General features: G+C 42.1%; 2 protein-coding genes across 2 annotated transcripts; both read right to left on the reverse strand.

Annotated features, from left to right (window-relative positions):
* Positions 1-18,634: 18,634 nt before the first annotated feature.
* stpg4 (sperm-tail PG-rich repeat containing 4) lies at positions 18,635-65,648 on the reverse strand. Its single transcript, XM_078405846.1, has 7 exons — positions 65,520-65,648; positions 65,336-65,404; positions 60,286-60,555; positions 48,038-48,099; positions 45,862-45,949; positions 23,547-23,654; positions 18,635-18,718 (listed from the first exon to the last, which is right to left on the reverse strand). Exons 1-7 carry the CDS (start codon positions 65,646-65,648, stop codon positions 18,635-18,637), a joined length of 810 nt encoding a protein of 269 aa, XP_078261972.1.
* A 6,069-nt stretch (positions 65,649-71,717) lies between these two features.
* Positions 71,718-78,190, reverse strand: LOC144596563 (calmodulin-1). Its single transcript, XM_078405017.1, has 6 exons — positions 78,052-78,190; positions 76,217-76,247; positions 74,986-75,129; positions 74,794-74,900; positions 73,709-73,844; positions 71,718-72,370 (listed from the first exon to the last, which is right to left on the reverse strand). Exons 1-6 carry the CDS (start codon positions 78,052-78,054, stop codon positions 72,342-72,344), a joined length of 450 nt encoding a protein of 149 aa, XP_078261143.1. The 5' UTR covers positions 78,055-78,190; the 3' UTR covers positions 71,718-72,341.
* Between the last annotated feature and the right edge of the window lie 65,989 nt (positions 78,191-144,179).

Genomic DNA, 144,179 nt, shown 5'->3' on the forward strand with positions numbered 1-144,179 from the left:
AGTATTTTAAATTATGAGAGGCATAGACAGGGTAGACAGTTAGAACCTTTCCCCAGGCTGGACTTGTCAAAGACTAGAGAACATAATTTCAAGGTGAGAGAGGGAAATTTTAAAGGATATGTGCAGGGCAAGTTTTTTTTTAACATGGAGGGTGGTGGGTGACTGAAACTTGTTGCCGGAGGTGGTGGCAGAGCAGATTCAATAGTGGTGTTTGTAAGGTTTTTAGATAGGCACATGGATATATAATAATAATAATAATATTCATTTATTGTCATTGCAACGAGTACAACGAAATTAAAAAATAGCCAATCCTGACGGTGCGTAAAAACATATATGCAATAAATGCAAAAACAAATAAATACAATTATATTAAGTACAAAAGTTTTAACAGAGTTGCCTAGTGCAGAAAGTAGTGTTCAGTTCTCGTATGGCCCTGGGGTAAAAACTGTTCTTAAGTCTGTTTGTTCGGGATTTGATCGACCTGAAACGTCGACCAGAGGGCAGATGAACAAACAGACGGTGGCCGGGGTGGGATGGATCTTTTATTATTTTGCCTGCTCTACTGAGGCAGCGTAGGCTGAACAGGTGCTCCAGGGAGGGCAGTGAGCAGCCGATGATCTTCTGGGCCGTCGTGATGACCCTCTGAAGGGCCTTCCTGTCCTTTTCTGAGCAGCTGGCATACCATGTGCTTATACTGTATGCCAGTACACTCCCGATGGAGCAGCGATAGAAGGACATCATGAGCTTCTCCTGCAGGTTGGTCTTCCTGAGGATCCTCAGGAAGTGGAGTCTCTGCTGTGCCTTCTTCACTGTGGTGATGGTGTTGGTAGACCAGGTAAGATCCTCTGCGATGTGCGTACCCAGGAACCTGAAAGCGGGTACCCTTTCCACACAGACCCCATTGATGTAGAGTGGGTCTATGCAGAGAATTGAGAGATATGGACCATGTGCAGGCAGATTAGATTAGTTTACCTGACCCAAAACATCCCGTATCCATGTTCTCAGAGAAGCTGCCTGACCCCCTGAGTTATTCCAGCACTCTGTGTCGTTCTGCTTGTCACAGGTGTTCCCTTCAGGAGGTTTTCTCTGTGATTCACTTTTATTGCTTTTCGGAATGTGCTGTACTTTACAGCTCATTTGAGAGGTCATATCAGCAAAGTAAAGTAATAAAAAAACAAAGTCCATCATAGTAATGGTCAGACTGTACTTCTGTGTGGGTTCTTACAGATTTTAGATGCAATCAGCAGAAAACCTGCTTGCAACCAGGATACATTAATTTAAGCAGGATAGCGAAATTCAGCGTGCAAAAAAGATCTCAAAGAAATGAATGGAATCACTGTATTATTTGGGTGTTTTTTTGTCCTGCTTTAATTTTAATAGCCAAGGACCAGTATTGAGCAAAAATGCACTTTTGGTGAAATTCAATCAGCAAATTGATTTGTATAATTGTTGGATATTTTATGCTGTTCCTTCATTGGTCTGAATCCTGGAATTCTCTGCCCCTAATCATTGCATGCACTGTCAAATTATGGTTAAGTTACAGTGCAGGTAACCGGAGCACATGAGATTTGATCTGGACACGAGTTCAAATCCTACCATTGCAGCTAGGAAATTTAAATTCAAGTAATCAAATAAATGAATTAAAAGTTGTATATGTACTGGTTCAGTCTAGTTTAGTTTAGTTTAGAGATACAGCGCAGAAACAGGCCCTTCGGCCCACTGAATCCGTGCCAACCAGCGATCCCTGTACACTAGTACTATCCTACATAATAGGGACAATTTGCAATCTTTACCAAAGCCAAATTAACCTACAAACCTGTATGTCTTTGGAGTGTGGGAGGAAACCGGTGCATCCGGGAAAACCCACGCAGTCATAGGGAGAACGTACAAAATCTGTACAGACAGCAACTGTAGTTGGGAGCGAGCCCAGTTCTCTGGCGCTGTAAGGCTGTAACTCTACCGATGTTGCTGATTTTTGCTGTGCCACTGTGCCGCTCCATGCTGGTATTCATAAAGATACTAGGTGAACTCAATAGGCTCTATAATTCACTAATATCCTTTGTGAAAAGAAATACTGATTCTTTATTTGAGAAGATGGAACTGGGAGTGACTCAGTTGCTGGATTAGCTGATATTCGATTAGAAAAAGGGGGTACTAGAAAGGTTAAGGATACAAAGTATATTGTTTCAGATATGGCAATACATTGTGTATCCACATTACTGAAATGTAGCACCTCATATTTTCCTGCATCAACTTTTATTTGCAATCTGCAATTAAAATGTATGTATCCACTTAAAACAATCATCCTCACAGTCCCATATGTTTCCAGGTTTTGTGAACCCTGCAAATTTGGACATGGTGCTTTATACATTCATGCCCAAGACATTAATATATATTCAGTACGACAGTGACCTATGTAAGGTCTTCAGCAGTAGCACTAGCTCTTGCATGTGGTCTCAGTGGACTATTTCTGTACACTTTGCTAATCGGGGATTGTGCTTAGGTATGGCAATACTTAACTGAAATGAATGTAAGGAAAGAATGACACTGTGAGTTTGCACATGTGATAAATAAAGCCCCATTGGATTGCTCGTATATAGAGCTGGCACAGACTGAATGCATTGATTGATTAGCCGCTTTCTGTGCTGTGATCTTTCTGTGATTCTAAATACCCTTTCATCAGAAGCATTGCTTCAGCACTCTCTTCTCAAGGGCAATGGGGGTGGGCAAGAAAGACTGGCAAGACCCACAACTGATTTAAAAAAAAAAAGATTTAAATAAATGAGTGTCAAACACCCAGATTAAGAAAAATATCTTGGAGAAGGACCAAGAGTTACAGATACAGAAATTAAGAGAAATTAATACTATTGATTGATTGATTGATTGATTGACTGACTGACTGACTGACTGACTGACTGACTGACTGACTGACTGACTGACTGACTGATTGATTGATTGTTTGTTTGATTGATTGATTAATTGATTGACTGATTGATTGATTGAATGATTGAAAGAAAGATACAACATGGAAACGGCCCTTCAGCCTATTGAGTCCATGCCATGCACAATCCCCGATTCGCAAAGTGTACAAAAATGGTCCACTGAGACTGCATGAAAGAGCTAGTGCAACTTCCCAATACCTTACTAGTTCACACTAGTTGTATGTTATCCCACTTTTGTATCCATTCCCTACACACTTTGGGCAATTTATCAGAGGCCAATTCACCTAGAAACCCTGAAGTCTGGGATGTGGGAGGAAACCAGAGCACCAGGACGAAACCCATGCGGTCACAGGGAGAATGTGCAACCTTCACTCACAGACTGCACCTGAGATCAAGATCGAACCCAGGTCTCTGGTGCTGTGAGGCAGCGGCTCTACCAGCTACATAACTAGAAGAAGAGAAGAAAGACCAGGAGAAAGACTTTCCATGGCACCTTGCACAATATCTTAAGGTACACCCAATAAGGATTGTTATGCTGTGGAAGATGGACCGAGCATTGATCCAAGAGTCCAGGAGAATGGACCGGACGTGGCCTGCAGTGGAGCGTGGAGCAGTGGTGGAGGTCACCAATGACCATTCTTGGCCAAGCCCTGCAATGCCACCAGGACAACGCCAGGCCTTCGTGGTCACGTTAAGGACACTACACCTATAACCACTGGGAGTTGAAATTGGCGCCAATCTGGTGACTCTGTATACTGTCTCAGTGTACTACTACTATACACCTGTACTGTATCCGTGAAGCTTATCTACGATGTATCTGAATGCTTATGAATAGTGATACATATACTAAACTGCATATAAACATGAACACCAAGTCCACACCGACCAGCCATCATGCCATACTCTAGCACTATTCTACACACTAGGGCCAATTTACAATTTACAGAAGTTTCTTAAACTACAAACCTGTACGTCTTTGGAGTGTAGGAGGAAACCAGAGCACCCGGAGAAAACCCATGTAGTCATAGGGAGAATACAAACTCCATACAGACAGCACCCATAGTCAGGATCGAACCTGGGTCTCTGGCGCTGTAAGGCAGCAACTCTACCGCTGCACCACTGTGCTGCCAACTGATGTGGGGGTACCCAAAGGGTTTTAAAATGGCACATGTGACAAATAAAGTGCCATTGACCATTGAAAACGCAATTTGCATTCAACATAATTCAGAAACAGCAATGACCAATTGATACAGGAAGGTTGGCATATTGGCCCACACATTAGGAGAAAACTGCAGTTGTTTACTTCCACCTGGGAGGGTTGTTAGGGCCTCAGTTTACTCAGCTGAAGGATTGCATTTCTAACATTCTCTCAGTATTAGATCATGTGCTCCACGCAGTGACTCAGTAAAAAGTAATAAAGCGATACAGAAACAGAGAGAGGCAAAGAGATGAAGAGATATGTGGAAATGGTGAAAGGACAGAGGTTGCTCAGCTGTGGTGCTCGACTGGGGAGTGCCGATAGTCCAATAACTGACAGAGATAGCACATTGTATTTCAGAGCTTGTCTGGGGTAATGCAACATGTGTGCATCCAGCGAAGTACGTTCAGCCTGTTTAGTATTTGGATGGGAGGCTACATGGGAATACCTGGGGCAAAATGCTTGAAACCTGGGCAAACTGATGATCTGAACAGCAAGGAAAGACACAAAATTCTGGAGTAACTCAGCGGGTCAGGCAGTATCCCTGGAGAAGATGGAGAGGTGATGTTTCACGTTGGGTCAGTCTGAAGAAGGGTCTTTTTCATCTGGGGAAATCTGAAACATCGACCTGTTCGTGTTCTCCAGGGATGTTACCTGACCTGCTGAGTTACTCCAGCTTTTTGTGTCTTCCCTTGGTAAACCAACGTCTGCAGATCATTTGTTTCTGCAAACAGATTGTTCATATTCTAACAGGAACTAGTCACACTGCACACTAAAACTAAGTGCTTGATTCCAGAAAAAATTGAAGCACCATTTATAAATAAGTAAAAGGAACCCAGCCATCTCGGTTAGAGCATGTTGTGATTTACTGGCTACAAGTTCATTCTTCCTTCTGGAGTAGGATGCTTGTTTAATGACAGCCTGTTTCAGTGTTGCCATGTGACTTTGTGTGGAACTTTGGCTGTAATACAAGCACAGCGGCGAGTAATCTTCATACCATTCCACCACCCGATTAGCACTCTATCATTCAAATAATAAAAGATTTCATCTTCAGAGCTACAAATGATCTCTTGGTGATAAATAGCCAGAGAGTGTGGCTTACATGCACACCCTGGTTTCCCACAGTTAATTCATGTTATGTGCAGGGCTGAAGCTGCTTGGAATGTCATGGAAAGGACAGGTGAAGCTTAATCCTACCGTCATGCAAGCAGAATGTGAAGTCTGCATCAAGCTGCCTCCCAAATGTTGTGACAAACTTAATCGCAAACTCAGTCCAAAGTCAGGAGTTGGGAATAATTCCCTGGAATCAATGGTGAAATTAAAGTCCCACCCCAAAATGTCACCAATCCACATCTTCCAGAGATGCTGCCTGACCTGCTGAGTTACTCCAGCACATTGTTGGTATTTTTTGTGATGAAATTATAAAGTTTGATTTATTCTGTAAATGGTGAGAACATGTTGTTTCTTTGATACCCGGCCTTTTTATCTTCGGTAAGGTTTCGGAGTCCGGGTCACAAAATTTGAATGATGGACACGAAAGAAGAAGGAAAAGGGGGGGAGGGAGGAGGGGAGGAGGGGAGGGGGGAGGAGGGGAGGGGGGAGGGGGGAGGAGGGGGGAGGGGGGAGAGGGGAGGGAGAGGAGGGGGAGGAGGGGGAGGAGGGGGAGGAGGGGGAGGAGGGGGAGGAGGGGGAGGAGGGGGAGGAGGAGAAGAAGTAGGAGAAGAAGAAGAAGAAGAAGAAGAAGAAGAAGAAGAAGAAGACCTTCGAGGACTTGAGGAATGAGGGGGTTGAATACAGAATGGTTGTTTGCAAGTAATAAGTGGATAAGGGGGGTTCTTTCGAGAAGCAGACTTTTGGAGCATGGGGTTAGTTTTAAGGTTCCCAAGGAAGCCACTCATAACATCCAATACCATGAAAGAGGAAAGAAAGTGGAGCAGCAATAGCAGGGTTGAAGAAAAAGGAAGGCATATGGAGATTCTGGACTCAGAAAGAAGGTTCATACATTCATAAGTCATAGGAGCAGAATTAGGCCATTCAGCCCATCAAGTCTTCCACCTTGTAGGAAGGAATTGCATATGCTGGTTTAAACTGAAGATGGACACAAAAAGCTGGAGTAACTCAGCGGGTCAGACAGCATCTCTGGAGAAAAAGAATAGGTGACATTTTGGGTCAAGGCCACTCTTCAGACTTCAGACACAAGAAACATGAATCTGAAGAAGGGTCACCATAAGTAGAAATGCTACCGGTGTTTTCCCATTGCTATCACAACATTGACTTTTAAAAGACATTTTCACGGCTTGATGGATAGGATGAGTTTTGAGGGAGTCGGACCAAATGCTGGTGAATGGGATTAGCTTAATATACCAACTTCATCGGCATGGACAAAGTGGGCCAAAAAGCCTGTATCCATGCTGTACAGATCTATGACTCAATGACTTCCTGCTGAGGACATGGATTGGTGATTGTGATGTGTCAGACCAGTTACTTCCTGGACCCCTGATAAAATCTCTGAGGTGTCAAATAAAAAATCCAACCCAGAAATTTCTATAAATGAATCATGAACTATTACTAGATAGTACATGTAATTCTGAATAATGTAATATGGAGGCGCAAGAAACTGCCGATTCTGATCTCCAAAAAAAGGACACAAAATGCTGGAATAACTCAGCGGGTCAGGCAGCATCTCTGGAGAACATAGATAAGTAACGTTTCAGGTCAGAACCCTTCAGGCCAGCTCTGTCCTGGGTTGCACCCTCGACTCAGTACAGGCAGTGGGAGAGAGGAGGATGATGGCAAAGATAACATCGCTGCTAGACAACGACTCCCACCCCATGCAGGACACTGTCACTGCACTGAGTAGCTCCTTCAGTGACAGACTCCTTCACCCCAAGTGTGTGAACGAGAGATATCGGAGGTCCTTCCTTCCCGCTGCTGTGAGACTGCACAACCAGCGCTACTCCCAGCAGACCAGTCCACAGACCAGTTAACAGTAACAGTAAAAAAAAACACAGTAAATTATAACAATTATCCTTATCTTTATTTTTATTTATAATGAATGTCTCTTGCTATCCACCTTGCTGCTGTAACACTGCAAATTTCCCCGGTGTGGGACAAATAAAGGAATATATTATTAAATTAAATGGAATATATTCTTCAGTCCACCTCAGCTGAACCAAGAGAAGATAATGATACACCTTTGAGGTATAATTAAAGGTATAACATCATCATCCATGGTTTATGTGTATTTTGTGGATAAGGCTTCTGGCAAGTCATTTGCAATCATCATAAGGGCACTCTCCTCCAGGACACAGAGCATAGAAAGTGGACTTGAACCCAGTAAGTCTGCTCTTGTTGCTTGCGACTGTGCGACTTATCCTGCAATTAAGGAACGTGTAGGAAGGAACTACAGATGCTGGTTTACACCGAAGATAGACACAAAACGCTGGAGTAACGTAGCAGGTCAGGCAGCATCTCTGGAGAACAGGAATAATAAGGTATGTGAGTGTGTTCCAATGGGTCTTGGTGATGTGTATGACCTAGGTGAACAGCTGGTACTGCGGGAAAGCAATGTGATGTGGGTGTTGGTCAAGGAATGGTGTTAAAAGTACCTCAATATAGTGCAACATGCACGTATCATATGTTGGACATTATTGCTAGCTGAGCAATGAGAATATGTGATATTAAATAAAGTGTTTCATGCACTCATAGTAGATTTGGCAATGCAGATTAAACTGCCTTCGTTGACCTTGATTCTGTTTGTTATTAAGACATCTTAATCTGTTTTGTAGAGGTTATGGTACTTCCACCTGTACGAAAAGTGGATTCTTGCAGTTTGCTTCCTAGTTCACTTTCTGTACAGCCATTTTCTAATATTGCCTAACAATACCCCCCTGAGTACTTCCTGTTCACCACCCCCATCCTCTTGATGACATTGCTCCCCTTCTCCATCCCATCCACAAATGCCTAAGGAGCAAAGTCTATGGACAGCCGGGTTAGGAGCGGCCCACTTACATCGATAGTTGGCACAGTGGCGGGGCTAGTAGAGCTGCTGCCTCAGAGTGTCAGAGATCCAGGTTTGATCCTGACCTCAGGTATGGCCTGTATGGTTTACACGTTCTCCCTGTGACTGAGTGCGCTTCCCTCAGGTGGTCTGGTTTCCACACACTTCACAAAGACGTGGGGGGTTGGAGGTTAATTGGCCTCTGTAAATTGCACCGTATGTAGGAGTGGCATAACATAGAACGAGTGTGAACAGCAATAGATGGTTGGTGTGGACTTGGTGGGCTGAAGGGCCAGTATCTCAGACTAGACTAGTCAGCCTTCAGTTCAGCTGCAATAAGTGAAACAATTGGCAACACACTTATTAGCCTTCAAGCATTACTGTATTTAAGAGATGTAAGATCTGACTAACCACCAAGGAATTGAGGAGCATGAACCAGAGATAAGGAGAGCAATTGTGTGGTTTGCGCTATCTCTCAATGAGTTCTGAATGAATATCCCAGGCATAATTCTATCCCTAAAACAGAGATTGTGAACCTCACTCCCATATCTAATGCTATCAGGTATCTACCCATTGTGTCTCACTTGCCAGTGAAGAAATTGTTGGCCAAAGTTAGAGGTTGGGCATACCATCCGTTCTAGGGCGATCGCACATCTGATTTGCAGCTCATTGGTTTACTAGAACTCAGTCGTGCTCTAAATGGACTCTCGGCATTTTACCTTGGTAGCCTTCAGCTCCGTTATCTTTGGAGAACCAGGCAGGAGGAGAATGACTCACGGTGGCAAGTGCCTCATGAGAGGAAGCATTGGATACTGTTAAAATGGCTAATAAAATGTAATTAATATTCATGATTCCCTCCTTCAAAGAGTCCACAACCTGAGATCATGGTCTCAAAATAAGAAGCCGGCCATTCAGGATAAAGACGACATAAATCTCTGGAAGACAGTGATTCCTTGTAACTTTCTTCCCTTGAGGACCATGGAGGCTCTGATGTGGAATGTCTTCAAGGCAGAGTTTGATATGAAGGGAATCAAAGGATATAAGATGCGAGAATTAATGAACTGCAGATATCAGTTTACAAAAAACACGCAAGGTGTTGCAGTAACTCAGCAGGTCTGGCAGCATCTCTGAAGGACATGGATAGGTGGTGGTCCGTGTCGAGACCCTTCTTCTGTGATTGTAGTAGGGGGGAGAAAGTTGGAGAAGAACTTTGGGTGGAACAAACCCTGGCAACTCCTAGGCAGTTGCAGGTGAGGGAGATGGATTGGCAGATGAGTAAACAAAGGCTAAAGGTGCAAAGGAGATAAAAATGTTGTCAGATAAGGAGAGAAGTGGAGTGAATTGTGAAGCCAGAGGAAGAGATATAAGATTAGTGTAGGAAACTGGGGCTAAGATATTAGCCATGAACTTACTGAGCGGTGGAGCAGATGTTAGGGTTGAATGAGCTACTCCTGATTCGATATCTTACTTTTTTAAAGTAAGAACATATTGTGCCTCCATCTTAGGTCTAATAGACACAGGTTGAGATCAGGAGAATAAGAAACAAAAATATCATGTGCTACTTAATACCTATGTTAAACTGGAACACAGAACAGTGCATCGCAGTATTAGGCCCAAAATGCTGGAGCAACTCAGCGGGACAGGCAGCATCTCTGGAGAGAAGGAATGGGTGACGTTTCCGTTTAGCCCACAATGTCCGTGCCGAATATGATGCCAAGCTAAACTAATCTGCTCTGCCTGTACATGATCCAAATCCCTTCATTCCCTGCATATCAACACACCTATCCAAAAGCCTCTTAAACGTCACTATTAAATCTGCCTCCAGCACTACCCCGTTCTAGGATCCACCTGCTCAACACCGTCTCAGTCCCAGTTTTTCCAACTCCATCCAGTTGAGCTCCCTGGCTTCCTGACTAAAATTGGCAGTTGTGAATCATTTCCAATTATTTTGTTTCCAAACTTCAGGCTTCCAGCACTTCTTAATCACACCAACCCCTGCCAATCACCATGGCAATGTAACACGAGCAGCAATGAAGACAGCCAAGCTTGGCATTGAAGGCAGATTTCATTCGAAAATAAGAACCTCTGCACTTTCACTCGGGAATCTTTAAACATGACTTAACGGAAATTTCAGTTGCCTTGTGAGAATTAACAACACAATCGCAAGGGCAGGCCTGTCAGCATAAAGTATGCAATTTGAGTGAAAATTGACTGTCAAAGTCTAATATGTCACTGGACTATGCGAATGGGCAGACAGGATACTTTGTTAAGACACTCCCCTCTCCACTTACCACTCAATACCCCCTGTTTAAATTGGGTCTTGAGAGAACATGGCCTATGAATGGCATGTGAATACCGATTACGAAACACCCTGATTCTTTGGAAGCTTTCCCAAGATAAAGCCCCGTCCCTTACAAATGGCTGCTGCCGTCATCAGAAAAACAATAAGCGCCAAACTTCATTGTAACTGCAGATAAGAGTGATCTCCCGAACTGCAGCTCAAACACTGAATGACAGCTGGTTAATAAGCAAAAGGAAGAGATAACGTGGACCATAAGCCAAAAGCTATGAATTTTTGTGATAATTCATTTCAGCAGAACTCATGAATAAACACTGATTCATTAGTACCGAGATTGGCCAGGTAATCTTCTTTGTATAATCTCGTTACATGCCCCAGTGTCTCGGCGACACTTTTTGGATTTGCATTTCTTAAACAGAGTACAATGATTTACAGACTCAGCAAAAATTCAAAGATTCAAAGTAAAACCATAAGACAGGAGCAAAATTGGGCCATTCTACCCATCAAGTGTTCTTGCCATTCCATCATGGCTGATCTATTTATCTCAACCCCATTCTCCTGCCCTTTCCCTGCAACCTTGGATGCCCTAATTAATCAATAATCTATTTATCCTCACTTTAAATATATCCAATAACTTGGCCTCCATCGCCATCTGAGGCAATGAATTCCACAGAGTTCCACCCTCTGGACAACAACATTTCTCCTCATCTCCATTCTAACTGCATGTCCTTTTATTTTGAGGCTGTGCACTCTGGTCTTATACTCTCCCATTACTGGAAACATCCTCTACACATCCATTCTATCCAGACACAGAATCTTGGAGGAGGCCATTTGGCCCTTTTTTTTTTTTTACCATACTGGCTCATTGAAGCATCCACTGTCTCAAGTCCTTGCTTTCCACATTGCACCGCAATTCTTTTTCATCCTCAATTCCTCTTCAAAAAAATTGTCCTTGGATATTTTACATCCATCCAGGAGGGCAGGTGGGCTCAAGTTTTAACATCACATCTGGAACTACTTCTGAATATCATGCTCCTTTAGTGTTGGACTGATGTTTTTTTAGAGATACAGCAAGGAAACCAACACTTCGGACCACCTCGTCCATACTGACCATTGATCATCCGTTCACACCACTGTAGTTCTATGTTATCCTAGATGAGCTCCTGAGTGGAGGGGGGGGGGGGTGAGGGGGATAAGGTGGGTTGAGGGGGGATGCAGTGGGTGAGGGGGGGGGAGGGGGGAGTGGGGGAGGGGTGGGTGCTACACCAATGCAGGAGAGCTTTGGTCCCAACGGGGCCACCTTGTTCTAATAAAACATAAAATTCCAAGGAGGCTTGACAGAGAAGATGCTGAGATGTTTCATTCCCCCAATAGAACTTACATAGTAGAAGCAAGGAACTGCAGATGCTAGTTTACACTGGTTTATACTGTACGGTGGTGCAGCATAGATTTGCTACCTTACAGCACTTACAGAGCCAAAGACCTGGGTTCAATCCTGACTGTGGGTGCTGTCTGTACAGAGCTCGTACATTCTCCCCGTGACCTGCGTGGGTTTTCTCCGAGAACATAGGTTTCCTTTCACACTCCAAAGATGTACAGGTTTGTAGTTTAATTGGTATAAATGTAAAAATTGTCCCTAGTGTGTGTAGGATAGTGTTAATGTGCGGGGATCGCTGTCGGTGTGGACTCGGTGGGCCGAAGGGCCTGCTTCCGCACTGTATCTATAAACTAAACTAAAAGGACACAAAGTGTTCAAATAGCTCAGAGGGTCAGGCTGCATCTCTGGGATAACATGGAAAGGTGATGTTTCATGTCGGGACCCTTCTTCAAAGCTTCAGAGAGTCTGTAGAGTCTGAAGGAACTGCAGAGGTTGGAATGTTGAGTAAAACACTGGAAGGGTAAGAACCTGAAACGTTCTCTATTTATGTCCTTCAGGGATGCTGCCTTACCCACTGAGATGCTCCAGCATTTTGTGTTAAACCTACAGGGCATAGTTTCATATAAAGGAGTCATCTTTTTAAGGTGCATATAGAAACATAGAAAATAGGTGCAGGAGTAGACCATTTGGCCCTTCGAGCCAGCACCACCATTCTATATGATCATAGCTGATCATCCAAACTCAGTATCCTGTTCCTACTTTCTCCCCATACCCCTTGATTCCATTAGCCCTAAGAGCTCTATCTAACTCTCTCTTGAAAACATGCAGTGAATTGGCCTCTACTGCCTTCTGTGGCAGAGAATTCCACAGATTCACAACTCTCTGGGTGAAAAAGTTTTTCCTCATCTCGGTCCTAAATGGCCTACCCCTCATCTTTATACTGGGACCCCTGGTTCTGGACTCCCCCAACATCAAGAACATTTTTCCTGCATCTCACCTGTTCAATCCCTTAAGAATTTTATATGTTTCTATAAGATCTCATCCTTCAATATTCCTGTGAATATAAGCCCAGTCGATCCATTCTTTCATCATATGTCAGTCCTGCCATCCTGGGAATTACTCTGGTGAACCTATACTGCACTCCCTCAATAGCAAGAATGTCCTTCCTCAAATTAGGAGACCAAAACTGCACACTATATTCCAGGTGTGGTCTCACCAGGGCTCTGTACAACTAGAGTAGGCCCTCCTTGCTTCTCTACTCAAATGCTCTCGCTAAGAAGGCCATTTGCTTTCCTCACTGCCTGCTGTACCTGCATGCTTACTTTCAGTTTAGGTTTAGAGTTATATGGGCCTAAGGCAGACAAATGGGACTTGCTCAAAAGGCACTTTGGTTGTCATGGATGAGTTGGGCCAAAGGGACTTTTTCTATGCTGTGTAATTATGATTATACATTTATACTATTATAATACATTTCTTTAAAGCAGAGTCAAATACATTGAATACCTGGCATGTGACATGGAGACATCTGATATTTTCAGCCCAAGTGTGTTATTTATTGCAATTATTTCCTGTTTTTCAACTGTTTAAAATGGCTCTAATATTTTTTCAAAAATCTTTATAAAATCATCCAACATGCTCATTCCAAAGGTGGTCTTGGTTCATTGGCAGATGGCCTCTCAATTTCTCCAGTGGTCTGAATTAATGAGAGGCAGAAGAAACAGAACATTTTGAAACCACATTTTTACTCCCAGTTTATGTTATCATTCATCTCTCACACTTCAATAAGTGGCTGTTGCTAAATGCATTTCTCCCCTTAAGGTTCTGATCATGTCGTGTAATTGTTGATTCAAATGCAAATGTGTTTCTCACAGGTAGACACAAAATACTGGAGTAACTCAGCAGGACAGGCCGCATCTCTGGAGAGAAGGAATGGATGACGTTTCTGGTCGAGACCCTTCTTCAGACTGATCTCACATATCTATAGAATATTCTCAAATTGTAATCTATAGAATGTTCCTCACATTGACGTCAATTAGATTTTCATAGATCAGCAAAGTAAATTCATTTATATGAATTTGTTACCATAAACATAATCAGCATAAATTCAGTATACATTAATAGTTCACTTTATGTGGAATCAAAAGAGATGAGGGAGTTAAAACTAAATATTACACAAGCAGCGGCATATGCTGGTTTGCAAAAAGATACTCCAGCACTTTGTGTCTTTCTTTGTAAAGCTAAATACTGATTTTATCAAATCTCACATGATTCGTTTGAGCTCAAAAGTCCCTTTCATTCATGCTTTCAATTGGATATGAAACTTGCAAAAGCAAAGTTCTATAACTATACAGTAGACATGCTTCAATGATCCAAGGCAAAGCACAGCAGTTGATGGGAGTTCTGATAAAGATCATTGATCTGAAATGTTTCTCTGTCTCCACAGATGCTGTTCAACTGTCCAATAGACAAGTACTTACTTTTATTTTACACCTAATAAAGAAAGTTGTAATTAATTCCCCATTTCTCACAACTTCTTTATGGGGTTTGCTGAAACCTTGGATATTTCTATCAAGCTATATTTATAATGCCATCAAAGAGAATGTGAAGCCAATGCATCTGAAATCACAAAAGCAGAATGCTCAAGAACTCCACAGATTAAGCACCAACTGTACTGGCAAATGATGCGTCAACGTCCCAGGTTAAGACACGGTAGGACTGAGAGGAAGCGGGAAGATTGCCAATATCGATCAACATCAAAGTGAGGTGAGATAGAGGTGATTGTGGTAGTTGATAGGTGGGACTAGTTTGTGAGGGAGCACTGAGCAGATGGAACCAAGTGGAGAAGATCGGAGAAATGAACAAGGGAGTAAAAAGAACTAGGTGAATGGGTGAGTGTGTGTGGGAGGAGAGAACAGGGATTGTGGGTTACCCAAAATTGGAAAATTCAATTTGCATACCTTTGGGTTATAAGTTATCCAAATGGGATATAATAATTGGAATTATACTTCCAATTTGTTCTTTGTGTCTGTTTCTGTTCTGTTCGAAACAAGTTCTGTTTAAGTTCTAGATTCCAGCATCTGAATTCCCTTTTCTCTTCCTATAATATTGTCATTATTTTAATGACAATACATGTACAAAGTCATAAAAATGGTAAGAACAAATGTGAAAGATTTATAACAAATGCCATGAGTGCTTCTCCGAAAAGGAAACGTTGATAGATGAGGGTAGCCTTAGAAACACAATGATGTAAATCAGGGACTAGTGGCAAGCAGAAACACACAGCTAAATGATGTGATGAAGGACTCTGGCAGGATTCTACAAAAGGATGAGATCAGTATATGGCTAACTGCAGATTTTAAGTACATTTAATAATTCATAAATATAAGAGCAACAAAACCAAAGTGAACCTTTATGAAATACTAGTTCGGCCAGTTCAGATGATTTTAGATTTAGATTTAGAGATACAGCGCAGAAACAGGCCCTTCGGCCCACCGGGTCCACGCCACCCAGCGATCCCTGCACATTAACACTATCCTACACCCACTAGGGACAATTTTTACATTTGCCCAGCCAATTAACCTACAAACCTGTATGTCTTTGGAGTGTGGGAGGAAACCGAAGTTCTCGGAGAAAACCCACGCAGGTCACGGGGAGAACGTACAAACTCCGTACAGTACAGCACCTGTAGTCAGGATCGAACCTGAGTCTCCGGCGCTGCATTCGCTGTAAGGCAGCAACTCTACCGCTGTGCCACCGTGCCGCCCATGAACATCAAGGGCTTTTGACCTGAAATGTTGACCCTGTTTCACTTTCCACAGACCTGCTGTGTGTTTTAGATTTCTAACATCTTCAGTTTTAAAAAAAAATTCATTTGACAATATCTGGAGCATCGTGTTCAATTTTAGTAAACGTGTAAAGGCTCTAAAGAGAGTGCAGAGACTTTGATTTAAACAATTCCAGGAATAAGAAACTATCACAATGTGGAAGACTGCAGAAACTGGTTACTCCCTTTGGAACAGATGAGATGGCAAAATCTGATAGAGGTTTTAAAAATAGAACATTATCAAAAGACGATAGACACAAAATGCTGGAGGAACTCAGCGGGACAGGCAGCATCACTGGAGAGAAGGAATGGGTGACATCTTGGGTCGAGACCCTTCTTCAGTTCATTCTCGACCCGAAACTTCACCCATTCCTTCTCTCCATAGATGACGCCTGACCCGCTGACCTCCTCCAGCATGGCTATCTTCGGTTTAAACCAGCATCTGCAGTTCCTTTCTACACGTTATCAATAGGGTCATAAATAAGGAAACATATGATAAAGGTGATTGACAAAATGACCAAAGTGACATTAGAGGTTTTTATGGTGGTTATAACCATCGTTCTGCCCCATGGTTTTTTTGCTGTTGAAATGCTTACATGTTCTTATCCCTTGTCTATTGCACTCCTGCCCATTTTCTATAACCTTAGACATCTAAACCTCTGTCTGTATCTTAATTCAGAATAAATCCCATTACCCTATGCTCCTTGAATTACATTAGCACTTGGTTAGGCAAAAGTTGCCTGAACTACTGTACTTTTTGCTTTTTAGCTTTTTGCACAACTTTAATCACTTCATCTCTCATTGTACTTCAGCCTCTGAGTTTTGGAATACTATCCCTAAATCTCTCTCTCTCTCTCTCTCTCTCTTCTTTTTCAGTGGGGATATCTTTATAACCTAACACCATCTAAAAATATCACATATGGCTTGGTGTTTGATAGTGCTCTTGTGAGATGCCTTTGTACATATTATTATATTAAATGGAGATACAACAGGCTATTTGCTGAAATATTGAGTAAAAAAAACAAACTGCTGGAGGAACTCAGTAGATCAGACAGCACCTGCTGAGAGAAATGGAAGAAGGTTCTTGACTCAAAACGGGAGTCTGTCTATTTCCTTCCACAGATGCTGCCTGATTTTCAAGTTCTTCCATAATGGGATTTTTTTGTTTGTTTTGTGAATCTGTGGGCTACTCTGTTCCAGAGATTTGTGGAAGCTGAAACATTGAATGCACTCAAGGCAAAGTAGAAGATTTTTGGTCAACATGGGGACATAAGGGTTGTATCAGGTAGGAAGATGTTCAGGTCAAGATCAGATCAGCCATACTTTATTGACTGATCTGATCTGTTTGGTGTCCTTCCACTTCTAAATCTTACATTCCCATGACTGGAGTGATGCTTGAACCTACTACCATTTGAGGTAGAAGCAAATATTTAATTGGGAATGTTTGCATTTAGCTGATGTTGGGGCCCTTAGGTTAAAAACTCCAGTTAGTACAAGCAGAGCTGCTACATCAGGTGCATAGGAGAAAGGTAAGATAACGCTCCCCAGACACAAGTACATGCACAAAGGGAAGTATAATTTATGTTCGTAAATGCTTCCTGTCGCATCACCATATCGCCTACTATCCACCCCAACACTGGTGCACAACACACACTCTCATCATTCACTCTTGTTGTTGTTGAAAGCAAAAGCTATGTGACCAATCAACTTCTGGGCAGCAGAAGAGTTGCTGCCTTACAGCACCAGAGACCTGGGTTTGATGCTGACTACGGGTGCTTGTCTGTACGGAGTTTGTATGTTCTCCCCATGACCAGCGTGGGTTTTCGCCGGGTGCTCTGGTTTCCTCCCACACTGCAAAAGCGTGCAGGTTTCTAGGCTAAATGGCTTGGTGCAATTGTAAATTGTCATTAGTTTGTGTAGAATAGTGTTAGATCACGGGTCGGTGGAAACTTGGTGGGCCGAAGGGCCTGTTTCCGCGCAGAATCTCTAAACTAAACTAAACTACAACTTAGAGATTCTCCTGTGGTAAAATAGAGTAATAGAGCATGAAAACAGACCCTTCGGCTCAACTTGCCCACCCGACCAACATGCCCCAGCTACACGTCCCACCTGTCCGCACTTTACCCATATCTTTCTAAACCTATCCTATCCATAAATGACAAGTAATTGAAAGTTACCTCTTTATCTCTTTCATACTCATTTGGTTACACTATGCAAGATAGACATAAAATGCTGGAGTAACTCAGCGGGATAGGCAGCATCTCTGGATAGAAGCAATGGGTGACGTTTCCATTCGAGACCCTTCTTCAGACTATACACTACGCAGTTTTCTTCATGGTCCAGGGTCAAATCTAAGTCAATAGGGTGCGGTAGAGTTGCTACCTTACAGCGAATGCAGCGCCGGAGACACAGGTTCGATCCTGACTACGGGCGCCGTCTGTACGGAGTTTGTACGTTCTCCCCGTGACCTGCGTGGGTTTTCTCCGAGATCTTCGGTTTCCTCCCACACTCCAAAGACGTACAGGTATGTAGGTTAATTGGCTGGGCAAATGTTAAAAAAAAATTCCCTAGTGTTAATGTGCGGGGATCGCTGGGCGGCGCGGACCTGGTGGGCCGAAGGGCCTGTTTCTGCGCTGTATCACTAAATCTAAAATCTAAATCTAAATCTAAAATTATCACAGAATCTGAACAAATCTGATGATCAGCTGTAAAGATTCAGCAAAACATTTTTGCTTTAGTACTCTGATCATTTTTCCTCCTTAATCTTCACTGTGGTAGTTCAAGTAAGTTCACAGACACTATTTTGTTCAGATTAGCAACCAAATTGTTCAGTCTGTTGGCCATATCTTGGTCTCCACTATGGCTTTCTGAGTTGGGCTCTTAAACCTGTCAGACAACGCTAAGGAATTCAAGATGTACCTTGTATTGAAAAGTTTTGTGTTTGTGAACTTGAATTAAATCTGTTGCAAAATTGTGTAGATTTAAAATGTTTAATCAGTAATAGAGGTAACGGGGGGAAGCTTTGGTCCAGCTTGGCACTTGTCTGACAGTCTCATATGCTCCTGGTCCTGGTGTTTTCTGTAAATACATAGAGAATGAATTAAGCAGAAGCGTGGGCAGCCATGCTGGACCGGGCCCGGCTGCCGGCAGAGCAAGGAGAGACGTTGGCAACCGAGAGGGATGTGGGCGAGCGAGAGGGCTGTCGGCGGGCGAGCAGGGCTGTCAGAGAGTGAGAAGGGCATCGGCATAGAGTGGATGGTGTAGGAGACAGTGGATGGCGTAGGAGAGCAATCGCCTGCGTGAGTGCTTGCGGTTGGCTGAGGACGGGCCCACATGAGTCCTGGTGGCCAGTGGAGGACACGCCACTGGGAACAAGGAGGGATCTGGCATGGGGAGGCTGCTGGGAACAAGGAAGGACTGGGGGGTGGGAGGGGGGTGGGGAAGGAGAGACTATACTGAATACTTTTGTAACTTTGACAGTACCCTTTACATGGTGACCCTTCCATACTTGTACTGTATGCTAACAAAGAATCTCACTGTACCAAGTACATGTGATAATAAAGTATCAATCAATCGATCGATCAATCAATAAAACAATAATCTCCCTTAACTCACTGTTTTATAAATTTTTGGGCCAGAATCACTGATAAAATCTTTTCTCTTTTCTCTTTTCTCACCCTGCTGAGCCGGTCTGAATGTAACATATGAATGTAGGCGGTCAAGAGTCTTTAGAGAGATACAGTGTGGAAATAGGCCCTTGGGCTCACCGAGTGCGCTGACCAGCGATCGCCCCGTACACTACCTTACACACACTATCAACAATTTTTACAACTTACCAAAGCCAATTAACTTACAAACCTGTCTTTGGAGCATGGGAGGAAATCCAGAGCACCTGGAGAAACCCACGCGGTCACAGGGAGAATGTACAAACTCCGTACAGACAACACTCGTAGTCACGATCGAACCCGGTCTCTGGTGCTGTAAGGCAGCAACTCTACCGTTGCACCACCGTGTCACCCCGAAAGTGGAATGTTATGTTTAGATAGGGTAAATGCACAAGGTAGGGGAATCAAGAACCAGAGGATATAGGTTTAAGTGTGGGGAGAAAGATTTAGTAGGAACCTGTGCAGCAAATTTTGTACACTGAGGATCATGTCGTAAGTGATAGGAGCAGAATTAGGCCATTCAGCCCATCAAGTCTACTCTGCCATTTAATCATGGCTGATCTCTATGCTAACTCCATTCTCCTGCCTTTGCCCCATAACCCCTGACACCCTTTCCTAATCAAGAATCTATCTCTGCTTTAAATAGATCAATTGACGGCCTCCACAGCCTTCTGTGGCAAAGAATTCCACAGATTCACCAGCCTCTGACTAAAGAAATTCCTTCTCATCTCCTTCCCAGTCCTTTAATTCTGAGGCTATGACCTCTAGTCCTAGACTCTCCCACAAGTGGAAATATCCTCTCCACATCTACTCTATCCAAGCCTTTCACTATTCCGTACGTTTCAATGAGAACCTCCAAGCTCCAGCGAGCACATGCCCAGTGCCTTCAAAGGCTCATCAGGTTGGTATCTGGAACCTGATGCCAGCGGGCGTAGTTGAGGCAGATAATATAACAACGTTACATAGATACACAGATAGATACATAGACAATAGGTGCAGGAGTAGGCCATTCACCCTTTGAGCCAGGACCGCCATTCAATGTGATCATGGCTGATCATGCACAATCAGTACCCCTTTCCTGCCTTCTCCCAATATCCCTTGATTCCACTAGCCCTAAGAGCTCTATCTAACTCTGTTTTGAATGCATCCAGTGAATCGGCCTCCGCTGCCTTCTGTGGCAGAGAATTCCATAAATTCACAACTCTTTGCGTGAAAATGTTTTTCCTCCTCTCAGTTCTAAATGGCCTACCCATTATTCTTAAACTGTGGCCCCTGGTTCTGGACTCCCCCAACAGTGGGAACATGTTTCCTACACCCAGCGTGTCCAATACCTTAATAATGTTATATGTTTCTATAAGATCCCCTCTCATCCTTCTAAATTCCAGTGAATACAAGTCCAGTTGCTCCATTCTTTCATCATATGACAGCCCCGTCATCCCAGGAATTAACCTGGTGAACCTACGCTGCACCCCCTCAATAGCAAGAATGTTTAATAAGATTTTGGACATGTACATAGGAAATATTTGGAGGTGCTGGTGTGGATGGGGTGGGCAAATTGGGCCAAAGGGCTTGTTTCCACACTGGATGACTATGACACCTTCCCTCTGTAATGGGATTTGCATGTCCCATTAATAATTCTGGGAGTTAGCTCATCTCCCCTGCAGCCTTGGCCTTCTCTTTGAATGGTGTTTCTGCTGTCTGCCTGCCTTGTGGCCTAAAGATGGAGGCAATTTTCACATAGCAAGCTTCCACAAACTGAATTGTGGTAATGGCCAGATATACAGCATGAGAAACATGGTTGAGATATAAATGTCAATAGGACACTGGGAGAAACTCTCTTCGCTCCTTTTGATAATGCCATAGGATATTATACATCCACCTGAGAAAGCAGACGGGCCTTGTTTCAACATCTTATACCTGATGCACATAACCCTCTGTGTTGCTCTGTAGTGTCAATAGACAATAGACAATAGGTGCAGGAGTAGGCCATTCAGCCCTTCGAGCCAGCACCGCCATTCAATGCGATCATGGCTGATCACTCTCAATCAGTACCCCGTTCCTGCCTTCTCCCCATACCCCCTCACTCCGCTATCCTTAAGAGCTCTATCCAGCTCTCTCTTGAAAGCATCCAATGAACTGGCCTCCACTGCCTTCTGAGGCAGAGAATTCCACACCTTCACCACTCTCTGACTGAAAAAGTTCTTCCTCATCTCCGTTCTAAATGGCCTACCCCTTATTCTTAAACTGTGGCCCCTTGTTCTGGACTCCCCCAACATTGGGAACATGTTTCCTGCCTCTAATGTGTCCAATCCCCTAATTATCATATATGTTTCAATAAGATCCCCCCTCATCCTTCTAAATTCCAGTGTATACAAGCCTAATTGCTCCAGCCTTTCAACATACGACAGTCCCGCCATTCCGGGAATTAACCTAGTGAACCTACGCTGCACGCCCTCAATAGCAAGAATAGCCTTCCTCAAATTTGGAGACCACAACTGCACACAGTACTCCAGGTGCGGTCTCACCAGGGCCCGGTACAACTGTAGAAGGACCTTTTTGCTCCTATACTCAACTACTCTTGTTACGAAGGCCAACATTCCATTGGCTTTCTTCACTGCCTGCTGTACCTGCATGCTTCCTTTCAGTGACTGATGCACTAGGACACCCAGATCTCGTTGAACATCCCCTCTTCCTAACTTGACACCATTCAGATAATAATTTGCCTTTCTATTCTTACTTCCAAAGTGAATAACCTCACACTTATCTACATTAAACTGCATCTGCCATGTATCTGCCCACTCACACAACCTGTCCAAGTCACCCTGCAGCCTTATTGCATCTTCCTCACAATTCACACTACCCCCCAGCTTAGTATCATCTGCAAATTTGCTAATGGTACTTTTAATCCCTTCATCTAAGTCATTAATGTATATCGTAAATAGCTGGGGTCCCAGCACCGAACCTTGCGGTACCCCACTGGTCACTGCCTGCCATTCCGAAAGGGACCCATTTATCCCCACTCTTTGCTTTCTGTCTGTCAACCAATTTTCTATCCATGTCAGTACCCTACCCCCAATACCATGTGCTCTAATTTTGCCCACTAATCTCCTATGTGGGACCTTGTCGAAGGCTTTCTGAAAGTCGAGGTACACCACATCCACCGACTCTCCCCAGTCAATTTTCCTAGTTACATCCTCAAAAAATTCCAGTAGATTTGTCAAGCATGATTTCCCCTTCGTAAATCCATGCTGACTCGGAATGATCCTGTTACTGCTATCCAAATGCTCAGCAATTTCGTCTTTTATAATTGATTCCAGCATCTTCCCCACCACTGATGTCAGACTAGATTTTAGTTTATTGTTACTATTATTGTCACGTGTACTGAGGTACAGTGAAAAGCTTATTGTTGTGTGCTATCCAGTCAATGAAAAGAATGTACACGATAACAATCAAGCCGTCCACAGTGTACAGATACAACATAACGTTTAGTGCAAGATAAATTCCAGAAAAATCTGATCAGGACTGCTCTCAAGTTGGTGAGAGGATGGTTTAGTTGCCTGATAACAGCTGGGAAGAAACAGTCCATGAATTTGGAGGTATGCATTTTTAAACTTCTGTATTCCTGCTCGGGTCTCTTGATTTCAATGTCAATGAATCTCACCTTCTGAATACCCGCGCAATTTGGAGGATGTATAATTTCTTCTTTTGCTCCCATAAACCGTTTCCTGGTCCCATATTAATGCGGCCTTTTTTGGGGGTTTTGCCAATCCCTGCATTTGCCTAAAAGGCTGTAAAATACGCTGGAAATATCCAAAACTAGAAGAAATGTTGGGGAAAGAAAGAAATGTGGTGCCTAATGTGTTTCTGAGGAGAGATCCCTTCAAGTGTTCCTGGCATCCTCCGTGACTTGATTAGCAGCCAGCTCATCTGAAAATTTTAGTTGGACTGACCATGGAAAACTCAGATCATGCAGTTGCAGATCAGCCAGCTTTGGCATATTACAGCCGAGCTTTCTCCCCTCACATTGGAAAATGTGTCAAAAATGTTCCTCGTCAGTGGCAACATGCATTGAAATATGACATACTCTGTGCAGGCTTCAGCCAACCATTTGCATGCTTTAGTAATCCGATTACACTTGCTTTCGAAGATGCCTTGTCACATTTTAGGCTCTCTTTTCCAGATCAATATGTAGAGCAGTATTTTATTTATAAACAACTTAGAGGCTATCTTTTCATACTCACGCTGGTGCTGGGTAAAAACCGAGGCACTTTGGACTGAAAGGGGGAACTCGTGATCTGAGTCAGAGTCTGATCCTTCACATTATAGTGTCCTGGTGCCGGGCCTTCTTTCTGCAGGGCAGAGAAGTGGCAATCAGCAAATGATCCAACTAAATCGCAGTCAAATTACTGGTGAAGCAAAGGCCTCTCCTGTTGGGGTACGGGCCCACAGTTGTCAGCAACCCGTATCACCACACTCAAGTAACCATTCTTCATGTGTGTGAGTCCAGATGGTTAATTATTGGCAGCATTAAAACAATGTGCAGCGAACCAGATGTCTGGGCAAACATGTTACAAAGCAGTGCATAGCTCAGGAATGAGTCCTCTCAGTTCGCAGTGCTTTAATGAATCCTTAAGAGGGACTGAATACAGAATATTTATGGATTCACTTTCTCAGTAAGGAAAAAGGAAGTGCATTATTAGTTATTCATGGCATCCATTCTCTTTCTCCTCACAAAAATGTTTTTAAATGAATGAGCCAAGAAAAGATCATAAGAGCAAAAAAAAGCAAGAAAATGAAAATCCAGACATGAAGATTTCATGGAGCGAGGAACCCATGAAAGATCAATCTTTAGTAAATGTTTAGTTTGGTTTAGAGAAACGGCATGGAAACATGCTCTTCGGCCCACCATGTCAACGCCGACCATTGATCACCCATGCACACTATTCTGTGTTATCCAACTTTCTCATCTACTCCCTGCACTCTAGGGGCAATTTAGAGAGGCCAATTAACCTACAAAACCACACATCATTGGGATGTGGGAAGAAACTGGAACGCCCAGAGGAAACCCACGAGGTCACAGGGGGAAAGTGCAAACTACGCACAGGCAGCACCCAAGGTCAGGATCAAACCAGGGACTCCGGCGCTGTGAGGCAACAGCTCTACCAGCCAAGCACTGTACCATCCCACTGTGCAGTGTGCCGCCAGGCTCATGTCGAACTCCAGTTCCCTGCACTTGATAAAAACAATATAGTCATAAATTAAAGGCAGAATTCTTTAATTTGCCTTTTATATCTTAAAGTGCAACATTTGGCAGACAACCATGCGTGCATGTTGATGAGAAGCCGCATGTCCAGTCTACCCGCAGATGCTGCCTGGCCGGCTGAGTTCCTCTAGCACTTTGAGTTTTGATCAAGGTTCCTGCATCTGCAGTTTCTTGGGTTTAGGTTATCATTGTCACGTGTACTGAGGTATAGTGAAAAGCATTTGTTTTCATGCTATCCAATCAAACCAGATAATACTTAACTGGAATACAATCAAGTATAAAAGATAGAGCCAAGAGAAAGATGCAAAGTGAAGAACATGACTCCATGTTAGAATCTTCACAATAGATTGTCTCTTTTAGCTACACATTTAATGGTTTCCTGTAACCCCTAAAGAATGAATGGGATGACCCTGCTAGTGATTTTAGTGGGCAGTCATTGTGCCTGAACCCCATGGCTAAAATCACATTTGCCATCTTCTTTCATTTGTAAAGCTCGTGGTCACAATATCTCTTCCTGGTGCAGTTCAACTTAGCATCATTGAAGCCACAGGGCTCTGCTTTTGTGCAGTGATGAGCTTATGGTTATTTATCCTACATGTCTCCTATGATTCCATTATTGGAAAAATGGGTAAATATAAACTGTATGAATGTTATGTTTAGATGAAGGGTCTTGATGCGAAACATTGTCTGTCCATTCCTGTTCAAAGGGACTGTCTGACCCACTGAGTTCCTCAAACTGCTTTCCTTATTTGCTCCAGATTCCAGCATCTGCAATCCCTTGTGCTTTGCTGAATATTAACTGCCGTTTCCCAAAATATATCTGATTCATCGAATGAAAACGTGAGAACTCTAGCAACGGAGTCATATAAGGGATATACAACCTAGTGTAATCTGTAGATTTTACACCTGATATTCAGCATAAGCAGGGCAGGGTTCAGTGTGTTCTGGAGTGAAGAGATATTAACAGATAGCCACAACACTGCTGTGTATTGTAATATATTTCATTTTTTTAAACAATTTCTGTGCTATATTTTTCTTAAAGATTACTTCTATATGTAACTTCTCTGGCGTTTGTCCAACCATCTGCCTATCAAGAAAGTCTCCTCACCTCCATCAACCTATTACCTGCAAGGCCTCTTCTCCTAAAATGAGTTTCAAGAAGGGTCCCAACCTGAAATGTCACCTATCCATGTTCTCCAGAGATGTTGCCTGACCCGCTGAGTTACTCTGTGACTGCCTCCATAAGACCATAAGACATAGGAGCAGAATCAGGCCATTCAGCCCATCACATCTACTCCGCCATTAAATCATGGCTGATCTATTTTCCTCTCTCGACCCAATTCTCCTGCCATCTCCCCGTAATCTTTAACATTCTTACTAATCAAGAATCTATCAATCTCTGCTTTATAAATACCCAATGTCTTGGCCTCTACAGCCATCTGTGGCAATACAGTCCAAAGATTCACCACCCTTTGGCTAAAGAAACTCCTTCTCAACATTCCGAAGGCACGTCCTTTTATTCTGAGGCTCTGCATATAACTTGGACTGGACCAAGCACAATAATATTCAACAGCACAATAATATTCAACAATATTAAATAGTGAGAAAAATTAATTTATATTTAAGGAATTTTTTATCCATTTGGCTATCCTGTCCGATGTTAGGATCTTCATTGAACAGTTGCTTTTATTTCCTGCCAATATAATTCTACAAATGGGAAATTAGTGGGTGCAGTCGTGGTGCAAACTTGTGCCCGGTATCCTGAACAAGGGTTTCTGTATGCTGTGACACTGATTATTTTTCGATGGTTTTTACCATGTCCCACTTGCTACCATTAAATGCTGAACTCACAAGGCAAAAACAGATTATTCACAAAAGTAAAGTGAGCATAGAACATTAACCGAAAAGTTATTGTTTATAAAGAGACCATGTGCTGGTAAATGGGATTAATATAGATGGATACTTAATGGTCTGCATGAACAAAGTGGGTTGCATGGCCTGTTTCTATACTAGAGTCACAGAACTATACAGCCCCTTGGCCCATCTTGGCCATGCCGACCAAGTTTGCATTCTGGATTAGTCCTATTTACCTGCATTTGGCCCATTTCCCGCTATACCCTATCCAAATATGTTCTCCATGTTGACCAAGATGGCATTCTGGGCTAGTTCCATTTGCCGTATATAGCTGTCCAAATGTCTTTTAGAAGTCGTAATCGTGTTTAATATACTGTTAATAATGTACATAACATTAAAAAGTCGTACTATTCAACTGTGTGACTTTGTAACTTGAACATCTATAAAGGGTAAAAAATAAAACAATTTCCCTTCCTTTAACAGCATTCAGCAAAAGAATAAAACTCTATTCAAATGGCTTGAAGTGAATACCCAAGGATTTAGGTGACTTCCTAACCTCTTGCATTTTCCTGAATCAGGCATTTAAAACAAAAACAACTTGCGTAAGGCTCCAACCTCTCACCTGCATTGGAATAATTGGTGGTATTTTTAAAGGATTTTCTCTTCTTTCGAGGGCATGATTAAAAAAAAAACCTTTACCGATTAGTCTACCTCTCAGCCAAAAGGTAGTAGGTATAAACCCAGTGCCAAAGCTTTGAGCACATCATTCAGGCCCACAGGCACAAAGGAACATTGCACTGTCAGAGCTGCTGTCTTTATTAGATAGGGTTCTTAATCATAGCCCTGTCTGCTTTAGATCCCATGACAGTTCTACAGAAAAACAGTGGAGCTTCCAACCCCAGATGACATTGCCAAAACAAATTATTTGATCATTAACATATTACTCTTCGCTGGAGCCTGAAATCTGGACACAGTATTTACTATCTAATGGTGACCAATTTTCCTCCTGGGATAGATAAAGTTCTATCGTATCGTGTCCATGCTTCAAAAAATATATATATAATCGGCTACAATGCCCTTCATGATGCCTGACATCTTAGTGATGCTTTTTTTCTTTCACTCGAGCAAAGCAAAGAAGTAGAACTTGAAAAAATATTATAACAGTCCCGAAAGTGAAAAAACAAATGAATAAGTGTGTAAGAGTGAAACAATATGAGCTGTTGCCTCAGCCCCATAGACCCAGGGAGGGTGGATCCTGGCTATGGATGCTGTCTGTGCAGAGATTGTACATTCTTCTCGTGATCCCGCTGGTTTTCTCTTGGGGCTCTGGTTTCCTCCCACATTCCAAAGACTTGCAGATTTGTAAATTAATTGCCTTCCGTAAATTGCCCTCGCGTGGAAGATAGAACTATTGTATGGGTGATCGATGGTGATCGTGAACTCGGTGGGCCAAAAGGCCTGTTTTCACACTAAACTAAATCAAACTAAATGCGTAGCATTCACTGTAACCAGTGTATTTTCTTCCAGAAGTAACTTTAATTTTTATCTGGATTTGAAGACAATATTTTCATGAAAGAAAGAATGTAAAATGAAGAATTTACCATAGGAAGCGATGGTGGGAACAGACTGAACACATGCTTGAGGGCATTCAGATTTTATCTAGCTGCACTGGTACAATACAAATTGATGTCGTCTGGATAATGAATCTTCTGAGCTTTCACAAGAGAGCAGACTAACATATTACATTAATAAATCTACTCAAATGTCAGGACTGACTTCTCTTGATGTAATACAGCTGCAAAATTAACCCTAACCAACGATATGAACATCACAAGAAGGTAAAATTCAAACAGTAAGTCAAAGTCATAAAGTATGAAAACAGGCCCTTTGGCCCAACTTGCCCACGCCGATCAACATGCCCTATCTATACTAGTCCCACATGCTTGCGTTTGACCATATCCCTCTAAACCTATCCTATCCATGTAATTGTCCAAATGTTTTTTAAATGTTGTGATCGTATCTGCCTCAACTACCTCCTCTGGCAGCTTGTTCCATCTACCTACACCACCCTGTGTGTGAAAAAGTTGCCCTTCAGGTTCCCCCCTCATCTTAAACCTATCTCATCTGGTTCTTGATTCCCCTACTCTGGATAAAAGACTCTGAGCATTTACCCTATCAATTCCTCTCATGGTGTTATGCACTTCTATAAGATCACCCCTCATTCTCCTGCACTGCAAGGAATAAAGTCCTAGCCTGCTCAACTTCTCCGTACAGATCAGGCCCTCGAGTGAAAAGATTGTAACTAGGACATTTCAGGCATTCATCTTATGTTGCATTGCCATTCTTCCCCAGGTAGTGAGGTGATTCTGTGCCTGGGGAGGACAGTTGGCAAGAACATAGGATGAACACCGGTAATTTACCAATTATGGGTCACCAGGAGCTTTGCTAGAAGTCTAATGGGGTTTTCTCAGAAAAATTACTGGATGTTAGCTGTGCAGATCACTTGTTTAAACTACGATGACTCTTCCTCATTCCTTTTAAATTTGTCCTCAGGGTGTTGGGAAAACCAGTGGCATTTTCTGCCCATTTGTGGTAACTGAGGGCACTGGGAAGAAACCATACTCTGCAGAACTACAATCACCTTAAACAGACAGTAACAGAAATCAGCCTGGGGGTCATGGTAATCAGGTTTTATCATGGCCAAAGAATTTTCACCTTTGCCACGGTGATATTTGAATTTTTTTTTAAAGACACATAATGCTAAAGTAAGTCAACATGTCAGGGCAGCATGCCTGGAGAAGATGGATAGGCGACATGTTGGGTTGGGATTTTCCTTCAGACTGATTATAGTAGGGAGGGGAAGACTGGAAGAGAGGCAGGTGTGGGACAAAGCCTGGCAAATGATAGATGGCTACTGGTGAGGGGGGGGGGGGGGGGTAATTGGCAGATGGTTAGTCAAAAGGCCGAAGATGAAAAGACCTGGGGAAGAAGTGGTTTGGGTGGGAAGAGATGAGTGAACCAAGGAGTTGCGGACGGAGTAGTCGTTTTTTAGAGATACAGTGCAGAAACAAGCCATTCGGCTCCCTGGGTCCACGCCGACAGGCCTTCACCCCATACACTAACACTATCCGACACCCTCGGGACAATTTTTACAGAAACCAATTAACCTACAAACCTGTATGTCTTTGGAATGTGGGAGGATACCAGAGCACCCGGTGAAACCCCATGCGATCGGGAGGAGAACATACAAACTCCATACGTGGTCAGGGTCAAACCCGGGTCTCTGGTGCTGTAAGGCAGCAGCTCCACCACTGCACCACCGTGCCACCTGGTCTGTGCAAAAACCGAAAAGGAGTGGGAATGTGAAGGTGTGACTGGTGGTGGGATCACAATGAAGGTGGTGGAAATGTTAGAGAATGTAGAGTATTTAGAAACATAGAAACATAGAAAATAGCTGCAGGAGGAGGCCATTCAAATTTGAATTCAAAGGTTTAGACAAATTGAAGTCTTGCAGCTTTGTGGTGAGCCTCAGGAGTCTTACTGCTGAATTTTGACATAGCTGCTGGAAAATCATAAACTGAAGACCAGCAGCAGCTGTCAGGTAAGGTAGTGACTCGGTTTCAGGTCTGCAATATTAATTCTGCTTCTTTGCAGAGATGGTGCCTAATAGCATTTTCCGTCTATGTTTCAGATTTCTAACATTTACAGATTTCTGTTTAAATTTGACTCAGGGATCAGTCCAACATGGATACTGAACTCCCCACCTCAGTCAGCATCGTCCAGGACCCACACCACCCAGGCCACACTCTAATTTCACTCCTGCCATCGGGAAGAAGCTATACGAGTCTGTAAACCATGATCTCCAGGTTCAGGAACAGCTTCTTCCCAACAACTCTTGAATACTATAAATATCAACTAAACTATGAACTACAAACTGTCTTGATTGCACTGAAAATATATATTTAATTTATTGAATTTTTTTATTATGCCATCTACGTGTACTGTGTTTACAGACATCTTATGCTGCAGCAAGTAAGAATTTCATTATTCTGGTATTGGTGATATGACAACTAAACACTCTTGTGTTTGGCCCTTGAGATGGCCCTGTCATTTGCCAATATCCATGGTCTGTTAAAGGATCTTGGTAAACCAGTAACAGACATCCTATATTTGAAAATTACCCATTTGACTACCCTGGAGAAGCTTTTTGAGGGTTGCCTACTCTCTGAAGTTGTAACAAGGATTAAGAACTGGAGTCATTTGACAGGACTTAGATAAGGCCCAGGTCTCTGGATCTCATTTGCCCTGGATCACTTTCTGGCTGGAAACCTGCTGACGTTCAGTCACTCTACAACTTCATTCCACACCAGGAACTCCTTAAAGCCCTCCATTTCTTCCTCGACCGCAGAACCAGCCAATTTCCCATTACCAACACTCTCCTCCGCTTAGCGGAGCTGGTCTTACTCGCAACAACTTCTCCTTCAACTCATCCCACTTCCTCCAAATCGCACTCGCATCAGCCCCAGCTATGCCTGCCTCTTGGTAGGTTTCCAGGCATAACACTGGCCCTATCTCCGAACTTTACCTCTGCTACATTGACCACTGCATCAGTGCTACCTCCTGCACTCATGCAGAGCTCACAGACTTTTTAACGTCACTACCAATTTCCATCCTGCACTCAAATTCACTTGGACCAATTCTGACATCTCCTTCCCTTTCTTGATCTCATCGTCTCCATCACAGGAGATAGACTATCGACTGACATTTATTACAAACGACTAACTCCCACAGCTATCTAGACTACACTTCTTCCCAACCTGCCTCCTGCAAAGACTCTAGCCCCTACTCCCAATTCCTCCGTCTATGCCCGCAATGGCGCCCAAGATGAGGTGTTCCACATCAGGACATCCGAGATGTCCTCATTCTTTAGGGAACAGGGATTCCCCTCTTTCATCATAGATGAGGCCCTCACGCATGTCTCCTCGGTATCCCGCAGAGGCGCCCTTGCTCCCCCTCCTCCCAGTCACAACAGCGGAAGCGTCCTCCTAGTCCACACCTTTCACCCCGTCAGCTGTCACATACAGCACATAATCCTCCATCATATTTGCAATCTCCAACGGGATCCCACCACTAGCCACATCTCCATCCCTTTCTGCTTTCCACGGAAACCATTCCCTCCATAACTCACTAGTTAACTCGTCCCTTCCAACCAAACCACCCCCTTCCCAGGCACTTTCCCCTGCAACTGCAGGAGGTGCAACCCATCTCTCTATACCTCCTCCCTCGACTCTGTCCAAGGTCCTCGACAGTCCTTTCAGGTGAGGCACAGGTTCACTTGAACCTCCTCCAACCTTTTCTATTATATCCGTTGTTCTAGGTGTGGACTCCTAAATATTGTCGAGACCAAGCGCAGAGTGGGCGATCGTTTCACTGAACACCTTCGTTCAGTCCACCAAGGCCAACGTGATCTTCCGGTTGCTAAACAACTCCTCCTCCTATTCCCATACTGACCTTTCTGTCCTGTGCCACTGTCAGAGTGAGGCCAGATGCAAATTAGAAGAATGGCACCTCATATTGCTTTCTCTAACTTCAAGTAACCCTTGCTTTCCTCCTCTCTCTGTCCCTCCCCCACCCTAGTTCTCCTACTAGTTTTCCTCTTCCCTAACTCTCAGTCTGAAGTAAGGTCTCAACCCAAAACGTCACCCATTCCTTCTCTCCAAAAATGCTGTCTGTCCCGCTGAGTTACTCCAGCATTGTATGTCTATCTTCAGTGTAAACCAGCATCTGCAGTTCCTTCCTACACATAAAGCCAATGCCTTTGATTATTTCTCCACAGTATATTGCTTATAGTTCTGAAATCACAGTCTCTGTCACTTTGCTCCTTTACATCTATAAATTCTACACCTCAGCCAAGGACTTTTTTTAGTCAACTCCCAAACACAGGTCTTTCTAGACCCTGCATCTGGTATATCAATGTAACATCAAGTTGATGGTGATCAAGCGATTGGTGATATGTGTGTCTCATAGATCACTCCAGGTCCTGGAGAACGATTTTGCTTTATTTATGTTACATAATTTGATACACTGCAATTTGACTCTCACTGCTACATACAAATATTTGTCTGCTGTTAGTGGGGAGAGTGAAAAACAGGAAAATTAGTCCAATCTCATAATTGGAGAGATCCCAGAACCCATTTTTGGTGGTTTATCTGCTAAACTCCAAATGCCCATTGGTTTCCTACCATGCATCGGAGGGACAATTTACTGCACAATTTTATATTCACTTAATAGCAAAATAGTACCCTTGAATTATTTGCTTTTAAGAGCTGGGAACCTTTTATTGATTGGTGGATGTTTTTTCACTTTTCCCAGTGGTGACATCACTGCCTTAATGTAATGACTTCTAACGAACCATGTGCAGATGAGGTTCTGTTTGTGCTATCCCTGTCCTTTCATAAAGCAGCAGTCTGTGTACAAAACAAATTAATTATAACAAGGTGCAGACACTGAGGACTCCAGGGCCCAGCTTCAACAGAAGACATGATTAGTTTACCAAATGTGTTTAGGGCAGTGTGAACTTAAACTAAAGTGGATTTTTTTTTTTAACCTCACATTTTATATACATTTAGAGACATACATCTAACTCCCTCACCCTGAACACAGGATCCCCTCCCAGGGTTGCGTCCTTAGCCCCCTACTGTACTCCCTGTACACACATGACTGTGGGGCCAGGTTCAGCTCCAACTCCATCATCAAGTTTGCTGACGACACTGTGGTGGTGGGCCTGATCTCCGATAACGAGGAGAAGACCTACCGGGAGGAGGTGGCTGATCTGGCACTCTGGTGTCAGGACAACAGCCTCCTCTTGAATGTCACAAAAACTAAGCAGCTGATTGTGGACTTTAGAAGGGCTCAACATCCGAGGACGTACATGCCACTGGAGATAAATGGGATTTCTGTGGATAGGGTGAGCAGCTTTAAATACCTGGGAGTCCACATCACAGAGGATCTGACATGGACAATACACATTGCCGCACTGGTGAGTAAGGCAAGGCAGCGCCTTTACCACCTCAGACAGCTGAGGAAATTCAGAGTCCCTCTGAGGATCCTTCAGTGCTTCTACTCTGGGGCTGTAGAAAGCATCTTGTCCAGAAACATCACAATCTGGTTTAGGAATAGCTCTGCCCAGGACAGGAAGGCTCTGCAGAGAGTAGTGCGTTCGGCTGAATGCACTATGGGAACTACACTCGCCCCCCTGCAGGACCTATACATCAGGAGGTGCAGATCCAGAGCCAGCAACATTATGGGGGACCCCTACCACCCCAGCAACGGACTGTTCCAGCTGCTACGGTCACGCTGTGAAAACAGAGAGGATGAGACGGAGTTTCTTCCCACAGGCCATCAGGACTGTTAACTCTCATATCACCAGGGACTAATTTAATTTACTGTATTAATTTATTTTTTGTGTTAACATTTTTTTTCTATTCTGTTTTGTAGTTTAGCACAATCCGCAGGCGTTGCCACTTTCATTTCACTGCACATCTTGTATATGTATGTGACAAATAAAGTTGACTTGACTTGACTTGACTTGATTTAACTGCTGAAATGCTCAATGAATGGGTGGTTGAGTGGTGGCAGTGTTAGGAAAGGTTTCTGTTCCTGAAAAATGTTTGTAACACAAACTGTTTGTACATTCGGAGATGAACAAAAATATTGTGTGGGAGAGGATTGTAGAAACGGCTGTGATGGGAGAGCAGGCAGGCACGGGAAGAGTGGCCTGCACCTAGCCTCACAGAGTCAGTGAGTGAGTGAATGAGCCTGCTTAGCGCTCTCTGCTCTGATGCACTCAACTCAACCCCTGTTGTTGCCTTTGGGGAGAGAGAAACTGATGGGATGAGAAGGCAGGGGAAGTGTCTTGTCCCCACTCGCCAAAGATGCCTGCCAGACTGCAGCAGTTGGCAAACCATTCTTATCCATCTCGCTGGTCTCTCAAACACTCGATCCTATGCGTGGGGTGTCCATATATCAGGTGCTTGTAACCTAAACAACACGGTGAATGAATTGTATCCTCCTCACAGGCTACCTTTCCATGTACCAGAATAAGACGTAGTTTAGTTTAGAGATACATTGTGGAAACGGGCCCTTTGGCCCACTGGATCTGCCGTGAACAAATTCACCTACAAATCTGGGATGACGAAAACGCACACAGTCTTAGAGAGAACATGCAAACTCTGTACAGACAGCACCCGTAGTCAGGATCAAACCCGGGTCTTTGGCATTGTAAGGTAGCCACTGTGCCGCCCTGTCTTCGAGGCACACTAAATGGCCTGTCCCACTTTAGGCGATTTTAAGGCGACTGACGGCGACTAGGCTGTCGCTGACAGTTCGCCGGGTGTCGCGGGCAAGATCGAGAGGAGTCTTCCAAGATCTCAGCGCGTCGCTGAGAAATCATCCGGAGTGAAATTTCTCGGCGACAGCTGGCTTGTCGCCAGGTATTGTTGCTTATTGCGGGCGCTGTCGCATGCTGTCCCCAGGTTTGCTAGGTTCTCAGATGCATTTAGAAGCACATTATATTAAAATAAGTACTGTCATTTCAAAATACCATAAAATGCTTGTGTTTAACCAATTTATTTACCATCAGGACATTTGACAGGTAGATTGGAGGTGACAGTTTGACGGTCAGGTAAGCGTGAGAATTTCGCGATGTTTATGGCCATCAGCCATTATGTTTAAAGTGGACTCCCAACCCAGATATGCAACCCAGAAACCAGATATGCATCTCCCGTACATTTCAAAGAATGCCCACACACTTTTCACAAAAATCCACTTAACCACTTTTAAAATTATTTTTTTCAATACAGCTATTAGTAAATTGGAAGTAAATCCAGTGAATCCATATTGAGGAGGACCTGACGTGGAGCGTGAACACCTCTGCGCTGCTGAAAAAGGTCCAGCAGAGACTGCACTTCCTGAGGGTGCTCAGGAAGAATAACATCACTCAGAGACTGCTGTTGTCCTTTTATCGGTGCTACATTGAGAGCATCCTAACATACTGTGTATGCGTATGGTACACCAGCTGCACAGCGGCTCAGAGGAAAGCGCTCCAGAGGGCCATTGACAACGCCCAGAGGATTGTCGGCTGCCCTCTACTTACCTTGGAGGACTTACACAGTTCCCGCTGCATCAAAAAATCCCAGAGTATTATAAAGGACATTTCCCACCCCGGACACTCCCTGTTTGAACTGTTACCGTCAGGCAGACGGTACAGATCTACAAGGACAAGGACAAACAGACTTAAAAATAGTTTTTACCCCACTGCTATAAAGGCACTAAATGTAGCCGCCAAGGAACGCAGGGGCGATACATAATAAGAGACTGTGAAATCGACAGAAGGATGTAGGGTTGGGTGTTTATGCGTGCTATTTTCATGATATTTATTTTAGTTGTTTATCTTTTTTAAAATATTTTACCTTGTATGTATCGTTAGCTTTTAGAAATGTTTGAATGGTGCACTGACTGGCTGACATTTTACAATTTCGTTGTACATGGCTCATGTTACAATGACAATAAAGGAACTATTCTATTCTATACTATTCTTTATGCCTTGTTACAGTGAAGCTTGGTTTTTAAGTAACCCATACCTGATGTTACAGTTCAAAACTCTCAAGTACTTACTGACTTGTCAGTGATTTCGGCGAAAATTAGGACGCCGGAGAAGCACTGACAGCGTTGGAATTTCGCGATGTTTCCGAAGACGGTGTAATCTCGATCTGACTCGGCATTGTCGTGGTCATTGTCGTCGGGTAAAAGAAAAGTTCGGCGATCTGCTACGACTGACAGTCGCCGGCAGTCACCTTAAAATCGCCTAAAGTGGGACAGGCCTTTAAGTTAAGATTTTTTTAGGCAGAGATAGACAGAATCTTGATTAGTACGGGTGTCAGGGTTTATGGAGAGAAGGCAGGACAATGGAGTTAAGAGGGAAAGATAGATCAGCCGAGATTGAATGGCAGAGAAGACATGATGGGCTGAATGGCCTAATTCTGCTCCCATCACTTATGAACTTAAATGATCTCCTCTTGTGCTGTAAAGTTGTGTGTGAGGCAGTTTATCTGAACAGTGGGAGTTAATGTGAAGGTATATCTGATTTTAGAGCAAATATGATAGACAGAGAACACTAGCTCCTGCACATTTCTCTGAGATGTCAGAAACTACAGTTATTTTTTCGACATCTTTTATATAGTATAAGAGCAAGGTCGAGAGAAACTATTTAATGGAGTGGGCTGTCTGGATACTCAGCTCATAGTTACTGTTTATAGCGTGGAAGTGGGAAGTAGGGAAGTAGCTTGGAAGCAGGTAAGTGACACCTCTCAGAGGGTTCAACTCTATTCAGTGATGTGAATATAGAAACCTGATTGGTACTTCAGCACTTCGGAAGTGCCACACTGCCAAGGGTGACATTTTTTTTTGCCTGATGCAGAACCAAGGAACTTTAAAACATCCCATGGTACTATTTCAAAATGCCTGGATATTACCCCTGATGTTCTGGCCAATACTTTCCCATAGATCAACAATTCAGATTATATAATAGATTATATGGCTGTTAATTTATCGGAATTTGTGATAGCTTGCTTGCCATTTGCAAAATGGCCCTATTTCTCTTATGTTGCAGCTTGATTGGATTTCAAAATGCACTTCATTGGCTGTAAAACATTTTGGAATAAATCCAAATCTTTCTTTCTCCATGCAGAAGATGATAAAAAATTGAGACTTTTTTATGCATAAGGCAGAGTTACTGGGTCAATTGTTAATTCTAAATCTTGGTTCTTGGTTCATGGTCCTCCAAAATATTCCAAATGGAATTTAAACTGGAGGTGGCGGAGTAGGGACTTAAGCAAGAAGGGCTTCTCGGAGAAGAAGAGCGACCTTAAATTTAGTTGCATCTGATTGAGTAACTATAGTAGGGTGTAAGACTATTCCATGCTTTAATTGTGCGAGGGAAGAATGAATTGCTAGACACATCTGTATTGGTAGCTGGTATCTCGAATTAAATCGAATGCCCTCGTCTGCTCCTGATAGGTTTGGGTTTGGTGTAGATTTGCTAATCTATGTCGAGCTGACCATTTAACGGTGGGCTTTACGTCTGTCTTAGAGCGGGTTCCACCCCAACGAATTTAGAAGTTTGGTGACACTCGCTTCTCTCTCATAGGTATTTGTGGGTTGTCTGAGATTAATAAACCTCTGTTGAATAAACGTATTTATGGGAAATGGTACAAAGGAGTTAGGTCAGATCAACCATGATCTCACTGCAGGTGGAAGGGGGTTGACAGGGTTTGTAGCCTTCTCCTGGTTCTAGCCCCACGAGCAAGAGAGTTAAAGACATCAGATTGATCAGGTAGAGGCTGATGGGGATTGAACCTAAAGATATTGGTTTAGTTTAGTTTAATGACACAGCATTGAAACAGGCCCTTCGGCCCACCGAGTTCCTGCCGAACATTGATCACCCATACACTAGTTCAATCCTACCCACTAGGAACAATTTACAGAAGCCAATTAACTTAATTGGCAAGGGCCGGATTAGCTAGTGTGGGGTCCGTAGCATATGTTATAAAGGGGCTTTAAATACGGGACAAGGTGATGTCGCCGCCCCCGCCCCACGTGACCTCACCCAGCCAGCGGCCATGTGCTCCCTCTCCACCAATGACGGCAACCAGGAGGCGGGTTGCAACCTCCGTTTGGCGAACACACTCGGCCCCGCTCCCCGAACACACTCGGCCCCGCTCCCTGAACTCCGTTAACGAGCTCCGTTAACCTACACTGTCCAGGCCTACAATATTGGGGCCTACAGCGGCCTGCAGGCTTAATACGGGGCACTCAGAGTGTGCGAAAACAGGCCCTTCAGCCCACCGTCCGTACCGACCAGCGATCCCTGCAAACACTAGGGACAATATTACATATACACCAAGCCAATTAACCTAAAAACCTGTACATCTTTGGAGTGTGGGAAGAAACCGAAGATCTCATGGAAAACCCATGTGGTCACGGGAAGAACATACAAACTCCATACAGACAGCACCCATAGTCAGGATGGAACCCGGGTCTCCGGTGCTGCAAACGCTGCAAAGCAGCAACTCTACTGCTGCGCCGCCGTGAGGAGAATGACGGAGGATTGCAAGAAGAGGACCGGAGGAGTGGGAGCCGAGGGTGCCAGAGATGTAGAGACAGGGAGGGTTGGAGGAATGTGGAAAAGGTAGGGCCGGAGGAGTGAATAGAGGCAGGACTGGAGGTATAGGGGTAAGAGGGACGGAATTAGGGGTAGGGAGTGCTGGAGCAGTGGATGCTGAGAGGCATGCAAGGTGTGGGTAGAGGAGGTGGTAGAAGAGTGCAGGAGGAGACAGGGCCCAGGAAGTGAGGAGAGAAGGCTGGGGGATTGGTGAGAAAGAGGGACGGAGCTTTTGGGATGGGTGAGAGGGAGTGGTATGATTTTGGGAGTATAGGCCAGAAGAGAGAGAGAGGTACGGACGGGTAGGGGGCTGAGAAGAGGTCAAGAGTGTGAGGGAAAGTGCCTATAGAAATGGAAAATAAAGGCCGGAGGTGGGGAGCATGGATGGAGGTGTGGGAGAAAGAGATTCGGAGGAAACGGGGAGAGAGTAATGGAGATGCGCAGGGGGGAGAGTGGAATGGAGAAGAGGAGGGAGAGTGGGACAGAACCCTGGGAATAAAGGGGGGAGATAGATTGGCGGAAGAGAGGACTGGAACAGTAGCTATTTGAAGGGACGAAAGTCTGGGAGGCGAGAGGGAAGGAGGATTGGGGAGAGAGTCGCCCAGTAGAGTGGGGAGAAGGAGAGAGCCAGAGGAGTGGGGAGAGAGAGAAGACCGCAGGAGTGAAGAGAGAGAGAAGGCCTTAGCAAGGAGAGGGAGGGGCGGAGCGGTAAAGAAAGAACAGGCGGCAGGTATGCGGAAGAGTGAGTGGCGGAGGATTCAGGGGAGCAAGTGCCAGAGGAGTGGGGAGAGAGCGCCGGAGGAGTAGGGAGAAGGAGGGCCGGAGGAGTGACAATAGACAATAGGTGCAGGAGTAGGCCATTCAGCCCTTCGAGCCAGCACCGCCATTCAGTGGGAGAGATTATCGCAACAGATGGTTGGACCTTGACCGAATGGAATGTGGGCTGGCTTGTGACCAAGGAGTTCGAGTGAAGCCAGCAGTGGACCTATATCAGTCCACAGTAGCAGGGGACACCAAGGGGCATCGAGACTGGAGAACAACCATGCAAAGATAAAGAAGGACCCCAGCAATGGCTAGAGAAAGATAACAACACATTCAGGACTCTAAGGTCACAATTTCTGGCCAGTTTGAATTTGGGGAATTGGTAATGGTGTGCAAACCACAATAATTCACCCCAAACGTATGTAAAGGAAAGATATCTGCAGGAAGGAACTGCAGATGCTGGTTTAAACTGAAGATAGACATAAAATGCTGGAGTAACTCAGCGGGACAGGCAGCATCTCTGGAGAGAAGGAATGGGTGACATTTCGGGTCGAGACCCTTCTTCACTAAAAGATATTTGTAGCTCCTTCTGACATTATTGCCATCTATCAGGTTACCATCTTAGACTCCAACTATGCTAAGTGCTTGAGGTAAGGGTAAGAAGCTGATGAACTGTAATTCAGATGAAAACCTTACAAATATTTATTTCTGTTCTCACTCATGAAAAATAGTTAGGAGCCTGAAAAGTTGTTGGTATCTGTGGAACTGTAGCCCAGAAACAGAATCTGTTGTCAAAAGAGGAGGCATCAACGGGAGCTTTTCTCAAAGTGTTTGCCCAACTGAATACATTCCGTGTAGTATGTGTGAGTGAAAGTTATTTTGAACATTAGCATTCTTGTCCTTTCTCTTCATAATTTTTTCAGGTGATGCATGGAGCATGCATGATGGACAAATAAACAGTTCATGAATGTTAGACAATGAGTGTCAGCAGGTTATTTAACCATGATGTACAATTAAGCTTCATCCTCCTTTCGTGTGTCCTGCTATTCAGCAGGGTTCACTGGATAGTAACTGGGGAACTAGCCCCAGGGATTCAGCTGCTGGCATGGCTGAAAGCTTAATTTTCATGCATAGCTGTCCCATCATCTATATGCCACTATAAAAATATTTAATTCCACTGTCAGCTCTTGCTACATAGCCTTGCAGGTTACAAAATGTATAGATTCATACAGTTATGCAGCATGGAAATCGGCCCCTCAGCCCAACTCATCCATACTGACCAAGATGCCTATCTGGGCCAATCCCATTTGTTCATGTTTTGCACAAATCCTAAACTTTTCACATCCAGGTTCCTTTTACAAGGAACAAGGGCCTGAGCTACAGGGAGATGTTGGGCAGCCTAGAACTTTATTCCTCGGAGCGCAGGAGGATAAAGAGTGATCTTATAGAGGTGTATAAGATAATGTGGGGAATAGATAAGGTAGATGCACAGAATCTTTTAACCATAGTAGGGGAATCAAGAACAAGAGGACACGGACTAAAAGTGAGAGGGGAAAGATTTAATAGAAATCTGAGGGCAACTTTTTCAAACAGAGGGTGTGTGGGTATATGGCACAAGTTGCCAGAGGAGGTAGTTACGGCAGTTACTACAAACAACATTTAAAAGTCATTTGGACAGGTACATGGACAAGAAAGGTTTAGAGGGATATGGGCCAAACACAGCAGGTGGGACTAGTGTAGATGGGGCATCTTGGTCAGCATGGACCAGTTGGGCCGAAGGGCCAGTTTCCATGAAGTATGACTCTACCTGTCCAAATGCCTTTTAAGCTTTGCAATTGTACCTGCTTCTACCACCTTCTCTGGCAACTCATTTTACATCACACCCCTCCTGTCCTCTCATCTTAAACTTAGGTTTTCTAATTTTTGAATATACAGACTTAGAAAAATCCTATGAGTTATTTATTCTATCTAAGCTCCTCATAATTTTATAAATCTCCAGAAGGTTACCCCTCAACCACCTCCGCGCCAGTGAAAACAGTCATAGATTATTCATGTTCCCAATGTTGGGGGAGTCCAGCACCAGGGGCCAGTTTAAGAATAAGGGGTAGGCCATTTAGAACTGAGATGAGGAAAAAATTTATCACTCAGAGAGTTGTAAATCTGTGGAATTCTCTGCCTCAGAAGGCAGTGGAGGCCAATTCTCTGAATGCATTCAAGAGAGAGCTGGATAGAGCTCTTAAGGATAGCGGAGTCAGGGGGTATGGGGAGAGGGCAGGAACGGGGTACTGATTGGGAATGATCAGTCATGATCACATTGAATGGTGGTGCTGGCTCGAAGGGCTGAATGGCCTACTCCTGCACCTATTGTCTATTGTCTAATTTCTCCTTATAACTCAAGCCCTACAGTCCCAGCAATATTGCTGTTAATCTTTTCTGCATCTTCTCCAGCTTAATCATATCCTTCCTTGAGTGTGGCAAACAGAACTGCATACAATATTCCAAGTGCAAACTAACCATCAATCTGTACAACTGTTAATAGGATGTCCCAATTCCTATACTCAATGCTTTAGCTGAAGGAGGCAAGCATCGTCCTTTTTCACCGTTATGTCTACCTGTGTCACCTCCATTAGGGAAGTACTTGTAACCCAAGATCTCACTGTTCAACAACACTCTCCAGGGCTTCACTATTCATTGTGTATGTATGTCCTGCCCCAGTTGAAAAACTGAATCACCTCACACTTGTCTGAGCTAAATTCCATCAACCACCCCCTTGCCCACTTTCCCAACGTATCCTGATCCTGTTGCAAACTTAGAGAACCTTCTTTAATGTCCACTATGCTACAGTAATTTTGGTGTCAACTGCAGCCTTTCGAATCTGACTCGTGTTAAGATTCCATTGGAATTGGCAGAAATGAAGAACAATGATATGTTGGATACAGAGGCTAGTGGGTGGAAGGGGAGGGCCAAGGGGTCTTTATCTCTGTTCTTTCTGGGGAGAGGAAAACACACATTCCTTTTGCCTCAGCAGACACTGCTTGGCCCACTGAGTTCTTCCAGCAGTTTATTTTTTTTACTCAACTAACACTGGATCAGTGTTATCATCTGAATTATATCAAGAACTAGACCAAGTGGACCCGTTAGTCCCAAATCTCTCCTGCATTGGTGCAGCATCCTCTCCTCCCCCACTCCCCTCCTTCCCCTCCCCCTTCTCCCCACTCCATCCCCCTCAACTCCCCTCCTCCCCTTCCCCTCCCCCTCCCCTCCCTTCCCCTCCCCCCCACTCCATCCCCATCAACCCCCTTCTCCCTCCTCCCTTCCCTTCTCCCCCTCCCTCCCTCCATAACCCCCTCCCCCCTCCCTAGGAGATAAATTAAAACTTTAAAATGTGAATAACTTTAAAAATATAACACCAATTTCAATGAAACTTCTTTCATTAGCACCAAAGGGACGATGGTGAGTAAGGTGGGCCTAAAATTGTTGCACCATCGTGTACCGTTTTGGCTGTAGTTCAGGAACAAACAAACAAACGAGCGTTTTAGTATATAGATGGACTTTCGTGCTATTGAGGGAGTGCAGCATAGGTTTACCAGGTTAATTCCCGGGATGGCGGGACGAACATATGATGAAAGAATGGGTCGACTGGGCTTGTATTCACTGGAGTTTAGAAGGATGAGAGGGGATCTTATAGAAACATATAAAATTCTTAAGGGATTGGACAGGTTAGATGCAGGAAAAATGTTCCCTATGTTGAGGGAGTCCAGAACCAGGCGTCACAGCTTAAAAATAAGGGGTAGGCCATTTAGGACTGAGACGAGGAAAAACTTTTTCATCCAGAGAGTTGTAAATCTGTGGAATTCTCTGTGACAGAAGGCATTGGAGGCCAATTCACTGGACGTTTTCAAGAGAGAGTTAGATTTAGCTCTTAGGGCAAATGGAATCAAGAGATATGGGGGAAAAAGCAGGAACGGGGTACTAATTTTGGATGATCAGCCATGATCATATTGAATGGCAGTGCTGACTCGAAGGGGCCGAATGGCCTACTCCTACACCTATTTTTCTATGTTTCTAAGATTGGCAAGCAATTTCTTCTCAATTTTATCTATCATTGGAACTAATTAAATGAGTTGCTTCAAAACAGTCTGTTATTGCTTCCCACCGCCACAGTATAGTACAGTGGTAGACACAAAATGCTGGTGTAACCCAGCAGGTCAGGCAGCATCTCAGGAGAGAAGGAATGGGTGACATTTCGGGTCTGAAGAAGTGTCTCGACCCGAAACGTCACCCATTCCTTCTCTCCTGAGATGCTGCCTGACCTGCTGAGTTACTCCAGCATTTTGTGAATAAATACCTTTGTATGTTGACATTTATCGGTGATAGATATTACTGGCCTGGTAATCCAGATGAGTAAATCAATGATCCAGAGATACGAGTTCAAGTCCCACCAAGGCAACTGGAGGTTATATTCATTAATTGAATACAATCTATTAATGGTAATAGGTGACATGAAACTACTCGACTGATATTAAAACAAAATCTAGTTTTAAACATCTTTCAGGGAAGGAAACGTGGCTCTTCTGTGATCTGGCATGAAACCAGGCCTTAGGAACACAACTGCCTCATGAAAACTAATGAAATAACTAAGCAAGCCACTGATTTCAAGACAAAGTAGAGGTTGACAACAAAGACTGGCCCTGCAAGCTCAGCAATGTCCACATCCCATGAACAAATTTAAAAAAAATTGAAAAGTGCACATACAATAAATTGCTGAGTTTATGATATAATTGTTAGAGACAACTTTATTCTCAGCATGGTGCAAAGGACAGCATGTTTATTACAATTTGACCTTGGAGGACCTTGGACTACTGCCCAGATCTGCATACTTACTTGTATGGTACACTTTCACTTTTTAAGAAAAGGTAGGCCAAAGGTGCACTATCTTTTTACCATTGCCTCAATTTTGTTATAACTATAGCATTTGCCCTTTCAGCTTTGTACAAAAGAGCTGTTTTATGATAAGAAATCACTCTCTCACGTTCTCCTCTCATCATTTTATCTCCTTATGTCCACATTATCAGAATTGTGGTTATTGCTACTGTGATCTATCCTATTCCTAGGCTGCAAATGTACCATAATCTACACACCCTTCCACTTCCTTGCATCCTCAAAATGAAATCAAAACTCATTGTACATGGCCCACTTCAGTATATGAGCCAGTTTGAGTCACAGTCATGAAGTTATACAGCACTGACACAGGCTTCTTGGTCCACTTTGTGCAAACCCATCAAGGTGCCTCCCCTTTGTGCTGCACAAGAGTATTCATTGCTGATTTTAATGTTCAATTCACCAGAAAAGATTTGACTCCAAAATCCACTTACTCAGAATATTACTACAGGGCCACAGCTCCACTTAAACACCAATACACTAACCAAGATACTAATTTATAGCTTAAGCAACCTCATATCTTTAACTAAATGTTTGCCCACTTTATATTCTTTCACAACTAGATGACCCATTGTACAATAGTGATAAATGTCCTTGCAATCATTCTTCCAAACCTGAATTTTAACTATTTACTAGACCAAGTGGACCCGTTGGGTCCAAACCTCTCCTGCATTGGTGCAGCACCCTCTCCTCCCCTCTCCCACCCTCCCCTTCAACCCACCCCCATCCCCTTCACCCCTCCCTCCCCTCCCCTCTACCCCCTCCCCTCTACCCCCCTCCCCATCCCCTTCACCCCTTTCCCCATCCCTCCCCTCTCCCCCATCACCCCCTTCCTCCCCATCCCCCCCTCGGCCCAACCGTGGACCCGTTGCCGGGCGGGGAGTGTCTCCCGGGGCCGTGGGTGGGCGAGAGTGGACAGGGAGAAGGCACTGACCTCGGCCCCATTTCTCCTGCGGGATCGACGGGGAGCAGCGGGGACGGCCATCTTGTGGATCCTCTGTCGCCGCACTGCACCACGGGAGGAAGGTCAGGCACGGGGCAAGCCGGGACGGGTGCTGGTCCTCCCGGGGGGTGGGGAAGGCGCATTTATTAAAGTTTATTAGGTAAATTGCTTTTAAAAAGTAACAAAAGTGGGTTTATTCAGACCACGGGGGAATTGTGAGTTGGGTGGGCCTAAAAGTGTCGCGCTGACATGTACCGTTTTGGCTGTGTAGAGTGCATGGTACACACATAAACATATACACACAAACAAACCAAGAGTTTTAGTAATATATATATAGATAGATAGATGTCCTGATGAACTGGTGAAGCAGATGATGTACAACTATTGGTTTCTACTGAATAAATCTGAAGGGTCCCGACCCAAAATGTTGCACATCCACTACATCCACAGGTGCTGCCTGACCCACTGTGTTACTCCAGCACACTGTGTGTTTTATTCAAGAAAAAGCCTCAGCCTCGTCCAGTCCAAACTGATCATTAAAGTGAGCAACTGATGATATTACATGGTACTTACAGGAACGAAGTAAATGGTTGGAAAACGCTTGACAGACGATCGAAATGAACCCTGACTGGTTGGTGAAAAGAAACCTCCTTTACTAAACCTGCAAGAAATGTACAAGATCGTTAACTACAATCGATAATTTTAATGTTCAAATCACCAGAATCACCAAATTACCTTAATTGAAAACAGGGTATCATTCCAACGGAAAATACCAATTTCCCAAACAGTAGAGGTCAAATTGTTTAGGAATATCTGCAGAATTGCATTACTGAATTGAACAACTAAGTAGACTTTACATTTAAATGATCCAGAGGTACTGCTGCAATGAAAAGAGCAAAAGACATGCAGCTAAAATCATTGATTATAGCATTTCATTATTTGCAGAATGATATCACTGATTCACTAGTCAAATGAATTCATCATTTTAATTTTCTTCATAGGAATGATCATAAAATCAACCAGGCTCACCAATGTTCTTGAGGGAAGGAAATCTACCATCCCTTCAATATGCAGGGAATGGAGGGATATAGATCTTGTGCAGGCAGATGAGGGCAGTTTAACATGACACTATAATATTATATTGGCAGGAACGAAAATTGCAGGGTGGTGAACACTGCCCATTGCATTACGGGTACTGACCTCCCTACCATCGAAGGGATCTACATGAGTCGCTGCCTCAAAAAGGCAGCCAGCATCATCAGTCCCACACTACCCTGACCACACTCTCATTTCACTCCTGCCATTGAGCCTGAAAACTGAAACATCCATGTTCAGGAGCAATTTCTTCCCTAAACCATCAGGCTATTAAACACTCCAGCCTCCAAATAGACTCTGAACTATTTGGATGTATTATTTTCACTATTATTGTTTATTTATTTATGTTTTTTCAAATATATACCAAACTTTTTTGTTGTTTATTATGGGTTTTACAGACTAAAATGTTTACATATCTGTTGTTCTGCTGCAAGTAAGAATTCATATTTCCGTTTCGGGACATATAACAATAAAACACCCTTGACTCTTGACACAGACTTTGTGAATCGAAGGCCCTGTTCCTGTGCTGTACTGTGCTATGATTTATGTTCTTACCCAGTCTTGCCATTATAACATATAACAACTACAGCATGGAAACAGGCCTGTCCGGCCCTACCAGTCCACGCCGACCATTCTCCCTGACCTAGTCTCATCTACCTGCACTCAGACCATAACCCTCCAATCCCCTCCTATCCATATACCTATCCAATTTACTCTTAAATAATAAAATCGAGCCAGCCTCCACCACTTCCACCGGAAGCCCATTCCATACAGCCACAACCCTCTGAGTAAAGAAGTTACTAATATTTCTGTGGCCCATTGTGCGAGCCAAAGATACCTTCTCAAGGATATTCAGGGGATGGAAATAAATGCTAGTCTTGCCACTGATGCCCACTTTCCATAAATGTTTTTTTAAACTATGGGATAAGAATATACAAGTTTACATTTAACAGAAGCTTAAGATCCTTCTCACTGCAGAATTAACTGTGAAACACAAATCCGCTGTTGTTGGTAAATTAGGGATTTAGGTAAATGATTGTTTATTGTGTAATCATGATTTAATTAGAATGAGGTTTTTAAAAAATTAATGGAAAACTACGGCTAAACCAGGAAATTTAATCAGTATTAGTGGAGGCAGTAGCAGTTGCAGGAAGGAAGGCATCTTAACAGATAGCAACAGCAAGAGGATAGTAAATTATGGTATCATTGCTTTCAAGGTAGCGGTAGCGCAGCGGTAGAGTTGCTGCTTTACAGCGAATGCAGCGCCGGAGACTCAGGTTCGATCCTGACTACGGGTGCTGCACTGTAAGGAGTTTGTACGTTCTCCCCGTGACCTGCGTGGGTTTTCTCCGAGATCTTCGGTTTCCTCCCACACTCCAAAGACGTACAGGTATGTAGGTTAATTGGCTGGGTAAATGTAAAAATTGTCCCTAGTGGGTGTAGGATAGTGTTAATGTACGGGGATCACTTGGAGGGCCGAAAAAGGCCTGTATTCCGGCTGTATATATATGATGATATGATAAGGAGAAAAGAACAGTGTAATTAAGACTGCTTGATGAAACCAAAGTTTGATCTATCTAAAATGACTTCACTGCTGTAACTTGTTTAACCCTGTTACCTCTGTACCTTTCTTGAAGAGTGAAGTCACACTTACCTGGCTGATGGCTTTTCAAATAGAGGAGATCTAAAGTTGTATGATTGCACGGAAAGATTGTCCTGCAAAAATTCATTGATAAATCTTTACAAAATGGAAGATGCATTTGCCGTGTTATTAATAATTCCTATTGTCTAAAGTTGTTTGTCTTACTAAATGTATTTCCTGCAAGATTTTACTTCCTGTACATTTTGTATTGCATTCTTAACCATAGGTACATTTGCATAGGTTCAAGGTTAATTTACTCCACCAGCAAAATAAACTAAAAATAATTACAATCTTCAAATAGGTGCAGATATAAGAAAGTCTAAAGTTACTTCACAGTAGTTCTTAACACTGGAACAATTCATTTCATGCACTTTGACAGATGCATTGCAATGTTGACTTGCAGTGCTTTTGTGTTGCCTCTAAACAGGACACAGAGAGCCCAGAGCCTCCACTGATTAACGGGTAAATTAATCAAGGAGAGCTCCTAATCTACAATCTGACATAATTTATTTCAAGAATTAAAGATTTAAAGAAAGTAACAACCATATTCTGCTATATATTGTACAACATTTTGTTGCCTTTATAAAACTCTGCATCCTGTGACTTACTGTGGAAAGACATTACAGGAAATTCACCAGTGTTAGACTAACAATGTTGCATGAACTCATCCCAGTGACAATGTGGTAATGTCTCTAACATGTAATTGCTTTGTATCAAAGCTTCTTGTAGATCATCCAAATTTATTCCAAAGAAGTGAAAGACCAATATCCATGTTCTGAATTTAGTTTATTACTTCTGATTCAAATTTCTTAAACATTAATCATTTCTGTGCTTATTTCTTAGTAAAGGGAAGATAACCAGTTAGATCACTAAAATTGCTGAGATGTTTTTGTCTCTACACTTTGTAAAGCTAGATAGGGTGAAGATAACAATTGACAAGATGTGAAGTGACCCGATGGTCCCAACTGGAAACAACAAAATTGGAGGGAGAATTAATCGAAAAATAAGAAAAGCTTGTAGGGAATGCAAAACATTAATCATGAGGACTCCAATCTCCATTTTGAATTGACAAATTAACAGAAAAATGTAGCTTTGAGGACAAGTTCATAGAATTCATTTGGGACAGTTTCTGGGAACAATATAGCAATTTTAGATGGGATAAGAGAGTAAGGTCATGGCCAATTGTGACTGGTGTGAGAGGGGAGGTGAATACCAAAGTGAAAGTGTTGTATTTAAATGCGTGAAGTATGAAAAATAAAGTGGATGAGCTTGAGGCTCAGTTAGACATTGGCAAGTATGATGTTGTGGGAATCACAGAGACATGGCTACAAGAGGACCAGGGCTGGGGCTGAATATTCAGGGGTACACAACATATAGAAAAGACAGACAGGTGGGCAGAGGGGGTGGGGTCGCTCTGTTGGTTAGGAATGATATTCACTCCCTTGCTAGGGGAGACATAGAATCAGGAGATGTAGAATCAGTATGGATAGAAATGAGGAATTGTAAGGGTAAAAAGACCCTAATGGGAGTTATCTACAAGGCTCCAAACAGTAGCCTCGACATAGGGTGCAAGTTGAATCAAGAGCTAAAATTGGCGTGTCGCAAATGCAATCCTACGGTGGTTATGGGAGATTTCAACATGCAGGTAGACTGGGAAAATCAGGTTGGTACTGGACCTCAGGAAAGAGAGTTTGTGGAGTGCCTCCGAGATGGATTCTTAGAACAGCTTATACTGGAACCTACCAGGGAGAAGGCAATTCTGGATTTAGTGTTGTGTAATGAACCTGATCTGATAAGGGGATTCAAGGTAAAAGAGCCATTAGGATGCAGTGATCACAATATGATAAGTTTTACTCTACAAATTGAGAGGGAGAAGGGAAAATCGGAAGTGTCAGTATTACAGTATAGCAAAGGTGATTACAGAGGCATGAGCTGGCCAGATTTGACTGGAAGGAGGCCCTAGCAGGGAAGACGGTGGAACAGCAATGGCAGGTATTCCTGGGAACAATGCAGAAGTTGCAGGATCAATTTATCCCAAAGAGGAGGAAAGATTCTAAGGGGAGTAAGAGGCACCTGTGGCTGACAAGGGCAGTCAAGGACAGCATAAAAATAAAAGAGAAGTACATCATAGCAAAGAAGAGTGGGAAGCCAGAGGATTGGGAATCTTTTAAAGAGCAACAGAAGATAACTAAAAAGGCAATATGGGGAGAAAAGATGAGGTACGAGGGTAAGCTAGCCAATAATATAAAGGAGGATAGTAAAAGCTTTTTTAGGTATGTGAAGAGGAAAAAAATAGTCAAAGCAAATGTGGGTCCCTTAAAGTCAGAAGCAGGGGAATTTATTATGGGGAACAAGGAAATAGCAGACAGGGTGAACCGGTACTTTGGATCTGTCTTCACTAAGGAAGATACAAACAATCTCCCAGATGTTCTAGTGGCCAGAGATCCTAGGGTGATGGAGGAACTGAAGGAGATTCACATTAGGCAGGAAATGATGTTGGGAAGACTGATGGGACTGAAGGCTGTTAAATCCCCAGGGCCTGATGGTCTGCATCCAAGGGTACTTAAGGAGATGGCTCTAGAAATTGTGAACGCAATGGTGATCATTTTCCAATGTTCTATAGATTCAGCATCAGTTCCTGTGGATTGTAGGGTAGCTAATGTTATCCCGCTTTTTAAGAAAGGAGGGACAGAGAAAACTGGAAATTATAGACCAGTTAGTCTGACATCAGTGGTGGGGAAGATGCTGGAGTCAATTATAAAAGACGAATTTGCGGAGCATTTGGATAGCAGTAACAGGATCGTTCCGAGTCAGCATGGATTTACGAAGGGGAAATCATGCTTGACTAATCTGGAATTTTTTAAGGATGTAACTAGGAAAATTGACAGGGGAGAGCCGGTGGATGTGGTGTACCTCGACTTTCAGAAAGCCTTCGACAAGGTCCCACATAGGAGATTAGTGGACAAAATTAGAGCACATGGTATTGAGGGTAGGGTACTGATATGGATAGAAAATTGGTTGACAGATAGAAAGCAAAGAGTGGGGATAAATGGGTCCCTTTCAGAATGGCAGGCAGTGACTAGTGGGGTACCACAAGGCTCGGTGCTGGGACCGCAGCTATTTATAATATACATTAATGACTTGGATGAAGGGATTAAAAGTACCATTAGCAAATTTGCAGATGAAACAAAGCGGGGTGGTAGTGTGAACTGTGAGGAAGATGCTATGAGGTTGCAGGGTGACTTGGACAGGTTGTGTGAGTAGGCGGATTCATGGCAGATGCAGTTTAATGTGGATAAGTGTGAGGTTATCCACTTTGGTGGTAAGAATAAGAAGGCAGATTATTATCTGAATGGTGTCAAGTTAGGAAAAGGGGACGTACAACGAGATCTGGATGTCCTAGTGCATCAGTCACTGAAAGGATGCATGCAGGTTCAGCAGGCAGTGAAGAAAGCCAATGGAATGTTGGCCTTCATAATAAGAGGAGTTGAGTATAGGAGCAAAGAGGTCCTTCTGCATTGGTATAGGGCCCTAGTGAGACTGCACCTGGAGTACTGTGTGCGGTTTTAGTCTCCAAATTTGAGGAAGGATATTCTTGCTATTGAGGGCGTGCAGCGTAGGTTTACTAGGTTAATTCCCGGAATGGCAGGATTGTCATATGTTGAAAGACTGGAGCGGCTAGGCTTGTGTACACTGGAATTTAGAAGGATGAGAGGGGATCTTATTGTAACATATGATTATTAAGGGGTTGGACACGTTAGAGGCAGGAAACATGTTCCCAATGTTGGGGGAGTCCAGAACCAGGGGCCACAGTTTAAGAATAAGGGGTAGGCCATTTAGAACGGAGATGAGGAAAAGCTTTTTCAGTCAGAGTTGTAAATCTGTGGAATTCAATGCCTCAGAAGGCAGTGGAGGCCAATTCTCTGAATGCATTCCAGAGAGAGCTAGATAGAGCTCTTAAGGATAGCGGGGTCAGGGGGTATGGGGAGAAGGCAAGAACGGGGTACTGATTGAGAATGATCAGCCATGATCACATTGAATGGTGGTGCTGGCTCGAAGGGCCGAATGGCCTACTCCTGCACCTATTGCCTATTGTCTATAGAATTCATTTGGGACAGTTTCTGGGTGCAATATATCATGGAATTAACTAGGGAGCTGGTTATTTTGGACCTTATCCAAATCTGTATCCTTCAGAGACAAGGATAGATTTCTTTTCTCTTTGTTTAGTAGCAGTGACTGGAGATCAAGGATATGGGAGTGGCACGGTGGCACAGCAGTAGAGTTGCTGCCTCACAACACCAGAGACCCAGGATCGATCCTGACTATGGGTGCTGCCTGTTCGGAGTTTGTACATTCTTCCTGTGACTCCATTGGTTTTCTCCGGGTGCTCCCAAATTCCAAAGAGGTGCAGGTTTGTAGGTTAACTGGCTTCTGTACATTATTTCTAGTGTGTAACATAAAACTAGTGTATGGATGATCATTGGTCGGTATGGACTCGGTGGACCAAAGGGGCTGTTTCTATGCTGTATCTCTAAAAGAAATATGGAAAGCTAGAGTAATGGTATGCTTCTTCTGCTGGACGTGCGAGATCAGGGACACTTCCAAAGATTCTAGTGACTCTACCTGCTGCAACTGTGTCCAGCTGCAACTCCTTTCAGACTGTGGAATATCCGGGATGCAGAAAATATGATAGATAGTACATTTGGACAGAAGGTCCTGCCACTGATTTAGAAAGAATGAAATTGCATGACCACCAGTCCAGGTAGAGAGTGTAGGAATCCCTTCTCGTCATTCCCCTCTCAAACAGTTCATAGCCTGGATACCGAAGATAGACACAAAATGCTGGAGTATCTCAGCGGGTCAGGCAATATCTCTGGAAAGAAAGGAATAAGTGATGTTTCGGGTTGAAAACCTTCTTCAGTGAGCGTCAAGGGAGGGGGAAAGTCGAAGTATGAAAAGGTTCAGAACAAATCGGAGCCGGCACTGATGACCAAGGAAAGGTGGAGCCCACAATGGTACTTTGTTGGCTGTGGAAGGAGTGATCACGGATGGGTATATGGATGCAAACAATGGAACTAGTAGGACGACTAATGTGAGGATGGAGGGTGGCGGCGGTGAGAGAGGGAATACTATTGGAGGGGGAGGTGTATCAGAGAAAAGCAGCAACAGTAGCCGTTAGCAGCACACAGGTGACTCTGATGAACAGCAGGGGTAAATGTAAATGTAGGGCACTCGGGAATGTTCATGAACAGAGAGACCAGGTGTCTAAGTCCATCGTTCCCTGAAATTGGCAGAACAGGTCGATAGTGGTGCAGAATATAAGAGCTTGGATGTTACGTTGCAACTTTACAACATAAAGTTAGACCGAACTTGGAGCACTGTGTACAGTTCTAATTGCCACATTATAGAAAAAAATGTACTGGAGAGAGTGCAGAGGAGATTCATCAGGATGCTACCTAGATTGAAGGGCTTAATTTGGGGGGGGGGGAGAACCTGGATAGGCTGAGCTTGTTTACCCGGCAAGTAAGATTTTCATTGTTCTATCTGGGACATACAGTATGACAATAACAACACTCTTGACCCGTGACTCTTAAGTGAAGGAGAAGTGATAGATATTTGCAATGCGTTAGCTGGTGGAATCTGGCACAATCCCTATGTCTATGAATAGACAAGGCATTGAAGGATACAGACCTAATGTAGGCAAATGAAATTACAGCAGATGTACATGGTGGACCAAAGGGCCGATTCCTATGCTGACAAACAATGTCCGATGACAAACAAAGAAATTACATATCAGGGTTAACATATGAGGAGCATTTGATGGCTCTGGTCCTGTGCTCTCAAGTTTAGAAGCTTGAGGGGGGATCTCATTGAAACCTACCAAATAATGAAAAGCCTAGATAGAGTGGATGTGGAAAGGAGTTTTACACTAGTGGGAGAGTCCAGGAGCAGCCAACACAGCCTCAGAATAAAAGGACATATCTTTCGAATTTAAACTCATACATCTCACTTCAATGCCCTTTAATAACACTGAGGCAGAGAATTCCACAGATTTACAAATCTCTGACTGAAAAAGTTTTTCCTCATCTCTGTTCTAAATGGCCTACCCCTTATTCTTAAAACTGTGGCCCCTGGTTCTGGACTCCCCCAACATTGGGAACATGTTTCCTGCCCCTAACATGTCCAATCCCTTAATAATCTTATGTGTTTCAATAAGATCCCCTCTCCTCCTTCTAAATTCCAGTGTATACAAGCCTAGTCACTCCAGTCTTTCAACATATGACAGTCCCGCCATTCAGGGAATTAACCTAGTGAACCTACGCTGCACGCCCTCAATAGCAAGAATATCCTTCCTCAAAACTGCACACAGTACTCCAGGTGCGGACTCACTTGGGCCCAGTACAACTGCAGAAGGACCTCTTTGTTCAACTCCTCAGCTCCTCTTGTTATGAAGGCCAACATTCCATTGGCTTTCTTCACTGCCTGCTGTACCTGCAGGTAGGGCACTCGGGAATGTTCATGAACAGAGAGACCAGGTGTCTAAGTCCATCGTTCCCTGAAATTGGCAGTTGTTCGTCCCCTTTTCCTAACTTGACACCATTCAGATAATAATCTGCCTTCCTATTCTTACCACCAAAGTGGATTACCTCACATTTATCTACATTAAACTGCATCTGCCATGCATCCGCCCACTCACACAAACTGTCCAAGTCACCCTGCAACCTCATAGCATCTTCCTCACAGTTCACACTGCCACCCAGCTTTGTGTTATGTGCAAATTTGCTAATGGTACTTTTCATTCCTTCATCCAAGTCATTAATGTATATTGTAAATAGCTGCGGTCCTAGCATCGAGCCTTGCGGTACCCCACTAGTCACTGCCTGCCATTCTGAAAGGGACCCATTTATCCCCACTCTTTGCTTTCTGTCTGCCAACCAATTTTCTATCCATATCAGTACCCTACCCCCAATACCATGTGCTCTAATTTTGCCCACTAATCTCCTATGTGGCACCTTGTCGAAGGCTTTCTGAAAGTCAAGGTACACTACATCCACCGGCTCCCCCCTGTCCATTTTCCTAGTTATGTCCTCAAAAAATTCCAGAAGATTAGTCAAGCATGATTTCCCCTTCATAAATCCACGATCCTGTTACTGCTATCCAATTGCTCCGCAATTTCGTCTTTTATAATTGACTCCAGCATCTTCCCCACCACCGATGTCAGACCAACTGGTTTATAATTTCCTTTTTTCTCTCTCCCTCCTTTCTTAAAAAGTGGGATAACATTAGCTACCCTCCAATCCACAAGAACTGATCCTGAATCTATAGAACATTGGGAAATGATCACTAATGCATCCACAATTTCTAGAGCCACCTCCTTAAGCACCCTGGGATGCAGACCATCAGGCCCTGGGGATTTATCAGACTTCAGTCCCATCAGTCTACCCAACACCATTTCCTGCCTAATGTGAATTTCCTTCAGTTCCTCCATCACCCTAGGATCTCTGGCCACTAGAACATCTGGGAGATTGTTTGTATCTTCCTTAGTGAAGACAGATCCAAAGTACCGGTTCAACTCGTCTGCCATTTCCTTGTTCCCCATAATAAATTCCCCTGCTTCTGTCTTCAAGGGACCCACATTTCCCTTAACTATTTTTTTCCTCTTCACGTACCTCAAGAAGCCTTTATATTATTGACTAGCCTACCTTTGTACCTCATCTTTTCTCCCTATATTGCCTTTTTAGTTATCTTCTGTTGCTCTTTAAAAGAGTCCCAATCCTCTGACTTCCCGCTCTTCTTTGCTATGTTATACTTCTTCTCTTTTATTGTTATGCAGTGCTTGGCTGCCCTTGTCAGCCACAGGTGCCTTTTACTCCCCTTAGAATCTTTCCTCCTCTTTGGGATGAATTGATCCTGCACCTTCTGCATTATTCCCAGGAATACCTACCATTGCTGTTCCAGTCTTCCCTGCTAGGGTCTCCTTCCAGTCAAATCTGGCCAGCTCCTCCCTCATGCCTCTATAATCCCCTTTGCTATACTGTAATACTGGCACTTCCGATTTTCCCTTCTCCCTCTCAAATTGTAGATTAAAACTTATCATATTATGATCACTGCCTCCGAATGGCTCTTTTACCTTGAGTTCCCTTATCAAATTAGGTTCATTACACAACACTAAATCCACAATTGCCTTCTCCCTGGTAGGTTCCAGTACAAGCTGTTCTAAGAATCCATCTCGGAGGCACTCCACAAACTCCCTTTCCTGGGGTCCAGGACCAACCTGATTTTCCCAGTCTACCTGCATGTTGAAATCTCCCATAAGCACTGTAGCATTACATTTGCGACATGCCAATTTTAACTCTTGAAGTCAAGAACTATCTGTTTACACTCCAGCGGTATGAACATTGACTTCTCCAACTTCAGATATTTTCTCTGTCCCTCTCTTTCCCCTCCCCCTTCCCAGTTCTCCCACTGTCTTCCTGTCTCCTACTACATCCTATCTTTGTCCCGCCCCCTCCCCTGACACCAATCTGAAGAAGGGTCTCGACTCTGCATTCTGTGAAACGTCACCCATTCCTTCTCTCTTGAGGTGCTGCCTGACCCGTTGAGTTACCCCAGCATTTTGTGTCTCCCTACAACAACATCCTTCCTACATTTGGTTGCCTGAAACTACACACTGTACTCCAAGTGCATTCTAATGAATGTTTTGTGCACTGATGCATTTGATCTTGGCAGATTCTGATTATTAAACAATGCAAATACCTCCAATTTACTGCAGAGTTTTCCAAGCAATAAACTGTACTGCACAATTGATTTAATTAAAAATGGAACCCTATCGTATCTTGGCTGTAAATCCATAATGTTCACTTCTGTCACATTCTGTTCCTACCATGATGCTTTTTCCAAGACAGCACAAGACTCTTGTCAGAAACAACATGGTATTTTTTTCTTGATGAAGATGCCAGTGAAGGGTTTCCTTACACTGCAGTGCATTATTTTTCTCTGCTTCTGGATGACTAAATATGACAGATGCTGCAAATTAATGCATGTCAGGCTTATCCACTGTGGAGCTTTGGGCAGTGTATCCAGTCGTTAAAGAAGAATTGACATAACTTGCAAAATAGCTCGATATTGCCCAAAGTAATATGATAAACTTAATTCACACTAAAACCACAGTACGTTTAAGACCTATCCCTGTTCTCCAGAGATGCTGCCTGACCCGCTTAGTTACTCCAGCAATATGTCTTTTTTTTATCAATCAGCATCTGCAGTTTCTTGTTTCTACAGGATGTTTTGGAGTGAGTCTAATCAAATCATCTGCTATTCTGAAGTAACTTCATGTCTCAAACTTGTATGACAAAATATTTATAAATTATATATTGAACAGTATCAAAAATTACTCATTCAACTATGTAACTGAATGAAAGGAGCTAATTTGCCAGCCCCAATACCTCATTCTCATTAAAATGGATTACCCAAACTGAACTGCAATTAATTTTAGTATTTTATAATATGCAATATGGTCAAAAGTCTTGCCCTGTGAATTAGAATAAAAAGTAGTAAAACAAAGGCTACATGCTTCAGAAACTTTCAGTGGATGAAAACCAATAGGCAGAAAGCCGAAAGCACCAAAGATCCAGTGGGTGCATTTAAAAACATTGCACCATGAAGGGACTGGATGTCCTCTACAGTTTGCTGCCTGAATCATCAGACTCCGCAGTGTGTGGGGTGGCTCTATCTCTCCATTTTAACGTTGAAATACAGACACTGCTCCTTTGGCCCTTCCCTGCTTACTCCACATATATTGTGGAAGTGTTTCCATCTGGAGTCCCGGTCCAGACAGCACAGTGAATCAGGTGGAGCCTTGAATAGAGAAATGACATGCTAGTTCTATCTGCTTTTGATGGATAGTGGTGTGTTCCCAGCAGATGGTGTGTTTAGTGTGATTAGAGTAGATGAGGACCAAAGCTTGGTTGTAGCCGACCTTGCAAAAGATACAACACGCAATGACGGCAATGGAAACTGCTGACAATCCCAGGGACGTAGGCATTAATAATCAGCCACTTTGTTTTATGGAGAAACAGACTCTTTAAAATACAGAATAACTTTGAAAAATACGGTGAGAAGAAAACACGGATTGTCTTCTGCTTTTAGAACGCTGTGTTAGCATAATAAATATGTGACAGTGATTTAGGGTTTATCCTCAAATGCAGAGATAATTGCAGAGAAATAGGTTGAAGAATCCATTTCAAAAGCAAAACATTGCTGGAATCTGAAGAGAAAATTCTGAAATTGTGCAACAGGTCAGGAAGTATCTGTAAGTGGAGAATCAGAGTTAACGACTACATCTGAAAGGCTAGAAATTTGCTTATCGTGTTGTAATGATAATGTTAATTAACTGTTTTTTTAAGAGGTTAAGATAGGTTGATTATTGGATACAAGGTAACAATGGAAACACTATGTTATTTCTTCATTCCCAATCCAAAGAATTATTGCTACCTAGTGATCTTTGCAGGGAAGTGACACTGGATGAGAACGTGATTACGCGCTGATTGTTGTTTTTCCTCCTCAGATGCTGGAAAAAAAGCACAATGATGTTCATCATACATGGTCACACCTGAAGAATGGCTGTTTAGCACAATGGAATTTAAGTGGGGAGTGACTGTTTAAGAGAAACCTAAACAGCACCAATGAGACATCACCTCTAGCACCCGTTAGAGAAAAAGTAAAATACTTAAGAAGAGAAAAGATTACAGATGGGAAATAATTATTATATGAAAAGATTACAAATGGGAAATAATTATCTTCTGCCAAATTCTAATTATTGGGGGCCAAGCGAATAGGTAATAAAAGAGTAATTAGAGAATGGCTAGAACATCAGTCACTTTGTTGCAACTCAGAATGAATAGGTAGTACTAATGTAAATATTAACTGCACACCATTTGCTCTAAGTTAACGGACACTTCTTTTCTTGAGGTTTTGATAGTTCACCTTTTTCCCCAGCCTATAGCAGCTGGAAGTATAAAGAAGATATGCAATGCAAATGCTGGTTTCAGTGGCCCGAGAATTTGTAATGCGGAATAAGAAATGTCAGATGAATTAAACATCTTCACGGAAGAAGACATCTAAAAACTACCAGAATTACCAGAGAACAGAGGTTCAAGTGAGAATATGGAATTGCAGAAAATAAGTGTTAGTTAAAAAATAGTACTAGGAAAAAGTTGCTGAAGCAAAAAACTGATAAATCCAAACGACTGAATGATCTGCATCCCGGAAGAACTGAGTTAGAGATGGTGAATGTTCTGGCTGTCATCCTTCAAAACACTATAGATTCTGGAATTGTTTCTGTGCAATGGAAGATAGAAAGTAAGAGCCCATTAGTCAAGGACCTGATAGCTAATATTATTTGCATGGAAAATATTGGAATCTATAATACAAGATGCAATAACAAAAACATTGAAATGAATGATAGGATTGAGGAGGATCTGTCTGGCTGGATTAATGGAAGGAAAAACAAGTTTTACTAACTAATAGAGTGCTTTGAAGATGAGACTAGTAGTATAGATAAGTGGGAACTAGTATATATGGTGTATTTGGATTTGTACAGAGGTTTCAATAAAGGCCCACACACGATGTTGGTCAACAAAGTTAGACCACATGGAGATGAGATTGACCTGGGATTGAGAATTGATTAAGCAAAGAATAGGAATAAACTAGTTGGACGGAACAGGGATTGATAATGCAGCCCCAACTATTCACCACCTATATCAACAATTTGGCTGGAGTGAGTGAATGCTATATTTCCAGATTTGCTGATGATACAAAACTAGTTGGGGTTGTGATAGCTGTGGCTTGCTGTATGAGGAGAAGAATGAGAAAACATCTGTTAAAAGTCCAAAACTTGCGGATACAGAGAGGATATTTCCCCTGGCTGGGGAGTCTAGAATCTTCGGTGGCATTCTCAGAATAACGGATATGCCATTTAGGCCTGAGATGAGGACGTGTGATTTTTTGTAATCCCCGACGTAGGAGTGCTGTGGAGGCTCGGTCATTGAGTTCACTTAAACAGGGAATAATGGACTTCCAGATAGCACGGGGATTGAGGGATATGGGGACAGTGCAGGAAAATGGAGTTGAGGTAGAAGGTCAGATGTGATCCTGATGAATAGGCTCAGAGGGCTAAGTTACCTACTGCTCTTGTTTCGCATGTTCATATTTCTTACACAACATTAAGTTGACTGAAAAATAAATTCATGTGCCCATACCTTTTGAGGCACAGGGTGCATGATTTTCTGTCTGTTAGTGCTTCTAAGAACTCTCAAAGGAGATGTATTCCTCCCCACCTCAGTTAAGGGTAATGGACTCTGAACAGATTTGGTCAACTGTGCACCTGACTGTGATGCTGGTGTACTGGAACTGCTCTTCTCTTTCCTTTCAAAATTAAATGTTCGTTTCACCGGATCGGATTGCACCGGATTTAGAAGTCCCTCTTGGGCATAAAGTTTTGAGGAATATTTTCCAGGAAATGGCGTCTTCTGGAAGCAAATAACATGAGCTAGATTGAATCTGTCAATACAAGAATGTATACTAAAGATCTAAATTAGATTTTTTAAAATCCATGTAGAAAATAAGAAATTGAAACAGCATTTGTTACAACTACACCATAGGCTAGTTGGAGAAAAGCAATTAATATTTTAACTGGAATTGGATGTCAGAACTAAATCTTACAAGCAGACATATAAAATCCACATTTGGTATAATATAATATGTATGCCTAAATTAATAATTAATACTTAAATTATTTTAAATACAATTACTTTTAAAGTCCAGCAGTTCTGATGTTGATCCATTAGGCAATTCTACTCATGGGAACCCTAAGCTCTTACCCTCATCTATCTATCTATCTATCTATCTATCTATCTATCTATCTATCTATCTATCTATCTATCTATCTATCTATCTATCTATCTATCTATCTATCTATTTATCTATCTATCTATCTATCTATCTATCTATCTATCTATCTATCTATCTATCTATCTATCTATCTATCTATCTATCTATCTATCTATCTATCTATCTATCTATCTATCTATCTATCTATCTATCTCTAAAGGATAGCGGAGTGAGGGGGTATGGGGAGAAGGCAGGAACGGGGTACTGATTGAGAGTGATCAGCCATGATCGCATTGAATGGCGGTGCTGGCTCGAAGGGCTGAATGGCCTACTCCTGCACCTATTGTCTATTGTCTATTGTCTAAAACAGATGTATATATATATATGAATATATATATATATATATATATATGTATATATGTACTTCTGAGATTTTGTTGTGGACATGTGGACCTGCAGCCAAAATGGTAAACCATAGCGCCACAATTTTAGCACCACCTTAATCACGATTGTCCTGGCGACTGTTAATGAAAAGTTTTATTTAAATTAGTCTTGTATTTTTAAAGTTAGAGAGATTTTAAAGTTTAAAAATCACCTTTCAAACCGACCTCTTAAAGGTACTCAGCGTGTGACGTCACAATGGGGCACGTACGGTTTTAATTGCGCTTCCCTCCCCACTGTGGGGGGCAGGGAGGGAGCAGTGGGTGTGGGGGAGGAGGCAGTGTTGTGGGAGCGGGGGATGGAATGGTTCAGTGGGGGGAGGAGGGTGGGATAAGGGGGATTGAGTGGGGGGGGGGGGCTCATGGAGCTAGACCAATACAGGAGAGACTTTGGGTCCACAGTTCGCTCTGGCTCCAGCGCTGGCGCTACAGGGCCGAGGTGAGTGGCAACTTCTCCCCTTCCCTGTCCCAATCTACGAGGAATGGGCCATCTTGTGCGCAGAGTGGGCGTGGGAGCCGAGTTGGGGTAGGGGAGAGTGGGGGTGGGGGGAGGGGAGAGTGGGGGTGGGGAGAGTGGGGGGTGGGGAGGGGAGATGGGGAGTGGGGGTGGGGGGAAAGGGGGGTTGGAGTGGGGGGGGTGGAGAGTGGGGGTGGGCGGGTAGGGGTGGGAGTGAGGGGGTGTGGGGGAGGAGACAGTGGGGGTGTGGGGAGTGGGGGCTGGGGGTAGGGAGTGGGAAGGGGGGAGTGGGGGTGAGGGGATGGAGTGGGCCAGTGGTGGGAGGAGGGGGAATAAGGGGGGTTGAATGGGGGTGGGTGAGGTTGTTATACCAATACAGGAAAGGCTTTGGGTCCACGGCTTGCTCTAGCAGCAGTGCTGGCGCCATGGGGGAATGGGTGATGTTTCGGGTCGAGACACTTATTCAGACTGATGTCAGGGGGACGGGACAAAGAAAGGATATCGGCGATCATTTCGTTCAACACCTTCATTGAATCCGCCTTAACCAACCTGATCCCCCGGTGGCTGAGCACTTCAACTCCCCCTCCCAGTCTGACCTTTCTGTCATGGGCCTCCTCCAGTGTCATAGTGAGGCCCACCGCAAATTGGAGGAACAGCACCTCATATTTCGCTTGGTCAGCATCCAGCCCAGTGGTATGAACATTGACTTCTTTAACTTTAGATAGCTGCTCTGTCCCTCTCTTCCTCTCCCCCTTCCCAGTTCTCCCACTGTCTTCCTGTCTCCACCTATATTCTTTCTTTGTCCCGTCCCCCCTGACATCAGTTCGAAGAAGGGTCTCGACCCGAAACGTCACCCATTCCTACTCTCCAGAGATGCTACCTGATCCGCTGAGTTACTCCAGCATTTTGTGATACCATCGATTTGTACCAGCATCTGCAGTTATTTTCCGACACAGCTTTCTGATTAGTTGTCTCTTCATATATTCTAACTGTATTCTTTGTACTAACATTCCCTTTTAACCTTAATAGCTATTATTCACTCTATATCATGACCCCAATTTGCCTAGGGATCACTGATTTGCAACATTTCTTACTCTACAGTTGTTATCAAACATTTTTCAGCATATGAAAACTGAATATTTTCAGTATTTTCTGCTTTTTTAGTACTTTCAATTTGCAACGTTTCCAATACTTTGGTTTCTCTTAAATCATTGCCTGTGAAACTCAGTCAATGTAAGATTTGAGGTTCCGCTGAAGTACATACTTGCATTTGGGAAACCAGGGACTTATTAGGGAAAGTCAGTAGAGCCTTGTGTGGTGGTGAGGGGGTCCTGTCTCATATATTTGATTGCTTTTTGAGGAAATGATGAAGATGGCAGTGTATGTTCTCTACATGGACTTTTATAAAGCATTTGATAAAGCCCCCCCCACCCCCCCTAGTCCAGAAGCACAGATCATAGATCAAGTGGATAGCATTGTAAAGAAGCATATAGTATGTATGCCTTCATCAGTCAGGGCATTGAGTACAAAAGTCAGGAAGATATGTGGCCACTGCATAACACTTCATTTAGGCTGTATTTGAAGTATTGTGTGCAGTTCTGTGCAGTGTGCACTAAGGAAGGATGAGGAGGTTCTGGAGAGGGTGCAGAAAAAGTTTACCAGGATGTTGCCTGGATTGCACGGTATTAGATGTAAGGACAGACTGGAAACATTTGAACTGTTTTGCTGAGAGGCAACCTGACAGAAGTATATTAGTTATGAGAGGCATAGATAGGGTAGGGAGTTATAATTCATTTCCTTCCAGGGTGGAAATGTTAAATCCAAGAGGGCAAGGAGATTTGCAAGGGAAGCTCTTCTATACAGCAAGTGGGATGTACCTGGAATGTGGTAGAAGCAAATATGACAACAATATTTAAGAGACATTTAGCCAACTACATGAATGGGTAGGCAATAGATTACAGATTATGTGTGGGTAGTTGGGGCTAATTAAATCATAGTTGACTCAGACGTCGTGGACAGAAGGGACTCTTCCTTTGCTGTACTGTTTTATGTTCTATGAATGATCTTCACACATTAGAAAATTAGGGTGGACAGTTGAGGTGACCATATTATAGAATCAAACATGAAGACATTGGGGACAGTGCAAGGAAGATATAGAAAGATAAAATGAGAACTGCAAGAGGACACTTTTCAGGGAAGGATAAATGGACTCTGGTGGAAAGAAAGCTGAACTCAGTTGTCTTTAAAGTTATGAAAGGTTTTGACAGAGTCAGCTTTAAAAGCTTCCATTTGAGGTGAACAGCATAACAGACAATAACCTCTCAATGTCAGCTAGATGAAAAAGCTAGCTATGGACTTTAGGAAGCGTGGTAGAGTACATGCTCCAAACAGCATCAATGATGCCGAACTGAAAATGGTTTAGAGCCTTAGGTTTCATGGCGTTAATATTACAAATGAGCTGTCGTAGACCAACCTCATTGATGTGGCAGCCGAGAAGGTGCACCAATACCTCTACTTCCTGAGCAGATGGAGGAAATTCGGTACATATCCGATAACTCTTACAAATCTCTACAGATGCACCATTGAAAATATACTGTCAGGTTGCATCACAGTTTGATTTGGGAACAGATCTGCCCAAGACTGCAAGAAATTGCAAAGTTGTAGTTGTAGCCCAGTCCATCACATGGACTAGATTCCCCACTATTGACTTCAACTACATTTAACACTGCCTTGGAAAAGCAGCCAACACAATCAAGGACTTGTCATTGCTTACTCTCCCAGCTTCGTGCCCTCTGCTATTGGGCTTCTGAACGGACAGGCTAGGGTGCTGTCTGATTCACTTCTACCCCATTGTGAACATTGGACTGTCTGCGGAACTGAAGAGCTACAATGCTGAGAACTTTTATTCTACACTCTATATCTTTTCTATCGTCATAAGTTGTCCTATTGTCATAAGTCATAGGAGCAGAATTAAACTATTTGGCCCATCAAGTCTATTCCGCCATTCAATCATGGCTGATCTATATTTCCCTCAACCCCATTCTGCTACCTTCGCCCCATGATCTTTGACACCCTTACTCATCAAGAATCTGCCAATCTCTGCTTTAAAAATACCCAATGACTTGGCATCCACAGCCATTCATGGCAGTGAAAACCTAGAATGTCCCAAGAATTCCAACGGGAAATTCTGAAGACATTTTATTACCCATGGAGTGTCATGAATATAGAATTTGCTACCAGAAGTGGTTGAAAGAAATAATACAGGTGCATTTAAGGGGAGGCTAACTTAAGTGAGAGACAGGAATAGAAGATTAAGTTGATGGATCTAGATGAGAAGAGATGGAGGCTCAGATGGAACACAAATACAAGGTACTGCGTAGGTACAATGGCTTATCCTTGTGCCAGATTCACATTAAATGGTCTTTGAGATATATTGTATAAATGACCAGCTTACTAATGTGCAGATTTGATTATGCTCACTTGCATGTTCTTAGTTTTATTTACAATGCCTTCTACACTTACATTGACATTTTTTTGCCACCACCCTCCTTTAGTTGATTCCTGGTCTTCTGTTCGCGAATGACTCTTTTGCTGGAACGATCAGTGAAAATAATTTGAGGGTTAATGAATTTCTCAAATGAACTAGCATTATAATCTACCCAAAACTTTGCCTTTATAGAAAATTCACAATTTCCCATTCAATTACCTTACGATTACGATTGTTTTTAACGTTATTGACATCTTTGGGTTTTACTTTCAATTTGTTGTTTAAATTTTTTTTTTTCTTCGTTAATTTTTCAGGAGGAGGGTTGGAAGCGACTGTATTCATGTTCATAGCATTACCGAGGTTCTATTTACAAACTCAGCCCAACTAGTTGGGTTTTCCTTATCCCCAGACTGAATCTTCACTGCCAGTTTGGGAGCATTTTTGTTGTTGGTATTGACCACCGCCCTGTTCAAACAAAAACAATCGTAAGAATATGCTGATTAAAAATAATCGGCGATTAATCTGTGATAACAGTCCACAGTCCTTTGGTATAATCGTCGGTTTAAAATAATTGAGTTTGCAGTGTTGCCTTTAAACATGGCTAAGAAAACTCACTGCTGTCAGCGATGAACCGATTGTGACGCGTACTTGCAACTTTTTATGGATACAATTACTTCTGCCAGCGGTCTCCTCCCTCGCCAAGTAACCCAGACTACGACCAGCTTCTGTCCTTGTAGTTTAGTTTAAAATCTAATTACCAACATCTTCCTCGCACATTGGGCAACTGGTTAGATGAGATTATTAAAACTCAAAGGCTTAAACAATGATTTTTCTTGCAGTGTTTATAGATGTTGCTTCGAGGAGTTTAAAGACTTTTTTTTTGTAGTGATGTAAATGCTCCTTCGAGGAGTTTCTTTAAGGACAACATAGACATTCACGAGCTGCACGGAGGATCTGGCACCAGAAGATTTCCGGTCTGTGCAACTGTAAGCACACTTCCTCGCCGCAATGAAACTAGAGTATGGGTCAGTATTTCTGTAAATGACACTAAGCGCGACTAGACCACAAAGACGATAGGCTGCATCAAAAGATCTGGTAACTGACATCAACTAAAATGTAGGAAAATAACTGCAGATGCTGGTACAAATCGAAGGTATTTATTCACAAAATGCTGGAGTAACTCAGCAGGTCAGGCAGCATCTCAGGAGAGAAGGAATGGGTGACGTTTCGGGTCGAAACCCTTCTTCAAACTGGTAATGCTATCAACTAAAATGGCTGTTATGAGCTTTCAACAGAAAAAAATTGTCAAATCTATTTATCTAGATAATAAGAAAGGCGTATTTTTCAGTTTACTGCACGCACTTCGTGTATGGAAATTTGGAAATTGAACTCCCGAAATCCAAGTTCAAATATTAAGATGAATCAGTAATCCTCCCATTGACGCCAAGGAAACCATTATACATCTCCCTTCAGTTTGAAAAACACCGTTTACTGTTTCGATGTTCTATTTGCCAACATTATCCATGCTATTACAAGCCCTTTAGTCCATGGCCTTTCGATCTTGAAGCAATCTTATCTGATCAAATGCATTTAATGTTCACATATAACAACTATATTTTTCTCAATGACCCATTAGTTCATAAAAAGTTACACACAGCCTTTTTACAGCTGGCATTCTCTGATCATTTCACATTTGGCCTATTTTTGTACTTAGTTTCTAGAACTCTTCCCATTGCTCAATTTTAATTAATTGGGTTGATCGCTACTTCAACAAAAATCTGCAACCTTCCAACCCTCAGCTGACACTCCAAATTTAGATGTTCGAAATATTAGCCCAGGTGCTTGCTTTCCTCAGCAAATTGTGCTGCTTCTCATCTATAATCAGGCAATTTATCTATTAAAGTTAATCATTTTTTATTAATCACCATTTTTACATGGACAGGACAGGTTTAGAGGGTTGTGGGCAAAATGCAGGTGGGACAAGTATAGCTGGGACATGTTGGCTGGTGTAGGCAAATTGGACCAAAGGGCCCACTTCCATGCTGTATGACTATCTAAAATCTCAACTAACAGACTCTCACTACATATCTTCCTTGAAGACACATGTCCCACTGAGCTGATCAAGGTAGGTCCTGACAAATCTAAATTTCTAGGAAGAGGTAACAGTAGGTTGTGATTGGATTTTGATAGGGTCCCATATTGGACACTGGTCCAAAAGGTTAGGGCCCACGATTGCAGAGAAAGTTGGTAAATTGGATCCAAAATTAGTTTGGTAATAGTGAGAGGGTGATTGGTAGAGGGTTGTTTTTGTGACTAGATGCCTTTGACTCGTTCGTGTTCCATCAGGATCAATGCCAGAACATAGCAATACTGTTATATACAAGAATGATGCAAATGTGGGTGCAGCAGACATTTAGTTTAGACACTGCAGGGAAACATTTTCCAAGGAACAAAGGCAACTGGAGATGTGATGCATTTATAATTATGCGGGCTATAACAAGTATAACAGCAGCAAACAAGTTGGATCAAAATTGTTTGCCATTTACATTAGTTATTAAATTTCAGAGCATGTGCAAAATTTATTGCAACTAGAGGTTGCCCACCACATCCAAAAAGTGGTTGGGAGTAAGAGTAGGCGGAGCAAAATGAACAAATCATCAAACCTTACAGGCAAAATGCTCCACAATCTCTGTAAATGAATATCAAAATATCTGCATTGAATGTGTAACCTCCGGAAATGTTGGATGGGGTTTTTGAAAAGAAGATGTGTTGTAAATATTTATTACTTGAATAAAGTATTTTTTAAATATTAAAAATAAGGGAAGGGATTCGGTATAAATTTGGTAATGAATATCTGTATTGAATGTATAACCTCCGGGAATGTCGGATGGAGTTTTGAAAAGAAAATGTATTTTTTGATATAATTTTTAAAAATGTGGCCAAATGGCCCACTGCAGGAGTATGTGCTGAGGGACGCACTGAAGCTTGGTGCAGTCAACACCAAGGCTCTGTGGTGTAGGACCAGTCCAGCAGTCCTTCCGCTGCTGGATATGGCGGGCAGAGTGTGGTGGAGACACCCCTCAAAATAAGGGGATTCCACACCAGTGGGCCACATCAGTGGGGGGTTAATTTTATGTAATTGGTGTATTGTATGTATAGCCATGTGCTCAGGTCAAAGAAACCATCTGTTAACTTGCTGTCTGATTCTGATCTGTACTTCATCTACTTACATTTGCAAAATGTAGTTGAAGCTAAAATGCACTCTGCATTGGGAACCATGGTTATAACTTACCAAAACCTAGCCAGATACTAATTTTGAGCCCAAGGAACACAGCTGGAAGTCCAAATTTAAGGCTTGGACCAAGTGTGAATACTACAATACCCATATAAAACCTTTGAAGTCATAGGGCTGGCTGTTCGAGGGAAATCATACCCACCAAGACATTCTGACATAAAGTCAATAGGTGCAGGAGTAGGCCATTCGAGCCAGCCCATTCAATGTAGTATAAGACAATGACTGCAGATGCTGGTACAAATCGAAGGTATTTATTCACAAAATGCTGGAGTAACTCAGCAGGTCAGGCAGCATCTCAGGAGAGAAGGAATGGGTGACGTTTCGGGTCTAGACCCTTCTTCAATGTGATCATGGCTGATCATCCACAATCAGTACCCCGTTCCTGCCCTCTCCCCAAACCCCCCCCGACTCCACTAGCATTGAGCTCTATCTAATTTTCTCTTGAAAGCATCCAGAGAATTGGCCTCCTCTGCCTTCTGAGGCAGAGTTCCAGATTTACAACTCTGTTGTAAATTACCCATCTCTCCAGATGTCATCTTCCAACATAGTGATCTTTCTTCCAAAGGTTAAAATGGGAATTCCATTCCCAAGTATTTTAATGCAAGACCTAATTAACATTTAATGACGTCTGATGTGTGGCACAAGTGCGACTTGCCACTTAAATGTCAAGCAATTCACTGTACAAGGCCAGTTCTGCCACTCTACACTAATTGGCTACTATATATTACCCTAATCTAAATGGTCTGAGATGCAAGAAGAAACCACAGCATCCAGGCAGAAAACAAGGCAAATTCCAGAAAGACAACACCCCAGAACAGGGTCAAACCTAGTTATTGGAGTGCGCAGCAGCACATATAAAATTCTTAAGAGGATTGGATAGGGTAGATGCAGGAAAAAATGTTCCCAATGTTGGGGGAGTCCAGAATGAGAGGTCAGTTTAAGAATAAATGGTAGGCCATTTAGGGCTGAGGAAAAACTTTTTCACCCAGAGTTGTGAATCTGTGGAATTCTCTACTACAGAAGGCAGTGGAGGCCAATTCACTGGATGTTTTCAAGAGTTAGATTTAGCTCTTGGGGTGGAGGGAGTCAAGGGATATGGCAAAAAAAGCCAGAACAGGGTACTGATTTTGGATGATCAGCCATGATCATATTGAATGGTGGTGCTGGCTCAAAGGGCCAAATAGCCTACATGTGCACATATTTTCTATGTAATGCGGCCACCATTGTACAGATGCTTCGACTTACGATATTTCAACTTTACGATGGTGCAAAATCAATAAACATTCTGTAAGGCACGGTAGTTGTTGCCTTACAGCGAATGCAGCGGAGACCCGGGTTCGATTCCAACTACGGGTGCTGTCTGCGTGGGTTTTCGGAGATCTTCAGTTTCCACCCACACTTCAAAGACGTACAGGTGTGCAGGTTAATTGGCTCGGTAAATGAAAAAATTGTCCCTAGTGGGCATAGGATATCGCTGGTCGACGCTGACCCAGTGGGCCGAAAGGGCGTTTCCACGCTGTATCTCAACTAAACATTTAGTCGAAACTGTCGGTTAGGTGGCTAAGTTTGGTAGGTTAGGTGCATTAAATGCATTTAATACAATATTTTCAATTTACGATGGGTTTATTGGAAAGTAACCCCATCGTAAGTCGAGGAGCACCTGTACCTTTCAGTTTAACCATATACTTAACAGCTGTATCACCTTTGCAAAGTCCCTAATCATTCACCAGAAACCAAACCAGGCAGCACAAGTTGTCAAGCTGGGTATCTGCAGAAAGTGAAGTGCCTTGTAGCCAAAGCCTTTACACCATCTCCAAGTCAAATGTGATGGAATACATTTAAGTAAGCTGCCAACCACCGAGTGTGACAAACCAGTACAAAGCAACCTTCTTGTATGGCACATCACCATTTACATCCATCATGAGTGCATTGTACACTATAGACATTGCTTTTGTTACCCACGAGTACAATCCTTCGCAGGCATCAAGTTCCCAATTAAAAAAGCTTTGTAAATAAACTGAAGTCAGTTCATTTTTACTGAGAATTCGTGCTAGTTTATCTTAATTATTCCAAGGTAGACACAAAATGCTGGAGTAACTCAGCGGGACAGGTAGCATCTCTGAAGAGGAATGGGTGACGTTTCGGGTAGAGACCCTTCTTCAGACTGATGTCAGGGGAGTGGTCGGGACAGAGATAGAATGTAGTCAGACAGTAAGACTGGTGGGAGAACTGGGTAGGGGAGGGGATGGAGAGAGGGAAAGCAAGGGCTATTTGATGTTAGAGAAGTCAATGTTCATACTGCTGGGGTGTAAGCTACCCAAGCAAAATACAAGGTGCTGTTCCTCCAATTTGTGCTGGGCCTTACTCTGACAATGGAGGCGGCCCAAGACAGTAAGGTCACATTAGGAATGGGAATTAAAGTGCTGAGCAACCAGGAGATCAGGTAGGTTAAGGCGGACTGAGCAGAGGTGTTCAGCGAAACGATCGCCAAGCCTGCGCTTGTTCTCGCCGACATTATTTCAATTTAGACTTTAGTGCTAAATTTAGGAGATCAAAGTCACTAAACCTATTGTAAAAGCAAATACTGAAATCAAATTTCACGTGGTTGAATTCTGTACTAGTCGTAGAACAGGAATTCAAAAACCCACAGCTCCATGGGGCATTGTGCCACTGTCAAAGAACCCACATTTTTCCATACATTAACTAAAACATACAATAAAGGCAAAAATAACATTAGCATTAGAGTATTTAACATCACCATCGTTGTATCAACTAGTGGAATGCAGGCATCCTAAAATTAGCAACCAGTTCAATAAAAATTCAGCGCATCATTGATCAATTCCATACATCAATTATACAATAACAGTATAATCTATGAACGCAAGGCTGGCACCTGGTTTTGGCAGTTCCTTGACATGGATTATAAATTAAAATTATATCTATAATCCCTAAAATGGACAAACACTAACAAAATGGTAATCAGGAAGTTACTTCCACAAATTTAAGACAAACTGACATGACCGCAAATAATTTACCCAAGATCACTCGTAATCAGCAGAGCAGATTCCAAAATTTACTGTGTCACTGAATTTCAGGAATAAATGTCAATAACAAGAGTGCTGTTTTGGGTAAATTGTAGTTTTATTGGAAAAAAATATACAACTTGGAATGGATTTCAGGCATGTTTTGTGCCAAAGCAGATTTCAGAGAGCTCAATGGCTAAACAAAATTTTGAAAGCACAGTAAGAAAACATGAATGCTTCCTTGTATGGAACAGCAAATACAAAATAGGTTTTAGTGTACGAGTACCTGGATGATACACCCGTTTTGCAGTAGTGCAATGCTGAGAGATTTTAAGCTTTGTCCTCATTCCATGCAGAGTGATAACTCTGCATTTTAACAGCAATGCATCATGTGTCAGCCATTTCCTCATAGCAACATATCCAGATGATCCCTCGTTAAACCACACGTCCTTATGTAGCTTTGAATGTGCAGAAGAGCTTTGATGCACTTCAAGATAAAGCCACATGCAACTTTTGTTACACCAATAGTCTTCTCAAATGCAAAGGAAAACAATGACAAGATGATAATGAAGGAAAGTAACGGACTAACTCTACCCACTATACATGCAAATGTTTTACAGTTAGGGCAGGGAGAGAAACGTTACAGAAATTACAAACAAAGGAAGGCAAATAAACAATGTTTTTTTTTACAAGAAAATTAAAACAGTTTTCTGTACAAGATCTTCACTTTGCAGTCATCATTTGTACGAACTCTGTAAAGGAAGGAGGAAACATGAGTTTCTCAAACAGCAAGACCCATGTGATCTAATTAATGCCTTGTTCGAGTTTCAACTTGCCTCCATATTTTCACCTCAAAACCCATTTCAAAAAGTCAGATTTACAATCTCGCAATTAGTTTTAAGTGCCACAAAGTACCTTAGGGGAGGAAAATACTTTGCAAGCTTCATCTTACCAATAGAATCAAGGGTGAAGTGTTGAAAATTTTAAATCACTTTGAAATTAAAATTGCAAGACATTGAAGCAGTCTTGCTCCTGGTTTATTGTAATCAATCCTAATGGTTGCAAGGTACTTGTACGCAAGTACAACAGTTGCACAAAATACTAGAATGCAAATTTGCAATTTTCCATTAAAGGCAATTTAGTCTCTCCACATTGTGGATCAAATGTACCAGAATTAAATTAATTTTTCATTAAAAATTCCAATGCAACCAAGGGATATTACTGTTAAGCTACATCAGTAAATTGGGATGATCCACCAAATCCAACATGGTTAATAAAACAAGTTTAAAATGTTATGGCAAATAAATATTGTACAAAGAGTAAATGCTGGGTTATTTCATCATTCTACCACTGATTTCATGGTCTAGAAAACTCCTTCCAATGAAACACTCCAGGGATTAAACAATATCTCTTACATTGAGTATCCCATAATGAATTTCCAAACAACCTCAGTCAAAGTCAACAAGTTTCACAACTTTACACGTTTTTAACCTGGCAATTAACTCGTAGGTCGTCAGTTACATTTTCAAACAAACTTCAATGCTCACTTCCTTACACTACCAACATATTTAAGTTGATGAGCCAATGTTAGTTTGGGAATCCCCTTGATGCATTCTCAAAGCACAAAAGCAGTTAAACAAATTGAAATATTTTCTTGATTTAAGGGACTTTTGGGGTTAACAGAAACTGCCTCATCATAGAGTTCAACTAGGAATGTAATCAAAATGTAAATGTTTGGTTTACACTTCGCAATCAGATTCAGAAATTAATGTAGGAAAATAACTGCAGATGCTGGTACAAATCAAAGGTATCACAAAATGCTGGAGTAACTCAGCAGGTCAGGCAGCATCTAGGAGAGGGGGAATGGGTGACGTTAAAAGTCACCCATTCCCTCTCCTAGATGCTGCCTGACCTGCTGAGTTACTCCAGCATTTTGTGATACCTTCAGAAAGTAGGTTATTATCCTCACACTACAAGGAACTTTAAACATGCAAGTTAATGATAGCCAGCAGACTCTGTGGGCCATTCTGTCAAAGGTTGCAGACCATCTGAAACAAATCACTGCCTAAAATCAGAAGCTGTAAACTCACCTTCATAGTTCACTTGACCATCACCATCAATATCTGCTTCTCTGATCATTTCATCAACTTCTTCATCTGTCAATTTTTCTCCCAGGTTTGTCATTACGTGACGAAGTTCTGCAGCACTGATATACCCATTACCATCCTGGAAACAAAGGTTACACAAAATTTATTCCAAGTTAAAAGATACAGAACATACCAGTACTGAAGAATCTTAAAGGGATAGAGTTGTAATGTTAAAAACAACTTTATACAAGTTCAAATCCCATACCAAGTGGCAGTATGCCAGGGGAGCATACTTTATTATGGAAAAGATCATGGCTGATCCCTACCACAATTCCATTCAAATCACGCTCAAAAACAGCCTTCTGTGATAGAACCAAAATCATAAAACCAGTCCTCAATGGCTAATGTCAATTTTGAGGCACTACCCCCCAATTGTGTATTCTCTAGTCAACGTCCATGTTAGGAATGCCAAAAAATGTTATCACTAATCAATTGCTTCCTGTCCAACACAAATTAATCTATCAAATTTGTTAAATGCCTATGAGCAATCTTCCTTGTGGTTTTGATTTCTGTACCCAAAATCACCATGCTCTATAGTTTGAAACTGCAGCACTATTTCCAGTGAGTGCAACACACCAACATCCATCCAGACTTGTGTACCTGAACATTAATGAACCTTTGTCCACAAGATCAATGCAACTGATTTGTACAAATTACCCACCACCTTTAAGATTAACAGATCTGCTCAAAGGGTTCATGTCATTCAGGTTGCTGAACCAGATGCTCTGGTTCTTTCAACCTGGATTCTCCCATTACTGTGTATACCGACCACATTCCATACCAATAGCAACCACATTTAAATAAATTAACCAGCCTACAGGTACTTGAAAGGACATGGCTATGTAAACAAACCACCCAGAGGCCTATATTGGAAGTGTCCTAAAGTTAAGGCTCAATCCAAAACAGTGTGTACTCAAAATGAGACTTGTATCCCAAGAGATAGAGAAAATTCAATTCGTTAGCATTTTAGATCTGCCAAAGAAAGCATAAAGAATCTTTAGTATGCAAGTTTAATACTTGCCCAATACCTTATCAAACACTCGGAATGCTTCTCTGATTTCTTCCTCACTATCTGTATCTTTCATTTTTCTTGCCATCATTGTCAGAAATTCTGGAAAGTCGATTGTTCCATTGCCTGTCCCACCCCAATAAAAAAGACATTAGTGAAACCGAATACTGAATTTAACAATTAATTTTGTGATCTTGCTCTTCTTGCTTACCATCAGCATCCACTTCATTAATCATATCCTGTAGTTCTGCTTCAGTTGGATTCTGGCCTAGTGACCGCATAACTGTTCCAAGCTCCTTTGTTGTTATGGTACCATCCCCATCTTTGTCAAAGAGTGAAAAGGCCTCTTTGAATTCTACAACAAAGTAGGAAAAATAGTCAACGTACAAAGACACAGTCCAATCTGCGTTTGACCAAGTGAACTTTAACCCATGCATCGTGAAGTCTTTACATCCACGTTAACAATGGACATATCATTGGCAAATTTCATTTCCATCACTTAAATTACATCCTTGCACCAAGTCTGAAGGGTCACAACCCACAGTGTCATCTGTCTATTTCCCACCACAGATGCTGCCTGACTGGCTGAGCTCCTCCAGCAGTCTGTTTTTTCTAACCTCTAGATTTCAGTATATTTGTGTCTCCTTGTCTTATTACTGTTAACACAATTAAAAAGTTGTGGGCTTCTTTGTGGTCCTGAATAAATAAAAATAATTTGTACTACTGGAGTAGTTTGGGCCACGCCAGAATTTTTATTTGTCAAAAAGCACTAAGACAGGCAGTATCTCTGGAGAGAAGGAATGGGTGACATAGAAACATAGAAAATAGGTGCAGGAGTAGGTCATTCGGCCCTTTCGGGTCAAGATCCTTCTTCAGAAATACTGGGATTATTGTTCATAGAGATGTATAGCATGGAAGTAGGCCATTTGGCCCAACTTTCCAATGTCAACCAAGATGCCCCATATCCCTCTTAAACTTTTCCAATCCAGGTACTATCTAAACATTGATACTGTACTCAAGTCTAAGCTGATTCACATTGCCAATGCACTTGATCAATGATGCAAATGTCTTCCAGGAAGCTAAACCACACCAAGTAGTATATAGCACCAGAAATTTAACTTTCCTCCAATTTAATTATTCCATTTACCCAGTGATGGTGAGATAATAAAAAACAAAATCATTGCTCAAACTTCACCAGGAAAAGACCTGGTACAGTTCCTTTCATAAATCCCAACTGAACTACATACACATCATGAATCTCAAATAAACCATTAAGCAGTAATTCGTCTAGAACTGAGATACAATCTACAGATCCCATAATTCAACAAGACAGTAAAACCACTTCCTGGTCACTTAAGTACTGGGCCACACATTCATTTAAGAGCAAATTCAAACAGAGGTGTGCCTCTTCTCCTCAGATAGGGAAGCTTAATCAGACTTACCCGCAATCTGCTCTTCTGTTAGTTGATCAGCCTAAAAACAAAAAATTGCAAATTACACACTTTTCTTACATAAGATAGCCATATCAGACAGCTAAAAATTTAGATAGAACAAATAAATCAAAATTACTCTCCAACGGTAATTTTTAGTTTACAAAACACACTTAAAGTCAAATAAAAAGTTAAGCTTAGTTTGAAGATTTTGCACTTCAATTAAAGATACTAACATTTTAAAATGACATGCTGTCGGTGTTAGTGAATACCTCAACGTTTACACTGAATTTTTCAGGATTTTCTTCAGATCATGTTGTGTGGTAATTTGAAATTAAGACTAATTCAATAGGGAAAATACAACCATGGTGCAGGTTTCCAGAACCAAAGTTTCCAATACACATTAACCCTCTATCAACACAAAATTCACCAGAAAACAGCCTCACCATTGACTACCATATACTTAACATAACATAATACATTCAAATTACGCTCCAATGAAACTATTTGGATTTTCTAAAGTTTCGGATCGGCATCACCAATTTCGTCGGGCGGTTTCAAAGCAGCTCATTGAATGTTTAGTGTAAGAAAATAACTGCAGATGCTGGTACAAATCAACGATATTTATTCACAAAATGCTGGAGTAACTCAGCAGGTCAGGCAGCATTTCAGGAGAGAAGGAATGGGCGACGTTTCGGGTCAAAACCCTTCTTCACCGAGTGTTTAAATAGGTGAAAAAGCCATTGAAGTATAAATTGTCACTGAGGCAGAGGAGCAAAGCTTGAAACTGGAAAAGTAAAAGCCCCAAATTCCACCCAGCCAACAGACCTCAGTATAACTTCAATGATAACCTCGCTCATCCTCCCAGCCCCCCCCCAAAAAACGTAAAATACGAGGAAAACCAAGCGAGGTGACAGAACAGGAGACGTAGGACAAACGTTTCAGAATTCTTCACAAAACACCTTTAAGATACATGCACATCAAAATTAGTGCGTTAGAAGGCAAGCTTTATTTTTCAAGGAAGCCAGTTCGCCAACATCATGCAGCGGGGTTGCAGATGACGGATCCAAGCGCTGCAGTAGCCACTACCCCCACTTCTGCATTGCGCGTCTGCAGCCGGAAGTGCTGATAATTTAAAATCAGCCGTCATCGCTACCCTCGTTCATCCCTCCCGCACCGTGCAGGCTCCGAGAGCCCTGAACCTCACCGCCCTGCCCTGCCGGGCCGCGCTGGGGGAAGGGAGGGGGGTTCACCGCGCGCGCTCCGAGGCTGGCGCGCCCCCCGGGGTTCGTTCTCCCGCCCGCGGCCGTTGCGCTCTGTCTCGCGCTCGATTAACGGCCGCAGTTTGAATTGGAGGATCGGCGAGAGAGGGCGGGCGGAGGCAGCCCCCAACAGCAGCGGTCGGCTTCGCTGCCAACCACCGCGGGGAAAAAACCCCGGTAAGGTCACGGCGGTTGCAGTAAAATAAAATTTAAAAATAAAGAGGCGACCCAAACGTGACAAACGTAGTATCAGGTTTTTTTTAAAAACACGCATCCCGGATATGTAACGACTCCCCGCTTTGCCCATCACCCGCCTTCATAGCGGGGACTGGAAGGTTAAGATTAGATACGAGTCCGTGGCGAGACGGAGCGAATGGGCCGCGGTAGGTTCTGTAGCGGTTCTCATCCTCCCTCCAAACTCCCAGCCCACGCCGCCGACCGGGAGAGCGGAAAAGCAAAAAAAAAGTCTCGTCAAAATATCTGCCGCTACATTTGGAAACATCCAGCTTCTCCTGCCGCACCGCAGGGAGAGGACAAGGGAGAAAAATAGTAGACTGGGGATTCCCGATGTGCAGCAGAACTCACCATTTTGCTACGTTAACTTATCACCGGTTGTTCGCTGGCGCCTTAGCTCCGCAGACGTTCCCGGCCACTGACTATAAACACCCCGCTCACCGCGGCTGCTTAACTCCTCTCTACCCCGTATCCCTCCGCCCAGGCCACGCCCACCGCGCTCTTCGCGGATCAGCCCACACACCCCCCCCTTCCTCCAACCGGCATCCCCACTATTGCAGAAGCAACTTAAAGCTCCGTCGTTGCAGAGTTATATATCAAGTCACCGGCTAGATTCCACAATCCCGTTCTATCCTCGGCCGATTAAAGTGCATAATTCCGGAGCTGCCCCGAAGAGCTAGCGCGGATTATTTTATTCCTGCGGAGGCAGACGAAGCCCCCATGACGCTGGCGCGGCCGGAGCCTCGGTGCCTCTGCGGCCGTTGATTGGCTGGTCCATACCTGCAATGCGTCAATGTGCTGGGTAGCGGCGTTGCCTGGCGTCCGCTTGCTTCCTTCTGTTATTCACTGCTTTTTACTGTCGGTCTTCACATGAAGGGGGTGGTTGCTTAGCGCACTACGGCGTGGTGTGGCATGGTTCGGCGCAGTGCAGCGCTTGGTGTAGTAAAGCGAAAAAAAAGGAGCGACTCGGACGGGATAGATGCTGATTAAACATGCACATTGTAGTATTAACACATTAACCTGTTTCCATTGCATCTTCCTGGTACAAGCTGCAGAGAGGATTTTTTAAATGCAATTGTTTTTTATTTTCTTCCATAATATATGACATCTGTTTTATACACTTGTAGTAATGACTTGAACGCAGAAATGTGTTATAAATTTTATTTTATTATCGTAACAAAGTTTTCAGTAGTTTAACTTGGAATGGAGTTGCAAGTTCATGTGGTCGCGATACCTGTTAAAAGATGCACGTGTATATCTTTATTGTTGCGTTTGGTATTCGCCAGTTGAAGATTTTTTATTATAAACAGTTTTTTGCCTGACGTCTTTGTAATTCTTTATAAATTTCCTATATTTTGTAACTTCGGTCTGTTTTAATATGTGTACTGAATACGGTCGCTGAATATTTTCTGGGGATATTCTAACATGGCACAATTAGTTTTATTTCCTTGTAGATTTAAACTTGTAGTTTGTAAGATCTCATTGCTTTAACTTTACTGTTTGGCTTAGTTTACTGCCTAGTAATATCGTAAGCAGGTTTCTGAATAGATTTTTAAAAAAATTACAAAACACCTGTTAAATGTGGTTAGGAAATATTACACATCTCCTAAATTGCTGTAATTTAACGTTGAGAAAATTTAAAGTGCTATTTAATGTTACAATTTTGCACTAGATATTTCATCTTTCAGGGCACATGCATTTGGTGGGTAGTACAAGATATGGGGCCTGTTAGAGTTGTATACCACAGAAAACAGCAGGTTTTTAATGACTGGAATCAAAACGAGTCAACTTTGAGGCCCTAATATTATTGTGTGCACAATTAATTTTAAGTGCATATATAGTAATCACATTTATTTAGACAGTTAAGCATCTGCATATCTCCTTGCATAATTAGTCTGAAGAAGGGTCTCGACCCAAAACGTCACCCATTCCTTCTCTCCTGAGATGTTGCCTGACCCGCTGAGTTACTCCAGCATTTTGTGAATAAATACCTTCCTTGCATAATTATCTTCTTTTCCCCATCCACTGTATTTTCCTAAATTAGCGTGGAAAGATATCAAATTATTTAAGAGGGAGGAATTGAGTATGTTGCTTTCTGTGACCAAATTGTTACTTGTTAGCTATTGATACTTGTCAAGATACAAAAAAATACACTTTATGCTGTTGAATGATAGTTTGATGTTTTGTTCGTCACCTTCCTCCTATTGCTGCCAATAAACTTCTTGTAAGCAATGGGTTGTACTGTTGTAGATTTCAAAACAATGTCTGTTTATGTCATAGAATTGAGTTGGACTGTCTCACGTATAGCAGAATGTCAGAATTACCTGAATTCTGATTTTCTTTTTAGTAACCTACTTTGTAGTATGAAACCTATTACATTCTTGCTATTTAAGCTATTTTTTAATTTTGTACATTTTAAACTTCTGCTGTCAATAACACAGTTATGTTTCCTTGTTATTTCTTCACAGCCCTTTTGAACGTGTATTCATTTCCAATCTAGAAGGCCACACCTGAATGTACAGTTACCACATTTTGAGGAATTTTATATTCCTTATCATAACTACCATCTGCATAAAAATATTTTCCTCGGCATATTTTGAATTCAAATATGTGACCCCTGACTCTTGACAGTTTCTCTCCTATCACCCTCCCTAACTTTGCCATGATCTTTATCAAATCACTCAACATTCGATGCTTCAGGGCAATGCCTGAATTTTCCACAATAACTTAAATCACAATCCCATGGATATTTCTCACAGACTTCTGACAATATTCCACTCATTTAGTTTTGGATTCAGGTGTCATCCTTCATTCTTGTACTTGAGTCTTGAGTGGAATCCACAACCTTGACTTCCAACTGAACCATGACTGTTACTTAAATGTGGCTTTGAGGGCTTTGAGGGCAAATAGATCAGAATTATTACTATGACCATTTGCATGAGAAGTGAGCCATAATGCATCATCAACGTAACATGCAACTTAACACGTTGCACATCATCTCTAAATTTTTGCTTTGTTGTGCTTGCAAGTTTGTTACTAAGTTGAGTATTCATATTAATCTTTAAGCACATTCAAAAAGTTAACTTTAATATATGGCATTTTGACATAAGACATCGCCAACAAGGTTAGTTGGCGTGGCACTTCATTGTCTGATCTGAAAAAAATCTAAGTTTGGATGTCAGCTATTAGAATGTATTACTTGGAAACTTGAATTCAAAAATTAGTAGCTGCCTTTATTTGTTCGTAACGTGTCGTGCAGTGTTGAAAAGTTGCTGCAGGAGGTCTTCACCACAAAGCCATTCTTTAGTTGCTGTACTGAGGAGAATACTCGCATGTTTTATTTTTATTTTCTGTAGGAAGGAACTGCAGATGCTAGTTGAAACTGAACATAGACACAATAAGCTGGAGTAACTCAGTGGGTCCGACAGCATCTCTGGAGAAAAGGAATAGGTGACATTTCGACCTGAAACTTTTCATACCTCTAGTTTCCCTCTCAGCTGACTCTCAGTCTGAAGAAGGGTCTTGACCCGAAACGTCACCTATTCCTTTTCTCCAGTGATGCTGTATAACCCACTGAGTTACGCCAGCTTTTTGTGTTTGTCTTTTTAGTTTCTCTGCTCATTATGCAATTTGAAGGAGATTTCACTCATTGCCTCTTAATAATGCACAAAACCTATCAGTTGTCTAATGACCAACATGTTAATATCCACTTCTTGAGCAAGGAAGTAACCAATAGCTATCATAATGAGCATGTGATAAGACTGATGGTAAAAAATTGGTGACCTAGTCCTGAAGTTAGGCAGATCTACTGTACTTGCTCATAATAGACTGGAGTGTGAGTAAGTGGCAAAATCTGAAGTGTATCTGTCATTTGGGGGTGACTGAAGAAAGGTCCCAACTCAAAATGTTGCCTGTCCAGTTCCAATCCTTTTGGACAAAATTGTAGGAAATTTACTGCTATCTAAAAGACGCACTCCAAAGACGTACAGGTATGTAGGTTAATTGGCTGGGTAAATGTAAAAAATTGTCCCTAGTGGGTGTAGGATAGTGTTAATGTACGGGGATCGCTGGGCGGCACGGACTTGGAGGGCCGAAAAGGCCTGTTTCCGGCTGTATATATATGATATGATATGATATGATAAAACCTAAGAAAAAGCAGTCAAAATGCACAAAGTTTAACTGGACACACAAGCTGATCAGTCAATGCTTCTTATCCAGTTAAATGTCAGCAGTATATTGTGTATACGTTTTGGCTGATGCCAATTTGCGCTAATATTTTCTGGATTTAAGTACGTTCATTTGATTCGTATAAATATTTCGCATTAAGGAAGCGGAGGCTCAATTTATGTGATTCATTTGGTAGGTTATCACGTCTTAAACATAAAGATGGTGGTAATTGTCCCTAATAATTATCAATGAAGCTTACAGGTTTAAATAATCAAGTATTTTATGTGTTTACTATTCTGAAGTACTTTACTGTTTATATATTTGTGAAAATTTCAAACAAATTTAGTATTGCACATATATCATAATTGTTTGAGTAGACATACACCATTCAGTTCACTTTTCACTGTTTCAATTACAGAACAATTATGACCAAGGCAATTTCTCCCCCTTTCTGCAAAGGCAGACATTAAGTTGTTCGAAGTCCTGAACCACAATTCTTCAATTGGATAGATAATAATAATAAATTGTATTTGTCATATGTAGGTTGGCACAGGGTCAACGGTACAATGAAATGTATTTGACAAGACAACTGGTCACCTCAGCAGTAATGTTCCAAGGATAAATAAGATGAAAAAATGACATTAGTAAGGTAAAAACACAATATTAAAAATAGCTAAAAAGACAATATTAAAAATAATCAACATATATGATTTGAAATGTGTTTGAGTTCAGAAGCCTGATGGCCTGATGGTAGAAACTGTTCTTAAGTCTGGTGGTACGCGCAGCCATACTCCTGTATCGTGTGCCTGATGGTAACAAGGAGAACAGCCGGCGTGCTGGGTGACTGTGGTCCTTGATGCTGCGTGCCTTCCGCAGGCACCACCGGTAGAAAATGTCCTGAATGGCCGGGAGACAATTGCCAGTGATGTGCCGTGCCGTCTTCACCACTCTAGTGATTTGTGGCTGTGGGCCGAACAGTTCCCGTACCAGACTGTAATGCAGCCCGTCAGCAGGCTCTCGATGGTGCATCTGTAGAAGTTTGTGAGGATGCTGGTGTTCATGCCAAACTTCCTCAGTCTTCTCAGGAAAAAGAGCCGCTGGTGGGCCTTCTTTGTTATTGTGTCTGTGTGCAGTGTCCAGGAAAGGTCCTCAGTGATGTGCACACCGAGGAACTTAAAGCTGCTGACCCTTTCAACCTCAGCATCACCGATGTGGATGGGGAGGTGTCTACTCCCCCGTTGTCTCCTGTAGTCCACGATCATCTCTTTAGTTTTGCTGACATTGAGAGAGAGGTTATTTGACAATATTGACATTATGACAAAAATGACAATATTGGATTATATTTCAGGCAGACAGTGTCAAACTAAATTAAGCCTTATTCCTGACATTTTGTATCTTTCCAATTCACAAATATTGTTAGTTCACTAATGATAGAAGGTATGTATTTTATGATGCATGCCAGCAAACTGTAATATGAAGCACATTTTAAAGTAACTGGTATATTTATAATTGCTTATTTGTGAGAATTATAATTGCTTTATCCTTTAAAACATTTCTGTTGTTTTGATAAGTGAATGCATACAGGGAAGGGAAGGTTTTGAATATGTCATACTTTGCACAATGGATTCTGGTATTATCTCATTTTTGATTTCGCATAACTTTCAACAGCAATGAAGCACAGTTTAAACGAAGAAACTGCTTAATGTGCTGATGACTTTGCAAAGTATGATATTTTTCAAATTCTCATGTTGTGCATTTTGTCCCAGCAAAAGGTGACTAAAGGCTAACGATGATGCCAAAATATGTTGCCGAGTTATTTATTTATCTGTTTTATAATATGTTATTGAACTGGAGACGAACTTCTCCCATCTGCGTTCGGTTGCTGGGTGATGTTTGTTACCGTGAGTCAGTGGTGCAATGCAGTAACTAGGGTGGAAACATCACGCATGCGTAGAGGCAGTGGACAGTGTCTACCGTTAACATCGTGGAAGACTTTCCTGGATTCAGATGTCGAGCGGGAGGGTAGAGGGAGCACCATCACGAATGGGAAAAGGGGAAAGCAAGCCGAATTGAAAACTCCTGTTCCCGAACAATTACATACAATTGGCAATTCCCGACGTGGCATTTGGCATTTATCAGTTCTAAGGAGAATGGATCGACGATACAAATCTGCGCCAGGGTGAAAGAGCGAAGCAGCAGTGGTACAAGGGCTAAAGTTGTTGATGACATGTTTAAAATAATCCATTCATGGTGCCACAGACTCACCAAGGACTAGTATTTGAAAGATAACTACCCCGCCCTCGCAAAATTCAAATGGGAACGCTAGTAAATAGTAAAATGAAAAAGTAAACGCTGAAGATAGAAGGCCAAGTTAAAAGGGCAAACAATAGAGACGAGATCAAAAAAACAGCATTGATATATTCTTTTGTGGAATGTTTATAAAGTAGAAAAATATACAGAAAATGCCAAATATCAAGAAATTGCATTTGCTGAAATTAGAAATAAAAACAGAAAATGCTGGAAATAAAACAGAAAATGTTGGAAATACTCAGTAGATAAGGCAGCATCTGTGGAAAGCTTTACTGTAGCCTGCCACTTTAATTCTCCATCCCATTCCCATCCTGACCTATCTGTCTGCCTGTGTCTTTATGACAAAGTCCAATGAAAACTTGCCACTCATCTTCTATCAAGCACGTTACAGCCTTCTAGACTCAACATTGAATTCTACAGCTTCAGGTACCTGACTTTTTGTGTCTCGATCAGAAAGGGAGGTCAACCATCTGAGAACAAAAAAATAAATTGCAAAAAGAACTCAAGAGTCAAGCAACATCTGATGGTCGATATTTTGGGCTGAGACCCTGCATCAAGATTGAGAGTGTTGAGAGACGAAAGCCAGTATATAGAAGGAAGGGAGGTGGTAGGGGGTGAGATAGAGGCTAATAGGTGATGGGTGGAATTAGATGGAGAGTATGACGGACGAATGGAACTTGGTGAGGGAGTGGGGATGTTGAGATAGAAGCTGAGAGGTGTATTTGTATTGGTTTATTTTTGGCCCCGCCTTCCTCATCCAACTCTCAAAATATTTTTTCTCTCATCTGTTTCCACCGATCACCTACTAGCCCCCACTTCTACGTTCTCTCTCACCACTATATATTGACCATCCTCCTTCTATACTCTCAGTCCTGATGCAAGGTCCCAACCTGACAAGTCGATTTTCCATTTCCCTCCAGAGATGCTGCCTGACATACTGATTTCCTCCAGCAGTTTTATGCTCCAGATTCTAGCACCCACAATCTCTTGGCTCATTCGTGTTAGACATGTCCTGCAGCCCTTTAGTTCACATCTTTTAATGTGGTAAGCCCTCATTTCATAGCTTTCTGAACAGAGGATCACATTCTCTCTCCATTATTCAGGTGAGCTAATTTACAGATATGAGTGAAGAAGGGTCTTGTCCAAAAACATAATTTGTCCATTTCCTTCCAGAGATGCTGCTTGTCCAGCGGAGTTCCTCCAACGCTTTGTTTTTTGTTTGTACAAAATTCCATCATTTGCAAAAAAAATGACATAGTGCTGGAGTAACTCAGTGGGTCAGGCAGTGAGAGTGTGTGCGCCCCCCTCTCCCCCACCCCTCTCCCCCCACCCCTCCCTCTCTCCTCCCCCCACCCTCTCTCCTCCCCCCACCCTCTCTCCTCCCCCCTCTCTCATCCCCCTCCCCCCCCCCTCCTCCCCCTTCACCATAGAATTATAGACAATAGGTGTAGGAGTAGGCCATTCGGCCCTTCGAGCCAGCACCGCCAGTCAATGTGATCATGGCTGATCATTCACAATCAGTACCCTGTTCCTGCCTTCTCCCCATACCCCCTGACTCCGCTATCTTTAAAAGCTCTATCTAGCTCTGTTTTGAAAGCATCCAGAGAATTGGCCTCCACTGCCTTCTGAGGCATTATTTGCTGTAATGCTCTTTCTATGCCCAGAATTCTGAGCTCATATTCTTAACAACATCCACGAAACCATTAATGTGAATACGCATACATATGTAATTGTACGATAACACATGTAAACTGAACCACACCTAAATGGAAGATGTGGACTGTGACTTCAGCATTCTTTTGCCCTGATTTTTGTACTTGAAAGACAACTACAAAAGAATAGCTGTCAGTAATTGGCATAAACGTAACATTTCACTTCAGTATCGCTATCTTTTTTTGTGCATATTTATCTGTACATTTTTCCAAGTGTTTCACCACAGAGAATGCAGCCAGAGATATTTGAATGAATACAATGTAAACCAGATGCATGAAATTAAATGGACTGCAGAAGTGCTGACAATTTTCTACATTTTTCATGTTTTTTTTCTTTCATCTACTAAAGGTGGTAATGTATGATTAAAGATGATTTCATGTGTGGTGCAATGGTCCAGTTACTGAACCAGCGGCCAGAGACCTGGACAACTGTTCCAAAGACATAATCTTGAATCCCATCATGGCAATTGGGAAATTTATATTCAACTAATTAAATAAATTTGGACTCTTATAGTAAGTTAGTCTCAGCAATGATAACCATGGAATTAATGTACTATAATTAAAAAACAATCTGCTAACATTCTTCTGATTATGGTCTGACCTATATGTGACTCAAGACCAGTGTGGTTGATTCTTAAATGCCTTCTCAATTTGTTGCAATTAAAAATGAACAATAAATTGGCAATAACACTCACAGCACAAGAACACATTGAAAAATATGTTTCTATCAAATCTCTATGTAAAAAGTATTGGACCAAGTTAACATCATGGTTGGATGTTCAGAGAGGATCCTGAGACTGTCAAAAGATAGCTTGTGAGCAGCACTAGATAATTAATTAACACGCTAATTGAATGTGCATTATGATATTCCTCTAATTGAAAATTATCATTGCTAATTTATGCTTAACAGAATAAGCTTTATTAAAAGAGGTTCTGCAAGAAGAATTCAAACAAGCATTTTTTTATTCTGGATAAATTTCAAGAGAATCATATTGAAATATTTGATTTTAAAAAAGGCTTCCTAAACTGAATAAGATTAGGTTTAGATTTATTATTGTTGTCACGTATACGTATACAGTGAAAAGTTTTGTTGTCAATGCTATCCAATCAGATCAAATAATGAAATACAATACATTCAAGAGGAATATAGTGTTCAGAATATTCTGTAGTTCTCAGCATTGTAGGCACCAGATACATAGACAAAATCCAATGTCCACAATGGGGTAAAGGTAAATTGGACAGTACCCTATCTTATGGAAGGACCATTCAGAAGCCTGATAACAGAGAAGAAGCTGTTGCTGAGTCTGGTGGTGTGTGCTTTCAAGCTTCTGTACCTTCTGCCCAACGGGAATGGGGAGAAGAATGAATGATCAGGGTGGGACAAGAAGTGTAGGAAAATAACTACAGATGCTGGTACAGATCGAAGGTATCACAAAATGCTGGAGTAACTCAGCAGATCAGGCAGCATCTAGGAGAGAAGAAATGGGTGACATTTTGGGTTGAGACCCGGGACAAGACATTGATTATGTTGTCTGCTTTTCCAAGGAATTATGACGTGTATTTGGCGTCAATGGAGAGTCTTGCCTGTGTGATGGATTTGGCTACTTCCATAACTTTACACAATTTTTTGCAGTCTGGGCAGAGCTGTTCCCAAACCAAGCTGTAATGTACCCCAACAGTATTGTTTCTATGGTGCATCTGTAGAAGTTTGTAAGAGTTATTGGAGACATGCCAATACTGTGTCGTCTCAAGACGTAGAGGCGTTGGTGGGTTTTCTTTGCTGTTGCTTCAATGTGGTTGGTGCACAACAGATCGTTGATAATATCAACAGCAAGGAACTTGAAACTCTCAACCATTTTCACTTCGACACCATTAATGCCGATTGGGGCATGTACTCCACCATGTTTCCTGAAATTGATAATGGAGCTGCTTTGCTGCCATTGAGTAAGAAGTTGACACCATGTTACTAAGTTAATCTGTCTTGTCATTGCTCATAATCCAACTACCACAGTGGTGTCATCTGCAAACTTGTAGATGGAGTTAAAGCCAAATTTGGCCACACAGTTGTGAGTGTATGGAACCATAAACACCTCACCTCTGCTAATTCCCCTTTCAATCAATGCCTTTGGGATAAAGAGCATTAGCAATCGAACACAGAAATAGACCATTCAACCTCTTGTGTACTGTTCATCAATCTACAAGAACATGGCAGATCCTTATCTTGTGCCACTTCCCTCCATAAACCACGATTAAAAAAAAAAAAATACACCAATTTTTTTTCTTGCATTTACTCAGTGATTGAGCCACCACAACTCATTTGGGTTGAGAATTTCAAGGATTTAGTACTTGCTGGGTAAAGAAATATCTCATTATCAAAATAAGGGATCAGAATTCAGAACAGTGAATCCTGAGAAAACAGCCCCAGACCAGTGAAACATAAATCTAACAAATAGTTTAATGCTGTGAGAACTTTGTATGTTTAAATAAAATCATTTCACATTGTTGTAAACTCAAGGGATTATAAATCCAATCTGTTTAACCTGGATTCCATGTGGCCCCTAACCTTTTGAGGCAGTCAAAGACCCATATTATATCCATATAAACGGCGACTACTGCATTATCCTCATTCATTTACTTTTTTATCTCTTCAAACTTTCATTCAGGTTGTTCTGATAGGGTCTACCTTTGATAAAGCCATATCTCTGATGAGGTCTGTCCTTCCAAATGATCATTCATTCTGTCCCTCAGATGTCTTTCCTATAACTTCACTATCACTGAGGTTAAGCTCAAAGGTCTGCAATTACCAGGTGATGTATTCTCAGAAATAAAAAAGCACTTACACGCTTCAGGTGTTATTAGAAACATTTTTGCCTCCAGGTTAGTCTTGTGTTCAAGTGCCACTCCAGAAACCTGAACACACAACTTGACAATTCTATAGCATTGAGGGATGTTTGATCTCTCGGGGAGGTGGGGCATAAAATAAGTCCTGGTACTGTTTGATGCAGAGCAAGGATATTGTTAAAATACCATGATCAATATTTATTCCAAAATCAAAATTACTAAAGCAGAGCAATTAAATAGGTAGGAAAACAAACTGCAGATGCTGGTTTAAATCGAAGATAGACACAAAATGCTGGAGAAACTCAGCATCAGGGTCAGGTAGCATCTCGGGAGAGAAGGAATGTGTGATGTTTTGGGTCGAGACCCTTCTTCAGACTGATATCAGGGGAGGGGGCGGGACAAAGATAGGATGTAATAGGAGACAGGAAGACTAGTGGGAGAACTGGGAAGGGGGAAGGGAAAGAGAGGGACAGAGGAGCTATCTAAAGTTAGAGAAGTCAATGTTCATACCGCTGGGGTGTAAACTGCCCAAGCGAAATATGAGATGCTGTTCCTCCAATTTGCACTGGGCCTCACTATGACAATGGCGGAGGCCCAGGACAGAAAGGTCAGATTGGGAATGGGAGGGGGAGTGGAAGTGCTGAGCCGCCTGGAGATCAGGTTGGCTAAGACAGACTTAGCGGAGGTGTTGAGCGAAATGATCGCCGAGCCTGCACTTGGTCTCGCCGATGTAGAGAAATTGACATCTGGAACAGCGGATACAATAGATGAGGTTGGAGGAGGTGCAGGTAAACCTCTGCCTCACCTGGAAAGACTGTATGGGTCCTTGGATGGAGTTGAGAAGGGAGGTAAAGGGACAGGTGTTGCATCTCCTGTGGTTGCAGGGGAAAGTGCCTGGGGAAGGGGTGGTTTGGGTGGGAAGGGACGAGTGGACCTGGGAGTTACGGAGGGAACGGTCTCTGCGGAAAGCAGAAAGGGGTGGAGATGGGAAGATGTGGCCAGTAGTGGGATCCTGTTGGTGGTGGCGGAAATGTTGGAGGATAATTTGCTGTATGCGATGGCTGATGGGGTAGAAGGTGAGGACCTTGTTACGAATGGGAAGAGGGGGAGCAAGAGCTGAGCTGCGGGATATAGAGGAGACCCTAGTGAGAGCCTCATCTATAACGGAAAAGGGAAACCCCCCGTTTCCGGAAGAATGAGAACATAAAGTATGCTTTAAAAAAAAAAATGTTTTGATGGTAGCCTCCTTTAGAATTGCTGTGTGCAATTCTCGTGTTCTTGTGTGCACAGAGAAAAACCAGAACAGAAATTCCATAGCATTTGCCTTGCTCAGTGATCATAAAGTTGCCTGATGTTTCTTTAAGCAATCACTGAGCTCCATTAATATCACTTGCAAGATTCAAAATTTTCAGTATGAAAGTATCAAAGCTTCACACTGACCTTATTTAACCATGTTCTCAACTGTACCAATTTTTGAACTTTAAATTATCCTTGTTAATTTTTGTAGCCTTTCCCCACTTTTATGCTTTTTAATCTTACCTCACGAATTTTCCGACTGGACTGGTGACATATCAGATTGTGGTCATTTTCTTGACATAGAAGAGATTTCTTGATCAATCTGAATCAAGTAATCAGGACTTGCTGCAAAGAGCATTCAAAGGCATGTTAACCTGTTCTGTTGTATATTCTGACACCCAACGCAGATGGAAATCAGCTAAGGAATGAGATAAAGAATTTCTGTGTTTTCACCATGACTGGGAGTTCTGCAAATAAAGTTCAAAAATAATAAATTCAAAATAGAAAGGGGGAAAAAGACCATGACTATACAAACATTATGGAAGTGAAATTACAAATTATTAACAAAAAATGTGTTTTACCAACATTTGATACATCTATTGGGAAAACATTTTGAAACCTTGCAATCTTTAAATATCCATTGTCTCCAATTTTCCTGCAGTTGAATCTGTATTCCAGTAGTGTAGTGTTTGAAGCAACTTCAGTTCGATAAGTTGTCTAATAAATTGCTAAATGATATAATTTTTTTATTTATTCAAGGGATGTTGGCTTTGCAGGCTTTAATTCCCATCGCTAAATGCCCTTGAGAAAATGGTGGTGAGGTGCTGCAATTCTTGATGTGCTTAATCCTTGCATCCTCAATGCAGTTAGGAGGTTTAGAGGATTTTAGCACAATGCCTGTGAAGGAACGGCGATATATTTCTAAGTCTGGATGGTATATGGCTTGGAGGGCAATTTCCAGGTAGTGGTGTTTCCTTGCTTTTGTTGCCCTGCGCTTGTAACTGACAGAGGTTGTATGTTTTTGGAAGATGATGTCCAAGGAGTTTTGGTGAGTTGCTGCAGTGCATTCTGTAGTTGGTGCAAACTGTTGCAACCATGATCTTTAATCACAATTCACAATGAAAAGAAAAATGGAGCCAGAGATTCAGAATAGGAAACAAAGCTATTTAGAAACTGTAAAAAATTGCAAGGTTGACCTGTATTTTAAAATTAATTTCAGTGTGAGATGTGTGCATGTTATTAGTAATTTTCTGTACTCTCCAATGTTGATATCCATTGAAATAAATCAGCATTAATAAATTATGCGGCATTTGAGTTTTTTTGCGATCATTTGCACAGAACAAGAGATATTTTGGTACTGCACACTATTTAAAGCAGAGATTTTAATAGCTTCCAGAAAATGATCAATCCTGCAGAAATATAATCAATAATGATACAAAATTATAATCAATAATGATACAATAATGAATACAAAGGCATTATAATATCTTACATTTGGGCGTTGCCAAAATAATAGCATTAAAACATAAAAATTATGTATGGAAAAATGGCTATCAGAAGCAAACACTAAAAGAGCATTGAAGCACTTTGATGCCATCTTAGGTGGCCTGGGATAGCGTGTGGTCAATTGGTTGGGTGTGGGTGAGGAGAAGATCCACATTCTCTCAGGAGTCGGAAAGCTTTCCAGTGAACAATAGTCACCAGTGGGTTTTTTTTCAGATTAAACGTATTTTACTGTCATATACCCCAGGGTGTCTAGTGCCCTGGTATAAATGCTAGCAGGGCACTAGACATTTTTGCAAAAAAAGGAACCCGAGTGTGTAAGTCTCCCCCTGCCAGTACATAACCTCTGCTTCATCAAGACTCTCGCAGTGCCTCCTCGTGGCAACACATGGTAACTGGGGCCACCTTCAGTCCCAGGCAAAACTGCCCAGGGATCTCGGAGGAACTCTGGCCCCCAGAGATGCGACGTGCAGGCCCATCCTGACGTTCATCAACCAGGCCCCAACTATGGGTTAAATAGCACCCCGCTGCCTTGTGGGGAAGGCTCAGGAGAGCCAAAGGCACTGGAGCTAGAGACCCTAAAGACAGTCGGCTGATCCCTCGTACGCCCGCCTTCCGGCAACTCCTGCAACTGAGTAGGACCCTGACGTAGCAGCAACGCCGTTCTTCTGGAATCAGCCTACCAGGTCGAGAAGGGAATACAGATGCTGGGCAAGTTTGTATTCCCATTTACCTGCCCAGGCTTAGTGGCCAAATCAAATGGAGAGATCACTTCATCCTTGTTGGGCACAGTGAGATGGAACCACAGATGAAAAATCCCCCTCTCCAAGCAGGACAACGTCAAGCAGCACCATCATCTCTCGCAGATGGACAGATGCCACCAACTCCAGGGTGTACTGAAACTCCTTGTTTGCATGAAGCACATGGAGAAAATAATATACAGGACAATGATGGATACAGGTTTGTAGATTAATTGGCTTCTGTAAATTGTCCCTGTTGTGTAGGATAATAACAGAATAAGTACAATAACAGAATAACCGAATGAGGTAGAATTAAGAATAAAAGTATGTAGCAGCACCTCCGGGAAGGGGGTGTGACAGGTGATTGGTTCAGAAGTCTGATAACAGTGGGGTAAATGCAGTTTTTAAGTCTGGACAATCAGTCTTTCAAACTCGTGTACCTCAGGTAGCAGAAGGAAAAGGGAATGGCCAGGGTGGAAGGCATCCAGCCTTCCTGAAGCAACATTCTGTGAAGATGGACTGGATAGAAGTGTGATGGACTGGGCTGTGTTTTATCACTCTCTGCAGGTTCAGGCAGTCAACAGCAGAGTTGTCACTAAGGATGAAGCTTAACTGGAGCCTAACTCAGGAAAATAGTTGCCATGCTTAAAAAAATGCAATATTTTTCGTCCACATATCTGTGGCCCATAGATTGTATTGACCATTCATGCAGAAAAATGCATTCACAGCACACAAGATATAACTTGAAAGGAACCTGCCTGATTAAGCCTCAGCTGTTGACCTTCCTCAAGTTAAAATCTTATCCTGGACCCACAAACTAACCAATCTGTTGCAAAATCCCTTTCAGTCATGAGGCCAACTCTTGCCACCAACCCAATTGCAAGGTCTTTTTCCTTCACCAGACAATAGGAACAACTCCCCTTCACCATTCCAGCCCAATACTTCAGATCCTGCCAGGATTAATTAATTTCCTATTAATTTCCAAATGGGATCAGGAGACAGACTGCTGTGCCAGGCTTTTTAAAAGTTTTAATAAAACCTATGATTGCAAATTGTCATTATCAAATACTGGATTTACAATATTATTTTTGTATATATCGCAGGTGCTCTTTGTATTTGGCTTGGTGACCGTTTCGCCGAAAACTTGTGCTCTATCTGCGAATGCCTGCTGGATCTCCCGGTTGCTAACCATTTTAACTCCCTTTCCCATTCCCATATTGACCTTTCTGTCATGTATCTCCTCTATTGCCAGAGTAAGGCGGCACAGTGGTGCAGGGATAGAGTTGCTGCCTTACAGCGCTTGCAGTGCCAGAGACGCGGGTTCCATCCCGACTACGGGTGCTGTCTGTGCTGAGTTTGTATGGTCACCCCGTGACCGTGTGGGTTTTCTCCGAGATCTTCGGTTTCCTCCCACACCAAAGACGTACAGGTTTGTAGGTTAATTGGCTTGGGTTTGTATACTTGGTATAAGTGTAAATTGTCCCACGTATGTGTAGGATAGTGTTAATGCGCGGGGATCGCTGGTCGGAGGGGACTCGATGGGTCGAAGAGCCTGCTTCCGCGCTGTATCTCTAAACTAAACAAAATGTAAACTGGAGGAACAGCACCTCATATTCCGCTTGTGTACCTTGCAACCTAATGGTATGTACATTGAATTCTCCAATTTCAGGTAACGACTAACAAACCTCTCCCTCTCTTCCCAATGCCCCACCTGGATTCATTTCTCCCCTTACTCCTCCCTCTGTCCCCTTCCACCTATAGTCATGTTCATAGGTTTATGTCATACGAGCAGAAATAGGCCATTTGGCCCAATTCTCCATTCAATCGTGGCTGAACTATCTTTTCCTCTCAACTCCATTCTCCTGCCTTCCCCACATAACATTTGACACCTTGATTAGTTAATCAAGAACCCATCAATCTCTGTCCTAAAATTACCCAAAGACTTGGCCTCCACAGCGATCTGTGGTAATGAATTCCACATATTCACCACCCTCTGACTAAAGAAATTCCTCCTCATCTTATTTCTAAAAGTATGTACTTTTATTCTGAGGCTGTGCCCTCTGGTTCTCCCATTAATGGAAACATCCTCTATCCCGGCCTTTCATTATGCAGTATAGGCCCATAGCCCACAAACGTTCATCATACATTAACCCAATCTTCATCAGGTTCATTCTTGTAAACTTCCTCTCGATGCACTCCAACGCCAGCACATCCCTCCTCAAATATGGGGCCCAAAACTGCTCATGTTATGTGGTCATAGCTCACCAAATGCGGTCTGACCAGTGTCTTATAAAGCCTCAGCATTACATCCCTGTTTTTTATATTCTAGTCCTCTCAAAATGAATGCTAACATTGCATTTGCGTTCCTTACTACCAATTCAACCTGCAAATTAACTTTTGGGAATCCTGCACCAGCGTTCCCAAATACCTTTGTAACATTCTTTCCTCTGGCTTCACAATTCATACCTCTTCTATCCTTATCTCATACTTTTCATCTCTTCATCTCTGGTCTTTGTTCAACCATCTACCTTTCAAAACCTCCGCTCAAGTGTATCCACCTATTACTTGTCAGGCTTTGTCCCACCCTCACCCCTCTACCAGCTTTCTTGTCCCCAACCAAAATCCGTCTCAAGAAAGGTCTCAACGTGAAAAGCCTCCTATCTAAATTCTCCAGCAATGCTGCCTAACCCATTGAGTTACCCCACCCAGCCCTTTGTGTCTGTTTTTGCTCTTTGTCTTTGTTCCTTTGTTAGGGTGATGAAAACTGGAACGTAAAAGTGCCTGAAAGTGAAATGGCATGATCTGTGATGTTCTTTACTAAAATTAAATGCTTTAAGACATTAGCTGAAAAATTTGGAATTTTTTCTTTGTACTGGTTTTAGTTGTGCCAATCTGAAATTGAGCTGATGTCCAAATAACTTTTCAAGCCATGATAAATCAAGTGGCTGCTAAGATTAGTTATCTTGGGCTAATATTATTCGTTGAACTTGAGCTCTGCGGAGTAAATTGATGAAGCTTCTGTACTGTAATCTGAAGAAAGGTCTCGACCCGAAACGTCACCCATTCCTTCTCTCCCGAGATGCTGCCTGACCTGCTGAGTTACTCCAGCATTTTGTGAATAAATACCTTCGATTTGTACCAGCATCTGCAGTTATTTTCTTATATAAGCTTCTGTACTGTAACTGATGATAAAAATAGTTCTAACAGCCAGTTAGTGCTGCAAAACCTTTGGAAAGTTAACAGTGCCATCTAGTTGCTATAAGTGAAACTACAAAACATGTTAAATAATCTGTTCTTCAAAGTTTTCTCAGTCACATGGGGACACTGACTCTTTGATACTAGTATTATTATGGCCAAAGCCAACAGTTCTTGAAGGGCTGGTTTTGGAAAATGACCTTTAACGTTTATTAAAGAGCAATGCCTCAGATATTTCCAGAGATAAAGCTTGAGAAATTAAAATTCACCATTTTTGATGCAATGTGGTTTTTGGTCCATGTTGGTTCAATTAGTGAAAATGGCTGAAAACATATTTAACAAATTGTTGGAGTGATTTGTGAAGGGAAGATCTTGCCTGACAAATCTGTTGGAATTCTCTGAGGAAGTAAATAGCAGGATAGACAAAGGAGAGTCAGTGGATGTTGTTTACCTAGATTTTCACAAAGCATTTGATAAGGTGCGTGAAGCTGCTAAAGAAGATGAGAGCCCAGGGTATCTGAGGGAAGATACTAGCATGGAAAGCAAATTGGCTGGATGGCAGAAGGCAGAGAGACTTTTTCTGGTTGGCTGCCAGTGCCTAGCAGTGTTCTGCAAGGGTTAGTACTGGGGCCACTATTCTTCACATTGTCTATCAATGATTTGGATAAGGGGATTGAAGGCTTTGTGGCCAAGTTTGCCTATGGTACAATGATAGGTGGAGGGGTAGGTAGTGTAGAGAAAGCAGAGACTCTGCGGAACGACTTGGACAGGTTGGGGAACGTGGGCGGAGAAGTGGCAGATAGAATATAGCATAGCAAAGTGTGGAGTCATGTATTTTTGTAGTAAGAATAAAGCCGTAGACTATTTTCTAAATGGGCAGAGAATTCTGAAATCGGAGGTGCAATGGGACTTGGGAGTGCTGGTGCAGGATTCCCAAAAAGTTAATTTGCAAGACGAATCGGTAGTAAGGAAGGCAAATGCAATGCTAGCATTTATTTCAAGAGGACTAGAATATAAAACCAGGGATGTACTGCTGAGGTTTTCTACGTTTCTGGTCAGACCGCATTTGGAGTATTGGGCCCCATATCTGAGGAAGGTTGTGCTGGTGCTGGTGCTGGAGAGGGTTCAGAGGAGGTTTACGAGAATGATCCCAGGAATAATTGGGTTAACATATAATGAGCGTTTGACAGCACTGGGAATGTACTCGCTGCAATTTAGAAGGATGAGGGGGGACCTCATTGAAACTTACCGAATAGTGAAAGGCCTGGATAGAGTGGATGTGGAGAGGATATTTCCACTAGTGGGAGTGTCTAAGGCCAGAGGCCATAGCCTCAGAATAAACAGACGTACCTTTAGAAAGGAGATGAGGAGGAATTTCTTTAGTCAGAGGGTCAAGAATCTGCGGAATTCATTGCCGCAGAAGTCTGTGGAGGCCGTCAATGGATATTTTTAAGGCAGAGATAGATAGACTCTTGATTAATCAGGAGTTATGGGGTGAAGGCAGGGAAATGGGGTTGTGAGGGGAAGATAGATCAGCCATGATTGAATTGCGGAGTAGACTCGATGGGCCGAATGGCCTATTTCAGTTTCTATTGCTTATGAACTTATGAATGTAATTTGTACCCAGAATCATATGTTCAAATGGGACCTGCAAAGTCCAAAAGGGTGTCAGTTGTTTGGCAGGTGACATCCATATCTGCAAGTATGTTAACTAACAATTTAGTTGCAGTCTTCCCTTTGATTTGGTTGTGTATCTACCATCACTGCCATCCATGCTACTGTATATGCATAAGCGTACCTCTGGCACTGCTTACATGTGCAATTGCCCTGTGTTTTCTTTTGTGAAATGTATCCAAAAAGGATATCATATTTTTTCTCCATGCAAGAGGAGGAGGAGATGGAGTAGGAGCAGTCACAGGGATACTGGAGGGAGGGGACCGGCAGAGACAAAGGAAGGTAAAATTATGGTGATGAGCACAATATATCATTGCCCTGGATGTCCCACAGAGCACCTCAGAGTGTGGCACTGAGAGGGACGAGCAGGTTAGGCTGAGGGAACACATCCCGGGAGATAAACCAAGTATGCTACCTGACCAATGCAGGGACTGATTGGAGGAAGCATCTGTGCATTTATACTACACCTGAGGACTTAGATGGCATTAGGATACTTTCCTGACAAAGTTGATATGGATTGCACTGAATTGGTGTGCAACTTGTCAGGCTTGTCTCTCTGAAATGACAAGGGGCATGGGCTTAGGCAGTAGCATGGACGCAGGAAGTCATGGCACCTCTGGAGTCATGAGCACTTCCTTACAAAGGATCGCCATCAATCGCTTTACATGTTGCCTCCTGGAGTTGTTTTATAGAGGCACAGATAGACGTTACGTGAAGCTCTTCTGATGTATGCAATCTCACATTGATCCAGCTGGGCTTCTGATCTACATAGGACCAGTACAAAGCTCTAAATGAACAACCACATGCAGCTTGGTGAAATCGTGGAACCTCTGCAGCGCCTTGAGCAAAAAATAAACTGCTGAGGGAAGTCAGCGGGTCAGGCATCATCTGTGGAAGGAAATGGGCAGGTGATATTTTGGGACCCATCATCAGTCTGAAAAACGTTCTCACCCACAATAAAGATATATTGAGTTTTATATATTTTAAATACAATGATAGCCCATCAGATATGATCATGATCATTTTTTAATGATGCCTGATGGCCAGGGGCTACTTGGCACCTCCTATGCATCTGATTTGAGGCAAAGAACCCTTCTTGGATTTGAATTTCACTGCTTTAACTCTGAAATATATGGTGGCTTTCACATCAGATGCATTCATATTTTAATTGTTCCCTATGAATGACTGTTTTCAGTCACATAGTACGGTATAATCAATAGTTCATTGGTACATTATTGTCACATGTACCTAGATACAGTGAAATTATCTGCTTTGCATACAGTTTAGTAAAAATCTTACTCTGCGTAGGCACAATAATACTTTAAGTACAAGAGACATAGAGTCAGAGAGTGATGCAATGTGGAAACAGGCCCCTCAGCCCATCTCGCCCACACCAGCCAACAATGTCCCAGCTATACTAGTCCCACTTGCTTTTCCCCTTCACCTTGAACCTATGTCCTCTGGTCCTCGATTCCCCTACTCTGGGCAAAAGACTCTGTGCATCTACCCGATCTATTCTTCTCATGATTTCGTATACCTCTATACTCCTCATCCTCCTGCGCTCCATGGAATAGAGACACAGCCTACTTAACCTCTCTCTATAGCTCACACCCTCTAGTCCTGGCAACATCCTCGTAAATCTTTTCTGAACCCTTTCAAGCTTGACAATATCTTTCCTATAACATGGTGCGCAGAACTGAACACAATATTCTAAATGCAGCCTCACCAACATCTTGTACAACTGCAACATGACCTCCCTACTTCTATACTCAATACTCTGACTGATGAAGGCCAAAGTGCCAAAAGCCTTTTTGACCACCTTATCTACCTGCAACTCGACCTTCAGAAACCATGCACCTGTACTCCTAGACCCATCTGCTCTTCAACACTATCCAGAGCCTACCATTTACTGTGTAGGTCCTGCCCTTGTTTGACGTCCCAAAATGCAACACCTCACACTTCTCTGCATTAAATTCCATCAACCATTCCTCCACCCACCTGGCCAATCCAGATCCTGCTGCAATCGTTCACAACCATCTTCACTATCTGCAAAAACACTAACCTTTGTATCATCAGCAAACTTGCTAATCTTGCCCCGTATGTTCTCATCTAAATCATTGATGTAGATGACAAACAGTAACGGGCCCAGCACTGAACCCTGAGGCACACCAGAGTGTAAGGAAAGTAGATTACACTGATGCAATACACAAAAGTCATCACATTTCCAGTGCTATCTTGTACTGTACAAGTTCAGAGTTGTTATATACTGTTTCCCTTATTCTGATATCAATCCAATGTGACATTAACCAACTTGACTTCTCCGTTCCCTCACCCTCTCTGACCTCACTCCCTCCAAATGTGCAACACTTTATTCATCTCACACCAATCCCAACCTAGTCATCAAACCAGCAGACAAGGGTTCGTAGTCTCCAACCTAATAACACCCCAACCCCACACTTCCTGGCATCTATTTATAACACAAAATCTGCAAACAGGAATGTCTTAGTAGACCCATAGTTTCTGCCTGCTCCTGCCTCCCTGAATTTATTTCCTCACACCTTGACTCTATCCTTTCTTCCCTTGTCCACTCACTTCCTATCTATATCCAGGATATTTAATATGCTCTTCTCTATTTTGATTTCTCCAGTCCACTCTGCTCCATCCTGAGAGTGATCAACCATGATCGCATTGAATGGCGGTGCTGGCTCGAAGGGCTGAATGGCCTACTCCTGCACCTATTGTCTATTGTCTCACTATGAACGTCCAGTATTAATATTCATTCCCATCAGGATGGTCTTTAAAGCCCTCTGCTTTTTTCTGCAACAAAAAATCAAATTAGTTCACCTCTACCAAACCTCTTATCTACCTGGCTGAACTTGCTCTTAGTCTGAACAACTTCTCTTTCGACTCTGAAGATTGACAGAAAAAGCTGGAGTAACTTAGCCGGTCAAGCAGCATCTCTGGAGAAAAGGAATTGGTGACGTTTTGGGTCGAAGAAGGGTCTCGACCTGAAATATCACCTATTCCTTTCCTCCAGAGATGCTGCTGACCTGCTGAGTTACTTCACCTTTTCTTCTTCGGTTTAAACCAGCATCTGCCGTTCCTTCCTACATGTTCTCTCTCGAGTCCTCTCTGTTTCTACAAAGGTGTAGTCATGGGCATCTGCATGGGCCCTAGCCAAACCTGTCATTTTGTTGTCAACATGGAATGGTTCCTGTTCCAAACCTTCTCCGGTACCACTAACCAGCAATGACCCCATTACATTGACAACTGTATTGGTGCTTTTTTCTGCACCTAGATAGAATTAATCAATTTTATCACCTTCGCTACCAATTTTTATCTTGTTTGCAAATTCACTTGGACCATTTCTGACATATAACATATAACATATAACAACTACAGCATGGAAACAGGCCTGTCCGGCCCTACCAGTCCATGCCGACCATTCTCCCTGACCTAGTCTCATCTACCTGCACTCAGACCATAACCCTCCAATCCCCTCCTATCCATATACCTATCCAATTTACTCTTAAATAATAAAATCGAGCCAGCCTCCACCACTTCCACCGGAAGCCCATTCCATACAGCCACAACCCTCTGAGTAAAGAAGTTCCCCCTCATGTTACCCCTAAACCTTTGTCCCTCAATTCTGAAGCTATGTCCCCTTGTTGGAATCTTCCCCACTCTCAAAGGGAAAAGCCTACCCATGTCAACTCTGTCCGTCCCTCTCAAAATTTTAAAAACCTCTATCAAGTCCCCCCTCAACCTTCTACGCTCCAAAGAATAAAGACCCAACCTGTTCAACCTCTCTCTGTAGCCTAAGTGCTGAAACCCAGGCAACATTCTAGTAAATCTCCTCTGTACCCTCTCCATTTTGTCGACATCCTTCCTATAATTTGGCGACCAGAACTGCACACCATACTCCAGATTCGGCCTCACCAATGCCCTGTACAATTTCAACATTACATCCCAACTTCTATACTCGATGCTCTGATTTATAAAGGCAAGCATACCAAACGCCTTCTTCACCACCCTATCCACATGAGATTCCACCTTCAGGGAACAATGCACAGTTATTCCCAGATCCCTCTGTTCCACTGCATTCCTCAATTCCCTACCATTTACCCTGTACGTCCTATTTTGATTTGTCCTACCAAAATGCAGCACCTCACACTTATCAGCATTAAACTCCATCTGCCATCTTTCAGCCCACCCTTCCAAAAGGCCCAAGTCTCTCTGTAGACTTTGAAAATCTACCTCACTATCAACTACTCCACCTATCTTAGTATCATCTGCATATTTACTAATCCAATTTGCCACACCATCATCCAGATCATTAATGTAAATGACAAACAACAGTGGACCCAACACAGATCCCTGGGGCACTCCACTAGACACTGGCCTCCAACCTGACATACAATTGTCAACCGTTACCCTCTGGTATCTCCCATTCAGCCATTGTTGAATCCATCTTGCAACCTCACTATTAATACCCAACGATTTAACCTTCTTAATCAACCTTCCATGTGGAACCTTGTCAAATGCCTTACTGAAGTCCATATAGACAACATCCACAGCCTTGCCCTTATCAATTTCCCTGGTAACCTCTTCAAAAAATTCAAGAAGATTAGTCAAACATGACCTTCCAGGCACAAATCCATGTTGACTGTTTCTAATCAGGCCTTGATTATCCAAATAATTATATATATTGTCCCTAAGTATCTTTTCCATTAATTTTCCCACCACAGACGTCAAACTAATAGGTCTATAATTGCTAGGTTTACTTTTAGAACCTTTTTTAAACAAAGGCACAACATGCGCAATGCGCCAATCTTCCGGCACCATCCCTGTTTCTAATGACGTTTGACCAGGCTATTTGTCTGTCTCCAGGCAGTGTGAGGAGCACACTGCTAAGGATTAACACCCGGAAAGCTTCTGGACCTGACAACATTCCTGGTCGTGTGCTAAAAGACTGCGCAGCTGAGCTCACAGATGTCCTCACAGACATCTTCAACATCTCCCTGAGCCAGGCTGTTGTTCCCTTGTGCTTCAAAGAAACCACCATCATACCTGTGCCCAAGAAGTCTTCTCCATCCTGCTTCAACGACTACCGCCCTGTAGCGCTGACTTCAACCATCATGAAGTGCTTCGAGAGGCTGGTCATGAAGCAGATCAGATCCAACCTCCCCCCCTCCCTGGACCCGTTTCAGTTTGCATATCGAGCTAAGCGGTCCACTGAGGATGCCATCTCCTCTGCTCTACACCCAGCCCTCACCCACTTGGACACTAAAAACTCATATGTTAGGATGCTGTTCATAGACTTTAGCTCAGCATTTAACACCATCATCCCCCAGCAGCTGGTTTGTAAACTAACAAATCTGGGCTTCAGCCCCCTTCTCTGCAACTGGCTGCTGGACTTCCTCACTGCCAGACCCCAGTCCGTACGGGTCGGCAGCAACACATCGGACACCATCACGCTGAGTACGGGTGCCCCACAAGGATGTGTGCTAAGCCCCCTGCTCTTCACCTTGCTGACCCACGACTGCACACCCACCTACAGCTCCAACCACTTCGTCAAGTTTGCGGATGACACAACAGTGGTGGGTCTCATCAGCAACAACGACGAGACCCACTACAGGAAGGAGGTGGACCAGCTGGCCGCGTGGTGCACAGACAACAATCTCTTCCTGAATGTGGAGAAAACAAAGGAGATTGTTGTCGACTTCAGGAGAACGCACACCCAACACCCCCACCCACTGACCATCAATGGTGCTGCTGTGGAGCAGGTGAGCAGCACCAAATTCCTGGGGGTGAACATCACCGAGGATCTCTCCTGGAGCAACAACATCACGTCCATCGCCAAGAAAGCCCAGCAGCGCCTCTACTTCCTCCGCAAACTGAAGAGAGCGGGAGCCCCCACACCCATCATGTACACTTTTTACCGAGGCGCCATCGAGAGCATCCTCAGCAGCTGCATCACTGTGTGGTTCGGAAGCTGCACAGCCTCCAGCCGCAAGACCCTGCAGCGCATAGTGAACACTGCTGAGAGGATCACTGGCGCCTCACTCCCAACACTCCTGGTCCTTTACACCACCCGCCTCACCCGCAAAGCATTGAGCATTGTGGGTGACCCCTTCCACCCCTCCAACAGCCTCTTCACCCTCCTGCCTTCAGGGAGAAGGTTTCGCAGCCTGAGGTCAAGCACCACCCGACTAAAGAACAGTTTTTTCCACCAGGCTGTCAGGATGCTGAACTCTCTCCCCTCCCTTCCTCCTCTCTCCCCTGCCCCTATTGGACCTGGACTTTAACACCCCACACACACGCACATCCAGCACCAGACACTTTTTAAATTTTTTTTTAACGCATTTGAAGTGACTATAATTTATATTTTATATTTTATGTTGATTGTTGTTTGCTGTGCCTTTTTAATTTTAACTTAGTTTTATGAACTTTGTTCCTCGGGATTGTGGGAAACGGTATTTCGATTTTCTGTCTGTGTAAACTGGCTGAGGATTGACAATAAAATTGACTTTGACTTGACTTTGACTTGCTATTTCTGCACTAACTTCCCTCAATGTCCTAGGGAATATCCTATCAGGACCTGGAGACTTATCCACTTTTATATTCTTCAAAAGTGTCCGTACCTCCTCTTCTTTAATCCTCCTAATTTCCATCACTACTCTACTTGTTTCGCTTACCTCACATAATTCAATATCCTTCTCCTCGGTAAATACCGAAGAAAAGAAATTGTTTAATATCTCCCCCATTTCTTCCGGCTCAGCACATAGCTGTCCACTCTGACTCTCTAATGGACCAATTTTATCCCTCACTATCCTTTTGCTATTGACATATCTGTAGAACCCCTTGGGGTTTACTTTTACATTACTTGCCAAAGCAGCCTCATATCTTTTTTTCGCTTTTCTAATTTCCTTTTTAAGATTCCTTTTACATTCTTTATATTCCTCAAGAACCTCATTTACTCCCTGCCGCTTATATTTATTGTATATCTCCCTCTTTTTCCGAACCAAGTGTCCAATTTCCCTGGAAAACCACGGCTCTTTCAAATTATTATTCTTTCCTTTCCACCGAACAGGGACATAAAGACTCTGTACTCTCAAAATTTCACCTTTAAATATCCTCCATTTCTCTATTATATCCTTTTCATAAAACAACAATTTCCATTTCACTCCTTTTAAATCCTTTCTCATCTCCTCAAAATTAGCCTTTCTCCAATCCAAAATCTCAACCCTTGGTCCAGATTTGACCTTCTCCATAATGATATTGAAACTAATGGCATTATGATCACTAGACCCAAAGTGCTCCTCAACACATACCTCCGTCACCTGACCCATCTCATTTCCTAACAGGAGGTCCAACACTGCCCCTTCTCTGGTAGGCACCTCTACGTATTGCTGCAAAAAACTATCCTGCACACATTTTACAAACTCCAAACCATCCAGCCCTTTAACAGAATGTGATTCCCAGTCTATATACGGAAAATTGAAATCACCCACAATCACCACTCTGTGCTTACTACTAATATCTGCTATCTCCTTACATATTTGCTCTTCCAATTCTCGTTCCCTATTTGGCGGTCTATAATACACCCCTATAAGTGTTGCTAAACCTTTCTCATTTCTGAGTTCCACCCAAACAGCCTCCTTAATCGAGCCTTCTAGTCTGTCCTGCCAAAGCACTGCTGTGATATCCTCCCTGACAAGCAATGCAACACCCCCACCTCTTGCCCCTCCGATTCTATCACATCTGAAACAATGAAATCCTGGAATATTTAATTGCCAATCGCAACCCTCCTGCAACCATGTTTCACTGATCGCCACAACATCATACTTCCAGATGTCAATCCAGGCTCTAAGCTCATCCACCTTTCTTACAATGCTCCTAGCATTAAAATATACACATTTAAGGGACCCATCATTTCTTATTCTCAGTTTATTTCTTTTCCCTTCTTTCTCTCCTACATATTGGGTCTGAGTGTTTCCCTTTTCTGCCTCCTGCCTCACACACTGCCTATTAGCTATCTGTGTTTGAGTCCCTCCCCCCAACCGTACTAGTTTAAAGTCTCCGCAGTTATTTTAGCAAATCTCCCCGCCAGGATATTGGTTCCCCTCGGGTTCAGATGCAACCCGTCCTTTTTGTACAGGTCATACTTCCCCCAGAAGAGGTCCCAATGATCCAGAAACTTGAAACCCTGCTCCCTGCACCAGTTCCTCAGCCACGTATTTATCCTCCACCTCACTCCATTCCTATTCTCACTATCGCGTGGCACAGGCAGTAAGCCTGAGATTATTACTTTGGAAGTCCTTTTTTTTAACTCTCTTCCTAGCCCCCTGAATTCTCCTTTCAGGACCTCTTCCCTTATCCTACCTATATTGTTGGTACCTATATGTACCACGACCTCTGGCTCCTCTCCCTCCCCTTTCAGGATATCCTGGACACGCTCAGACACATCCCGGACACTGGCATCAGGGAGGCAAACCACCATCCGGGTCTCCCGACTGCGTCCACAGAAACGCCTATCTGACCCCCTCACTATAGAGTCCCCTATTACTACTGCTCTCCTCTTCCTTTCCCTACCCTTCTGAGCAACAGGGCCGGACTCCTTGCCAGAGGCCCGGGCACCGTCGTTGCCCCCAGGTAGGCTGTCCCCCCCAACAGTACTTAAACAGGAGTACTTATTTCCAAGGGGTACAGCCACCGGGGTACTCCCTAGTCCCTGCCTCTGTTCCTTGCCCCCCCCTAACAGTGACCCACTTGTCTACCTCCCGTGGTCTAGGAGTGACCACCTCTCTGTAACTCCTATCTATAACCTCCTCACTCTCCCTGATCAGACGGAGGTCATCAATCTGCCGCTCCAGGTTCCTAATATGGTCCCTTAGGAGCCCCATCTCGTCACACCTGGCGCAGATGTGGATGTCTGGAAGACTATCAGACTCCCAGATTCCCCACATCCGACACCCAGAACAAAAAACTGCCCTGGCAGTCATACTCTCCAAACAAAGCCCCGCGCTCGGTTACTAAACCTACCGCCCGGCCGCTACTCCAACCGCTCCAACCGCCCACCCAAAAGAACTGAGTGATCTCCTGGGAGAGGCGAAAAACCGGATAAAAAACCCAGGCCAATTTGGGAAAAAATCCGGGAAATTCCTCTCCGACCCCAAGCTAGGCGATCGAAACTAGTCCGGGAGATCACACAGGTCTTACTCCTTACTATCCCCACACAATCCCCACACACTACTTCCCAAGCAACACAGCTTGGTGCTGCTTGCTGCTGCTACTGCTGCTTGCTGCTTGCTGCTGCTGCTACTGCTGATTGCTGCTGCTGCTACTGCTGATTGCTGCTGCTGCTACTGCTGATTGCTGCTGCTGCTACTGCTGATTGCTGCTGCTACTGCTGATTGCTGCTGCTACTGCTGATTGCTGCTGCTACTGCTGATTGCTGCTGCTACTGCTGATTGCTGCTGCTACTGCTGATTGCTGCTGCTACTGCTGATTGCTGCTGCTACTGCTGATTGCTGCTGCTACTGCTGATTGCTGCTGCTACTGCTGATTGCTGCTGCTACTGCTGATTGCTGCTGCTGACGTTTGATTTTCTTTTCTAAGTCACTCAGTCTCCATCTCAGGAGACAACTATCCACTGACATTTACTGTAAACCCACTGCTACCTAGAACAAAAATTATCCCACCCTGTCTCTTGTGTAAGGATGCCATCCTTTTCTCCTGGCTTCTCTGTCTCTGCAATATTGGCTCTCAAGATGAGATATTCCATTCCAGGACATTTAAAACGTCCTTCTTTTTCAGGAAACATGGCTTCCATGTTACAGTAGATGACGGAGTCCCCTCTCACATTTACTCTCTATCTTGGAGTTCTGCTCTCACCACATCCTCTTCCAGGCAGAACAGAAGTAGAGTTCGCTTAGTTCCCTTTACATTTCACCTGACAAGCCTCCACATCCAGCACATCATCCTTCATCATTTCCGCCAGTTGCAACAAGATCCCACCACCAGCCACATCTTCCCCTCCTCCCCTTTCCACCATCTGTAGGGACCCTCCCTCTGTGATTCTCTGGCCCACCTGATCTATGCCTGGCACTTTCACCTGCAACCACAGGAGATGCAATATTTGTACTTAAGCCTCCTACCTCACACCCATCCACAGATTTAAACAGCAATTCCAGATGTGGCCAAGATTCACTGGCGCCTCCTCTAATCTTATCTACTATACTCGGCACTCACGATGTGGCCTCCGCTACATCAGCAAGTCCAAGCGCAGCTAATTTGCAGAGCATCTGAACTCTGTCCAAAATGGTTATTCCAAGCTCCCAGGAACATGCCTTTTCTTCAGGGTTATTTTTGACGCATGTGCTGAGATACAATGAAAAACTTTGTTTTGTGTGCTATCCAGGCAAATCATACCTCACCTGAGTACAGTCAAACCTTACATGACTACAAGTAGTGCTAAAAAGAGAAAGGGGACAGTGTGTTGAATATAGTGTACAACTACAGAACAAATGTGCAAGTGCCACAACGAGGCAATTTATGAGACTGTATTATAATTATATCGTATCGTAACTGGCATATGAGAGGACCTTTCAAGAGTTTGATAATAGTGGGAAAGAAGCTGTTCTTGAATTTGATGGTACATGCTTTCAAGCTTTTGTATCTTCTGCTGGACGGGCAATACACAAGTACAATAGATAGTGCAAAGAGAAAAATACCTGAGTGCAGAATACAGTGTTTAAGCATTACAACATTAAAGTTATAGAGAAAGTATCTTTGTTTACACATCTGCACCACCTGATTTGAAAGCAAACCACTGCTTGTAAGTAGCCAAAACATACTGTTTCCATAATACAATGCATATATTCATTGGAGGTAATCTGAAGGATGGATCTTGATTAAATTAATAGTTCCTATATATTAACTACATGTCCTCCACTCTGCTGTCACTGGTCTGGCTGCAGAGTTTTTTCTTTGGAGCAGAGTGTTACTTCCCCAAATATCACTATCACAGTAAGAATGGATAGGGTCAAGAGTCAGAAGTGTGTTTAATCGCCATATGTATTGAAAACGGAACAATAAAATTCTTACTTGCAGCAGCATAACAAGTCTGTAAACATAATATTCATAGATAACATAATAAACTAAAGGAAAAAAACTATATTAAAAAAAACAACATTTGTGTGTAAAAAAACCTTACACTAGTGCAACCAAGACAGTTGAAAGTTCATAGTTTAGTTGGTGTTTGTAGTGTTCAAGAGCCTGATGGTTGGTGGAAAGAAGCCTTTCTTGAACCTAGAGGTCACAGTTTTCAGTCTGATATACCTTCTTCCCGGTGGCAGGCGTGAAATGAGAGTGTGGCCATTGTAGTAGGGCTGGAGGGTTCAATGTTTTCAGAAGAGTACACTTGGGGACCATTTGCCAATTGTTTATGAGAGCACATTATAAATTGTTTTATTTTCATAACCTTTGTAATTGACTATTTTTTAAAGCAAAATTGTTTATAGATGTTAATCGTTGAGTAACAAGACAATCTGCACTTGAAAGAGTTCATTTGTAACACTTATTTTCAGTGATTTATACTTGCAGCTTGTGTATGGGACTTCTGTGGCAGATTGCATGGAAGCCCCTCTGAAGTCCCACCTTTAAAGTTGACTCCTTTCTTGAAGATGATCCTGATTATGTCATAGCTCCTCTATATCCCGCAGCTCCGCTCTTGCTCCCCCTCCCCCCACTCGTAACAAGGACAGAATCCCCCTTGTCCTCACCTTCCACCCCATCAGCCGGCGTATCCAACAAATTATCCTCCAACATTTCCGTCACCTCCAATGGGACCCCACTACTGGCCACATCTTCCCATCTCCTCCCCTTTCTGCGTTTGGCAGAGACCGTTCCCACTGTAACTCCCTGGTCCACTCGTCTCTTCCTACCCAAACCACCCCCTCCCCGGACACTTTCCCCTGCAACCGCAGAAGATGCAACACCGTCCCTTTACCTCCCACTTCAACTCTATCCAAGGACCCAAACAGTCTTTCCAGGTGGGACAGAGGTTCACCTGCACCTCCTCCAACCTATTGTATCCGCTGCTCTAGATGTCAACTTCTCTACATCGGCGAGACCAAACGCAGGCTCGGCGATCGTTTCGCTCAACACCTTCACTCAGTCCGCCATAACCAACCTGATCTCTCCGTGGCTGAGCACTTCAACTCCCCCTCCCACTCCCAGTCTGACCTTTCTGTCATGGGCCTCCTCCAGCGCCATAGTGAGCCCCACCGGAAATTGGAGGAACAGCACCTCATATTTCGCTTGGGCAGCTTGCAGCCCAGCGGTAGAAACATTGACTTCTCCAACTTTAGATAGTTCCTCTGTCCCTCTCTTCCCCCCCCTCCCCCTTCCCAGTTCTCCCACTGTCTTCCTGTCTCCACCTATATCCTTTCTTTGTCCCGCCCCCCTGACATCAGTCTGAAGAAGGGTCTCGACCTGAAACGTCACCCATTCCCTCTCTCCTAGATGCTGCCTGACCTGCTGAGTTACTCCAGCATTTTGTGATACCTGATTATGCCATTGGTCATGTCTCATGGAATGCCACGGGAGACGAGATTGTGAATTTGTTACTGAAGTTTCTCTTCACCAAGTTTTAGAACTGCAACAGGGATACTGAATATTCCAAAAGTTTTGGTATCTTTCAGTTAGTATATGTCAGCCAGCAGTGATGCCAAGGCTGAACATGATATTTTGCTGTGGAATGGGGAAAGGAGCTCATGTAAATGATATGAAAAATCCACTGATAGAATTAAATCAATTTAAGCTCATGATTTGTTGAAGTAGGGAGGAAGGAGTATAAATACAGTGCCTTAAATGGACTTCCTATTCTGTATATTCCATTTAAATTATGGTATCGCTCTTCTATTGCTTTCTTCAGCGACTGTCTTCAGCAACAGCTTTTTGTATTCTTCCCAGTTATGCGGGAAAATATATATCATGCATTGTGCCTTAAATAGTGAAACTGTGTAATTCATCTGGAAAGCAGGAAATAATATGTCAATACCAGGTTTCTTTAAAGTGGGTCACAAAGATGCTGCAGCAAAATGTTGGCTCCCCTACACGTAGGTGACCTTTCTGCACAGATTCTAACTCCTAAGAACATCAATACAGCTTATTATTCAGTATCCATTAGTAAAAGGAACTGCACAGATCTGCACACATCATTTGTGGCAGTTTTAAGTGGGATATTATTTTGGCGGAGGCAAAGCTCAAAACGAAGTTGGCCAAAAAATAAAATCCTTTATATAAATATCTTTGATATTTGATGCAAAACTAAGTACATGGATCAACTTTCAGGAAAGGCAAGTCACTTTTGAAAGCTATTAAACCTGGACTTAACTGTTATTCCAAAAACCCCATTTGACCAGCTTAAGTGATTATCAGAAATGACTATTATCTTTCAAGTGTACCTTTTAAGCATTGTCCTCAAAATATATATTTTTCTAAAACACTTAAAAGGAGACCTTATTACCTGATCACCTTACGTATCATTAATATATTCTTGACTGCAGCAACAGGACCACTTTTCTGTCTTCTTTTTCACTCAATCACTCAACTCTTTAAAAAAAGAACAGGACAATATAAAGGATAGTATAAATTTGGCACAACTAACTCTTTTATAGAAGCTTATGGTGCTACTTTCACAGCATTCAACCGCTTCTAGAGTAGCTCCAGAGACTTCAGTTTCAGTAGCCTGTGCGGCAGACCATTTCTATCTGTAGGAAAAAGGAATTTTAGCTTATTTTTATCTGGTACTACTGGGCAGATCATGGCCTCAAAGTATTGTTAAATAAATTCAATTTCCTCTAGTCCCAACCAAGTATCCAGCACATTAAGACGTCAGAAATATTTGTTTGAATCAGTTGTACAGTGCAGGTTGTATTCTGGATTCTACTTGTTATTTTAAATTTCTGGAGTAGTGGGAGTTATCTAAAGTTTTTAAGCACTCTTTTGATACATGGAAGCACAGTGACACAGCGGTAGAGTTGCTGCCTTACAGCACCAGAGACCCTGGTTCGATTCTGACAATGGGTGTGGCGTGTAAGAAGTTCTTCCTGTGACTGCATGAGTTCTCTCCAGGTACTCCAGTTTTCTCCCACATTTCAAAGACGTGCAGGTTTGTAGGTTAATTGGCTTCTGTAAATAACCCATGGTGTGTGGGATGCAAAACTGGGATAACATAGAACTCGTGTATGGGTGATCATTGGTCGGCAAGGACTGGGTGGGTCGAAAGACCTGGTTCCACACTGGATCTCTAAACTAAACTAAACTAAACTAAAATGAGAACTCCTTCTCCACAGGAGTGAAATTCGGTCCTCTGCATTTGTCTTTGCATCAGCAAAGTAAACCAGGCTTAAAGGGCCTCAATGTAGAAACATGAAGTGGAGATGCTAATTTACAAAAAAAGACACAAAGTGCTGGAGTAACTCAGCAAATCAGGCATCATCTCTGGAGAAGAAAGGAGGGGCAGGACAATGTGTGTCTGGCAATAGGGGAACACAGGTGAACAGAATAATTGAAGAGTTGCGAATTATGAAGCCAAAGGAAAAAATGTAGATGAGTGAGGGGAGAAATAGATGTGAATCCAGGCGGGGCACAGGAGATGGGGGGGGGGGGGGGGGGGGAGTTGTTAGAGGTTACCTAAAATTGGAGAATTCAATGGTCATGTCCCTCTTAAATCTCTCCCTTCTAAACTGAAGCCTAGGCTCTCTTGCTTTAAGAGTCTTCTATCCTGGGAACAGAACTGTGAGTATTCACTTGATCTATGCCCCTCATGATTTTGTGTACTTCAATAAGGTCAACCCTCAACATAACATAACATAACATAACAACACTTTATTGTCACTCGGCTTTTTACACCGAACGAAATTTCAGCAGTAACACAAAACACAGCAAAAAAGAAAAGAACACAGGACACCCGACCCCAACACAAACATCCATCACAGTGACTCCAAACACCCCCTCACTGTGATGGAGGCAACAAAACTTCCCCTCTCTTCCCCCCGCACCCACGGACAGGCAGCTCGACCCCTACCGAGGCAAACGACACGCACAGCCCCCGCAAGGGGATGGAAGGCCCCGCGGCTGAGCCGCCCTGGGCACCGAAAAGTCCCGCGGCCGCACCGGGCGATGTTAAGTCCAGCGGCCGAGCCGCACCGGGCACCGAAACGTCCCGCGGCCGAGCCGCACCGGGCACTGAAACGTCCCGCGGCCGAGCCGCACCGGGCACTGAAACGTCCCGCGGCCGAGCCGCACCGGGCGATGTTAAATCCAGCGGCCGAGCCGCACCGGGCACTGAAACGTCCCGCGGCCGAGCCGCACCGGGCACCGAAACGTCCCGCGGCCGAGCCGCACCGGGCGATGTTAAGTCCAGCGGCCGAGCCGCACCGGGCACTGAAACGTCCTGCGGCCGAGCCGCGCTGGCGATGTTAAGTCCAGCGGCCAAGCCGCGCCGGGCACCGAAACGTCCCGCGGCCGAGCCGCGCTGTCGATGTTAAGTCCAGCGGCCGAGCCGCACCGGGCACTGAAACGTCCCGCGGCTGAGCCGCGCTGGCGATGTTAAGTCCAACGGCCGAGCCGCACCGGGCACCGAAACGTCCCGCGGCCGAGCCGCGCTGGCGATGTTAAGCCCCGCAGCCGAGCCGCGCCGGCGATGGAAGGCCCCCCGGGCGAGCTGCGCCCCGGGGAAGAGACCTAATAAAAGAAAGGTTTCCCCCGCCCCACCCCACCCCCACACCTCACACCCACACCCCACCCCCCCACCACACATACACAGCCAAAAACAGAAACAAAAACCATCCCAACATCGACACAAACAAAAAAAAAGAAAAAAAGACAAACAGACTGCCAGAGAGCCGCAGCCGTTAGGCGCAGCCAACTCCTCCCATTGTTTCTCTCCCAGTCCTGTAACAAAAGGATAAGATTGGTCAAGTTTTCTCAATTAGCGTGTGTGTCATTTGGAGGTTTTAGCTGCCTGGGTATTCAAATCAACTAAAATCCCACAAATTAAACCGAAAAATGTAACTAGCTCAGAGGACGAACCCATTCAACATCCCACCACAATCTTCCCACAGACTATCATTTTATACACAGATAAAAACGACCTCTGCTATTAATTAGTCACAACATTGGTTCAAATATATAATATTCCAGATTGTGGTTTTTTCACAAGTGAAGTTAGCTGAAAATAATTTTAGGAATAGAAGATGCTCAGACAGGTACATGTTTCTTCTTTCCCCAGGAAAAAATAATGATGCTCTATGTGGTCATTACCTCGGGTTTTCCATTCCCTCTCCTAAAATGTGAGACTATCCCATAATCCATTCAATAGCCAAAAAACAGGAATTGCAGCAATTCCCTGACACCCGGCATTGCCTGCTGCTCAGTTCCAGTTCTAGTGGGATATTGATGGGAGCATGCAAACAAGGCCAGGAATTTATTTCTTCAGTCTTACATTGAAAACATTAGATCAGTTTGATGCCCACCTCAGCCGCTGCCTACTCGAGCTCACCCTAAATTATAGCAGGAACTTTAGCTTTTCCCATGTTTTTCAATTTTACATTTGATATCTTTCTAGAACTATAAACTATAAATGAGGTTGAATCCGCACTTTTAACTACAGAAACAGCTTTGAAGAATTTCCTCCCTACAAATGTTCCTTGTTAGGAATAATGTATTTTATGCCAAGCATTTGCTACATTGATATGAACAAGGTAGTGAAGAAAAACATTGATTCCTCTGTTATAAAGTGGGGCACACTAATTGAAATTTTTTTAATCCATAAATATATCATCTTTCAGTTGGATCATTTCAAAGAAAATCTCTCTTGTGTAATATGTGATGTCATGCTGGACCCATTTAATTGACAGTACAGTTTGGATCTTGGTTACAAAGTAAATGATTACATTGTATAAATATCTACTCTTTTGTTTAATGAAGAGTTATTTCAGAATAATGTTTTATATTCAGAGTTGTTACCGATTTATCAACAGCCTCCAGTTATACATATACACACAATGAACATATATTAGATGTTCATTAGATGTTCATATATTAGATGTTATTAGACTCAATAATGTTATCTCCTTGCCCTGAATTAAGTAATAAATAAACTAAATTTGCTGGGGATTATACTGGAACAGATGGGATACTGAATAGATGCTTTGTCTCTGTTTTCACAAAGAAACCACTGAAGCAAAAATGAGTAAGCAAGTCAAGAGAAAAGTAATAACAGACAGTAGGAAAGAAGATACTGAATAAACTTACTAATCCAATGTGATGAACCTATGAATACAAAAAGGGCTCGGATGGATGAGGGTTATAATGTGGTAGGGCACGGTGATCGCAGAGACACTGAAGTACATGTGTATCAATTCACTGATAAATAGAGTATTGCTCAAAGCATTTTGAGTACCACATTTACAGCATATCTATCAGCAATCCTGGTCTCACCCTATTAGAGATATCCCCTTTATCCTACCATCCCAACCCAACCTCCAAGCAGCTTGATACTAAGTTATTTTGTCTTCTTCAGATTGCTGATGAAAGGTCTTTGACCTGAAATGTTGACTCTGTTTCTTTTTCCACAAATGCTCCCTGATCTGCTGAATGTTTTGAGCATTTTTTGTTTTTATTTAATTCCTCAAGGAGTTGCTAATCGAATGAAAATTGTGCAATCATTGGTCAACATTCCTCCTTCAGATCTTATAATGGCAAGAAGATATTTGATATCACATAGTGTGAATTGAGTTGGACTGAAAACTGACTTTCATGGTGGGAGGGTATCTTCCACTCGGTATTTCTGGCTGAGTATGGTTACAAATACTTTAGCTCTGTCCTTATCACTGACATGCTGGGCTCTGAGATTATTGGGATTATTGGGAATTTTTTTTGTTATTTCTCCTCCTGTAAACTCTATAATTCATTACCACCATTCATGAATTGATCTGCCAATTCTTCAGGACTTTGATCTGATTCATTGGCTGAGGAACCGTTTAACGCACAACACACCAATGTAGCAGTAGATTTGCCGCCCTACAGCGCCAGAGACCTGGGTTCATTCCTCACCACATGTGCTGTCTGTGCAGTTTGTACGTTCACCGTGTGACTGTGTGGGTTTTCTCCGGGTGCTCTGTTTTCCTCCCACGCTCCAAAGACGTACAGGTTTGTAAGTTAACTGGTTTTGCTAAAATTGTAAATTGTCCCTAGTGTGTAGAATACTGTTAGTATTCTGGGTTATGGCTGGTCAGCACGGACTCGGTGGGCCAAGGGGCCTGTTTCAGTGCTGTATCACGAAGTCTAAAAAGTCTAAACTCTCTCACAGTCGTGCTGTTTTGGGAGTTTATATCGTATGTGGTACTGTGTTGCAGCATTGCCAGGTCAGCATTTAAATGCCTGTTGCTGTACCTACCATACCTGTCTGCATGGAGCCAAGTTTGTTGCCTTTGTGATTGTTTTGATAGATTGAGAGGTGTTCCAGACCTAGATTTAGATTGTGATTGTGTACATTTATGTTTCTGCTGATGTCCACGCCATCTCATAGATGCCAATTTTGATCTACCAATTTTTTTAATCATTTAGCGGATTGCGAGTGCCACAGAACACCATGGAGCAGTTCCTGATGTGAAGACAAGACAAGACTCACGGTGTCACTCCACCCAGACTCATTATTTATTGCAGATGCAATTTGGCAGCTATTTCTATAGGACTTAGCCAGCACAGATAGTGAACATGATATGAAGATGCTCTTGGCTATAAGAATTAGAACGGAGATGAGGAAGAACTTTTTCAGTCAGAGAATGGTGAAGGTGTGGAATTCTCTGCCTCAGAAGGCAGTGGAGGCCAATTCGTTGGATGCTTTCAAGAGAGAGCTGGATAGAGCTCTTAAGGATAGCGGAGTGAGGGGGTATGGGGAGAAGGCAGGAACGGGGTACTGATTGAGAGTGATCAGCCATGATCGCATTGAATGGCGGTGCTGGCTCGAAGGGCTGAATGGCCTACTCCTGCACCTATTGTCTATTGTCTATTGTCTAATTGAAGTGCTCTAACTGGAGTAAATCTGTGCTACTTTCACTGCTTCTTCCAAATGTTGTTCAAGTTTGAGGAACACTGATCTATCAGTTGGGGAAGGGCTGTAGGTAGTATCAGGAGATTCTTGCCTGTCGTGCCTCATTCAATGTGACTTCAAGGGGTGTGGACCACATTAGAGGACCCTCAAGGTTAGTTCCTCCTGTCTGTTTCACCGGTGCACCATCACCTGTGGCACATCTATCCTGCCAGTAGGATATAATGAACCCAGCGATTGTAATGCATGAAACCATTGTTTGTAAGGCCAGAATGTGTGAGTAAAAATATAATAACTTTTTACTTACTGGCCTGTTCAACAGTTTTCCCAATTTCCCATTAAGAGATTTTTGTAGCAAGGATTTTGCAACATCAACTCTGCTGGGAGTATCTATGATGTGTTCAAATTCTATGACAATATACAAATTATTTATGCCTCCTCCCTCTCAAACTTTCACCAGCCTGAACCCCCTTATAACTTTCTGGCCTGTTCCTTTTACCGACCCAGCCCTCAAACTCTGCACTAATTCTGACCTACTCCAATTCATCCCTCTTCCAGCCTCTACCATTTATCTCACCCATGACCCCAATCCCTAGGACTTGGTCTTACCCAATTTCAGTTGTGCATTCCCCTGTGTGAAACTCAAGAATGGTACTTACCTCATGTAAGGACCATTCGTTGGTATATGACGCGGTGGATTTTATGTGTGTAAAGTTTGCTCTTGAATAAAATGTTTATTGACCCACTGTGCATCAACAGTTTATTATGCTTTACCAGGATTGTGCAATGTCAAAGCACATGTAACATCAGAACGGGAACAATTGGGACAATAAAAGACAAACAAAACCAAGTCTAAAATAACACTATGTTACTTATATTGGAGATAATTTAAATGCTGTGAAATGTACATACCTTCAAATTTTCACAAAATTAAACAATAATAGATAAACATGGAAGAATTAGAAAGTTCCAAAATCTGTCTGTAAACTTGGAGAATGAATGATGATATTAGTCAGATGGCATGCAAACATTGAGGCAGTTAGAAAGTTTTTTTAATATAGGTATTGGATTGCACATGACTTAATGCCCAAGCTTTACAGTAAGTTAAAAGGTTCTGCGAAACCTAAACTTTTGTGAATTATTGATGATTGGATCCCTAAACAAGTATTGACTTGATAGAAATTAGCTTAATTTGATAACAAATAAAATGCAAATCAAGGGAAATTATATTTCTGATAGAATTAGGCTGGTAAACAAATCATGTGGAAATATTTGCAAAATATTCTATAAATTTTCTGCAGAACAATTATCTAACAATGAAAAAGGAAACAGGATCCCAGAGTAATGACATCTGGTATATTTGAAAGGGCAGTTTGAACAAAGATGCAAGTAAAAACCATCTGTGAAATTCTATGTTGCAATGGCCACTGAGACAAATCTCAGATTGAATGGAGGTTCACAAGAATCATTTAATATTTTCAGGAGGTCCATCATACACAAAGTTTGGAACTAATTGCTTTATTTAAACTTTTCTATTGATAAGTACCCTGTCCCATATTGTAAACATATACATTAAAAAGTTACATAAAACACCTAAATATTTTCATTATTATATAACCTTTATTATTTATTTCCATAGAACATATTCAAGTTTCTTCAGATGTATCTGCAAGATGTATCTTATATATATGAAGGTAGATGATGTACATTATAAACAGGAGTTTTAACATGATAATTAGGCTGTAAAGATTTCCCTTGATGTACACATCCATTTGCTGTAGAAGCGATGCTGTAAACACAATGGAAAATAGAAAACACCTTGCTGTTACAATTAGATAAAATAGCAGATCATATAAAATGAATTAGAGAATGACATTATCACATGCATTTAGAACCTACTGGCTATTGAACATAATCAATAATTTTGTGGTGTTTGCAAATTTTGCTTCATTAAATTAATGAGAACTGAAGTATTTTAAAATATGAATATTTCTCACTACTTGATTTATATCTGAAAATTACACATAGCTGATTATGTTTGAGAAAAACACTTTCAAAAGAAGGTTTTATTGCAAAGATATGGATGTCACTGGCAATGCTGGTGTTTATTGACTATCCCTACTTGACCCTGAACTGAGGAGATAGTTAAGAATCAACCACGCTGGTGGGCCTGGTCACATTTAGACCAAACCATGTAAGGATGGCAGATTTTCTTCACATGTTTATCAGTGAACCAGATGGGATTTTATTGGTAATCTTGAAACATTAAAAGACATTTGGACAGGTAAATGAATAGGAAATGTTTAGGGGGATATGGGCCAAACATGGGAAATAGCACTAGTTTAGATGGTGCATCTTGGTCAGCTTGGATGAGTTGGGCCGAAGAATCTGTTTCCGTGCTGTATGATTCTACGACTCTATGAAATAATATGTAATGTTTTATAATTTACATTATATTTTAGATATGTGAGAATTGTGCATTTTAAATGGTTCTACAATTGTACAGTACTGAATGTATTTCCTTTGGTAATCAGAGTTATTGCATTTACTTCAATATCAATGGCTTCTTCATTCTCCGTTATCTCCCTTCTGTAGTCCACTTCTCAAAACCTACTCTCTCTTGGTTATTCCAACTAATTTTATTTTCACTTCCAGAGATATTTTATTGCTTGAATTTAAACCTACCAGTTGCTTTGGTGGATTTCAGACCCATATCTCTGAATCAATTATCCAGAAATGGGGCTATTAATCCAGTAAGTGGACCATTCTACTAATGTGCTGCTACATTAATGAATGCACTTGAGAATTAGATATCGTTGCATTGCCGGTTTTTGTCTGAGAATTGCGCATGACTGTGTGGTTATAATATACGCATGACTGTGTGGTTATAATATGTGAGATTTATATACAATTGTATTTACTTGATATTCTATATTGCTGATATCTGAGAATTAGGCATCGTCGATCATTTGTTTCATAAATTGCATTTTATTACATATACTTGATAATTGAGCATTGTGAAATGATTTTGATAATTGTACTGTACGGAATATATTTGCTTTGGAAATCTGAATAATTCCTTCCCCGTTGTCTCCCTTCTAGCGTCCATTTTCAGAATCTACCCCAATCTTGATTCTCTGCTACTATAATACAGCACAGTCATTGCATCATTGATAATGATTTCTCCTCTCAACTTTATCATGTACATGCTGTATTTTAATGGCAGTTAATATATTCCTTTATTTGTCCCACACCGGGGAAATTTACAGTGTTACAGCAGCAAGAGAGCAAAGAGATCATTCATTATAAATAAAAGATACATAAATTGTCATCAGTTTTCTGTGTGTTCTTAGCTGTTATTGTTGACTCGTCTGCTGGGAAGCAGGGCTGGTTGTGCAGTCTCACAGCAGCGGGAAGGAAGGACCTCCTATATCTCTCCTGCACGCACTTGGGGTGAAGGAGTCTGTCACTGAAGGAGCTACTCAGTGCAATGACAGTTCCTCAAGAACAGGGCCTTCTTCTTAAGCCTGCATCAAACTCTACCTTTGCACCTCAAAATTCCACATGTTGTTTAACCATTTCTAAATTTTCTATTTGATGGGGTAAATTTGCCTCTGGAAAAAAGGTTTCATCAATCCGTTCGAAAGCATCCTAAAAATTATCTTTTTTGATCGTGCCTTTGATACCCTAATCTAAACACTTTTCCCCCTTTTTTCCCCATACCTCATATACCTTATTTTTGCTCTGTTATATACCTTATTTTTATACCTTATTATATACCTTATTTTTGCTCATATACCTTATTTTTGCTCTGTTAACAATACATTTTCTTTCCAGTTTTCATTTGAGAATTTGCACCTAGAAATGCTATTGAGAACTGTGCATAATTCAAGTACCACATGACATACTGGATTATTATATTTTTCCCAGTTTAAGAACTATAATTTCACAACTGTGTTAAAGCGATGAATTCCAAATTGCTTTCATTTGATAATTAATCCTGGATCCATCTTAAATGTGGTGGTTTCAGAGATATGAATATTGTTTATCTCACAGTTTATCTCACAGGTCAGGCTGATGAGGAGTAGTGCTAGTAGAGTTCCAGTTATGTAGGAATGCACTGCTGATGCTGGTTTATACTGAAGATAGACACAAAATGCTGGATTAACTGAGCGGGTCAGTTGACGTGAATAGGTGAAGAATGGTTCCCACCCGAAACGTCAACTATTCATTTTCTCCAGAGATGCTGCCTGACCCACTGAGTTACTCCAGCACTTTATGTCCATCTACAATTCCAGGTGCTCCAGCTAGGGATTGCCAAGGAGTTCTCAGCAAGGACATGAGCTTGTTCAATGTATATCTGCTCTTAGAAAAGCGTTACTATCTCTTATCCTTTACATATTTTGCTAGTTTTTTACTCCATATTTAAACACCAAAGAAGGTTTCTTCCAGAACTGACATTTTTTTTTGATGTTTATAATTCTGCATTGAATCAGTTTGTCCCTTTCCAAAATATCATATTTAGGAAAACATTTAATAATTGTGTCTGAGATTGGCTAGTTTCAGAAATAATGGAATTTGGTCACAATTTCAATAAAAGCTGTTCCTGTTTAATATTCAGATTACTGGGGGCCTGATAAGGTAAATGCAGAGGGATTGTATCTTCTGCAGAAGGGTCTTTGGACAACGAGGCTGGTATTTTGGACTTACATAAAAAGATTTGCTGCGATCAAAAGGTTATAAATCTTTGAAACTGTTAATGTTCAGTTGTTGCATATGTTCAAGACTGTAATCAATAGATTTTTCATCACAGTGGGATTCAAGAAATATGGAGAATGAGTGAGAAAGTGAAGTTGTAAAAAGGCATCAATTATCTCAGTGATTAATGGAACAGGCTTGAGGGACCTCTCCAATACATAGTTCTTATGTTTCTTTATCTCTTATGTTTTAATATTACTGGCATGAATGGTTCACTCAACAAAGTCTAGAGATCAGATTTAGAACCATCCAGATCTGTGTGCTCTACACAAGAGTACTTTGCACCCAACCAGAATGGAGGACAATAGAATGGAAAGTTAGTTAAAAAAATATCAGGTTAGCAATTTCTCTACCATATTTTAGCGGTAAAATCAGTATCATAGGTTATGCTAACATTGTGAAAGTTGAATAAAGATCAAGATCTTTGAAGCAATTTTCACAGAATATCCGTAGGTTTCCCTGCTTAATGCCACTCAGAAACTAATATTGTAGATTTCAGCATTGATATAAATATATATTTTCAATGGTTTACATATAATATATTGCCTGTAACATGTGCAATCACTGCAAGGAACTCTCATAGGAACAAAACACACTTTTCCAAATGCAGTCGGGAATCTCAATGCTGAATGGGTGGATTCTGCAACAAAGGGAGGGGATGGAAGATTGCTTCTGAGGTAAGAATGCGAACCAAGTGACAGTTCCAAGTGCTCCGGAGATGGAATTGCCAGGGAGGTCTCAGCAAGGACATGACCTCATTCAATATGCACCTGCTTTAGCAAGCCTTCAGAACGGGAAATTGCTCATTCCTAGTCTGTCTAGACCTTTAATCTAGAGGAGAGAGAGGTGTAATCTTCTCTTCTAGAGTGTAGAATTAAGGTGATGTTCCTAATGAAACAATATTCAACAAACTAAAGTGGAGCAGTGGAAACCTGCAATGATCTTGAGGCTGGAAAACTTAGAGTAGCTGTGTCCTTGATCTCCACAGGCAAAGAAGATAATGCAATTATATGAAGTGTATTTGAGAGGGACATCAGTGGTGGGGAAGATACTGGAGTCAATTATAAAAGACGAAATTGCTGAGCATTTGGATAGCAGTAACGGGATCATTCCGAGTCAGCATGGATTTACGAAGGGGAAATCATGCTTGACAAATCTACTGGAATTTTTTGAGGATGTAACTAGGAAAATTGACAAGGGAGAGTCAGTGGATGTGGTGTACCTCGACTTTCAGAAAGCCTTCGACAAGGTCCCACATAGGAGATTAGTGGGCAAAATTAGGGCACATGGTATTGGGGGTAGGGTACTGACATGGATAGAAAATTGGTTGACAGACAGAAAGCAAAGAGTGGGGATAAATGGGTCCCTTTCGGAATGGCAGGCAGTGACCAGTGGGGTACCGCAAGGTTCGGTGCTGGGACCCCAGCTATTTACGATATACATTAATGACTTAGACGAAGGGATTAAAAGTACCATTAGCAAATTTGCAGATGATACTAAGTTGGGGGGTAGTGTGAATTGTGAGGAAGATGCAATAAAGCTGCAGGGTGACTTGGACAGGTTGTGTGAGTGGGCGGATACATGGCAGATGCAGTTTAATGTAGATAAGTGTGAGGTTATTCACTTTGGAAGTAAGAATAGGAAGGCAGATTATTATCTGAATGGTGTCAAGTTAGGAGGAGGGGGAGTTCAACGAGATCTTGGTGTCCTAGTGCATCAGTCAATGAAAGGAAGCATGCAGGTACAGCAGGCAGTGAAACGTCCCGCGGCTGAGCCGCGCTGGCGATGTTAAGTCCAACGGCCGAGCCGCACCGGGCACCGAAACGTCCCGCGGCCGAGCCGCGCTGGCGATGTTAAGTCCCGCAGCCGAGCCGCGCCGGCGATGGAAGGCCCCCCGGGCGAGCTGCGCCCCGGGGAAGAGACCTAATAAAAGAAAGGTTTCCCCCGCCCCACCCCACCCCCACACCTCACACCCACACCCCACCCCCCCACCACACATACACAGCCAAAAACAGAAACAAAAACCATCCCAACATCGACACAAACAAAAAAAAAGAAAAAAAGACAAACAGACTGCCAGAGAGCCGCAGCCGTTAGGCGCAGCCAACTCCTCCCATTGTTTCTCTCCCAGTCCTGTAACAAAAGGATAAGATTGGTCAAGTTTTCTCAATTAGCGTGTGTGTCATTTGGAGGTTTTAGCTGCCTGGGTATTCAAATCAACTAAAATCCCACAAATTAAACCGAAAAATGTAACTAGCTCAGAGGACGAACCCATTCAACATCCCACCACAATCTTCCCACAGACTATCATTTTATACACAGATAAAAACGACCTCTGCTATTAATTAGTCACAACATTGGTTCAAATATATAATATTCCAGATTGTGGTTTTTTCACAAGTGAAGTTAGCTGAAAATAATTTTAGGAATAGAAGATGCTCAGACAGGTACATGTTTCTTCTTTCCCCAGGAAAAAATAATGATGCTCTATGTGGTCATTACCTCGGGTTTTCCATTCCCTCTCCTAAAATGTGAGACTATCCCATAATCCATTCAATAGCCAAAAAACAGGAATTGCAGCAATTCCCTGACACCCGGCATTGCCTGCTGCTCAGTTCCAGTTCTAGTGGGATATTGATGGGAGCATGCAAACAAGGCCAGGAATTTATTTCTTCAGTCTTACATTGAAAACATTAGATCAGTTTGATGCCCACCTCAGCCGCTGCCTACTCGAGCTCACCCTAAATTATAGCAGGAACTTTAGCTTTTCCCATGTTTTTCAATTTTACATTTGATATCTTTCTAGAACTATAAACTATAAATGAGGTTGAATCCGCACTTTTAACTACAGAAACAGCTTTGAAGAATTTCCTCCCTACAAATGTTCCTTGTTAGGAATAATGTATTTTATGCCAAGCATTTGCTACATTGATATGAACAAGGTAGTGAAGAAAAACATTGATTCCTCTGTTATAAAGTGGGGCACACTAATTGAAATTTTTTTAATCCATAAATATATCATCTTTCAGTTGGATCATTTCAAAGAAAATCTCTCTTGTGTAATATGTGATGTCATGCTGGACCCATTTAATTGACAGTACAGTTTGGATCTTGGTTACAAAGTAAATGATTACATTGTATAAATATCTACTCTTTTGTTTAATGAAGAGTTATTTCAGAATAATGTTTTATATTCAGAGTTGTTACCGATTTATCAACAGCCTCCAGTTATACATATACACACAATGAACATATATTAGATGTTCATTAGATGTTCATATATTAGATGTTATTAGACTCAATAATGTTATCTCCTTGCCCTGAATTAAGTAATAAATAAACTAAATTTGCTGGGGATTATACTGGAACAGATGGGATACTGAATAGATGCTTTGTCTCTGTTTTCACAAAGAAACCACTGAAGCAAAAATGAGTAAGCAAGTCAAGAGAAAAGTAATAACAGACAGTAGGAAAGAAGATACTGAATAAACTTACTAATCCAATGTGATGAACCTATGAATACAAAAAGGGCTCGGATGGATGAGGGTTATAATGTGGTAGGGCACGGTGATCGCAGAGACACTGAAGTACATGTGTATCAATTCACTGATAAATAGAGTATTGCTCAAAGCATTTTGAGTACCACATTTACAGCATATCTATCAGCAATCCTGGTCTCACCCTATTAGAGATATCCCCTTTATCCTACCATCCCAACCCAACCTCCAAGCAGCTTGATACTAAGTTATTTTGTCTTCTTCAGATTGCTGATGAAAGGTCTTTGACCTGAAATGTTGACTCTGTTTCTTTTTCCACAAATGCTCCCTGATCTGCTGAATGTTTTGAGCATTTTTTGTTTTTATTTAATTCCTCAAGGAGTTGCTAATCGAATGAAAATTGTGCAATCATTGGTCAACATTCCTCCTTCAGATCTTATAATGGCAAGAAGATATTTGATATCACATAGTGTGAATTGAGTTGGACTGAAAACTGACTTTCATGGTGGGAGGGTATCTTCCACTCGGTATTTCTGGCTGAGTATGGTTACAAATACTTTAGCTCTGTCCTTATCACTGACATGCTGGGCTCTGAGATTATTGGGATTATTGGGAATTTTTTTTGTTATTTCTCCTCCTGTAAACTCTATAATTCATTACCACCATTCATGAATTGATCTGCCAATTCTTCAGGACTTTGATCTGATTCATTGGCTGAGGAACCGTTTAACGCACAACACACCAATGTAGCAGTAGATTTGCCGCCCTACAGCGCCAGAGACCTGGGTTCATTCCTCACCACATGTGCTGTCTGTGCAGTTTGTACGTTCACCGTGTGACTGTGTGGGTTTTCTCCGGGTGCTCTGTTTTCCTCCCACGCTCCAAAGACGTACAGGTTTGTAAGTTAACTGGTTTTGCTAAAATTGTAAATTGTCCCTAGTGTGTAGAATACTGTTAGTATTCTGGGTTATGGCTGGTCAGCACGGACTCGGTGGGCCAAGGGGCCTGTTTCAGTGCTGTATCACGAAGTCTAAAAAGTCTAAACTCTCTCACAGTCGTGCTGTTTTGGGAGTTTATATCGTATGTGGTACTGTGTTGCAGCATTGCCAGGTCAGCATTTAAATGCCTGTTGCTGTACCTACCATACCTGTCTGCATGGAGCCAAGTTTGTTGCCTTTGTGATTGTTTTGATAGATTGAGAGGTGTTCCAGACCTAGATTTAGATTGTGATTGTGTACATTTATGTTTCTGCTGATGTCCACGCCATCTCATAGATGCCAATTTTGATCTACCAATTTTTTAAATCATTTAGCGGATTGCGAGTGCCACAGAACACCATGGAGCAGTTCCTGATGTGAAGACAAGACAAGACTCACGGTGTCACTCCACCCAGACTCATTATTTATTGCAGATGCAATTTGGCAGCTATTTCTATAGGACTTAGCCAGCACAGATAGTGAACATGATATGAAGATGCTCTTGGCTATAAGAATTAGAACGGAGATGAGGAAGAACTTTTTCAGTCAGAGAATGGTGAAGGTGTGGAATTCTCTGCCTCAGAAGGCAGTGGAGGCCAGTTCGTTGGATGCTTTCAAGAGAGAGCTGGATAGAGCTCTTAAGGATAGCGGAGTGAGGGGGTATGGGGAGAAGGCAGGAACGGGGTACTGATTGAGAGTGATCAGCCATGATCGCATTGAATGGCGGTGCTGGCTCGAAGGGCTGAATGGCCTACTCCTGCACCTATTGTCTATTGTCTATTGTCTAATTGAAGTGCTCTAACTGGAGTAAATCTGTGCTACTTTCACTGCTTCTTCCAAATGTTGTTCAAGTTTGAGGAACACTGATCTATCAGTTGGGGAAGGGCTGTAGGTAGTATCAGGAGATTCTTGCCTGTCGTGCCTCATTCAATGTGACTTCAAGGGGTGTGGACCACATTAGAGGACCCTCAAGGTTAGTTCCTCCTGTCTGTTTCACCGGTGCACCATCACCTGTGGCACATCTATCCTGCCAGTAGGATATAATGAACCCAGCGATTGTAATGCATGAAACCATTGTTTGTAAGGCCAGAATGTGTGAGTAAAAATATAATAACTTTTTACTTACTGGCCTGTTCAACAGTTTTCCCAATTTCCCATTAAGAGATTTTTGTAGCAAGGATTTTGCAACATCAACTCTGCTGGGAGTATCTATGATGTGTTCAAATTCTATGACAATATACAAATTATTTATGCCTCCTCCCTCTCAAACTTTCACCAGCCTGAACCCCCTTATAACTTTCTGGCCTGTTCCTTTTACCGACCCAGCCCTCAAACTCTGCACTAATTCTGACCTACTCCAATTCATCCCTCTTCCAGCCTCTACCATTTATCTCACCCATGACCCCAATCCCTAGGACTTGGTCTTACCCAATTTCAGTTGTGCATTCCCCTGTGTGAAACTCAAGAATGGTACTTACCTCATGTAAGGACCATTCGTTGGTATATGACGCGGTGGATTTTATGTGTGTAAAGTTTGCTCTTGAATAAAATGTTTATTGACCCACTGTGCATCAACAGTTTATTATGCTTTACCAGGATTGTGCAATGTCAAAGCACATGTAACATCAGAACGGGAACAATTGGGACAATAAAAGACAAACAAAACCAAGTCTAAAATAACACTATGTTACTTATATTGGAGATAATTTAAATGCTGTGAAATGTACATACCTTCAAATTTTCACAAAATTAAACAATAATAGATAAACATGGAAGAATTAGAAAGTTCCAAAATCTGTCTGTAAACTTGGAGAATGAATGATGATATTAGTCAGATGGCATGCAAACATTGAGGCAGTTAGAAAGTTTTTTTAATATAGGTATTGGATTGCACATGACTTAATGCCCAAGCTTTACAGTAAGTTAAAAGGTTCTGCGAAACCTAAACTTTTGTGAATTATTGATGATTGGATCCCTAAACAAGTATTGACTTGATAGAAATTAGCTTAATTTGATAACAAATAAAATGCAAATCAAGGGAAATTATATTTCTGATAGAATTAGGCTGGTAAACAAATCATGTGGAAATATTTGCAAAATATTCTATAAATTTTCTGCAGAACAATTATCTAACAATGAAAAAGGAAACAGGATCCCAGAGTAATGACATCTGGTATATTTGAAAGGGCAGTTTGAACAAAGATGCAAGTAAAAACCATCTGTGAAATTCTATGTTGCAATGGCCACTGAGACAAATCTCAGATTGAATGGAGGTTCACAAGAATCATTTAATATTTTCAGGAGGTCCATCATACACAAAGTTTGGAACTAATTGCTTTATTTAAACTTTTCTATTGATAAGTACCCTGTCCCATATTGTAAACATATACATTAAAAAGTTACATAAAACACCTAAATATTTTCATTATTATATAACCTTTATTATTTATTTCCATAGAACATATTCAAGTTTCTTCAGATGTATCTGCAAGATGTATCTTATATATATGAAGGTAGATGATGTACATTATAAACAGGAGTTTTAACATGATAATTAGGCTGTAAAGATTTCCCTTGATGTACACATCCATTTGCTGTAGAAGCGATGCTGTAAACACAATGGAAAATAGAAAACACCTTGCTGTTACAATTAGATAAAATAGCAGATCATATAAAATGAATTAGAGAATGACATTATCACATGCATTTAGAACCTACTGGCTATTGAACATAATCAATAATTTTGTGGTGTTTGCAAATTTTGCTTCATTAAATTAATGAGAACTGAAGTATTTTAAAATATGAATATTTCTCACTACTTGATTTATATCTGAAAATTACACATAGCTGATTATGTTTGAGAAAAACACTTTCAAAAGAAGGTTTTATTGCAAAGATATGGATGTCACTGGCAATGCTGGTGTTTATTGACTATCCCTACTTGACCCTGAACTGAGGAGATAGTTAAGAATCAACCACGCTGGTGGGCCTGGTCACATTTAGACCAAACCATGTAAGGATGGCAGATTTTCTTCACATGTTTATCAGTGAACCAGATGGGATTTTATTGGTAATCTTGAAACATTAAAAGACATTTGGACAGGTAAATGAATAGGAAATGTTTAGGGGGATATGGGCCAAACATGGGAAATAGCACTAGTTTAGATGGTGCGTCTTGGTCAGCTTGGATGAGTTGGGCCGAAGAATCTGTTTCCGTGCTGTATGATTCTACGACTCTATGAAATAATATGTAATGTTTTATAATTTACATTATATTTTAGATATGTGAGAATTGTGCATTTTAAATGGTTCTACAATTGTACAGTACTGAATGTATTTCCTTTGGTAATCAGAGTTATTGCATTTACTTCAATATCAATGGCTTCTTCATTCTCCGTTATCTCCCTTCTGTAGTCCACTTCTCAAAACCTACTCTCTCTTGGTTATTCCAACTAATTTTATTTTCACTTCCAGAGATATTTTATTGCTTGAATTTAAACCTACCAGTTGCTTTGGTGGATTTCAGACCCATATCTCTGAATCAATTATCCAGAAATGGGGCTATTAATCCAGTAAGTGGACCATTCTACTAATGTGCTGCTACATTAATGAATGCACTTGAGAATTAGATATCGTTGCATTGCCGGTTTTTGTCTGAGAATTGCGCATGACTGTGTGGTTATAATATACGCATGACTGTGTGGTTATAATATGTGAGATTTATATACAATTGTATTTACTTGATATTCTATATTGCTGATATCTGAGAATTAGGCATCGTCGATCATTTGTTTCATAAATTGCATTTTATTACATATACTTGATAATTGAGCATTGTGAAATGATTTTGATAATTGTACTGTACGGAATATATTTGCTTTGGAAATCTGAATAATTCCTTCCCCGTTGTCTGTCTCCCTTCTAGCGTCCATTTTCAGAATCTACCCCAATCTTGATTCTCTGCTACTATAATACAGCACAGTCATTGCATCATTGATAATGATTTCTCCTCTCAACTTTATCATGTACATGCTGTATTTTAATGGCAGTTAATATATTCCTTTATTTGTCCCACACCGGGGAAATTTACAGTGTTACAGCAGCAAGAGAGCAAAGAGATCATTCATTATAAATAAAAGATACATAAATTGTCATCAGTTTTCTGTGTGTTCTTAGCTGTTATTGTTGACTCGTCTGCTGGGAAGCAGGGCTGGTTGTGCAGTCTCACAGCAGCGGGAAGGAAGGACCTCCTATATCTCTCCTGCACGCACTTGGGGTGAAGGAGTCTGTCACTGAAGGAGCTACTCAGTGCAATGACAGTTCCTCAAGAACAGGGCCTTCTTCTTAAGCCTGCATCAAACTCTACCTTTGCACCTCAAAATTCCACATGTTGTTTAACCATTTCTAAATTTTCTATTTGATGGGGTAAATTTGCCTCTGGAAAAAAGGTTTCATCAATCCGTTCGAAAGCATCCTAAAAATTATCTTTTTTGATCGTGCCTTTGATACCCTAATCTAAACACTTTTCCCCCTTTTTTCCCCATACCTCATATACCTTATTTTTGCTCTGTTATATACCTTATTTTTATACCTTATTATATACCTTATTTTTGCTCATATACCTTATTTTTGCTCTGTTAACAATACATTTTCTTTCCAGTTTTCATTTGAGAATTTGCACCTAGAAATGCTATTGAGAACTGTGCATAATTCAAGTACCACATGACATACTGGATTATTATATTTTTCCCAGTTTAAGAACTATAATTTCACAACTGTGTTAAAGCGATGAATTCCAAATTGCTTTCATTTGATAATTAATCCTGGATCCATCTTAAATGTGGTGGTTTCAGAGATATGAATATTGTTTATCTCACAGTTTATCTCACAGGTCAGGCTGATGAGGAGTAGTGCTAGTAGAGTTCCAGTTATGTAGGAATGCACTGCTGATGCTGGTTTATACTGAAGATAGACACAAAATGCTGGATTAACTGAGCGGGTCAGTTGACGTGAATAGGTGAAGAATGGTTCCCACCCGAAACGTCAACTATTCATTTTCTCCAGAGATGCTGCCTGACCCACTGAGTTACTCCAGCACTTTATGTCCATCTACAATTCCAGGTGCTCCAGCTAGGGATTGCCAAGGAGTTCTCAGCAAGGACATGAGCTTGTTCAATGTATATCTGCTCTTAGAAAAGCGTTACTATCTCTTATCCTTTACATATTTTGCTAGTTTTTTACTCCATATTTAAACACCAAAGAAGGTTTCTTCCAGAACTGACATTTTTTTTTGATGTTTATAATTCTGCATTGAATCAGTTTGTCCCTTTCCAAAATATCATATTTAGGAAAACATTTAATAATTGTGTCTGAGATTGGCTAGTTTCAGAAATAATGGAATTTGGTCACAATTTCAATAAAAGCTGTTCCTGTTTAATATTCAGATTACTGGGGGCCTGATAAGGTAAATGCAGAGGGATTGTATCTTCTGCAGAAGGGTCTTTGGACAACGAGGCTGGTATTTTGGACTTACATAAAAAGATTTGCTGCGATCAAAAGGTTATAAATCTTTGAAACTGTTAATGTTCAGTTGTTGCATATGTTCAAGACTGTAATCAATAGATTTTTCATCACAGTGGGATTCAAGAAATATGGAGAATGAGTGAGAAAGTGAAGTTGTAAAAAGGCATCAATTATCTCAGTGATTAATGGAACAGGCTTGAGGGACCTCTCCAATACATAGTTCTTATGTTTCTTTATCTCTTATGTTTTAATATTACTGGCATGAATGGTTCACTCAACAAAGTCTAGAGATCAGATTTAGAACCATCCAGATCTGTGTGCTCTACACAAGAGTACTTTGCACCCAACCAGAATGGAGGACAATAGAATGGAAAGTTAGTTAAAAAAATATCAGGTTAGCAATTTCTCTACCATATTTTAGCGGTAAAATCAGTATCATAGGTTATGCTAACATTGTGAAAGTTGAATAAAGATCAAGATCTTTGAAGCAATTTTCACAGAATATCCGTAGGTTTCCCTGCTTAATGCCACTCAGAAACTAATATTGTAGATTTCAGCATTGATATAAATATATATTTTCAATGGTTTACATATAATATATTGCCTGTAACATGTGCAATCACTGCAAGGAACTCTCATAGGAACAAAACACACTTTTCCAAATGCAGTCGGGAATCTCAATGCTGAATGGGTGGATTCTGCAACAAAGGGAGGGGATGGAAGATTGCTTCTGAGGTAAGAATGCGAACCAAGTGACAGTTCCAAGTGCTCCGGAGATGGAATTGCCAGGGAGGTCTCAGCAAGGACATGACCTCATTCAATATGCACCTGCTTTAGCAAGCCTTCAGAACGGGAAATTGCTCATTCCTAGTCTGTCTAGACCTTTAATCTAGAGGAGAGAGAGGTGTAATCTTCTCTTCTAGAGTGTAGAATTAAGGTGATGTTCCTAATGAAACAATATTCAACAAACTAAAGTGGAGCAGTGGAAACCTGCAATGATCTTGAGGCTGGAAAACTTAGAGTAGCTGTGTCCTTGATCTCCACAGGCAAAGAAGATAATGCAATTATATGAAGTGTATTTGAGAGGGACATCAGTGGTGGGGAAGATACTGGAGTCAATTATAAAAGACGAAATTGCTGAGCATTTGGATAGCAGTAACGGGATCATTCCGAGTCAGCATGGATTTACGAAGGGGAAATCATGCTTGACAAATCTACTGGAATTTTTTGAGGATGTAACTAGGAAAATTGACAAGGGAGAGTCAGTGGATGTGGTGTACCTCGACTTTCAGAAAGCCTTCGACAAGGTCCCACATAGGAGATTAGTGGGCAAAATTAGGGCACATGGTATTGGGGGTAGGGTACTGACATGGATAGAAAATTGGTTGACAGACAGAAAGCAAAGAGTGGGGATAAATGGGTCCCTTTCGGAATGGCAGGCAGTGACCAGTGGGGTACCGCAAGGTTCGGTGCTGGGACCCCAGCTATTTACGATATACATTAATGACTTAGACGAAGGGATTAAAAGTACCATTAGCAAATTTGCAGATGATACTAAGTTGGGGGGTAGTGTGAATTGTGAGGAAGATGCAATAAAGCTGCAGGGTGACTTGGACAGGTTGTGTGAGTGGGCGGATACATGGCAGATGCAGTTTAATGTAGATAAGTGTGAGGTTATTCACTTTGGAAGTAAGAATAGGAAGGCAGATTATTATCTGAATGGTGTCAAGTTAGGAGGAGGGGGAGTTCAACGAGATCTGGGTGTCCTAGTGCATCAGTCAATGAAAGGAAGCATGCAGGTACAGCAGGCAGTGAAGAAAGCCAATGGAATGTTGGCCTTCGTAACAAGAGGAGTTGAGTATAGGAGCAAAGAGGTCCTTCTACAGTTGTACCGGGCCCTGGTGAGACCGCACCTGGAGTACTGTGTGCAGTTTTGGTCTCCAAATTTGAGGAAGGATATTCTTGCTATGGAGGGCGTGCAGCGTAGGTTCACTAGGTTAATTCCCGGAATGGCGGGACTGTTGTATGTTGAAAGGCTGGAGCGATTGGGCTTGTATACACTGGAATTTAGAAGGATGAGGGGGGATCTTATTGAAACATATAAGATAATTAGGGGATTGGACACATTAGAGGCAGATAACATGTTCCCAATGTTGGGGGAGTCCAGAACAAGGGGCCACAGTTTAAGAATAAGGGGTAGGCCATTTAGAACGGAGATGAGGAAGAACTTTTTCAGTCAGAGGGTGGTGAAGGTGTGGAATTCTCTGCCTCAGAAGGCAGTGGAGGCCAGTTCGTTGGATGCTTTCAAGAGAGAGCTGGATAGAGCTCTTAAGGATAGCGGAGTGAGGGGGTATGGGGAGAAGGCAGGAACGGGGTACTGATTGAGAGTGATCAGCCATGATCGCATTGAATGGCGGTGCTGGCTCGAAGGGCTGAATGGCCTACTCCTGCACCTATTGTCTATTGTCTATTGTCTATTGTCTATTGTCTATTGGGTCACAAATATCAGTGAGGACAAAAACTGCAGGCACTTTAAAAAGCAAAATTCAGTTGAATAAATCTGGTTGTTCTATGACGAGGTCTGTGAATTTCTGTTGAATTACTAATTACATTTTGGGGGGAAGTTTCTACTGAAAAAAGGGGCTAGGACAAATTAGAATATTGCTGAAATCTCAGAAGTCATATTTCACAGTGGATGCATAGACAGCTGGAAATGTGTGCAAAATTACTGTGCTTCAGATTGAGCCAATTTTTTTGTTGCACTGCAATCTTTCCCTTTGGAGTTATGAGAATGAATTTCCAGGTCATGATTATACTTACTCCGCTTTTTCTCCCCTCATGCAACAACAGAAAACTAATAAAGCAAGCAGAAGTAGGAGTAGTGGGATTCCTAGTCCCAATACCAGGCCTATCACCAATCTGTTATAATTGATGTCTTTTGAACCAGCGGTAGCTGTTACATTGTCTGATTCTGTATAAAAGAGAAATGAAAATTACATTTATTAAAATTATTTTATCAATTAACATTTTTGGGAATCATATTGGAAAATATTTTACTATCAATAGTAATAAATCTAGGCTTGTTGTTACAATATTAAAATATGTGCAGCGGTTAATATATCATTTACTTCTCCCATAAACTGACCCATTTTAGACAATAGACAATAGACAATAGGTGCAGGAGTAGGCCATTTAGCCCTTCGAGCCAGCACCGCCATTCAATGCGATCATGGCTGATCACTCTCAATCAGTACCCCGTTCCTGCCTTCTCCCCATACCCCCTCACTCCGCTATCCTTAAGAGCTCTATCCAGCTCTCTCTTGAAAGCATCCAACGAACTGGCCTCCACTGCCTTCTGAGGCAGAGAATTCCACACCTTCACCACCCTCTGACTGAAAAAGTTCTTCCTCATCTCCGTTCTAAATGGCCTACCCCTTATTCTTAAACTGTGGCCCCTTGTTCTGGACTCCCCCAACATTGGGAACATGTTATCTGCCTCTAATGTGTCCAATCCCCTAATTATCTTATATGTTTCAATAAGATCCCCCCTCATCCTTCTAAATTCCAGTGTATACAAGCCCAATCGCTCCAGATATATTAAAAGCTATTTTATAATATCATAGCACCATGGTTATTTTAGTCACTTAGCAATCCACATAACAAGAGTTAAATCATAAAATATTGTCTTTAACTTTCTTGATACCAGTAAAAGTGACCATGAAGCCGATGGATTCTTGTAATAGCCAAATTGCCTCACTTTGACTATATTTTGACTGAGTTCCACCCCAGTGTGGTCTCCCTCTGAGGTAACTAAGCAAGTCAGTTGATTGTATCACAGGCAGCACCACCTTCTAAAGAACAGCTAGGTATGGACAATTATTGATTCTACCTCCTGAGAACAAGTTAATTTGCAGCACCATGAACAGTTAGGGGAGGAAATGGCATGAGTACTTCATAATCATTTTGAACTGGAACATGAGCACAGAACATAGAACAGTACAGTGTAGGAACAGGTCCTTTGGCCAGCCAGGTGTGCACTGATCACAAAGACAATCTACACTATTCCTATCTGCTTGTACATGATCCGTATCCCTCTTTCCCAGTCCTGATCTGTCCAAAGGGTCTCTTAAATGGGGCTATCACATCTGCTTCTACCATCTCCCCTGACAACATATTTCAAGCACCTCCATTCTTAATGATAAAAAAAACTTGCCTTGCAAATATGTTTTAAATATTTCTCCTTTTGCCTTACATCTGTGCCATCCAGTATTTGATATTTCCACCCAGTAAAAAGGACTCCGACCATAAGAGAAAACAAGGTTTTTTCAATCTCTCATTATAGCTGATACAGCTATTAATCTGGATGTTGCGTGGAATAACTGATTAACCTCTTCTGACATTAGAGGAGCTGCACATGAACCTCTGTCTCACCTGGAAGGACAGCTGGGGTCCCTGGATGGGAGACAAGGGGGGAAATATAGTGACAGCAGTTACAACTCCTGTAGTTGCAGGGGAAAGTTCCAGGGGGAAGGGGGTGTGGTTTGGTTGGGAACCTATGCTGAACATTTGCACTTGGTCTGCCAATCCTATTTGATCTCTATGTTGCTAACTATTTCACCCCTTCCCATTCCCATACTGACCTCACTGTCCTGGGCCTCCTTCATTGACAGAATGAAACCACATTTAAACTGGAACAGCACCTCATATTCTGCTTGCGTAGTTTACATCCTAACAGTATGAACAGTGAATTCTCCAATTTTAGGCAACCTCTTAGAAAAACCCTTCCCCCCCTCCCCTTTGTTCCCCACAACCCCCTTTCTTCCACACAGCCCCCTCCCCCCCTTTCTTCCACGCAGCCCCCTCCCCTCCCCTCCTCCATCCACTGTGCCCCACCTAGATTGAAACCTATTTCTCCCTTCCCACTCCCCCTCCTCCTACTTTCCTTCCTTTGCTTCACAATTTGCAACTATTCAATCCTTTCACACTTTCTGCTTTAATCTTTGGCCTTTTGTGTAAAATAGCGTCTGCAGTTTCTTGTTCCTACATTCAGCCCCACTTGCCTGCTTCCCCATTCACTGTGCATTGCTGATCTTTTACCTCATTGTCACTTTCTTACATCCCTTGATTTCTTTAACATCTATCTATCCTGGAATTTCCAGGAGGCGGGGAATCATTCTCATTACCTATTTCTCCAGCTGTCCATGGTTATTTTAAGGCGATCTTCAAAGCTGACCCAATCTGACCACAATGAACTTGCAGCTATAGTGTTATAAGGTGAAGTCTGAATAATCCTACTCTTTGCAATGCTCTGACAGACTATTATGCTTATTCAGCTGTGAAAATGTTTGACACTCATAATGTCAACGACTGACATTCACATTCAAAAACTGTAAAGAATAAATTGCATTATTAACCAACTCTGATATTATTTAAATATTTAAAATACTGGAGTGCTGTAAATCACTTCGACAGAATTAAATAAATGAAAGTACACTAAATTATTTCGAAAGATGATATCTCTCTCCCTCAGAACTCTTCCTTTCCATAAATGGACCTATGTTTAACCTGTTGTTAGAGGTTAATTTTCCAAGATAACTATTAAGAGACCACAGGAGTTGCTACTTCATTGGTGGGTGTATAAGAAGAGAAGTGATCAACGAGTAGCTCTGAGGAATTTTGCTGGCATTTCATAACTAAAATGAATCATTATAAACATTTTTAATGATAGATGTGATCGATTGGTAGTGCAGACTCGATGAACCAAATGGCCTAATTCTGCTCATATATCGTATGATCTTATGAACAGGCGGGTTTTTGCACTTGCCCTTTCTTAGTGCAAAAACTCTAATTTGTTCCTAGAATTGTGGACATTCTTAACATGATTGTAAATGTAAATTGTGCTTTCATGCTGAAAATAAGCAGATGTTTTTGTTGTCATCATTCCTTATGTTACATGAACTTGATACCAGTTCTGTAAATATGACTTGCCATCATCTCTGGTAACTTATATTAATCACACGCGGTACTAATATTGGCAGCAATCCCTGCAAATTGCTATAATCATAAAATATGGAATTGCCAACAATGATTTCCAGCATTTGTATTTAAAATATTTAAATAATATCAAATAATTGGTTAATAATGCAATTAATTCTTAGTTTTTGAAAGTGAATGTCAGTAGTTAACATTGTGAATGTTAAACATTTTCACAGCTAATTCAGCCTGGGAACATGGCATGAAGCAAAGAATCCAAACGTTCACACTACAGCAGTTGCCTACAACTGCTCCCTTTCCTATTGATCAACTCTTTATTATTAGTATTATCTGGTCACAAATGATTAATATGATCCAATCAACTTTCTGAGCTTTTAGGTCCAATGAAATCAGAAATGACAAAATCATTAGCTAAATCACATTGCGCTTATAGGTCATTCATGTCTTCTATATGCCTTTCTCTGTCTTGGTTCAAGGCTGGTAGATGGCTGCTCACTTTCAGTAGGCTATAGGTGGCCTTGAAAAGCTACAGGGTGCAGTGGCATGAGAGTTAAGCTACTGGATAAGTATTCAGAGGCCTGGACTGTTGATGGAAATGTAAGACTTTGAATCCCATCAATGCAGTGCAGTTGATTTTTAAATAACCCTGGCACAGTTCAAGGAGTGTAGGAAAGAACACCAGACGCTGCTTTAAATCGAAGGTAGACATAAAATGGTAGAGCAACTCAGCGGGTCAGGCAGTATCTTCGGATCTCGATCCAAAACGTCACCCATTCTTTCTCTCCAGAGTTGCTGCCTGACCCACTGAATTGCTCCAGCATTTTGTGTTCACAGTTCAAGGAGTAGTCAGGAATAGATAATGAATGGCACAAAGTGCTGGATTAACTCAGAACGTCAGGATGCATCTCTGGAGACATGAATAGGTGACGTTTCCGGTTGGGACCCTTCCTCAGACTGATTTTTTTTGTTGCATTTATTCTCCTATTTGGAAATTAAAGAACTTCTCTGGATCAAGGTGGCCCAACTTTTAATTGTACCAACAGTGTCGGTACTCTTGTCTAACTTGGTGACCAACTATAGCAATGGTATTGGTTGCTTGGCAAGCATGAGCTCATGACTGCTGTCATCAGACTCCTATTTCAAGAGCCACTGCCATTTTCCTAGACAGTACTTCCAGTAATCTGCCACTGGGAAAGATGCGCTATGACCACAATTTGGGGCATTGCGCTAGTGGCAATTCCTCCTGTCTGTCGGCCAAGAATTCCATTTGGACAGCAGGCAGGTGGAAGATAAACCTATGAATGGTATTCAGTTCCTTCATTCATAGTTAGTAGGATCTATAGAGTACAGTTTTGGTCTCCTAATTTGAGGAAGGACATCCTTGTAATTGAGGCAATGCAGTGTAAGTTCACGAGATTGATCCCTGGGATGGCGGGACTGTCATATGAGGAAAGATTGAAAAGACTAGGCTTGTATTCACTGGAGCTTAGAAGGGTGAGAGGGGATCCTATAGAGACATATAAAATTATAAAAGGACTGGACAAGCTAGATGCAGGAAAAATGTTCCCAATGTTGGGTGAGTCCAGAAGCAGGGCCTCACTTAGAATAAAGAGGAGGCCATTTAAAATTGAGGTGAGAAGGAACGTTTTCATCCAGAGAGTTGTGAATTTGTGGAATTCTCTGCCACAGAAGGCAATGGAGGCCAAATCATTGGATGAATTTAAGAGAGAGTTAGATAGAGCTCTGGGGGCTAGTGGAATCAAGGGATATGGGGAGAAGTTGGGCACAGGTTACTGATTGTGGATGATCAGCCATGATCACAATGACTGGCGGTGCTGGCTCGAAGGGCCGAATGGCCTCCTCCTGCACCTATTTTCTATGTTTTTATGTTTCTATGTTTTTATGTTTCTATGTTATATGTCCCTAGCCCTGACACGTTCATAGTCTGTCTTTGGTGTTCTCTGTCTTTGGTGTTCAAACCTCGTATAAACGGTGGAGCTGAAGGGTTCATCATTTGTAAGGTCGGGAACAACTGCAGCAGTTAATGCATCTGAATGGAACATATTAAAAAAACATTGAGGAATTGAACTGGAAAGGCAAACTACTTGTACTACTTGTATTACTTGCAAGCTGAAACTTGTTGATTAGTTCAAATAAAGTGCAAGTAATTGTTCTGCAGTTAACAGGATGATTTTTCATCTCTCCCTTGCAATTGTATTTTTATATATGTCATGATCTTTGAATAAATTAGGATCCTACTGTAACATGTTTGGGATTCCAATTGAGCACTTCCATTACAAATGCACTTGAAGCCACCGTAAGTATTTTCACACAGTGCAGTTCCGTGACAGACTGCTTCTCCACTGACACATTCATTTAAGTCTGTAAAATACATAAAAAACAAAATTATGTTAAGCAAGTAATTACGGTGGACATTAAAGGTGACACACAACTGGTAGAGCTGCTGCCTCATAGCGCCAGAGACAGGTTTGATTCTGACCTCGGGGGCTGCCCGTTATCCCTGTGTCTGCTTAGGTTTCCCCCTCACATCCCAAAAACAGTAGGTTTGTTGGTTAATTGGCTGATGCAAATTGCCCTGAATGTGTAGTGGGTGGATGGGAAAGTGGGATAACATCGACCTGGTGGTCGGCATGGACTCAGTGGGCCAAAGGATCTGTTTTCACACTATATCTCTAAATAAAATAAATAAGGATCTTTTGGTACTATTTCAAGAAGAATAGAGTTATCCCATTGTTCTTACTGACATTTCCTTCTCGAGCAACATCACCTGAAGCGTAGATTCACTGGCAAAATAGCTTTTTTTTTGCAAGATTTTATAAGATTCTGTTGTCCTGTTCATCATGTTTAAAAGCCCATGTGTCTTTTAGAAGAGTCCTTTTTTATTTTTATCATGTGTACATTCTCGATGGACAACAATAAAAAAGTTTTTATGGATGAGCTGAAATCAGGATAACCTACCTGGTAGAGATATATTGGACCAAAATTATTCGTCCATAGGAGAGATGAATTAGTACTCTGCTATCTCATTGGTCCATGTCAGCTTAATTTAAAGGATTTAGTTGCCTTGAGGACATGAAATCTACTAGAACAATCATGTCTATAGGACTAAAGGATAAAGGCCGCAGATGGAGAGAGAATCCAGGGAATTATAAGCCGATGAGCCTCACATTAGTAGCAGAGAAGCTATTGGAGAGGATTCTTTGGGATAGGATTTACTCCCAATTGGAAAAGAATGGAAGAGAAAGCATCATGATCCGTTATATTACCTGGAATAATGGACTTCAGTTGCAGGAATTACTGGAAATACACATTGTTCCACAAACAATAGGAAAGGTTAGAAAATGACCTATTAAAGATTTTTGAAGACAATGAGTGATGAATTGATAGGGGTTTTGTAAATGGCGAGAAATATTGATAGAGGAGATAAAGAAAAATATTTGCTCTGTAGTATCCTTAACCAGAGATTATTGATTTAAAGTCATAAATAGAATTTCTTTTTTACTGAAAAGATGATGAAAACTGATTACATAAGTAACTTTAAAAAAGCATGAGAAAGTACTTCAAGAAAGAATGTGTGATTAAGTAGAACTTGTCAATGCAGGCATAAGGGGGCAATAGCTTCCTTCTGTACTACGAAGGTCTGTCAAACTGTGATGTTCATAAACTGGAGCTGGGTATACAAAGTATAATTTCAAACTTTGCAGACTATATACAACTGACAAATGTAATAATGAAGTTCAGGAAGACAGACATCTGATGGATTAAATTTAATGCAGAGAAATGTTGTGATACATTTCGGTTAGGTGCATGGGAATAGCCAATTAAAAAAACAAATGGTGCGATTTTAATGAGGACAAGGCTATATAGAGAGACTTGAAGAAGTATGGCCACATATTTATTGATTTGACAGGATATGTAGAAAAGGCTGTTGAGAAAACAAATACTAATTTTATCAAATGTATAGTTTAAAAAAAAATTCAGGATGTTCTGCTAAAACTTTATATAAAACGCCAGTTAAGCAGGAGTAAAACACAAAGTGCTGAAGTAACTCAGTGGGTCAGACAGCATTTCTGGATCTGGATATTTCACGTTTCGGGTAGTGAGCCTTCTTCAGACTAAAAACTAAATGGTCTCGCCAATGTAAAGGAGGCTACATATCACAAGCACCAAATGCAGTAGATGAGGTTAGAGGAGGTGAATGTGATCCTCTGTCTCACCTGCAATGTCTGCTAGGGTTCCTGGATGGATGTGAAGGAGGAGGTGTAGGAAAATGTGTTATATTTCCCCTGGTTTTAGAGGAAAGTTAGGCTGGAGTATCTTGTTCAGTTTTGCATGCAATAGCTGCAGAAACGATTTGCTGGAAAGGTAACCTGGAGGCAGGGCAGTTAGTAAATGTCAATAAAAGTGAAATTATACACTTTATAGTTTCTCTTTGGATGGAGAATATTCAGAGGATAATTAATGATGGTGTTCTAAATCATAAAATAAACTGAAGGAGTAAATAGATTGGTAACCAGAGGATGCTGTTATAAGATGACAAGCAAAGGATGCACAATCAATATAAAGTGTTTATTTCCAGCATTCCAATGAAACCATCTCCGACACAACAATGGTTCACTCTTCCATCTCCACTAACACCAATTCAACTTTTCATAGGACTTTCCCACGAATTGCTGGAGATACAATACCTCCTTTTTTTATCTCTTCCCTTCAGGTGTTGCAACAATACCAGTTTTATGTATAACCTACACCTTATACATCCATGGGTGTGCAGCCAAGTACAAATCCAACTCAATGTACAAATTCTTGAACGACACCACCGCAATGAGCCAGATATCAAATAATTTCAAGAATTTCAGGAAGGAGATTGAGAACCTCATAACCTGGTATCAAGACAACAACCATTCTATCAATGTCAGCAAGACAAAGGATATAGTGATCGACTTCAGAGAGCAAAGTGGTACACATACCCCAGTATACATTGTCGACACAGAAGTAGTGATGGTTGAAAGTTTCAAGTTTCTTGGAGAAAATATCACCAGCAACCTGGACTAACCATATCGGAGCAATGGGCAAGAAAGCATACCAAGCCTCTACTTCCTTAGAAAGCTTAGGAAGTTCGGCATGTCTCCAACAACTCTCACCAAATTCTACAGATGCGCCGTAGGAAACATTTTATCGTGATGCATCACAGCAAGGTTTGGGAACAGTTCCATCCAAGACTGCAAGAAATTGCAGAGAATTGTGGACGCAGCCCAGCCCATCATGCAAACCAACCCCCCTTCCATTGACTCCATCTTCACTTCACGCTGCCTCAACAAGGCCACCAGCATAATCAAGAATCTCACCCTGATCACTCCTTCTCTCCTCTTCCATCAGGCACGGGGTACTAAAGTGTGAAAATGCATATCTCCAGATTCAGGGACAGTTTCTTCCCAGCTGTCATCAGGCAACTAAACCATCCTATCAACAACTAGAGAGCGGTCCTGAGCTATCATCTACCTCATTGGAGAACCTCATACTATCTTTAATTGGACTTTACTGGACTTTATCTTGCACTATACATTATTCCCTTTATCCTGTATCTGGACACTATCGATGTCTCAATTGTAATCATGTATAGTCTTTCCGCTAACTGAATAACCAGCAACAAAAAGCTTTTCATTGTACCTTTGTAAACGTGACAATAAAGTAAACTAAACAATACTAAATGCAGTTTCCTGTATAGTGGGGAAAGCAAAAGCAGAATAGAAGATCGTTCTGCAGAATACTTCCATCCCACTTGAATAATATTTGTTTGATCCAGCATTTCTTTTGATGCTGGACTGAAGTCTTGAAAAAATGCTCTAGTTACTGTTGGTACCAATTCATTTGTGGATTTTATTTTCCTTTGTGCTTTCTGTGGAAAACATGATTTGCTATCCTCTATATGATACTACCACTTTATTTAGTTATTTGATTTGGTGCAGGGCAAATCACCTTTCTTGGCATAAGACTGTAGTGGAAAATATTTATCTACTACAACTGTCAGTAATCTATTTTTTTGCATAATCCAGTGAGAATGCTGTTATTGCCCAATATGAACCTCAATTTTTTGTTCTTTATGCTTCTGATGCTGGATGGTTTTGCACATTTCTGGGTGCACCAGCATTGTAACCTTCATTGAGTAAGGGATTCTGCACTGGACCATATAAACAATGAAAATATATATGTCAGGCTGTAGTTCATAGACTACAGCTCGGCGTTCAACACCATCATCCCCTCCAAGCTGGTTACCACGCTCATGGAACTGGGTCTCTGCACATCCCTCTGCAGCTGGACCCTCAACTTCCTCATCACCAGACCACAATCTGTACAAATTACCAGCAACACTTCCTCCTTGATAACCATCAGCAGAGGAGCATCCCAAGGATCAGCCCCCTGCTCTACTCACTCTGTACTTATGACTGTGTAGCCATCTTCAAGTTTGTCGACGACACCGACATTGTTGGATGAATTACGGATGATGATGAGTCAGAGTGTAGGAGGGAGTTCAAATGGTGTCAGAACAACAGCCTTACTCTCAATGTCAGTAAGACCAAGGAACTGATGGTGGACTTTGGAAGAGGAAGGACAAGGATCCACCCACCTGTCTTCATCGACAGGATGGTGGAGAAAATCAAAAGCTTCAAATTCCTGGGCATGCATATCTCTGAAGATCTGCCCTGGACCCAGCACATTGATGCAATCCATAAAGAAAGCCCATCAACGCCTCTACCTCCTTAGAAAATTGAGATTTGGTACATCAATGAATACTCTCTTGAACATCTACAGATGGGCGGCACGGTAGCGCAGCGGTAGAGTTGCTGCTTTACAGCGAATGCAGCGCCGGAGACTCAGGTTCGATCCTGACTACGGGTGCTGCACTGTAAGGAGTTTGTACGTTCTCCCCGTGACCTGCGTGGGTTTTCTCCGAGATCTTCGGTATCCTCCCACACTCCAAAGACGTACAGGTATGTAGGTTAATTGGCTGGGTAAAATGTAAAAAAATTGTCCCTAGTGGGTGTAGGATAGTGTTAATGTACGGGGATCGCTGGGCGGCACGGACTTGGTGGGCCGAAAAGGCCTGTTTCCGGCTGTATATGATATGATATGAGTACAAAACA

Source organism: Rhinoraja longicauda, chromosome 9, assembly GCF_053455715.1.
Source record: "Rhinoraja longicauda isolate Sanriku21f chromosome 9, sRhiLon1.1, whole genome shotgun sequence".
Classification (NCBI taxonomy): Eukaryota; Metazoa; Chordata; class Chondrichthyes; order Rajiformes; family Arhynchobatidae; genus Rhinoraja; species Rhinoraja longicauda.

Coding starts and splice junctions, on each gene's coding strand:
- stpg4 (XM_078405846.1), bottom strand. CDS start 65,648: ATGAACATGAATACAGTCGCTTCCAACCCTCCTCCTGAAAAATTAACG. Junction 60,556..65,335: donor GGTGGCAAAAAAATGTCAAT/GTAAGTGTAGAA, acceptor ATTTGCTTCCAG/AAGACGCCATTTCCTGGAAA. Junction 18,719..23,546: donor GGTTTTTACCCAGCACCAGC/GTGAGTATGAAA, acceptor ATGTATTTACAG/AAAACACCAGGACCAGGAGC.
- LOC144596563 (XM_078405017.1), bottom strand. Junction 75,130..76,216: donor AACAGAAGAGCAGATTGCGG/GTAAGTCTGATT, acceptor ACTTTGTTGTAG/AATTCAAAGAGGCCTTTTCA. Junction 74,901..74,985: donor TAATGAAGTGGATGCTGATG/GTAAGCAAGAAG, acceptor GGGGTGGGACAG/GCAATGGAACAATCGACTTT.